The sequence below is a fragment of the Somniosus microcephalus genome, chromosome 23 (genome assembly GCF_052327205.1).
Source record: "Somniosus microcephalus isolate GS21.2 chromosome 23, FLI_Smic_1.0, whole genome shotgun sequence".
In the NCBI taxonomy this organism is placed as follows: Eukaryota; Metazoa; Chordata; class Chondrichthyes; order Squaliformes; family Somniosidae; genus Somniosus; species Somniosus microcephalus.
In genome coordinates, this window is record NC_141009.1 from 39,373,472 (window position 1) to 39,517,650 (window position 144,179).

The following is a 144,179-nucleotide window of genomic DNA, read 5'->3' on the forward strand; positions in this document are numbered from 1 at the left end:
TCCGCTCTGTCACTGATGCCCAAAAAATCAATCTTTTAATATTTACTTATAATACACTTCTATGATATACATATTGGGGGTGAAATTATACTTAGAACGCAGGTAGTGTGTTAAGTACATCTTTTTACTCTGTGCTTTTTTGGATGCTTGGGTGCATTAATGTGTGCTAAAGCTAAAACTAAATCGCAACTGAGGGGCCATTTGGAAACCATCTGCTAGAACGTTGTTCAATTCGCTAAACAGCCATTAAACAAGTGGGGCAATCCAGCTGTGGAGTGCACAACATCTGTGAGAAATTCATCGATGATTTTTTGATGAGGTGTAGCCTTCTCCTTGGTGAGGTTAAGGTATCTCTGTTGCTGGAAGTGGACATATGGCCTGGAGTAACAGTGGATACTGGTGGAACTCCTTCTGCGGTTCAGATCTCCTTAGCTCTGCTCTGTTGCTTATCAACCTTTCTGCCTCCAGTGTAAGATTTGCAAAATTTGTGCATCTCCCCGAAGGTTATTATCGATAAAAGGGACCCTGCGGGACATTTTGAAATTAAAAAGGGTACCCAAGATGGCGTCCGTGCCTCGTGGTAGAAAGCCTACGGGTCTCCAAAATGGATTCTGCAGCACAGACAGTTTGGGGTAAATCGAAACTAAGGCTGCAGGTTTCCTGCGAAAAGAACTTTGTGTTTTGGGACCCAGGCAGAACTGTGAATTATGTATTAGGCCGAATTGGAGACAGATCTAAATTCAATGAGGCCTACAGTTAAAGCCATCAAACAGTCTGCATACATAATCGGAAACAGATTAAGCACATCCATCGAGGCTGGACAAGCCCATCAAGGACTTTCAGCACAATACGAGTCAATTATCGGGCCGGTAGATGCAATTACCGGCCATCTAAAAACCATCAGTATAGATTGCTACCATTATTTTAACTAGCCCGCCAAAATTAAAACAAAGAACTAACCTGATTTTGCGCACCGTTAAGGGTTTTTCGACGAAGGTATAATTGAAGGCCCCCAGGTAGCAATCGAAAAAAGAGGAAGAAGGAACTCCTGCTTTGCTCTCCTGCTGCTCTGCTGCTGTCGGTACTGCCGCTCCTCGGGTCTTCGGCCCCTCGCCCTCGTGGCTGCCGCTCTTCCCCCGTCCCGCGCTTACCCCCTGGCCTTTGCCCGTGCCCTCTCCCACTCTATCTGGATTCGCCCCGACACCGGGTCGGGCGAACATGGGCAATTCAGGCCAGGCAAAGCGGGACGTGACAAGGGGAGGAGGAGGGAAGACCACCCAGGGAAGGCCAACTGAGGGTAGGCTTCGAATCATTGGGCCTTCAGCCTCAGCCGACCTGCGACTATCTTCATGCAAACTCAAGCTGTCGGCGAAGAACCATCCCTGCAAGGTAAAGTACCCAAGCAGAGACTGTAACTTTGGGGTACTCGAACCTGGACAACGCCCTTGCAGCACCCGGAGCCCATGTGACGACGGCAGGCTCCAGAGAGCACCAAGAGTGAACCCCGAACCCAACCGCTGTTTTGAGTCCAACAAACTCTTTTGATTGGTGAGCATGAATTCTGACCCCTCATAGATTAACCTAGTTAGGTATGGGGGTGGGATAAGGATAAGGGGATTGTTAAGATAGTTGTTTTCCCTCGATGTGCCGTGTGTTCCCCATTCCCTGTATAAGTGTAGTATTATTATGACTCTCTTGTAATTTTTGCCTGTAGAAGTGTACACTAATAATTTTCTATAAGATTGTATCAAGTTTTCCTCTTCAATAAAATCTTGGTTTTGTTTGCATCCAACCACCTGTCTACTCGAGTCTTCTCTGTATCACTGCCTGTATCTACGTCTGGTGTCCAGAACCCAGGGGGCGAGCGAGTCGAACCGCTCAAAGAAGGTAGTCAGAGGCAAAGCTGGCTGACCCGAACACGCCTGTGCAAAACCCCCTACACCAGCATGTCCAACAAAGTCAGACTTGCTAATGCACCATTCTGGACTGAAACAGCGGCGTACTCTTTATACTATCTCCTGCTCTGTTCCAAGCTGGACCTCTGCACACTGTCTGCTGCTGTAACAGCATTTTTATGATGGGTGGCATTGACATAATGTGGGGTCGAAGACAAGAATTTGCAAATTTGCACATTTACTTCCAGTTGGCACTTAGAAGCTCTTAACAGCATCAAGAACAACAGCCTGCACTTTTATAGATGACTTCAGGATGTCTACAGGAAGAAGAGAAACAGTGGAATGGAAACAGGACTGGAAAAAGTAAAATGAAGCAGCTGAGGAGCTTTATGAAATCAGATAGGGAGGTGGTATGGCAAAGGGAACTGTAATATATGTGGGTAGAACAAATGAAGGACAGAGACAGGATGAGTTGCTAGTCCATGTGATAATACATTACACTGCTTTCCCCTTAAATTTTTTTTACATATTCTCCTCTCAAATACAACAAAACTATGGTCCCACCTTTCCCAGCATTACATGTACCACATAACAAAAACTCCTGGCTTTTCTCTTTTAAATCAGCTACAAATAAACTACAAATCCAGTTTAATAACAGGTTTGCAGAGCCTTCCTGATCTCCTTATAAAAGGTTTTGGTGTTGAACCAATTTTCAGGCTGTTTGGTTCTGGTTCCGAACTCAAAGATGATTTGTTTCTGCAATTTAGGCAAATGCTGCATTTGCTGACAACTGATTCAAGATCACTGTCCAATCCAGGCCAGTAAACAAATTCTTGCAATTGATTTCATACTGACGATCCCTGGATGTTCAGTATGAAGTTCGGCCATAATTCTCTCTCTCAAAGAAGTAGGTGCCACCACTCTGTTTCCCCACTTGATACAGCCTTGCTCACAAGACAATTCAGTGTGATGGTTATGGAATAGTTTCAACTCTGTGTCCAGACACTGATCAGTCCATCCATTCAAGGTGTTTTCATATACTCTTTTCAGTACTGAGTCCTTTTGAGTCTCATTTGCAATCTCAGTTGCATTCACGGGAAAGTCTTTGTCAACTGCACCTAGCTTGAAAATCTCACCTTCACTACCAACGTGAGTCTTCATGTGGCAACCTGGACAAGGCATCTGCGATTGCATTTTACTTTGAAGTGCGATATTCAATCATGTAGTCATATTGTGACAACAACACTGCCCAGCGTTGCATTCTTGATGCGGCCATTGCAGGGATTGCAGATTTGGGCCCCAATATTGCTAGGAGCAGTTTGTGATCAGTTATCAGGGTAACATTTCTGCCAATCAGGAACTGTTGGAATTTCTTGATTTCAAACACAATGGCAAGTGCTTCCTTTTCAATTTGCGTGTAGTTTCTTTTGCTCTTTGTGAAGGTTCGTGATGCGAACATGATTCGTTTCTCTTTACATGGCTTATGGCAGCTGGAAGCATCACACGCTAACTTAAGCTCACCCTCTGTGTCGTAGTGCACAAGTGGAGCATCACTAGAGAGACTTCTCTTACAAGCGTCATAAGCTTCCTGTTGCTCTTTTGTCCACTTCCACTGGACATCCTTCTTGAGAACCCCATGCAGTGGAGCTAACATGATCATTCACCAAGGAAAGATCTTAACTCAGGCACGTTCTGTGGTTTTGGAGCATTGATGACAGCAGTAACCTTTTCCTTAACTACAAGCCATTTGCATCAACTTTCAGACCAAGGTACACAGCCTTGGGCTGCACAAAAGCACATTTGCTCCTTTTCAATTTGACATTGTGGGAATTCAACCTTTGAAGCACTATATCTAACACTTCTAAATTTTCTTCCTTGCTGCTTGTTGCGATCAGCACATCGTCTTGATTGCATAAGCAATTTGGAATACCTTGCAAAATCTTATCCATCGTAGCCTGGAAGATTTTGGGGGAAGACTTTACACCATACGGCAGCTTGGTGTATGAGTGCAGTCCCTTGTGTGTGTTGATGGTGAGATACAGTTGATTTTCTTTGTCAACATTCAGCTGAGTGTAAGCGTGCGACAGGTCAAGCTTGGAGAAAACCTTTGACCCAGAGAGGGCTGCATACACATCTTGCGATGTAGGTAACGGGTACTGCTCATCGTCAGCTGCTTGGTTGATAGTAACTTTAGTCATCACGCAAGCGTACAGTTTTGTCTGCTTTGGGCACTACCACAATCGGGGTAACCCATTCACTTTTGTCAGTTTTTACTAGCACTCCGTTCTCTCTCAGTTTCTCTAGCTCATCCTCCCCCTGACTTTTCAATGCATAGTGGACCGAACTTGCCTTACAATAAACAGGTTTTGCATTGGACTTGATGAGGATATGCACATCATACCCAGTGATGCCCTCCTAACTGTCTGAGAGCATACTTTCGTACTTGTTCAACATTGTGTCGAGTCACTTCTTTGAAGCATCTACACTGAAGATGTTTTTCCAGTCTAGTTTTAACTTTCTCTACCTGTCTTTGCCCATGAGGTGTAAGGGGTTTTCTCTCTGAGATCGCAGAGGTTTCTCTCGCCAGAGGCCTCTCTCTCTCTCTTTTGCACAGTAAAACCTTGAGTGGTTTGACCCACTTGCCCCTTAGGTTCTAGACACTGGACTTAGGTGCAGGAACTACAATGCAGAGAAGACTCTTATAGACCAAGTTTAATGAATCGAAATGGAATTTTATTGCATATGGAAAAACAAATCAAATGCAAGCAAATGAGAGGGTACATGGGAGGGAAAAACAAATCAAAACAATACAGTACTAGCTAAAATAGATACAGGCATATTATGCTTTACAAAAGTCATCACGAAATGGGGAAACACACGGAACAGCGAGGGACAACAACTCATGTTAATTATACCCAAAATGACCACCCCCTTTAACCTATCTAGATCCGATTATGAAGGGCCAGAAACATGCTCACCAATCCAACTAGGAATTGCAAGGTTTTGAAACAGGTCTGCGTTTTGATCCTTTCAGGTGTCCCGTCTCCTCGTGGTCAGCGCTGCGGGCTGCGAGCTGCGACACGCCTTCTCTTCCTCGAGGTGAAGATCACGGACAGGCTAGATCTCAGCGGGCCTGGATGTCGATGCGGGGGAAGAGACCATCTGCTTGACCACGGTTGGAAGCCTCTAGCCAGCTTTCATAAAGGTTTCTTCTGTAGTTTCGTCTCATCAAACGGCCCGGGGTTTGTTGATGATCTCCCGATGATTACCCCGGGGTGAGATGTCGACTCGAACAGTCTTCTTCTTCCTCGATCGCCACGATGGCTACTCGCTACGGTGGCTACCACACATCTCGCTATCCCCGGGTGTCTCCAATTATACTTCTCAGAAGAAGCCTCTATCTCCCGCCAAATCAAGGTTGGTCTTTGTTTAACTTTTGGCGGGCTTATAGCACAGCGGGGTAGTTATTATATTTAAACTGCTTTCGGGATGGCCGTTGATGGCCATCTCTGGTCTGGAATGACCTGGTAATGTTTTAATGTTTACTTGATGTCCTTAACGGGTCCTTGATGCGTTCTTTATGAATATGGAACTGTTCCCCTTTGTCTGGGTAAACATTTAGATGGCCTTTATCTACAGGCCGATCTGACTGGATCTGCATCCAATCTATATGTATGTGTATGTGTCTGGTTTTGTTCTCTCAGAAACGGCTTCCAGAGCTTACTGTGGGTTGAATCCACAAAGGCTGTCTGGGGACTGCAGGAACCATTTTAAAGTGTCCCAATGAGTCAGTCACGGGGTCTGGTGGCCATTTTGTATGTCCCTTTTCTGGGCTTCTTTTAAAACAGTCTTTTAAAATCATGGCCTCTTCTGCCAGAGGACCCTTATAATACAATATTAATTTTGCGAATTCTACAGAGCTCGCTACAATAATAGGCAGCTTTACTAACTGGCCATTGTGCTGAACTGTACATTCCATTCTCTAGGATTTCGCTGGAGTAGGTTTTTAACTCTATGGTACTTTTTGTAAGTGGTATTTGATTAAACTTACTCTCATATGTGTCCTTACTCATGATAGAGCAGTCCGCCGCCTTCTCGAAACACATATCAATATATTGCTCATTGATCAAATGTTTTGTACGGAAGTCTTTCTCATGACTGCTAGCATTGCCGCTAGTGGCATAGATACTGTAGATGCCTAGTTTATCAAAATCAGGTGTGTTCACCGCAGTATTGTGAATTCCTCCCTTTTATTGTCGCTGCTTTGCATTGCCACTAGAATGGTTCTTACTTTCTGCTTTCGATCTAGCTCTGCAAGCTTCTGAAATATGGCCTTACTTCTGGCAGTGAAAACACTTTGCATTTCTGTATTGGCAGGACTGTGGTGAGTGATTTCTATTGCAGTGATAACAATTCACTGAACTGCTCTCACCGACATGCTTTTGTCTTGGTCTCACAACTTTAGATTCGGCGGTGGCTTTGTGACTGTAGACCTCAGCTGCACTAATCACTTGAGTTGGATGGAGCAACCTAGCATTCTTAGATGCCATCTCCATAGATAGGGCAATTTTGCATGCTATGCCAAACATTAGGTTCGGCGTGTTCAGTAACTTGGATTGTGTGTGCTCATCCATCAGTCCACACACAATCGCAACGCACGATCCAAAAATATGCTGAAGTTACAATGCAAAGACAGGTTCTTAAGAGCTATGATGTACTCACTGATGGTTTCACTTTGTTTTTGGTTTCTGGTACCAAACTTATAGCTTTCTGCTATTTCTAAGGAATTTGGGTCGAAATGATCCTCGAGTTTCTTGACAATGTCTTCAAACGATGCATCCTTCTCTTTCCCTGGCATGAGTAGGTTTGTCAATGTTCCGTAGACATCTGGCCCGATCTCCGTCAGAAAAATTGCTTTCTTCCGTTCACGAATTACTTTATTTTGAGCTTGAACATTCTCATCTGCACTTTCGATCTCAATAATGTTATTGGCCTTAAAAAAAATCTCCATCCGCTCAATGTAAGAACTGAATGGTTCACGAGCTCGGTCATACATGCCGAGGTTTCCGATGAATCCCGTAGGCGCGGCCATGATTGTCCCGAACCCGTTGAACAGTGACTCAACACACTACTTGTGTACCTGTGAGAATAAACACTGCTGTTGCTGTGTATATATACGCGCGAAGGCGAAGCAGACAATTCTGCATCAGCATTAACAGTAAAACATCGCAAAAATTCAGTTTAGGTGTCACAAATTCACCTTAAACTTTTCCACTCGAAGGTTGAACACTGTGTCCTTCCATGATCCCTAAAAATGACTTTGGGATCCCATTCTCATCACCAAAAATGTAATATATGTGGGTAGAACAAATAAAGGACAGAGACAGGATGAGTTGCTAGTCCATGTGATAATACTCTACAGGAACAATGGGGATTTACAGAAGGCTTAAGCATAGTGGGAGCCATTGGAGCTTGAAGAGCATTGGGAGGGATGGAGGTGGGTGGTGGGGTAGTGGGGGTTAATGGGAATGCAGGACTTTGTGTGGGTGAGAACACAGGCTGTTACATTACGGATGATTTGAAGCATGCGGAGAATCAAGGTCAACTTTAGAGAATTGATCCATTAATGCCTTAATCAACATTAACATTTGTTAAACTGATTAGGACTCAGCAGGACTTTTGGAGTGTGGGCAAAATGCTCTAATGTAGCATTAATGCTGAGGCACCAAATTGCTACCCGTTAATTAATATTTACTGCGTGCATTGGCTCTAGTCACGGAGTAATTTCAATCTCAACTGCATTGTGATGTACAGGTGATGTGTATGGTTGTGACACAAGGTCTCTTTTCCCTGAACTATAAAATCCTACTGTATACTTTAACTACAATTTTTTTCCCATTTCTTTGAATTTGTAAGGAAAATTAACAGATGGCTTGATCATTTTGTAGTAATATGCCACAGCAATGAAAATAGAAAGCAATGTAGCAGGAGCAGTCCCTTCCGAATGAAAGGGAAGGTCTCTTTAAGCCAGTCAGCCCAACAATGGTGGTGGGGAAATGTTTAGAGACAATAATCCTGCGCCCGCAGATCGTGACGTCAGTCAAACGTGCAACGCCCCGGTAGCACCCCGGACCGGATATTGAGTGGCGCCCCCTGTCTTACCGCCTGCCGCTAGCAACGACAGGTTGAGAGGAGCGTTTTGCAGTCGGGAAGGGACTGGGGGAGCGCTATTTAAAGGCGACCGCTTCCTACCTTTTTATGTCTGCGAAATTTTTTCAGCAAGCATTCTGAGTGAGACAGAGAGACTGCAGGAGATATTCAAAGCTGTGCTGAGGAGTTTTGGTTACTGAGCAGCACTTTGCAGGTTCTTTTTTATTTGATCTTCCTTGCATCAATTTAGAAGAGACTATGGGGGCTGCACTCTGAGCTCTTTCCCTGGGCCTCTTCATTGTTCTTTCCAACAGATTTGATGTATAGGTCTCTCCAGGCCTAGATTCAAGGCTCCAATGAGCAGGGTGTGGATGGAGTGCAATATCGACCCAATCCCCTTTAAGAACTGGCCGGCGCCAGTGTGTCTCTGTTCCATTGCTGACTGACATCACATGAGCTTTGCCTGCGCTCTGAGTTAACGCCTCGCTCCTCAGCCTTTGCGCCTTAAGACAGGTGTGCAGCGCTTGATTTAGCGCTCCAATCACCTCCAGGGGCGATAAAAGCCAAGTTTGCAGTCAGAGGCGATAATTACCGCCAGACGCTAAACTTTGCGCCCAGCCAATAATCGCGCCCCAAACAGGGCGATACTGAATTTCTCCCCCAGAGAGTGGTGGAGAACGGTTGTTTTTCAGACTGGAGGGAAATATACAGTGGTGTCTCCTAGGGGTTGGTATTAAGACCACTGTTCTTTTTGCTTTATATTAATGACCTGGACTTGGGTATGGAGGACATCATTTCAAATCTTTGAAGGTGGCAGGACAAGTTGAGAATGCTGTTAAAAAAGCATGTGGGATCCTTGGCCTTAACAGTACAAAAGCAAGGAGGTTCTGCTAAACCTTTATAAATCACTGGCTAGGCCTCAGCTGGAGTATTGTGTCCAATTCTGGGCACCACACTTTAGGAAGGATGTCAAACCCTGAGAGAGGGTGCAGAGAAGATTTACCAGAATGGTACCAGGGTGCAGGACTTCAACTATGGGGAGAGACTGGAGAAGCTGGGGTTGCTCTCTTTAGAGCAGAGAAGGTTAAGAGGAGATTTAAGAGATGTATTCAAAATCATGAAGGGTTTTGATCGAGTAAATAAGGAGAAACTGTTTCCAATGACAGAAGGGTTGGTAACCACAGGTCACAGATTAAAGGTAATCGACTAAATAACCAGAGGGGATATGAGGAGAATTATTTTTAAGCAGCAAGTTGTTATGATCTGGAATGCACTGCCTGAAAGGGTGGAGGAAGCAGATTCAATAATAACTTTCAAAAGGGAATTGGATAAATACTTGAGGGGGAAGCATTGCAGGGCTATGTGACGCCAGAGGGACGATGGGCCAGAATGGCCTCCTTCTGCACTGTATCATTCTATGATTATATGATTTACCAGTCACAGTTCCATTGATAGTTCGTATGATCCAGCCTGCCCACTCATCTGGCTGGAAGATCACACTAGGAAATCTAGTGCTGGATAAATAAAAACAAAATGGAATGAAGGCATAAATAAAGCAACAGATCTGTCTCAACTCTAGAATGAATTGCTCATTGTTAATCATTTGTATTGAATATTTTGACTCCCAAGCATACTTAAAATTGCTTGGCACTTGAAATATTAAAAAATTCAACAAGGTGAGCTAAAAGGTATATTGCTGAAACCTACAAGATCTTTTTTGGCCTTGTTTATTCTTTTAATGGTTTTTGGGCACACAGCTCAACGCATTAATGTGTGACTCAGTGCTAACTAATCATAAGTTCAGCGGCCTTGAGCAAACTGACAACTTTTATTTTGTTTTTGTCACAACAGATATGACTTCATTACTAAAAAAATGCACCCCAAACAAATCTGATGTATTGCATTAAAATTACATTTGAGTTTATTTCAAAGCAATTTGAGCTGAATGAAGGACTGTGTGCGAGGTGTCAGACCCATTCCATCGTGATTTAGCTTCTGTTGATTCTGCAGGTTTTCAGAGTTCCAGAGCCAGCAGGCACACAGTTTTAAGTTACCTTGTTGACAGAATGAAAGCAGTGGAAAAGATTGCATTTGATTAGTCTAAGTGCAGTCGATGTGTGATCCCCGTACCCCAGTTTATTCTCAGTTATTTCACGTTTTCCTTTCATGGCGTACAAAATAAGCATTAACATCTAAACGAATACGATTTTAACTATTCGAAGGTTCTGTCAGCATTGCCTGCACTGACTGTTTCTCAAGTTATATCAGCATTGCATTTTACAATTTCAGATAGAGCACGGTGATAACCGGCTGACATGAACCAGAAGTCGGACCTGCCCGATCCTGAAAGCTGATGCATCTTAAAGTCTTCTTAGAAAACATGCCTGGTAATTGCTTTATTGTTCGTAGAAGATCTGTAAGAGCTGCACATCATTTCATTCTGAGATGTCATCTAAACAAACAAAAAATGTCAAACATGTTTTTGTGATGATAGTGTCTTGTTAACTTCAATGTTGGTCTTAAAATAAGTTATCGTACTACTCTCTCTATGCAGTTGCAAACAACAATGCTATGAATCAAGGAGTGCCTATTTGTTTTCAGTTCCACCTCTATAACTTCCCAAATATCTTCAATCTTTAGCTCCAACCTCTCTTTCTCCATCATAATCTTTCTTGTCTCTCTCTTTCTGTTGCTATTGCTGTGGTCAGTACCGAAATGAACATTTCTCTCTGGTTCTTTCTAAAGCCCAAATATAGTTTCCTACATAATCTTCCTCTTCCCCACATCCTGCTCTAACATATTTTCCCACAACCTCAGATCTGTGGAATTTTCAGTCTTTTCTTCCTCCTATAATCTTCTAGCCTCTGAAAATACAATCATGCCATTATCTAATAACTACTTCTTAGGAAGGAATGGAGGAACAGGAGTAAGCCATTCAACCCCTTGAGCCTGTCCCCTGATCTGTATCTTAACTCCACCTACTCGCCTTGGCTCCATAACCCTTAATGCCCTTGCCTAACAACAATCTAGCAATCTCAGTTTTGACATTTTCAATTGACCCCCAGCCCCAACAGCTTTTTGGGGGAAAGAATTCCAGATTTCCACTACCCTTCTTGTGAAGAAGTGCTTTCTGAAGACACCCCTGAATGGCCAGGCTGTAATTTTAAGATTATGCCTTCTCCCACCAGAGGAGATAGGCTCTCTGTATCTACCCTATCAAATGCTTTAATCATCTTAAGCACCCCTTAATCTTCTATATTCAAGGGAATTCAAGCCTAGTCTATGTATTGTGTCCTCATAATTTAACCCTTTTAGCCCTGGTATCATTTGGTGGATCTGCACTGCACCCCCTCCAAAACCAAGATACCCTTTCTGAGGTGCGGTGCCCAGAACTGAATGTAGAGCTCGGGACAAGTGTAACAAATTCCACACCTTTGTATTCCAGGTGAAACAGCGATTTACTTGTACTTCTTGCAATCTAGTATACTGTATTCACTGCTCACGATGCGGTCTCCTCTACATTGGGGAGACCAAACGCAGATTGGGCGACCGCTTTGCGGAACACCTCCGTTCAGTCCGTAAGGGTGACCCTGAGCTTCCGTTCGCCTGTCACTTTAATTCACCGCTTCACTCCCACTCTGATCTCTCTGTCCTCGGGCTATTACATTGTTCTAATGAAGCTCAACGTAAGCTCGAGGAACAGCACCTCATCTTTCGATTGGGCACTTTGCAGTCTGCCGGACACAACATCGAGTTCAATAATTTCAGATAATTATCCCTGCCCCCATTTTTCATGCTGTATGATTTTTGCCATTCCCATTTGCAACATTTTATCTTTCCTGCCTCTTACAAAAGTACAGGGTGTTCTTTCAATTCCTCCCTCCCCTCCAACCCACCCCCCCCCCCCACCATCTCTGCACCTGCTTAATATCTATTACATCTTCAGCTTTTTCTAGTTCTGATGAAGGGTCCCAGACCTGAAACGTTAACTCTGTTTCTCGCTCCACAGATGCTGCCTGGCCTGCTGAGTTTTTCCGGCATTTTCTGTTGTTATTTAAAAAAAGAACACTTTTTGCAACCTTGGAGGTCACTTTGAGCTCAGCCCGTAGCCATGACATAAAAAGAAATTCCATTGAATATCGGTCTTTACAGTGTCAGCTGTGGCTCAGTGGGTAGCACCCTCACCTCGGAGTCAGCAGGTTGTGGGTTCAAGTCCCACTCCAGAGACTTGAGCACAGAAATCTAGGCTGACATTCCAGTGCAGTGCTGAGGGAGCGCCGAACTGTCAGAGGTGCCGTCTTTCGGAGGAGACGTTAAACCGAGGCTACGTCTGCCCTCTCAGGTGGACGTAAAAGATCCCATGGCATTATTTTGTAGAAAAGCAGAGGAGTTATCCCTGGTGTCCTGGCCAATATTTATCCCTCAATCAAATCACTAAAACAGATTGGTGTTTTTGGGAGCTTGCTGTGCGCAAAGTGGCTGCCACATTTCCTACATTACAACAGTGACTGCACTTTGAAATGTACTTCATTGGCTGTAAAGCGCTTTGGGATGTCAGGTGGTTGTGAAAGGCGCTATATAAATGCAAGTCTTTCTTTCTTTAAATAATCTTTTTTTTGTTCATATTTTGTGAGAAATGTTACTTCTGAGAACATAAGAACATAAGAAATAGGAGCAGGAATAGGCCACTTGGCCCCTCGAGTCTGCTCTGCCATTCAATAAGATCATGGCTGATCTTGGGCTCAAAGCCACTTCCCCGCCCGCTCCCCATAACCCTTCACTCCCTTATCTTGCAAAAATCTGTCTATCTCCACCTTAAATGTATTTAATGACCCAGCCTCCACAGCTCTCTGGGGCAGAGAATTCACAGATTTATGACCCTCAGAGAAGAAATTCCTCCTCATCTCAGTTCTAAAAGGGCAACCCTTTATTCTAAAACTGTGCCCCCACGTTCTAGATTTCCCCACGAGGGGAAACATCCTCTCTGCATCTACCTTGTCGTGTCCCCTCAGTATCTTATATGTTTCAATAAGATCACCTCTCATTCTTCTAAATTCCAATGAGTATAGGGCCAGCCTGCTCAACCTTTCCTCATAAGTCAACCCCCTCATCTCTGGAATGAACAATTCCCTATGTTAGGCAGCCAGACTCACTCAATTCAGTCATAGCATGGCTAGACGCATTGTAAAGTGAGACATTCCCATATAATATATTTTGAGCTGCACCCTCAGCAAAGTGCCCCTTAATGACATTTTGCATTTCCCATACCAGCCATCCTTCTGGTCCTTCTGAATGATTGCCCATTTAATGCCAGTTGAATTTGAGGCAGCTTTGTGTTATGCCACCTTGCCCACTATGAACTAAGTGAGCTCTTCTCAAACTCATTTTATTGTAGGATCAACATATGAACAGAACTTTCATCCCATCTGGTTGGGTGGGATTCAGATTCAAGTCTTAGAGATAACAGACCAGTGTGTTAATCCACCTCACAGCCCCGTTCACCCAAGAAATGCAATATTTGCACTCCCTATTTTATTCCTTAGGGACTTTTTGTTGTGTGAGGCAATGGTACGTATGTAATGTAGGAATAAAACATCTGAATTCATTGAACAATAGCAACATTGTATCATGAGATTTGTGTTGAGTATGGATTCTTCCTGAGAACATGAATATTGAAATCTGCAAGGAAATTGAAGGTAAGTTGATTTGCATGTAACGGCTGTCACATACCCTTCCCATTGATTCCATCCCCATCCCTAGCCACTGTCCTTATCGTCTGACTGCATATTGCCTACTTCCATTTCCGTAACATTGCTCACCTCTGCCCCTACCATTGCCCAGCTGCTGCTGAAACCTTCATCCATTCCTTTGCCAACTCCAGACTCAACTATTCCAATGTTCTCTTGACTGGTCTCCCATCCTCCAGCCTCCATAAACTTTAGTTCCACCAAAACTCTGCTGCCCATATCCTAATCCACATTACGCCTGGCTCACCCATCACCCTTGTCCTTACTGTCCTACATTGGCACCTGATCTCTCGGCGTCTCCAATTTAAATTTCATCCTCATGCTTAAACACCTTTATGACCTTGCCTCTCCCTCTCTCTGTAACCTCCTACAACCCCACCCAGAACTCTTGTGTTCTTCCAACTCTGGCCTCTTGTGTATACCCCCCATTCTTTGCCCCACCATTGGTGGCTGTGCCTTCAGCGATCTAGATTCTAAACTCTGTAATTCCCTCCCTAAAGTTCTCCACCTCTCTACTTCTCTCCTCCTTTAAGAGTCTCCTGAAAACCCACCTCTTTGACCAGGTTCTGGGTCACCCTCCCAATATCTGTTGTCTAGAGATGTCAGCTGGCAGGCCAGGGGAAGGAAGGTTGAATTTCATGGATATGGAAGCTGGGAGACCAAAGAGACTAAATGTTTAGGTTTGGAGTTATGAATGTCAGAAAACATGAGGGAGCAAGCCTTGGATTAGGCAGGGAGTGAGGAATGAATCATGGAAGTGTTTAAATCTGGTGACTGGAATTAGGAGGCCCAGAGAAGTGTAGCTTTGGTCTGGATGCAAGTCAAGAGGCCAGTCAGGGGACAAGGCAGATTGTGTGGTTGTGAAAGTTAGAACCCAAGAGTTTGCTAGTCGGCAGGTTGAGATGCTGAGCAAATGTTAGCAATGAGGCCAGGAAAGTGAAAATGCTGTCTGGGGGCCAGGGAGATGTATATTGGGAGGCCAGGAGGAGTGAGTCCAAAACTAAGTTACAATCCTAATCAAATTATCAATACATTAACAATAAAAAACATACATAATACATCATAACTCTCTCAAGGGGGGGGGAAATTAAATCATAAAATATATGCCTGCAGAAAATCCAGCAGTATAATTGTTGCTTCAACACAGCATCAAAAAATGTGTCCGTGATCCATGTAGCACAATCTTTCCTGCAGCTTTCATCCAGCAATATGTATGTCTGTATCTATGGATGAATTTGAAAAAAAAAAGAAGACCCTTGTATAAACAGAATTTAGAAAGAAAGAAAGAACTTGCATTTACATAGCGCCTTTCACAACCACAGGACATCTCAAAGTGCTATACAGACAATGGCTGCACTGAAGTGTCAATCTAGATTATGTGTTCCAGTCACTGTAGTAGAGCTTGAAACCACAACCTTCTAACTCAGAGATAAAGGTGATACCACTGAGACGAGGTTGTCAATGTATGTGAGCTCCCTCAGTAGCTTAGTGGGGAATGTACTGCCTAATATGGTATTGAGACCAGGGAGGCCCCAGGTTTAATCCTGGGCTGTGCTTTATTCAATTATCTTAACCAATATGAAAGTTGGGATGCTGAAAGTGACCACAGCATCCCAGGGCGGCGTTGCGGGAAACCAGTCTGGGTTCCCACTTCTGATCACTATCCAATTAACCCTGTCAGTAAGTGTGTGGAGGCCAGGCTAACAAGGTCAGGTGGGGGAGGTTGACTTTTTTTCTGTCCTGTCTGGTCCAGTGTAATGACAGCTAGTACTCATTGTCTAGACTCACACATAAAGAATGGCCATTTGGGCCAGGTGCACATTGGAACTGCATCCTCGCACGAGCCAGTGCCTTCGGGAGAGGAAAGGAGAAAATGGGGCGGTGGGTAGGGGAAAGGGAAGCCGAGCATCTGAAAGAGGCCTATATTGCAGAACTCATTTCCATTGAGAGCGAATCTGTCATTCATGACTTGTACAGTTAGGTCCCTGAACATGTCCTTACTGCATACACTGCACTTTTCTTTTCTACTTTTTCTTATTTATAGTTCACTGTATACTGTGTCTGTATTCTTATTATTATTTATAAAAAGAGAAAGTAATATAATTAAAATAGGAATTATATAGAAATACACAGAATGTACAGCACAGAAACAGGCCATTCGGCCCAACTGGTCTGTGTTTATCCTCCACACGAGCCTCCTCCCACTCTATTTACTTCATCTCACCCTATCAGCATATCCTTCAATTCCTTTCTCTCTCATGCACCTATCTAGCTTCCCCTTAAATGCTGTTCGCCTCAACTACTCCGTGTGGTAGCAAGTTCCACATTCTAACCATTCTCTGGGTAAAGTAAACTAGGAAGCTAGTTTGCAACAGATAGAATACAGAAAAAACAGCAAAAAGATCTTTTTGTGAAACAGTAACAATCCCTTGGTGATGAATTTGATACTGCCACTTACTTACAACTACTTTTAATTCTTACAATTGCCTTTGCAACAGTGGTGGTGATTGGGGTTTTACAGCTTGGCTTTACGAGGGTCAGCCATGCTGATTGGCTAATAATCCTGTCAATTATGCTTTGTCAAGTTCATTGACAATAACTCTTTTGTCTTTGTTCTGTGATGTAACAATCTAACTGGCCAAATGAATAATCCACTTAGTTACATTATGAATCCACTTAGAAACAGTAATCCATCATGACAAGAAAAAGCAGCTTTGGCACTATTTAAATTGTAATTAAATGCTTTGTGTTAAAACACCAGCGGAAAAACAAAAAGACAATGTCAGCATGACAACACTAATCTTTTTATCATTTGTGTTGACCTCAGGTAAGTAACCTGTTGATTCCAATAGTTTTTTTGTTTCCATTTCTTTTGAACCACATGAAGTTATGGAGTTCTTGTGGTTTCATTTCCTCTGGTGGCAATTTGGCTTCCGATTCCTTTTGCTCCTAATCCAATCGAGTTGAGCCGCGGTGCCGTCTGTGGTCGAATAGCCTGCCGACACGTCGTGTCGAGGCTGACACACAAAGAATGAACATTCTGGTGCGTACTGGTGGGCTGCTAACCCATGGGCTTGTATTTCAGCAACTCTTTGTCTTCAGAAGAGGGAGGAAACTGAAAAAAAAATGTATATAATGGACTCCTACAGAGTTTAGTAAAGATGGATTGACAGTGTCATATTCAATAACATTCTCTTGTTGCAAATGCAACTTATTTTTGACCTAACTCTGTTTTAACGTCCATAATAAAGGATGATCAGATCTTACTGACCTTCCGGCCCAATGAGCTTGTTCAGGGAAAATCTCGCCAACCTCCTTGACATCCTGTGCATCACACCCGCCACCACCACTCTTAGCCTCTACTCGTGGTTGAACCATCACTGTCCCTCTCCAAACTTCCTTCCAAAATGGCTGCCCAGTTGCCCCTTGTTATCTGTGACCTTATTGCGGATGATTTTATTGATATCCTGGCTTTGATTAAACTTGGGTGGTGATAGCGTGCCCCTACCAAAGCCTCCTGCCTCACCACCTGTTCCACATTGGTAGAGGTCTAGAATTTATCACCAAGTCACAACTTTGCCTCTCTTCCCTACTCGGGCAACTCCTTCTCCATCAAGCACATTACCCTGATCCACCTCCTCACCTCTACTTTAAAATCCTCATTGGCTACTGCCCCGCCACCCCCAACAACCGCTCCCCCCAAAAAAAAAATCCCATCCCGAGTTCCTCCCCGAGTTAGCCTACCTTCTTCCTTCTCAGCCTCTGCACAGAGCCATCTCTCAACCTTGGCTATTTGAATCTTTACCTCAGCTCCCCTTTCCGTTTCTCCTCCGAATTCACCACCTAGCTGCCCATTCTAAACCTCTCTCTCTATGTAAACTTTTCAATGGCCACCCTTGACCTTGCCATTATCTCTATTCCCATGGTTTTGATCACCAGCAAGGCTATCTATCTCCAGCTACTTCCCTCACCACTCACATCCCCCTAACTTCCTGAAACCCCACTTTCTCAGCATCTGCCCCTGGAAAGATGTTCTCCCCCAAGTCCCAAGTTGCTTACAACTGACATTTTAAAATCCCAACTGGCTAGCCTTTTGCCCTCCCACTGCACCTAAACAAGGCTAACCAAGGTCAGGAATGACATGCACTGTGCTTGTGATCATGGTGCACTCTCCCTCCTTGTTTTCCTTGACCTCTCTACAGCCTTTGACACAGTCAGCTGCACCATGCATCTGACAATGCTTCTCCTCCACTGGCCAGCTCCACGGGACTTCTTTTTCTTAGAATCATAGAATTGTTACAGCACAGTAGGCCGCCATTCGGCCCGTCGAGTCTGTGCTGGGCTAGATTCCACTTTGATTGTAGCCAAAGCATCTTCAGCAATGGCTTCTCTTCCGAACTGCACACCGTCCCCTCCAGAGCCCCCTTAGAATCCATTCTTGGCCTCCTCCTCTTCCTCATCTATGAGCTACTCCTAGGCATTATTATCATCACCATCTGCAGAAATGAAATCAGCTGCCACATGTACGCTGACGACACCAGGTGTACCCTTTCTCCGCCTCTCTCAACCCCTCCACTGTTTCTTTGCAGTTAGACTGCTTGTCCGACATCCATGTTTGGATGAGCCTTAACATCCCCCAGCTAAACATTGACTAGATGCTATTAGGTCCTCGTAATAGGCAGAAACAACCTTGACCTTCTGTGTGAAATATTGCCACATGGGGGTGGTGTGTGTCCTCTCCAAAATGTGTTCATCTTACTCCATTATTTTGCTTACAGCATTTGCAGGGCCTCGTGGATGAATCAACCTTATCTCTATTAATGTTCAGACATTCTCTCCGACTATTTCACATTCTGCAGTTGGATTGTTAAACTTTTCAACATTTCTGGTGGCTAATTGGCTTGTTAGCTGCTTGAGAAACATCACATTGTGATTTGCACCTGCATTCCCGTTGCTCTAAATGTAATCTCAGTCTCACATGTCACCCATGGGAAAGCTATGCACTCCCATTATCATATTATTTTATTAACATTGGAGACAAAAATTGCTTTTCTCCAGTTTTTAGTGAAAAGAGAAATGTTAGGCCCAATATTCCGATTGTAGAGGTAAGAAATAGGAATGTACCATTGCATTTCATCACTTGTCTCATTATATTGTGGATGCTCTATTGATCAACTTTAAGTGTACTTAAATCTCACATCATGATCTCCGGGAAGCTCAGCTAAATTGTAAACATTTCCGTAAGATGGATCGGAAACTGACACGCAGCTGAGACTCTCGGCTTTTAGAAGCTCAGGGTAGTGCATGCTGAAAGCGAAGTAGCCTGCAGGTATGGCTGGGACTCTGTTTAAAAGGATCAGTTGCCAAGTCATGTAAAAACCCTCAGTACTGGCAGTGCATGCAAAATGGAAGTTCCTTCCGGTATGCTGCATCAGATTATATGGATGATTAGCAGTTAGAAAGAAAATCAAAGTGTATTGGAAAATGTACACGGTAAGCTTCTCCCACTGACTGCCTATCACTATGCTGCTTAGAAAGAACAGCTGTGCTGTACTGTGTATGCACAATAACTCTGCTATCCAGTTGGAGCTCCATTCTTTTCAGACCATGACGTTCAATTGGTCCCGGAATTTCCTGGAAAGTTTTGGCGCAACTGCGGTACAAGAGTGGAGATGCGCCTTCCTTTTTCCAAGGAAATTCGGGCATAACGGATTTATGGTGGTCTTACACTGAAACTTTGCGCCCGGGTGGCCCTGGAGATGGAGCACGTGGTGTTCGCCGGCACGCTTGATGCCTTCTGCGACCGGTGGGCGCCGCGGGGACTGGAGTGCATCATCACCCTGGCCAATGAAATTTTAATTTAAGATGTTAAGGTTTATTTAAAGTTTTATTAGTTACAGTCATTTTGGTTAAGCACCCACACAAAAAGAGTACACTGAAACTTGGCTACTCGTGAATTTCCTCGTTTATCGGCGCCACGCCCGCTGAAACTGCACTTAGCTCATTAAGATAGCTCCGCCCCCATTCAAACAACCGGAGCACATGAGTTTCCTGAATTTACTCCAGTTCTGAATAGGGGTAAATTTACACCCAGTATCTTAGGTGCAGCAGATCCAAAGTCACAATTTCTGGTGTTTTATGGGGTTTTTTTTTAAGTGACTTTTAATTTTATTTTCCCTTGTTGAGGCCTGCACTTTATTTTCTAGAACTTTGAATGCTTTTTTATAGCATCAGAGTCTGTTAAAAATTGAAAAGCTTCCACAAAGGCAGTTTCTTAAATAGGCTGTGATCATGTCCCAAATCCCTTTCACTTATCACCCCTGTGCTCCCTGACCTACATTAGCTCCCGGTCCAGCAATGCCTCAAATTTAAAATTCTCATCCTCGTGTTCAAATCCCTTCATGACCTTGCCCCTCCCTATCTCTGTAACTTCCTCCTACAATCCGTCAAGGACTCTGCATTCCTCCAACTCTGCCTCTTGTGCATTCCCCACTCCCTTTGCCCCAGCATTAGCAGCTGTGACTTCAGCAGTCTATGTTCTAAGCTCTGGAATTCCTCTCCAAACCTCTTCCCCTCTCCACCTCTCTCTCCTTTTTAAGAAGTCACACAACACCAGGTTATAGTCCAACAGTTTTATTTGAAATCACAAGCTTTCGGAGTGCTGCTCCTTCGTCAGGTGAAGTGGAGAGATGCATAAAGACACAGCTTATATAGTCAGAGAATAATGCCAGATGCTTACAGGTAATCTTTCTAACTGCCATTTATCACACCTCGGCAGAGAGATAATCACAGCAATCAAAGGTGTGAATGCCTTTTTAAGGCATTGCTTAAAACCTTCCTCTTTGACCAAGAATTTGATCATCTATCTTCTTCTTTGACTTGGTGTTAAATTTTGTCTGATAATGCTCCTGTGAAGTGCCTTGGGACGTTTTACTACATTAAAGGTGCTATATCAGTGCAAATTGTTGTTATTGTTCTTAATGTGCATAAAGGATGGTTTGATGACTTCAAACTTTAATTTTCATAGCACCAATAAGATAAAGAGGGTCTTAAAGAAGGACGATGGCTATGTTCCGCGCTTTCCTTGGGCTCCGATAGTTTATTCTGATTTCCGCTTGTTTTACGCCAGTTTTTACATTCTGATGCCAATAGGTTTATGGAGAAATTTTGGTGTACGTTACCGCTGGCAAGATCAGCATAAAAACAGGTGAAGGTTTTGACAAAATTCCAGTGCAAGTCTGATCCAGGAAATTCTGGCCCATTATGTTTACATAAACACAATGCTAGGTCAGTCAGAGTTGAATTGTTGCTTGGTATGGGAACTTTGCAGTTTGAGGCTCCAGCTGTCTTCCTTTCTGCATTTTTTAAGGCTGTTCTGCATCTTGAAAAAAATTGTATGATATCTGGAGTGTGACAGATAAGGGCTAGGTATATATAAATAAAATATGGGTTGAAACTCCTGGTTAACAACTTTGTTACCATATTAAATGCAGGAATTCTGTTCTCATGTGTTACAAATATTGCACAGCAGACTTTCAACCCAAAGGTAACAAAATGAAAATATTCTTGGCAAATCATTTTGTTTCTGTTTGTCTTATGCCAGTCAAAGAATTTCACCTCTAACAGCAGAACATGAATCTTCTTGTTCAGATAATTTATAAATCAGTTGCCATGATTCCCTACATTACAACACTGACTGCATTCCAAAAAGTACATTACTGGTGGCACTTTAGGATGTCCCGAGCTCATTAAAGATGCTATTTAAATGCGATTTCTTTCTTTCTCTTTTCTTTCACCAAATTCCTTCTGATCTTGTTACTGTACCCAGGATACCACGATATGCTGCTGACAATGAGAATTGTCATCTTGACAGTGAGAGGCAAATCATATCCAATAATAGTTTTTTAAAGACTAGAAAATAATTGAAAACAGAGATCTTTCTAGACTGAGAAAATCTAATAATGTTAAAGGATATCCAACAATATCTTTACAATATTAATTTGTTAAAAACGTTCCAGAGAAAAGTGAATGAAAATAATCCATATTCATAATTCATTCCATAGCCAAGCGCTGATCCGCTTACTCAGTGACACTCAAGCTACTCTTTTTTTTCCAAGAAAGCATACGAACATACCAACAATGTGCACAGGACTCCTTTCTAACCCAATATGTAAAAAGCCCAACAAGGGAGGATTCGCTATTGGATCTAGTAATGGGGAATGAACCATAGCAGATAAGAAAAGTAAAAGTAGGGGAACATCTAGGCAATAGTGATTATAATATAATACGCTTTAAGATGATTATTGAGAAAGACGTAAATATGATGAAAACCAGGTTACTAGATTGGAGAAAAGCTGATATTGAGGGGCTGAGAAAAGAACTTGGGAAAATAAAATGGGCAACAATATTGGCAAACAATGATGTAGAACAGCAATGGGAAACATTTAAAACGGTGCTCAACAGAGTGCAGGAACAATATATTCCGCTAACAGGAAAGAACAAACTAAACACTAATGAGACTTCATGGATGAATAAAGCCATAAGGGAACAATTGAGGGTAAGGAAAGAGGCATAAATTAAGTATATGGACAGCAGGGGAGTGCATGATAAGAGAGAATACAAAGAGATTAGGAGAGAAGTAAAAGAAAAACAATTAGGAAGGCAAAGAGGAACTATGAAATTAAATTATCAAGGAACATAAAACAAAATAGTAAAATATTTTACAGGCACATGAATAAAAAAGGAAGGTTGGGATGGGAATAGTGCCATTAAGGAAGAGACAGGATAATACCACAGGTAACGATAGAGAAATGACAGAAATATTAAATAATTATTTTGCTTCAGTATTTACCAGGGAGATAGAACAGGTGGACATGACATTGGATGATGAGCTGAGTAATGAGATAAGTATATTTAAAATAAAAAGAGGGGATATATTAAATAAACTAATCAAGCTTAAAGAGGATAAACCCCTGGTCCGGATGAGGGAAGAGATAGCAGAGGCATTACTAAGCATATTTAATAGTTCGTTAGAAAAAGGTGTAGTGCCAGAAGACTGGTGGATAGCTAACGTAATACCTATATTCAAGAAGGGGGATAGAACATGTCCAGGGAATTAACATCGGTGGTAGGAAAAATAATGGAATCCCTACTAAAGGATAAAATAGAAGAACATCTAGAAACCAAAAATATAATAAGGAATAGTCAGCATAGATTTCAAAAGGGAAAGTCTTGCTTGTCCAAACTCATTTAATTTTTTGAAGAGGTAACAGAAAGCGTAGACAATGGTAATACAGTAGGTGTAATTTATCTAGATTTTCAAAAGGACTTCAATAAGATACCCCATAATAGACTGATGAACAAGGTCAGAGAATGCAGAGTCAGGGGACAAGTAGCAGAATGGATAGCTAGCTAGCTTCAAGACAGAAAGCAGAGATTAGGGGTAAAGGGTAGCTATTCACAATGGCAGAAGGTGGGTAGTGATGTTGCACAAGGATCAGTGCTGGGACCACTGTTGTTCACAATTTACATTAACGATTTAAACTTTGGAAGCAAAAAAACAATTTCTAAATTTGATGACACCAAATTGGGGGGGATAGTCAATACTGAGGCCCCGTTCGACTTTCGGACCGCCGTTTCTCCGCCATCCACTTCAGTCCCGGCCGCCGCTGGCGGGATGGTTGTCGGGACCCTAATCATCAATTATCACCTTGTTTAAGCCGATTTTAGACTGCCCTTGTGACTTTCAGGGGTTCCCCATGCAAAACACGCTTGCGGGGAACCCCGCTGATGAGACCTGGCGTGAAGCTTGCTGGCTTGCTTGCTGTCAGCTGCAGGTCAATCGGAGAAGCTGCGATTTAAAGGGACAGCATTTATATGTTGAAGGACCTTGTTGTTGCAGGTTTGGGGCTACTTCTTCAAGGCTTAGGCACAGCTGTGGAAGGTTGGAGCCTCACACACTTCTTCAATGCGATCTCCTGGGAAGCCGCTCTCGCCACCCTCACTCAGCGCTTCCTCAGCGGAGGCATCTACGAGAAGCATGGGACGCCTTTTTTTCCTTCCCTTCTTGCCATTAGAGGATCTCCAGCAGCAGAGGCAGCAGCCGCAGAACCAGGAACAGCAGGATGAGCACCAGGGGCACCAGGCTGCTGCTCACTCACCTGAAGCTGCACAGGCCAGAAGGGGCCAGCGCTTGGAAGTGGCTTGAGAGCACCTTGCTGCACTTTGGGGGGCCATGGGGACCCGTTTCTGCACTGGCAGTCCTACTCAGAAGGACTTCCATGAAGGTCTGGTTTCTCTGTTCAACAGATGGCCAACGCTCCTCAAGAGATGTCATTCTCTTATGAGCACTCACCATGTTTTCCATACCCTGGTGAGTTATCTCCTCTATGGAGGTTGCCATCCTTTCCATGGTGATGCGTTCATGCGCCAATGACTCCACAAAGGCTCTGCTCATGGTTGCTATGGACTCCTCCATTCGCTCCACACTTGCAGTGACCCTGGAGACAAAACCTGCCAGAGACTCCTGCATCTGTGCATGGAGATCCATCACCTCTTCTCTTGTGGATGGACCCAGAGGCAGAGGGTCGACATGCAGCGCAGCTGAGCTGAGCTGGCAGATTCTTGCGCCTTCTGACGAGGACTCTCCACTGCTGTCCCTGTCTCCAGAATCTGCTGAGGCTCACTTGTGAGCTTTGAAACACCAGGTGACAACACTACTCTATGTCCCGAAGGTCCCCCCGAGGTGTGAGTGGCTGCGCTGGTGCTGGGTGCGCTTACTTCTGCTGACGCTGCACCCTCAGAGGTTGGAGCTTCCTCTGAGAAGTCTGGTTGCACAGCCTCTTCCTCCTCCACAGTGAGGACGGGGGCTCTGGATGGTACTGTGGGGGAGTTAAGGAAGGAGTTAGAGATGTAATGCCAAGGATCTTCTGGTGACTCCCAGCGAGTTGGCATCTGCTGACACCTGCATCCATGCAGCATTGGTCTCAGTGGGAGGCCTCTTCCTCCCTGACCTAGGGAAGAGGACCTCCCTGTGGGCCCTAACCCCATCCAATAATGCCTGCAGTGAAGCCTCGTTGAATTTGGCCACAGCTCGGCCTCTGCTGCTGGCAACAGCTGGTGCAGGCTCCTCTGCTATTGTGCAAGAATGGTTGAGAAGCCTGCAGAGGTGGAGAAGCTTGCTGGACACTTTGAAAGCACCACGAATGATGACATCATACTGTGGGGATTTCTGACTCGAATTGGACAATTAGCAAGGCTTCCCACATACTGGGAATTAATTGGCCACTTGAGGGAAAATTGCGTGGAGCTGGCTGACACTTTTTTATGTGTGTCAGAAACCCCACATTCGGGGGAACCCGACCATTTCCCACACAAGCCGAAAATCGGGGCCATAGAGTCATAACAGGCACAGAAGGAGGTCATTCGGCCCATCGAGTCCATGTCAGCTCTCTGTAGAGCAATCCAGTCAGTCTCATTTCCCCGCTCTATCCCCGTAGCCCTGCAAGTTTATTTCCCTCAAGTGCTTATCCAGTCACCCCTTGAAAACATTGAGGCCTAGAAATTCAGTGGGCTGCGCCACCCGTTAGAGCCTTAAGAGGGCGCTAAGTGGGTCGGAAGCCACTGGCCACGCCTCCCGCTACATTCAGTGGGATGCTAATGGCGGCACTAGCCGTTAGCGCTGCGCCGCTACCGATGACGTCATCGGCGTGCGCAGCGCCCCGCTAATGCCCCGATCGCTATATTTAGATGTGCCCTCTGCTTTAACGCTGGACGCTATGACGGGGGGCATACCTGCGGTGGTAGAGGCGCTAATTAAAGGAGAGGTGTGGGGCGGCCATTTTTGTTGCTGGCCGCCTGCCAGCACCTCTCCGCGCTGCCGTCCCCGGCCTCCTGAGCCCCCCCCCCCCACCACCCCGCGGAGTGCCGACTGCATTCCAAGAGCCCGGCAGTTCTCCTCGGTGCCGGGCTCTTTTGCCGGCACTCGTGATCCTCGATCGCGCTGCACAAGGCCCCTCCCCTTTAAGAAGGGGAGGAAGGCCTGCAGTATTGCAGCACACCGTGCCGCAGCGTGTGGTGCTGCGGCACGTTGCGCAGTGATATTCAGTTGGAGCACCCCAAGAGGGATGCGGGGCGCCTCCAGTAGCGCAGCGCTTCCCTCTGGGGCGTGCCAACTGAATTTCCAGCGGGCGGACGCGACTGCTTCCGGGGCACCCTGGCGAGGCTGGCGCCCCAAACAGGGCTATAGTGAATTTCCAGGCCTGAGTGTCTCCACTTCTACTACTTCCGTCGGCAGCGAATTCCAGGTCCTCACCACCTGCTACATAAAAAAGTTTTTCCTCACGTCCCCCCTGTATCTCTTGCCCAAAACCTTAAATCTGTGTCCCCTAGTCCTTGTACCATCAAATAGTAGAAACAACCTTTCCCTGTCTGGCCTATCCAAACCCATCATAATCTTGTACACCTCTATCAAATCACCCCTCAGCCTCCTCTGCTCTAATGAAAACAAATTCAGCTTCTCCAATCTGTCCTTGTAGCTAAGATCCCCCATCCCCAGAATCATTCTGGTAAATCTCCTCTGCACCCTCTCAAGGGCCTTCACATCCTTTCTAATGTCTGGTGATCAGAACTGGACGTAATACTCCAGTTGTGGCCTAACCAGCACTTTATAAAGGTTCAGCATAACTTCTCTACTTTTGTACTCAATACCTCTGTTTATGAAGCCCAAGATCCCATATGCTTTGCTAACCACTCTCTCAATATGTCCCGCCACCTTCTGGAGCCTATGCACATTAACTCCCATGTCCCTCTGTCCCTGCACATTCTTTAAAACTGTGCCATTAAGTGTATATTGCCTCTCCCTGCTCCTTCTGCCAAAATGCATCACCTCACACTTTTGTTAGCATCTGCCTCCTTAGTAAACACCGATACAAAGTACTCATTGAGTGTTCTAGCCTTGCCCTGCGCCTCTAAGCATATATCACCTTCTTTGTCCCCAATAGGCCCCATCTCGCCTCTTACTACCCGCTTACTGTTTACATGCCGGTAGAAGATTTTTGGGTTCCCTTTTATGTTAACCGCCATTCTACTCTCATTCTTTCTTTGCCAATCTTATTTTCATCTTCACGTCCCCTCTCAACCTATAGGGCTGGATTTTGATACTGGGGCAGGCTGGGGTTGCCTAATCTGCATTTCATGTTAGCCACATGATTCTAAATCGATGTGGGAAAATGATGCGATTTTAACTTAATTGGCCAATTCAGTTCCAACATGTGGGAACCCATGGCCAATGAGTTTTTCCAGTCTGAAAGTTGCCTCCAATGACGTCATCATTGCTGCTGCATTTAAGGTCTGCAACAAGCCTTGCTTCATCTGCAGACTGCCAACTTTTTGGCCTTTGCAGTGAGAGGCACCTGCAGGAAGAATGGCCAGCCAGAGACCTAAATCTGTACCCCGCTTCGATGACGGTACCCTGCAGGCATTAGTGGAGGGAGCAAGAGCACATAAAGAAGTGCTCTTCCCTTCTTCAGGGAGGAAGAAGCCTCCCCAGCAAACCAAGGCTGTGTGGATCCAGGTGGCAGAGGAGGTCAACTCTTTGTCAGTAACCCGCAGAACCTGGCTTCAGTGCAGGAAGATGTTTCATGATCTTCTGCGCACTGGAAAAGTGAGTATGACTTTCCCATCACCCTCAATCTGATCCCCATTGTCTCTCCTCAGCAGCACTCAGCTTTAGCAATCTCTTCCTCCACATCCCACTTGACACTGACATCCATGCACCCTTACCCATTCCCTCTCTATCTATGGTCACATTCACCTAACTATTCAACTATGCAGCCCTCACACTCCCTATCACTGTGATGCTATGAAAACAACTGACAACACACAGGGAGGGCCCTTGGTCTTTCCACCTCACTCCATCTTTGTCTCCTTCTAAGCATCTGTGCTATGGATTCTCTACACTCACTCCTTCTTTCTCACTCAACCTCCACTTGTCTCCTTCATTGCAGGAAATGAGAGCTCACAATAAGAGAGAGCGAGACAGGATGGAGGAGGGCTACCCTCAGTATCCCACCTCACCCTCTGGGAGGGTGCAGTCCTGGAGATCGTGGGAGTGGAGGACGATGTGCAAGTGGGGGATGGACAGACGGGTGCATCACAGCAAGCTGGTGACAGAATAGTTTTCCATCTCTCTCATTGACATTGCATGAGTCGCTGATAATGATTGTGAAGCTCTAACAGATGGACTTATGATCATCTGCAATATGCAATGTGCATGTAACCTTGGCATCACATCTCTGACTCTTTCCTTTACTCCCCACAGGACCATCGCAAGCACCCGTCCCCACTAGCCAGGAGGAAGAGCCTGAGCATCCAGACTCCTCAAAGGAAGCTGCAACCTCTGAGGGCGCAGCGTCAGCAGAATTCAGCGCACCCAGCACCAGTGCAGACACTCACACCTCGGTGGGACCTTCGGGACATAGAGTAGTGTTGTCACCTGGTGTATCACAGCTCACAAGTGAGCATCAGCAGATTGTGGAGACAGGGACAGCAGTGGAGAGTCCTAGTCGGAAGGCGCAGGACTCTGCCAGCTCAGCTCAGCTACATGTCGACCCTCTGCCTCTGGGTCCATCCATAAGATCAGCGGTGCTGGAACAATAAGAACAGATGCAGGAGTCTCTGGCAGGTTTTGTCTCCAGCGTCGCTGTGAGTGTGGAGCGAATGGAGGAGTCCATTGCGAACATGAGCAGAGCCTTTGTGGAGCCATTGGCGCATGAACGCATCACCATGGAAAGGATGGCAACCTCCATGGAGGTGATAAGTCGCCAGAGTGCAGAAAACATGGTGAGTGTTCTGAATAGAATGACATCTCTGGAGGAGCGATGGTCATCTATTGAACAGAGAAACCAGACCTTCATGGAAGTCCTTCTGAATAGGACTGCCAATGCAGATACAGGTCCCCATGGCCCCCCTGATGTGCAGCAAGGTGCTCTCAAGCCACTTGCAAGCGCTGAGGGGGAGCTGACCCATGAGAGGGAAGTTGGTGGCAGACATCAAGGAAGTGGGGGCTCCTCTCCAAGCACTCACACTTCCATGCCACTGCAGAGCCCTCGGTCAGAGCCCCACCAGAGTCCACACCCATCTGAGATCAACGTCTCAACCCCTGCACAGCCGCAGGAGCAGCAGACTGTTGACGAGCCCTCACAGGTTCGCAACCCCAGAGGACGCCCGCCAAAGGTGTCAAGACAGGAGCAGCAAGAAAGTAAGCAAGGGGCCTCCACATCTGCTGAAGCTACAGGGGAAGCACCATGTAGGAGCACATGTAAGAGAAAGATACTGCACAAATAGTCACAAGGGTAGTCACTTGGGTGAAATTTGATGTTTTATGTTAAAAAGCCATCAGATGATCACTGTAAATAAAAAATCTGATGGCTACTGCTGTAGTTGTGGCATGTGTCATTTCACGAATGGGACTTCCACATTGAGGGCTTAGGATTACTTGGTATATGCCTCAGTTGAGGAAGCGCTCAGTGAAGGTGGCAAGAGGGTTTCCCAGAAGGTCACACTGGAGATGGGTGTCAGGCTCCAAACTTCCACAGCTGTGGTTATGCCTTCTAAAAGTTCCCCCGGACCTGAGACAACAAAGTCCTGCCACCTGCAAACGATGGCTGATCAAATATCCTATTTAATGGTGGAACTGCAATGGCCAAGGAACTCCGGCCTCAGGTTGACAGACGTGCTTCCCGAGTTGCGTGAATCCCGTGGCCATACAGGAAAATTTAAAAAGTAAGTGAAAAAATGATCTCAAGTGCCTGTAAGCCACCTGATAATCATCTCAATTGGGTTCCCAGCCGCTGCCGGTCGGATCGGCTCCCTGATGACAGATGCGCCGGGGGAAAGGCGCATGGGAGCGAGGTAACAGCAGGTTCCCAACTCGCTGTCAAAAATAACAACTTTCCCACCCGACCCGCCACCGATTGCGCCCACTACCACCACAGAAAAGTCCGTCCCTTATGTCTAATTTCTCTAACACAACGTAGGATTGCAGTTCTAACAATTTGTTTCTAACACTCCTTGCATTTACATAAAAACAATTTAAAGGTCTCTCATCTAATTTTTTTTAGAGTTATTTAATCTTGTATGCTCCCTACCTGGTTTATCTGCGTGCTTAGCATCTATGCAATTACAGTATCACGTTCTAGTGATTACCAATCAATTGTTCAGATAAAGTTTATTAGCATGTACTAGGGGAAGGACCCATTAAACTTGGGCCTCTATAAATGTTGATAGAACTTTTATTGCCTATATTATTATTATACCAGTCCCATCTGTGCTATTCTTTAGAAAATACCTTCATTTCTGCTTTGTATTGCGGATGATGCTGATTGGGTAACAAGTTGCTTCATGTCTCCACCCCAACAATTCAATAGCCTGCCTGTACCCTGTGCTGTAATACACCACCTAGTTACGGAAGTATTGGCCCAGAAATTCGGGTTCCAACGCGTGAGTAAGCACGGAGTACTCACGCGTGGAACCGATGGAAGTGCCGGTTTCTTGCATGCACTACGCATGCGCGGGAAACCGGCATTCCCGATCCTCTGAACGAAGGGGTTCAGAGGTCGACGCGTGCGCGCGGGAGTCTGCGCGTGCACGTTGAACTTCCTTTTTTTTTACAGGTTTTTCCGTGCGTGAAGGCCTCTACATTTTACACATTTAAAAACCAGGCGTAAGGACTTCATTTTAAAAGGTAAGTGGTCAATTAATTAAAATTAGTAAATTTTTTCCACAGGTTTATTATGTTTAAATACTTTAGAGTAAGGTAAGTGTATTTTTAGCCCCATTTTTTTATAAAATTATTTTTTTCAAAAATTTAAATTATTGTTTAAAATAGTTATTTAATGTTATTTATAGTTTATTTAAAAAGTGTGATTTTTAAAAATATTTATTTGAAGGTTAAGTACTGTTTTGGGGGCCGGAGTTTTCATTAGTTTGACAGGTCTTTCTGTCAATCTCATGAATGGGCTTTTCCCTCCTCCGATTGGTTGCCCAGTGCTCACATGATCCCAGCCGACGCATCGCACTAAGTACGCCGCTGGATCACGCAAGCACAGCGCGCCGGGAGCTGGACCGGGCCACAGACAGGAAATCCACGCAGGCCCAGGCCTCAACTGCCGGCGCGCTAGGTAAGTGTAGGTCGGGGGCTTGCACCCGCGGGAAGCCCCCGACACGAATTTCTGGGCCAATACATGTAGCTACATTACTCATATTGCCTCAAAGAAATAGTTGACAGCAAAACAACATGTAAAGCGAAATAAAACAACAATGCCAGCATATAGTCAACATTTCTCTTTGATCCTGTTTATCTTGAGCTCTGCTAAGCAACAACATTATTTCTGATTTTAAGGTGTGAATTTTTGCACTCATCACAGTGAGGGATGTCAGCGCGAGGGATTGGACTCCCTTTCAGTTTTGGGTGCCCAAGGTTCATCTGCAAATTGCTGGTACATGCAGCCGGTGGGCATGTTTCCTGGCCGGAGTGTGAGTTCCGTAAATTACCCCACTAGTGTCGACATCAAACTCACCCACATTGGCAGCAACACAGTGAGACGTGGAGTATTTTCCCTACTACAACAATGTGCCTCAGCCTAGTCCTCAGGGGAGCACTCTCCTACTACACCAGGGTGATATTTTCTGTTTCCCACGCCAGCATTCCTGGAATTTCTGGATGAGTCATAGGGGGGAAAATTCAGTTGGTTTGCGCCTCCCGTCTGTTAGCGCCTTAAGAGGGTGCTAATGGGGCACAAAGCAACTAGTGCCCGTGTGCGGCGATGTTTGTGCCGCTTACAAAATTAACGAGACATTTTGTGGCGGCGCTAAACACTACCGTCACGATCTCCTGCGCTGGCAGATCATGACGTCAGTCGAGTCTGCAACACCCCGGTAGCATCCCGGACCGGATATTGAATGGCGCCCCCGTCTTACCGCCTGCCACTAGCAACGACAGGTTGAGGGGAGCGTTTTGCAGTCGGGAAGGGACTGGGGGAGCGCTATTTAAAGGCAACCGCTTCCTGCCTTTATTTGACGGCGAAATTTTTGCACCACGCATTTGGAGTGAGAGAGAAAGAGACTGCAGGAGATATTCAAAGCTGTGTTGAGGAGTTTTGGGTACTGAGCAGCACTTTGCAGGTTCTTTCTGATTTGATCTCCCTTGCATCGATTTAAAAGAGAATATGGGGGCTGCACTCTGAGCTCTTTCCCTGGGTCTCTCCTTTGTTCTTTCCAACAGATTTGATGTACAGGTCTCTCCAGGCCGAGATTCAAGGCTGCGATGAGCAGGGTGTGGATGGAGAGCAAAATCGACCCTCCCCTTTAAGAACTGGCCGGCGACAGTGTGTCTGTGTTCCATTGCTGACTGACATCACATGAGCTTCGCCAGCGCTCTGAGGTAGCGCCTCGCTCCTCGGCCTTTGCAATTTAAGACAGGTGTGTAGCGACTGATTTAGCGCTCCAATCACCTCCAGGGGCGATAAAAGCTGAGTTTGCAGTCAGAGGCGATAATTAGTGCCAGGCGCTAATCTTTGCGCCCGGCCGATAATTGCGCCCCAAATGGGGCGATACTGAATTTCTCCCCCATAGAGTCATAACGGCACAAAAGGAGGTCATTTGGCCCAACGAGTCCGTGCCGGCTCTCTGTAGAGCAATCCAGTCAGTCCCATTCCCCGCTCTATCCCTGTAGCCCTGCAAGTTTATTTCCCTCAAATGTTTATCCAGCCTCCCCTTGAAAACACTGAGTGTCTCCGCTTCCACCACTTCCGTCAGCAGCGAATTCCCGGTCATCATCACTTGCTGCGTAAAAAATGATTTCCCTCACATCCCCCCTGTATCTCTTGCCCCAAACCTTAAATCTGTGTCCCCTAGTCCTTGTACCATCAACTAGTAGGAACAGCCTTTCCCCGTCTAGCCTATTAAAACCTGTCATAATCTTGTACACCTCTATCAAATCACTCCTCAACCTCCTTTGCTCTAATTAAAACAAATCCAGCTTTTCCAACATGTCCTTGTAGCTAAGATCCCCCATCCCCGGAACCATTCTGGTAAATCTCCTCTGCACCCTCTCAAGTGCCTTCACATCCTTCCTAAAGTGTGGTGACCAGAACTGGACACAATACTCCAGTTGTGGCTTAACCAGCACTTTATAAAGGTTCAGCATAACTTCTCTATGTTTGTACTCAACACCTCTATTTATGAAGCCCAAGATCCCATATGCTTTGTTAACCACTCGCTCAATGTGTCTCGCCGCCTTCAGGGGCCTATGCACATTAACTCCCAGGTCCCTCTGTCCCAGCACACTCTTTAAAACTGTGCCATTAAGTGTATATTACCTCTCCCTGTTCCTTCTGCCAAAATGCAGAGTGTTTGGAGTAAACTCTCTATTTACTGTCACCTCTTTGGAGCAACCTCTCTCATTGATAGATCGCTTCTGTCATCTCAACTTCAGCTGCCATCTATTCCAGCAGCATCGGTGCCCTTGAAAAAATCTCACCTTGGACATAAGAATCCCACCATGATCAGCCCCAACACCAACATCACCAGGCACACCAGCAGCACCAACATCCACACCAACCATCTCCACAATCACCTGATGCTGCACAGGACACAGGGCGCCAGCACCCGACCACATTGTTGCCCGGGTCGCCAGCGATGGCCTCACCATGGCCAGATTTACTTCACTTGACGCTGTACACCCTGGCTGCCCATGATGCACCAGGTTGGCACCACCCCACACCAACACCATAAAGCATCCCTACAAAGTCCAAGCCATGCCTTGCACACTCATCACAATTGCGGGGTGGGGGTGGGGGTGGGGGGGCAGTGTGCCTGGTGATGTTGGTGTTGGGGCTGATTGTGGTGGGATTCTGAGGACCAAGGTGGGACTTTTTCAAGGGCACCGATGCTGCTGGAAGTTATGTCTCAACATTCACTGGAACTCAATAAGACACTTCCAAAGGTGAGCACAGATCTGTCCAATAAGGAAAAGTGTTGAAAATATAGATTTCAATGTTTGACAACACATTAACAGAAACTTCACGTGAACATTGGCTAAACCACCCAAGTGCCTACCCTTGTGTGTTGTTAGTTGGTATGTTTGCATTAAGATGAGGGTGAGTGTGAGGGGTGGCTCGTGAGATGTGGAAGTGATAATGTAGATAGAGAGGGATGGGTGGAGGTGCAATGTAATTTGGTGTGAGTAAAGATGTGCAGGAGTAGGGTAGGGAAGGCAGAGTGATGTGGATGTGATGAGTGGCACAGCAGGATGAGGTTGAGTGTGGCTTTGCTGTAACATTTTGTGATCTACTGAGATCATTGAAAGGTTTGCGCCACTGCAGCCTGGTCCTCCTGACGACATCCCTGCTTGTGCCCTCCTGTGCAATGTGCAACCAGGCTGCGTTGGTCTCCCGGGGAGGTGTCTTCCACCCAATGGAAGGGAAGAGGACCTCCCTGCGTGCTGTGACTCTCTCTATAAGCGTATGGAGGGAGTCATGGGAGAGCCTGGGTGCAGCCCTGCACCTTTGTACAGTGCTTGTCAGTGTTTGCAGCACCTCAATGCTGTAGAACACTGATAGCAGAACTGTCAACCTCAATTTGGCCATGGTCCCTTTGAGGAAACCGGCTGTTGATGCTTTATCAAATGATGTCATCAGACCTGCTTCCTTTTAATTGGACGGGAACCTCGCTGGATGGGCTCAACAAGCCCAATCAATGGAAAATCACTTGGAGAGAGTGGGGAGCAGGCAGCGGGCTGGGACCACACTACCCGCCCCGGACCCACCTCGGTCGGCGAAATTGTGGCCCATAAGTGGAAAGTCATCTTAGGTGTGTAAAAGGGCAAAAGATACTTACAGGAAACTTTTGTTTATCCGGAGGTTGTATGTCCGGAATACTCAATCTAATGGCAAAAATCAGGAGCCGTTTTCTATAAGTTTTTTTAGTTCTCGTTCCTTTTTTTTCCCAGTCAGGCACTGCAAGGTCTGTAGCTATAGCAACAGCTTCAGCTAGAGACGCTTGCAGCTGCAGCCGACTCTTTAGAAGCTGTTGCTAAGCAACAGTGTTTGTTGTTAGATACGGAGATGAAAACCTCCGTATGCTTCAACATTAACTTTGTATGTCCGGCAGTTTTAATAGATCGGCAACACGCCGGTCCCGTCGGTGCCGGATATCACAAAGTTTCCTGTACTTGGGAAGTAAGGGTACTAAGGGATAAGATGAAAAGGCCAGGAATTGTAATTAAAAAGATAGAGCTGCCTTGGCTAACAAAATAATAGAACCAGTTTGATGGGTTGATTGATCTAGTCCTGTTCCTCTATTTCTTTCATAACAAGATTGTAATTTCCTCCAGGGACTCAAATGATGTCCTAAGTGGTCACAGAGAAAATCAAGATGTCTAAAGCAATCATTTGTAACTTGACGTTGCATTGCAGCTTTATATATTTTGCCCTATTTTATTGTGAGTTTTTCTTTATTTTTGGTAATAACTTTGTGTGGTTGGAAACTGTCGGCACAGTGCATGTCCTCATTTCACACTGAGTTAGATTATTATTACAAGTTTGTTGAGAAATATTCTACAGCTTAATCCTAGGGAAAATTTATTTCCAACGTACATTTTTTTGGAATCATGTAATTATTTGTTAGCATCAAGTTATCATTAGGTGCACCAATAATCTATTACCGGCTCAGTAACAAATTTTTTATTGGAATCTCTATTGCAGACACTGTCTCTGTCATCCTCACCCTACCTAAGCTATCCAAAAACGAACATAGTTTTGAACCCAATAAAAATATGCAAATAAAGTGTATATGTAAAAATCTGATTGCCAGAATAGGCTAAAATAAATTACAGAATTGTACATAATAGCCCAAAATTTGCAGTCAAAATAATGGTGTGGCTAATGGCGCTCGCCATTATTTAAGTGCAAATGCACGGCAAATTCAGGCGAGGGCAGATGCGTGATTAAACACGGCATTTCAAAAGTTGCTTTTGGAGATGCACTGCTCCATCAGTAACTTTACAAAAATGACATCTCGCTATTTGGCTCCCCATTGAAATGCATTGACCAGCGTGAAGTTCCTATACTTGCGCAGTAGATAGAAAGTAAACTCGTCACAAAAAGTTAAGTCAAGTCATTTCAAGTCTAAGTACCCTATTAACAATGTGATAAGTGTTAATTACTGCCAGTCAACCTCTCTGGCACTGAAAATGAACTGTTACAAGTGTGACGTCTCATTCCTTCATGTTTTAATTGTTGTTGGAGTTTTTTTAAACCAGTTTAACATTTTTTTTTAACTTTCTTATAATTTGTGTCACTGGAACACCAGATGAGCCATTGAAAGCTCACATGGAAACACTCTCACCTCTATGTTAGAACATTGTGGATTCAAGCCCCACTCCAGAACTTGAGCACAAGTTCCAATCCTGGATTAAGGTAGAGCTGCATTGTTGAAAGTGCTGTCTTTTAGATATGATGTTAAACTGAGGCCTGTCTGCTTGTTCGGGTGGATATAAAAAAATGTCAAGGTATTATTTTAAGAACAGCAGAAAGTTCTCTAGGTGTCTTTGTCAATATTCCTCCCTGAACCAATACCACTGGAAAAAAAAACAACTGAACATTGTTTGTGGGATCTTGCTGTGTGCAAATTGACTGTTGTGTTTAACAACAGTGACTACACTTCAAAAGTAATTAATTGGATGTAAACTGCTGACATCCAGAGGACATGATAAACCGCTTTTTCAATACAAGTTATTTTTTCCTTTTTGCCTATTCATTCCAATCACACTACATTGAGATCAGTGTTAGTTAGTCTTAGCTGGACCAGTATTTTACCAACTTGTATAAACCTTGCATTTCTGCTATTATTGTGTTTTCAGTATTTTGCACTGAAGAGAGTCGTGAAATACTCAAAAAGGAAATGAGTAAAGATGTAATCCAAGCACACAATAACCTGTTAAATATGGAAGAAGCAGTAGATGAATACATTGACATTGCTGAGGTAAAGCTTTGGTTTCTACTGAAAGAGTTTCCATGCAGTTTAGTAAAAGGTGCCATTATTTGTAAATTTTTCTCACATCTCTGTCATTATTTTAGCAATCTACCAAAGATGCACATTTAAAATCAAATTTCCTGGAACAATTGAAGAGACAATTAACACAAGGTAAATATCAGGATGATACCATGTCTTGCAGTTCAAGGAATACTTTTAGAGTCAGTTTTGTGTATCTTACTGTTAAGGCATTTGCAAAATGCCACCAGACTGGATTTCTTATTACATAGAATTACATAGAATACGCAGTACAGGAACATGCCATTTGGCCCAACCAGTCTATGCCAGCGTTTATGCTCCACTCGAGCCTCATCTAACTCTATCAGCATAACCCTCTATTCCCTTCTCCCTCATGTGCTTATCTAGCCTCCCCTTAAATGCATCTATACTATTCACCTCAACCACTCCCCGTGCTAGCGAGTTCCACATTCTCACCACTTTCTGGGTAAAGAAGTTTCTTCTGAATTCCCTATTTGATTTCTTGGTGACTGTCTTATATTGATGGCCTCTAGTTTTGCTCTTCCCCACAAGTGGAAACATTCTGTGTCACTGGAGAATGCTGAATTATGCCATTTTTTTCTTATATGCCACTTAAGCATGACTTTCCCGTGCTGAGTATATTGTGGCATTCTAATACAGTATTACAATTTTGCTTCTCTGTACAGCATTATGATGTCATTAGTATGCATCGTTATTATGTTGCATTATCATTGTTTCTTTGAGCAAAGTTTTACTTGCATGATGAAGGAGATCCTATTTTGCAGTAGGCCAGATAAAGATAGAAAAGCAAAACAGATCTGGGTGCGATCACTGACAGTTTACATTCAAGACAAAATTCTTTTCAACAAAATGAATCAAACCACTGGGAAATATCACAAGTGCATATGATTCGGATTTTATAGTAACTCTAAAGGGAGAATTTTAACCTACCCCACACAGCAAGAACAGGGTGGCAGCAAAGTTAGAATGGCCACCGAGCACTCACCACCCCATTCCTGCTCGATTCCTGCCGGCCACCATTTTAACGGCACACCTTTTTTAAGAGGCCCCGGTACCTGCCAAAAGTAAGTGGGAACCTCATAAATACATGTAAATTGGGGTCTTAGCATGCTGTTAGGACTCTGATGGTAATACCTGACAGGGAAGAAGGGAAAATCTCTAAGGTAAATCCAAAACTTGCCTTAGTGGAGCCGGGAGGAGCAGGTGTGTTCCTGTGGGCCCCACAAGAATGGTCTGGATTCTTGCTGCCCCGAGTGATTCTCATCCCACCCGTGAGACAGTCTGATCCTCCCATAACTTGCCTTGGTGCTGGTGGGTGGCCTCCAGGCCTCCCTGTATCTTTCTGCCCGCTTCGGGTGGGCAGCTAGCCAATGGGATGAGTTTTAAATCGAGACTTGATTTCACTGGAGAAAAGAAGGCTGAAGAGGGACTTGGTTCAGATCTTTAAAATTCTGGGATACCGCTAGGCTGAGGCTCAGCTGGTGTGTATTAGAACTACAGGAACCAAGCTTAAAATGAGCAAACCTCAGGAAACATAGAAACATAGAAGATAGGAGCAGGAGTAGGCCATTCGGCCCCTCGAGCCTGCTCCACCATTTAATGAGATCATGGCTGATCATCCAAACTCAGTACCCTGTCCCTGCGTTCTCCCCATATCCCTTGATCACTTTAGCCTCAATAAATATATCCAACTCCTTCTTGAATATATTTAATGAATTGGCCTCAACTGCCTTGTGTGGTAGAGAATTCCACAGGTTCACCACTCTCTGGGTGAAGAAATTCCTCCTCATCTCTGTCCTAAATGGCTTACCCCTTATTCTTAGCCTGTGACCCCTGGTTCTGGACTCCCCGCCAACGGGAACATCCCCCCTGCATCCAGTCCGCCCAGTCCCGCTAGAATTTTATAAGTTTCAATGAGATCCCCTCTCATTCTTCCAAACCCTAGCCAATATAAACCTAATCGACCCAATCTCTCCTCAGGAGAGATTAAAAATTACAACATAGGCAAAATACTGCAGATGCTGGAAATCTGAAATATAAACTGGAAAATGCTGGAAATACTCAGCAGGTCAGGCAGCATCTGTGGAGAGAAAAACAGAGTTAACGTTTCAGGTCAGTGACCTTTCCTCAGAACTGGAAAATGTTACAAATGTAACAGGTTTTAAGCAAGTGTGGAGGGCAGGGAAAGTGGGCGGGGAGGAAAGAACAAAAGGGAAGATCTGTGATAGGGTGGAAGGCAGGAGAGATTAAATGACAAAAGGGATGATGGAGCAAGGCAAAAGGGGAGGTAATGGGACAAGTAAAGAAATAAAAGATGGGTCTAGAGCTGTAAATGACAACAGCTGAAACATTACCAGCACCTTCTGCCCAAAAAAACAGGAGCAGTGGTTATGATCTGAAATTGTTGAACTCAATGTTGAGTCTGGAAGATTGTAAAGTGCCTAATCGAAAGATTAGAAGACCGAGGACAGAGAGGTCAGAGTAGGAGTGGGACGGAGAATTAAAATGGCAAGCAACTGAAAGTTCAGGGTCAAATTTGCAGACTGAACGGAGGTGTTCAGCAAAGCGATCACCCATTCTGCGTTTCGACTCCCCAATGTAGAGGAGACTGCATCATGGGCAGCGAATACAGTATGATAAATGGAAAGGAGTACAAGTAAATTGCTGTTTCACCTGGAAGGAGTGTTTAGGGCCCTGGATGGTGGGAATGGAGGAGGTGAAAGGGCAGGTGATGCACCTCCTGTACTTGCATTGGAAGGTGCTGTGGGAAGGGGAGCGGTTATTGGGGGTGTTAGAAAAGTGGACCAGGGTGTCGCAGAGGGAACAGTCCCTTTGAAATGCTGAAAGGGGAGGGGAAGATGTGTTTGCTGGTAGCGTCGTGATGGAGGTGGTGGAAATGGTGGAGACTGATCCGTTGAATGTGAAGGCTAGTGTAGTGAAAGGTGGAAGGGGAAACCTATCATGGTTCAGGGAGGAAAGGGAAGAGGTGAGGGCAGAAGTGCGGAAAATGGGACGGACACAGTCGAGGACCCTGTCAACAGTGGTGGAGGGGAATCCTCGGTTGGGGAAAAAGGAAGATATATCGGAAGAACTGGTATGGAAGATGGCATCATCAGAACAAATGTGACTGAGGTGGAGAAACTGGGAGAATGAAATAGAGTCCTTACAGGAAGCGGGGTGGGAGGAAGTGTAATCAAGGTAGCTGTAGGAGTCAGTAGGCTTAATGTAGAAATTGTTTGACAGCCTATCCCCAGAAATTGAGATGGAGAAGACAAGGAAGAGAAGGAAAGAGTCGGAAATAGACCATGTGAAGGAAGGGTGGAAATTTGAAACAAAGTTGATGAAATTTTCCAGTTCGGGGTGCGAGCAGGAAGCGACACCGATACAGTCATCAATGTACCTGAAAAAGAGGCGAGGGAGGGGACCTGAGTAGGACTGGAACAAAGAATGTTTCACAACTCACACGAAAAACATTCACGAACATTCTTTGATGAGGTGGTTCTTGTGCTTGTAGTGTGTGGGGGTGTTGTCTGTGGTGATCAGCAGCCCAGACTGAATAGCCATATCAGCCATGGCTCAGTTGGTAGCACCCTCACCTCTGAATCAGAAAGTTGTGGGTTCAAGTTCCACTCCAGGGTCAAAGTGCTCAAGTCCCACTCCAGGGACTTGTGCACAAAAAGCTAGGCTGGCACTCCAGTGCAGTGCTGAGGGAGTGCTGCACTGTCAGATGTGCTGTCTTTCAGATGAGACGTTAAACCGAGGCCCCATCTGCTCTCTCAGGTGGACATTAAAGATCCCATGGCACTATTTTGAAGAAGAGCAGGGTAGTTATCCTTGGTGTCACTGGCCAATATTAATCCCTCAATCAACATCACTGAAACAGATTATCTGGTCAATATCACATTTCTGTTTGTGGGAACTTGCTGTGCACATTTCCTACATTACAACAAAGACAACACTTCAAAAAAAAAGTACTTAATTGGCTGTAAAGCACTTTAGGATGTCCTGTGCTCGTGAACGGTGCGATATAAATGCAAGTCTTTCTTTCAGACTGAATATTGGAGATATGGGCATCGATAAATATTCTGGAGTTCTGCTCAATTACTGTTACGGATTAGACAGAATTTAGATCAGGAAACTAATTCAATGAGGATTTTTTTCTTCAGTTATCTTCACTTGTTTCCTCTCTTGATGGCAGTGACTTTTCCTTGCATTTCGTTATAAAAGCATCATATGCTATCACGTCCATGTGACCATTCTTTATGCGTGAGCCTAGAAAGTAAGTGGTGGCAGGCTAATTGACTATGGGTGAAGGAGCTTGTTCCTGTCCTCAAATGATTATCCACATCTGATATACAGAACGTAGAAAGTCAAATGAATAGAAAGGAAGTATTTTTGTAAAATTAAAATAATACTTAAACTCAGTAATAGTTTTCCTTAAATCAGCTGCCTTAAACAAAATATTATCCAGATCTATGCAGTGCTTGGAGTTCCAGATCCAACATACACAATCCACTTCTTTCTTTGCAGTAACACCTTGTTCCTCAACTGTGTAACTAAGAGGACTTAATTAGAACACGCTGTCTACTCTTGGAAATTCTCCCATATTGATCCACCTTTCATAATAAATAGACATTTCCTTCAAATTGGAAATTTGCTGCCTAAATGAGAAATTCAAGACTAACAAGGCTCTCAAAAGACCTGAAGTGACTCTATTCATAAGACTTCTAGCTCACCTCTTGGTCATGGTGTGTGTAGGGAGAGAATGCAAAGTAATGATAGGATGCATCCTCTTTTCCCCTACAAACAGTGGATCAAGTGAAGTGTGTAGGGGGGCATCCTTTACCTGGTTTACGGTAATTTACCAGGTCAGGCAGCCTTTTGCCACTGCACTGTGACCAATTCCAATCAGTTGTTTCGAATCGCTAAACCCTCTTTCCAGTTCTGACTGGAGGAACTTATAATTAATGATATATTAAAAACGGACAAATGGTCTGGATGCAAGAAAGTCAAATGTTATTAAAACTAAAGAAACTACACCACACGATCAAAGTAATCACGGTAAAATTGCTTAACAGGGGAAGGCAGATGACAAAACGAGGGATAAATGGCTACAATGTTAATTTTACAATCTTAGCAACAGTTCCCTTAAATTACCACCCCTTTACTTCTCACTAGATTGTCTTGCTAGTGGGTCAGAAGCCTTGCTCACCTGCAGTCCAAAGAGTAAAAGAGAAGAGAGAGATGCTTCTGGGAAGCTATCTTTTATACCCCTTTTTTTGGGGCCCGCCCAGATCTGATGTTTCTGGGCTAAAACAAAAGAGATCCAAACTGTCCACTTGTCTGGGATGGGTTTGGATAAAGTTGCAGTTTAAATGTGTCCATTGTCTGTGATGGCTTTCGAATAAAGCTGCAGTGGTTTGAATGTGTTCTCCCATTCATTTAAACGGTTCCTCCTCAGTTTGGATGTGTCCACTTGATATACAAACAAATGCTAATAGCATTCAATTGCTTTGTAAACAAAGCATTGTCCTGTGGTCATCTGGAACCGCAATTGATTGACAGTCTTGAGTGCTTAGCAAACAAAGTCCCTTTGTTCATGCTGGCAGTTTCAAGCACTTGATCTTAGAGTCAACATTGTAGAACGTTCTGTAAACAGGCATCGATTGTCCTGCTGCAGGGCGGGGGAAAACTCCCCTTTGATTGACAGATTTGACTGCCATTGAACCTTCCTTCACAGATGCAACACACAAGCTGTTTTCCAAGTCCTTTGTCTTCAGCCATGTGGTCTGACAGCCATTTTTATCCCTGGGCAATTTAAACAGTCCAAATCTCAAGAGTACATCTTTTAATAAAATGTACAATCTTAAAGTGTGCAATTTTCACAAAGTTCTTTGATTCCAGTGTCCAAGTGCTGCCCAGCTTACGAGCTTTTTAACGCAGCCCTTTGTGGTTCTGGGTATGTTTTAAAACATTGTCCAACCCAGAGACAATTTAAGTCACACAGGTCTTCGTCCATGATGTGGATTAATATTTCCTGATCTTCGGGGGCTGAGGGGATTTTGCGACCCCTACATTCCCCCCTTGGATACTTCCAACTTGCTTGTAGTATCCTCTTGAAGAAGTGAGCAAAATTTTCTGACCCCCCACAAACAATCATCCCCTGTATTTACCTATAGCTACCTACCACTGATCACCCAACCCGTCTATTCCCCTCAAATCCAAGAAAAACCATGGTACGGTAGGTATCTACAGATACATCAGTTACAATATGTTACAATAGGGGGTTTCATACCCCTGCACCACATGTTACATTATAACATATTACAAAATGTTGCAATCTTGGTTATACAATGTAGTCAAAATGATCCCAAGCACGGAGAGGGTCCTACGCCTCTGCACCGCTTGGAACTGTAAAACAAAATACAAACATTTTCATTAAACATTTGAAACAAAGTGCTGAAACATTTGAAACAAAATGGTGAAATAAACCCCGACCATCACGTGCCAATGATGGGTTGCAAAATTCGAGTGGGTATTGCTCCTCCCACCCGGGCAGTGAATGTTCCTTCCACCCCCCCCCCTTTAATGGTCTTAAACTTTTAAAACATACAGGATGGATTTTATAGAACAGTCTGATCCGCCAGCCCCGAGCCGTTCCCTTGTCCCTTTGTGGAGGCGGGGTACCCCTCATGTTTCACAGACCGAGACCGGGGAGTATGGGATCGCGACTCCCAGTCCCTCCCCCTCCCATCTTCCCTCGACTGGCTGCAGAAAATGATGGGTGCTTGTGTGGCGGCTCTCACTGGCCCCACACTCAAACTTGGATCCCAGATACGGCCACCCACTCACCTTCCCAGCCACACTTACACTTTAACCTTGCCCGCGGGCCCCGGGTGAGTTCCTCCCTTCCCCGAACGCACCCACACGACTCTTGGGTCTCCCCCTCCCCTTTATAATCTTTCCCGGGCCATCACCACCCACTCATGGGGAACGCGTCCCTATCTGACAAGGCGCCCGCGCTTCCCCACCATGACTCCTCCATAGTGAGGTCTTCCGCAAATGAAATTCGGTCAGGATAGTGCTGGGTTGGGGCCCTGCCCCACCCAGCTGGGGCCATCTCTTCCACGTAGGATGAGTAGGCAGGTTCCTCCGGACCCTGTCTGGTTTCTCCCGAAGGTCGCTGTGGGGTCTCCTCCAGGATTTGTCCAGTGGTGAGGTGATCCCCAACATTCTGTATATCTTCATTCGATGCCCAGCTTGGGCTGGGCGAACAGGGCTGCTCCTTTATCCACTCTCCTGCAAAAGAACTTAAAAGGACATGCAGCCAGGTCTCTCACTGACCTGCTGCCTTAGGTGGAGACATGGTCGGGTCCCTTGACCTTGGACCAAAATACAAGCATTTGGCACACTTATAAACTTAAACTTTAAACTTAAACTCAAAACTACTAGTTACATTCTAAACTTAAAATTTAAACACCTTAAAAGCAAGCTATAAACATTGGTAACTTAACACAAAGCTATAATACAAATGCCGCCCATCTCCGGACGGCCAAGCTAATCTCTGGTGTCACTGTCGCAGATTTCTACTGCCTGCAGCGAAGCTGGACTGCCTCCTGCTTCTGGTCCCTGGCAGCTTATGGCTGCTAGTTGGGGACCTCTGTGATCTGTTTCCTCCCGGGCTCGGGAGATTGCTCTTTGTGGCGGGTACTCTGGTGACCATCTTATCTTGGGCTTGCGGACCCGCTGAGACCTTCTGAGGGGCGTCTCTGTGGGGGAAACTTTGGCTGATGGTCCCTGAGCCTGGGTCACAGCCCTAGCTGGCTGGGAACCTTCTCCCCCTGATGCAAACAGCCTGCACTGTTTAATATACCTGGCAGCCCGCCAGTAATCTGGGTTTGTCTCCTTTTCCCTATTCACTCCTGTACTGGGGGCAGGTATCCCCTCACCACCTGCTGCTGGTGGCTGAAAATCTTCCTCTCCAGGTCCAAAATCTGGTACCGGCTCCTTCCATATGTCCCCTGCAAGAGGAATTGCTATCCCTTCTTCCCCAGAGTCCCACACCACAGGGGGAACCACTCTAGAAGTGGGCTGGGAAGCTTGTCCCTTTAAACAGGCGACTGCGCCTGCGCGAACCTCCTCCCCGGAGTCCCATGGCAGAGGCTGTGAAGCCTCTGTATTCAAACAGGCGACTGCGCCTGCATGGGAAAACTGAAGAGGAGCTGCTGTGGTCACGGGCTGGGGAACTGCGCCTGCGCGAACCTCCTCCCCGGAGTCCCATGGCAGAGGCTGTGAAACCTCTGTATTCAAACAGGTGACTGTGCCTGCGTGAACCTCCTCCCCGGAGTCCCACGGCAGAGGCTGTGAAACCTCTGTATTCAAACAGGTGACTGTGCCTGCGTGAACCTCCTCCCCGGAGTCCCACGGCAGAGGCTGTGAAACCTCTGTATTCAAACAGGTGACTGTGCCTGCGTGAACCTCCTCCCCGGAGTCCCACGGCAGAGGCTGTGAAACCTCTGTATTCAAACAGGTGACTGTGCCTGCGCGAACCTCCTCCCCGGAGTCCCACGGCAGAGGCTGTGAAACCTCTGTATTCAAACAGGTGACTGTGCCTGCATGAACCTCCTCCCCGGAGTCCCACGGCAGAGGCTGTGAAACCTCTGTATTCAAACAGGCGACTGCACCTGTGCGGGAAAATTGAAGAGGAGCCGCTGTGACCACGGGCTGGGGAACTGCGCCTGCGCGACCCCAGTGTTGGGAAACCTCTCCCCTCAGGCACGTGACTGCGCCTGCACAGGGAAACTGAAGAGGAGCCACTGTGGTCACGGGGTGGGAAACTGCGTCTGCGCGAACAGACCGTTCAAAAGATTGGGGAGTTCTTTGATTCCAGTATCCAAGTGCTGCCCAGCTTACGAGATTTTTAACGCAGCCTTTTGCGGTTCTGGGTATGTTTTAAAACATTGTCCAACCCAGACACAATTTAAGTCACACAGGTCTTCGTCCACGATGTGGATTAATATTTCCCGATCTTCGCAGGCTGAGGCAATTTTGCGACCCCTACAAGTGGATGGATTCAGTTGGTTAACCATAAAGATAAGATGGTAGAGGTGACATTTAATAAGCCTAATAATAAGTCTAATATTTGGGTAGCATAGTTGGAGTTTTTCTTTAGTCTTCCTACATTACAAAAAGCTAATGAGTATATAAAAATAGTCATGCTAGTTATGTAGAAATTGTGTGCACAATCATCATTTTCATTTGCTGCAGTATTAGGGCAAACGAAGTTGATTTGCTTTTGTCTGAATAAATGGTTGCAGTAATTTTGTTCTGGTAAGTATGAATATTGGTTCCAGGACTGAAACAAGCAGTAGAGATAACTGTAGCCAAGGGTTCATTGTAATGAAGAGCAAAAACTAGACCATAACCTTGAATTATATGGAAAAGATATATCTAACACTATCAAAGGGCTTCTCTGAATTCACGACTACAGTATTTCTTGGACTGCCAAGGTGTTTATACAGATGAATCAAGTTTGTAACATAATATGAGAGACAGAACCAACTTGACCAAGGTAAAGAAAAGTTCAAGTTGTAAACTAGTGGTATCTTTGTAAGTCGCATTAAAGGGCTAATGGCAGTAGCTCCTGTACTGAAGTGGGCTAGCCGTGATCTATGAGTGAATAGAATTGAAAACACAAGGCAAGCACACCTATCGTACCTCCACCACTTACAGTTCTTGAAAAGAATCTGGAGCTGCATGGAGCACTTTACTATCTTGGACCGTAGAAAATTCAACAGGGAGCTTTCCAGCTGCAGGTGGGACTGTTCCAAGATAGCTGGCTCAGTACATTTAATTTCAACCAACCAATCCAACTGATTTATAACAGCTTAAAGAAGAGGTTAGAGAAGAGTTTTCAAATTCAATCTGCCCAAGCTGATACTCTGAAAGGGGTTGTTTATAAACGGAGTTATGCTGCACCATCTGCCAATGTAAATAATTGGATACGTTCATCAGGAGCTCTCTGCCTTAGTGTAGAGCTAATCATCTTCTCTCCATATACATAAACATGCACTTTTGAGAAAAATAAAAAAGTTAAGTTTTCAGATTGACAGGAATTAAAATGGATGCTTTCTACTAATTAGTCTACATTGAACAAATGGGCAGCCAGAAGCTACGTATTTTCGCAAACATTTAATTCTCCATTTCAGTGGTGATCTATTCTGTCTATTTCTCTTTTTGGCCTGATGCATAAAGTAATTTTCCCTCAAAATACGCAGCTACCCCATACAGAAATGTTACTTGGAAAGGTGTAATTCGTTCAATGAAGGAATCAATCTCACCAACACTTTGTGAATATAGTACAGGAAACTCTTTTTTATCTGGCACCGACAGGACCGGCGTGGTGCCGGTTTATCAAAAAGTCCGGATTACAGAGAGGTATTGTAAAAGGTACGAGAGCCCCATACACTGCAACAGATCCAGGCATCCCTGTTGCTATGCAACAGGTGCAGGAACCCCGGCCACAAGATCCAGGCGTCCCTGTTGCTATGCAACAGGTGCAGGAACCCCACCACAAGATCCAGGCATCCCTGTTGCTATGCAACAGGTGCAGGAACCCGGACCACAAGATCCGGGCATCCCTGTTGCTATGCAACAGGTGCAGAAACCCTGGCCACAAGATGCAGGCGTCCCTGTTGCTATGCAACAGGTACAGGAACCCCGGTTACATGGCCACAGATCCAGGTACGGCCACTAATATGAAGTAAAACTTACCTGAACCTACTCCTGAATTTTGCCGGTTAACAGAGATTTCCGGTTAGGTGCCGCTAAATCAAGAGTTTCCTGTAACTTTCAAAGGAGGAGCCAGATTCCAGTTCATGACAGCATGATAAAACCTTCTGTTTGCTTTGACGGTTGAATGATTTATTTATGTTTGCTTGTGTTTAAAGGAGTTGAGTTAGGGCCTGAAGACCAGAAGTAACTTAGTTTGGCAGTAATTGTTATGTATGGGGAAAAGAAAGAATAATTCCACTCTTTTGGGTGGAGCAGTATCCCTGGATTGATCAGTCTGATACCATTCCTTCCCTTCTGAAGAATCTTCAGTGAGCTAAGGACTTTAATCACAAGTGCAGATAATTGGTTAAGAAATGACTCAAGAACCTATTGTGATCTCTTGCCTGAAGATGGTAAAATTACTGCCCAGCATGCTCAAATGAGTGAGATCTCTCTTTAAATAAACCTTGGTGTAGAAGTATAATCAGTAAAGAAACACAATAAATCAAGAATTTTGGAGTGAAATATCAGCAGCCCTGTGCTTTAATGCACCATTCTCTTCTTAGGTAGTCCCTCAGAACCGAGGATGACTTGCTTCCACATTTAAAATGAGCTTGCAGGTGACTGATGAGTCCAATGCGGGACCTACAGTCTCTGTCACAGGTGGCGCAGACGGTGGTTGAAGGGGCGGGTGGGTGGGGTGCTTGGGTTGATGTGCGCTCCTTCCGCTGTTTGCGCTTGGCTTCCGCTTGCTCTTGGCGAAGAGACTCGAGGTGTTCGGCACCTTCTCGGATGCTTCTCCACTTTGTGCGGTCTTGGGCCAGGGATTCCCAGGTGTCGATGGGGATGTTACACTTTTTCAAGGAGGCTTTGAGGGTGTCCTTGAAGCATTTCCTCTGCCAACCTGGGGCTCTCTTGCCGTGCCAGAGCTCCGAGTAGAGCGCTTGTTTTGGGAGTCTCATATCGGGCATGCGGACAATGTGACCCGTCCATCGGAGCTGATTGAGCGTAGTCAAAGCTTCGATGCTGGGGATGTTGGCCAGAGCAAGAACACTGACGTTGGTGCACCTATCCTGCCAATGGATTTGCAGGATCTTGCGGAGGCAGCGTTGGTGGTGCCTCTCCAGTGCTTTGAGGTGCCTGCTGTACATGGTCCATGTCTCTGAGGCATACAGCAGGGCGGGTATCACTGCTGCTCTGTAGACCATGAGCTTAGTGCCGGGTTTGAGGTCCTGGTCTTCAAACACTCTCTCCCTGAGACGACCAAAGGCGGCACTGGCACACTGAAGGCGGTGTTGGACTTCGTCGTCGACGTCTGCCCTTGTTGACAGTATGGAAAGTGGTCCACATTGTCCAAGGCCTTGTCGTGGATTTTGATAATTGGGGGGCAGTACTGTGTGGCGGGGGCAGGTTGGTAGAGGACCTTTGTCTTACGGATGTTTAATGTAAGGCCCATGCTCTCGTACGCTTCGGTGAAGGTGTTGATGATGGTTTGGAGTTCGACCTCCGAGTGAGCACAGACGCAAACATCGTCTGCATACTGTAATTCGATGACAGAGGATGGGACGACCTTGGATCTGGGCTGGAGGCGACGGAGGTTGGACAGTTTCCTGTTTGTTCTGTAAATTAGCTCCACTGCAGTGGGGCTAATTTACAGAACCTGTGAAGAGACGCTCGGTCACTCGACCAGGAAACACCAAGACTGGTTCGACGAGAACGACCAGGAGATCCAGGAGCTAATAAGCCAGAAGCGCAAGGCATTCCTGATCTGGAAACAGTAACACAACTCGAGAGCAAGAAAGCAGCTCTACAGAAGCCTGAAGGCCGAGGTCCAACAAAAAACTCACGACCTAAAGAACAGATGGTGGGTGGAGAAAGCGCAGGAGATCCAGCAGCTAGCCGACAACCACGACGTGCGTGGATTCTTTAGTGCAGTCAAGACTATCTATGGCCCAAGCACCCAAGGCCCTATCCCACTGCAGGCCAAGAACGGAGAGGTACTCATCAAGGACAGAGAGGCAGTCAGTGCCCACTGGGAAGAGCACTTCAAAGATCTCCTTAACCGCGACTCTGTCTTCGACGCAAGTGTCCTCAACTCCATCCCACAGCATGATACCCGCCACCATCTCAGCACAACCCCAGCCCGGCATGAGTTTGAAAAAGCCATCCGACAACTGAAGAACAACAAGGCCTCAGGAGCAGATGGAATCCCCGCCGAGGCACTAAAGTATGGCGGAGAAGCACTACTGCCGCAAATTCATGAACTAATTTCTCTTATTTGGAAGGAGGAGAGCATGCCAGGGGATCTCAGAGATGCCATAATTGTAACCATCTTCAAGAAAGGTGACAAGTCCGATTTCGGTAATTACAGAGGAGTTTCCCTGCTGTCTGCCACAGGGAAAGTCATCGCAAGAATCCTCCTCAATTGCCCCCTCTCAGTGGCCAAAGAGCTCCTTCCAGAGTCGCAATGCGGATTCCGGCCACTAAGTGGCATAATGGACATGATCTTCACCGCACGTCAATTACAAGAGAAATGCAGGGAACAGCACCAACCGCTGTACATGGCCTTCTTTGATCTCACAAGGGCCTTCGACACTGTCAACCGTGAGGGATTATGGAGTGTCCTCCTCAAATTCGGCTGCCCTCAAAAGTTTGTTACCATCCTCTGCCTGCTTCATGATGACATGCAAGCCATGATCCTGACCAACGGTTCCACCACAGACCCAATTCACGTACGAACCGGGGTCAAACAAGGCTGTGTCATTGCACCAACGCTCTTGTCGATCTTCCTTGCTGCAATGCTCCATCTTACCCTCAGTAAGCACTATTTTATGGTATCCTGCACTACCCTACTTTTTTTGCAAACTCCCTAAATAAAAGGTGCATTTCCTTGAGAGTCCAAGCTTACATTCAACATGTTTACACTGAGAAAGTTTCTTGTTCCCTCATTTGACTACACTAATTGTGATTAAGAGCAAAAACGTCCACAGCAGGGGAGAACCTAAAACTCACTTTATAGCCTACTTAATCAGGGAAGCTAAAGGTAATGAGAAATCATTCAACTTTCCTTCATTGAAGATCACCAGCTCCCAATTATGTAATAAGAAGCAAAGTGTTAGTTAATAAGTACAAATGGAAGACCTTCATGTTACCAATTTGTCCACGTCAATTGATCTGCAGAAATAGCTTTACGCTGCTTGGAAAGTGCTTTGAGAAGCACCAAAGGCATTCATCAACTTGCAAGTGTTTTTTTTAAGATGTTCCCTGCCTCTCCTTTATGCTGTGCTCATACTCACACCAATGCTGCAGTTATAATGTGAGGGCTGTTGAATTCGGATTTTAACACCTGGTTTATACTGCACAAGTTTAGGCCTAGAAATTGGGTTTTGGCTTAGCCAGGGCTTTAGCGCCGGAAATTAGTGCCGGCGCTAAGTCCCCTGCGCGCGCCAAAAATTCAGTGGCGCCGCGCCCAAACGGCTGCCGGCGCTACTGAAGGGTCTTAGCGCCTGGAAAAGGGCGCTAACTGCCGTTTCGCGCCGGAATTCCGGCGCTGTGGCACCCGATGCGGTGCGGCAGGCTGGGGAAGTGCAGGCCTCCTCCTTCCGTTAAGGAGGAGCTGCCTGCACCCGGCCGCGGCCCGCGCAAATCTGCTTAAAAATGAGCCCGGCACCTCGGACAAGTGCCGGGCTTGCATCTGTTCCGGGGGTGGGGGGGGAGAGAAGTCCGGGGAGGGAGCTGCGGGCAGGCGGCCGGCGGGAAAGCGGCCGGCCGCTGCGGGGCCTTTAATGCGCCGGCGCTAACTGCAGTAAGGCACCTCTGACAAAACGCTGGTTGCGGCTGCCACGGGCGAGGCGGCCGCAACTCAATTTCGGAGTTCGGGCGGGTTACCACGGCAACCGGGACGCTGCGCACACCGATGACGTCATCGGTGCCGGCGCAGCGCTACCGGAGCAACGCCAATTTAGGGCCCCAGGGAATTTCACTATTGGCCATAACTCCGGCGCAAGGCCCTCTAGCGCCTCAAATGAGGCGCTAAGGCTACTGAATTTTCAGCCGATAGTGTTGGTACAGAATCAAAACCACTTTGCAGTGGCACTAAACTTGCAGTGTAAAGGTACCCTAAGAGGGATTGGATGACGATGTCATACCTTGCTGCTTTCTGCTAGGTAATTTTTTTTGCAGCAGCTTCTAACCACTTTTATCGCTTTGATAATTCTACATTTACAAGGAGTATTGGATCTCAAGTACCTGCAAATGATTTTACGTTTGGTTTTCTGTAAAATTACATCCCCTTCTGAACTTTTAAGAATTTATAAATATTATCTGAGATCTCCCTCTACAGGTGGCTATCCTGGAAAAAATGCAATGTGGCGTTTTGAATTCTTAAACCCCGAATATAGCCTCAACCATTCAGCAGGAACAGGGCAGGTTCGAATTTAAAAATGTTTTTCAAATGTTATTCATTCACGGGATATGGGCATCACTGGCAAGGCCAGCATTTATTGCCCATCCCTAATTGCCCTTGAGAAGGTGGGAAGATTGGACATCTGTTTACACTCCGCCCAATTTTGTGCTGCATTGGAGTCAGCAGTTGGTCTGTAATTATAACCAAATTGGAAATAAAACAGGAACAGTAAGTAAGCATGTACCCAAAGTCAAAAGAAGGGAGCGTGGTAAGAAAAAGCCAATGTGGCTGACTGGCCATGTACAAGGACAAATAAGATGTAAACAAAAATGTTTCTACAAATTAAAGACATTGAATACTCAACTAAACCAATTTAAGTACAAGAACCAGCTAAAGAAAACGAAGGCTGCTATTAGATCGGCTGAAAGGATAATGGAAAAGAGGATAGACAGTTGTGCAAATAATGGGAAAAGCTTTTTCAGTTCTGTGAAGAGTCAGAGAACTGTCAAAAACTGTATTGGGCTACTGAAGAATGTTCAAGGACGGGTTACAAAGGACTCACTGGGTATGGCAGAAATATTAAATAAATACTTTGCATTGGTCTTCACTCTTAAAGACAATGCTCGACTGTTAGGATTTAATGATGATGTTAATAAAACTAATATTAACATAGATGAACATATTGTTTTCGATAGAGTTAGGAACCTGAAAATAGATAGAGCAGCCAGGCTGGATGATATCCACCCACGGGTCCTCAGGGAGATGGGATACGTGGGTGCTTGTATTTTTAACAGCTCATTGCACTCTGGACCGGTTTCCACAGACTGGAAGGAGGCTAATGTAGTCCCCAGCTTTAAAAAAAGGAGGTACGATGGAGCCGAGTAACTGTAGACCCATTAGTTTAACATCAGTAATAGGAAAGAAGCTTGAGGGAATCATTAGGGATGCAATATATGATTACTTGGATAGAAAGGGACATGTTAAGGATACCCAACATGGCTTCAAAAAGAGGAGATACTGTCTTACAATTTTATTATATTTTTGAATAAGTCACCAAGGTGGTGGATGAGGGAAGCCCAGTAGACATTGTCCACTTAGACTTTCTACAAGCTTTTGACAAGGTACCAGACAAGGTTACAAGATCAAAGCCTCTGGTATTAGTGCTAATATAGTGAGCTGGATTGAGAGCTGGCTGGAAGGACATGGGCAGAAAGTAGTTAGAGATGGATTTGGATTTGTTTGGAGATTGGTCGCTGTATTGATTTCTATGTGGGTTCAATGACGACACATTGATGAAAGAGAATGTCTTTTAATCTAAAGCTTGTTCAAGTAAGTTAGATTCTTTACAGGAGACACCATCTTAGAGATCCATCTAAAACGAAACTAAAACTAAACTGCTTGTCTCACATGCCCTCTGCTGGTCAGGCATAAATAATCAAACAGGCAAATATGCTGGTAAGGCATAATAATCAAACAGGCAAATACCATCACTATTTGCTGATATCATTACATCTCCCTTTCTTAAAACAAAAGTATTTTACTTTTACCTAACAACATGTTTTCTTTGTATTACTCTGCATTTTAACTGTAACACTTAATGAACTTACATTATCATTATCATTATCAAGGTTTTTTAACCTTGTTTTGTGTGTTCACATGAAATATGTAAATACACTAGAACTTGAAGAAAGAATAAGATAACATTACTTCCTTCTATAACAAGAGTCCTTAAACTTGTTCAATGAGTCTCTCAGGAGGCTTCACGTGTCTTGAGGATTTTCTGATTGATTGTCCTTGAATCTGAGTTGTTGCCTCAGATGATGTGTTCTCAGCTGTGTGATCAGGTTGTTCAACAGTATCAGTCTTTTGACCTGCTGTGGCTGGTCCCATGAGAAGATCCCAATGATTTCTTCGCAGAACAGCACCCTCATCTGTCTGAATGGTGTATGATCTTGGTTGGACTTCACTCAGGACAGTTCCCTTCTGAGTCCATATGTTTGTTTTGTCTTTGAACCTTACTTGGTCACCAGTGTGGAGTTCAGGTAGGTTTTGTGTTCCTCTGTCATAGTAGTACTTTTGCTCTTCTTTCTGTTGTTCTTTGAACTTTCTCACTTTCTCCCCCTCTTTTGTTTTCAGGAGGTTCTCCAGGATGGGTAGGTTTGACCTTAGCAGACGTCCCATAAGGAGTTGGGCTGGTGACATACCACACTCGAGCGGCATTGTGCGGTATACAAGCATGCTCTGGTAGAAGTCAGTTCCACTGTCTTTTGCCTTGTACATCAGTCTTTTCACTGTCTGGACCGATTTTTCCACTAGTCCATTGGACTGTGGAAAGTGAGGACTTGACGTTGTGTGGACAAAGTCCCACTCTTTGGCAAAGTGTCGGAAATTTGCATTGTAAAACTGGGGTCCGTTGTCTGTGAAGACCTCGCTTGCCATGCCATGTCTGGAGAATATGGCTTTCATACATGTTATCACAGCATCTGCAGTGGTGGTGTACAGTCTACAAACCTCTGGATACAGGGAGTAATAGTCTGTGACTACAAGATAGTCCTTCCCTTGACATACGAATAGGTCAGCGCCTACCTTCTGGTAAGGTCTGTCCGGCACTGGGTGTGGCTTTAGTGGTTCTACCGGATTGCTTGCTCGATATTTCAGGCATATTGTGCAGTTTGACACCTCATTTGTCACATCTTGGTTGATTCGTGGCCAGTACATCACCTCTCATGCTCTTTTCTTACACTTTTCGATTCCCAGATATCCTCCATGGATCCTTTTTAGCATTTCTTTTCTCAGACTCTTTGGGTTAACTATTTTACTTCCTTTGTAGATGATGTCTTCGACCACTGATAGTTCCGCCCTGCAGCTCCAGTACTCTGCCATGTCAGGTGAGCAGTCTTGCTTCATGTTGGGCCATCCATCCAAGATGCTTTTCCTCAGTCGTCTCAGTGTTTCATCTTTGTTTGTCTCAGTCTTTATGAGCTCCATTTTTGCATCTGCTATGGGCAGTGCACTTGTGATCATATCCACGTAGGCGTTCACTTTTTCATCCATTTTGGTGTTTGGGTGCTCACTTGGGTCTACAGCTCTGGACAACGTGTCTGCTGTATATATCAGCTTACCCGGGGTGTACGCAACATTCAGTGTATAGCGTTGCAGCCTGATCATCATTCTTTGTATTCCAAGCGGACATCCATTTAGTGGCTTTTGGAACAATGCAATCAAGGGCTTATGGTCAGTCTCTACACTGATTGCTTGTCCTGCCACAAACTGGTGAAATCTTTCACAGGCGTATGTGATGCTGAGCAGCTCCTTTTCTATTTGAGCATATCACATCTCCGCGTCTGTCACTGAGCGCGATGCATATGCAATAGGTTGCCAGTAGTCATATTTTTGCAGAAGAATGGCACCGAGCCCACTCTGTGATGCATCTGATGATATCTTGATGGGTCTCGCTGGGTCATAAAACCTCAGAACTGGTTCCTCTGTGAGCAGTTTCTTTAGATCGCTCCATGACTTCTCATGCTCATGATTCCATTCCCATTCTATGTTCTTTTCAGTTAGTCGTCTCAGTGGCGCCATCTTTTCTGAGAGGTTGGATATGAATTTACCCATGTAGTTGATCATTCCATTAAACCTCTGCACGTCCTTTTTGCATTGTGGCTTTGACATATTCTCAATGGCGGACACCTTTCTGGGATCTGGTCTGGTGCCCTCACTGCTAAGGATATCTCCCACGAATGTCAGTTCTGTCACCACGAGCTGGCATTTCTCTCTATTCAGCTTCAGGTTTGTTTTCCTTGTTGCTTCCAGCACTTTTTTCAGTCTCTCGTCATGCTCAGTTCTCGTGGTTCCCCATACTATGATGTCATCCATTGATGTATCAACTCCCTCCAGGTGCTCATAGATCATATGGATAGTTTTGTGATACACTTCAGGAGCTGAGGCAATGCCAAATGGTAACCTTAGGAATCTGTATCTGCCAAATGGACTGTTGAACGTGCACAGTCTTGAACTTGCCTCGTCCAGTTTCATCTGCCAAAATCCTGATGATGCATCTAACTTGCTGAAATACTTTGCATTTGCAAACTGTGCCATGATTTCCTCACGTGTAGGAAGCTTGAAGTGCTCTCTCTTTATTGCTCTGTTTAGATCTCTTGGATCCAGGCAAATTCTGAGCTTTCCATTCTTTTTGTCCACAATGACGAGGGAACTCACCCACTCAGTTGGCTCATCTATCTTCTGAATCACGTTCAGGCTTTCCATCCTGTCCAACTCTGCCTTCAGTTGCTTTTGAAGAGCAAACGGAACTTTTCTGCATGGATGTATGACCGTTGGCATACTTTTATCTACTCTGATCGTGTGTTCTCCTGGAAGGCAGCCTAGACCCTGAAATAGGTCGTTCTACTCTTTCATGAGTTCATCATAGACTGTCTCTCCTTCGCTTTCCACAACGAGGACTCTCTTTACCAGGTTCAGTCTCTCACAGGCTATTAAACCTAGTATGGCCTGCACATCCTTTGGCACCACGATTAATGCTAGCGTCTGCTCTCTGTCCTTGTGTGTCAGTTTGACAATGCATTTTCCTTTCACTGGTATATCAGTATCTGAGTATCCTGTCACTTTCACTTTTATTCCATGTATCTTTGGTCTGGGTCTAATTTTCTTAAAATCAGTCTCTGATATCACATTACCTTGTGCTCCAGTATCCAATTTAAATGGAATGTGTATGTCATTCACTTTTAGTGTCAACATCCAGTCTCTTTTTTCCTTTTTGTTTTCAGACACAACATCTACATAGAACTCCTCTATCTCGCTTTCATCTACTGCATGGACCTTGCTTTGTTGCGCTTGGTTCTTACAGCAACGGGCATAATGGTTGTTTTTGTTGCAACTATTGCATGTTTTACCATATGCTGGACACTTCTTTGGTGGATGCTGTGTACCGCATCGACTACATGACTTTCGATTGCCCCTTTCATTTTTGTTCGCTGGCCACGCCTCTTTTTTCACATTGGCGCTCTTTTTGTTAAACGGTTTGTGTCCGTTCTTTCTCACTGCATCCACGTTGCAGCTACTGTCACTGAACAGCTCCTTTGCCTGCAACTTCACAGTCTCTGTAGCCCTACACAGTGCTATGGCTGTTCCCAGGTCTAGATTTTGCTCTCTTAGCAATCTTTCCCTCAGCCCATTATCTGGAATACCACACACCAGTCTGTCTTTTATCAGCGAGTCTGTCAGTCCCCCAAATTCACACGTTTTGCTTCTGTTTCTCAGTTCAGTCACATACTGATCAATAGTCTCACCCGTTTTCTGTACACATGTGAAAAATCTGTGCCTCTCAAACGTCACGTTACGTTTAGGTATGCAGTAGGCCTCAAACTGTTCCATTATTTTATCCAACTTCATTTTGTCTCCATCAGCAGCGAATGTGAAGTTATTATACACCTCCAGCGCTTCATCACCCATGACATGTAAGAACACTGACGCTTTCATTTTATCACTTTTCTCGTCAGCTCCGATTGCTGCTAAATACAACTCCACACGTTGTTTGAACCTCCTCCAATTTTCAGCCACATTACCTGTCAACTGAAGCTTCGCCGGTGTGTGTAAACCTTCAATTTTTTACTTCGTTAGCTATTCTCCAAAGGTAAGTAACGATGTTCTCTTTTGGCTTGCTAATATGTGGAGAGCTGATTTAACTTCAGATTTTTCCTCTTCATCTCTTTCAATCACTTCTGACACCATGTATTGATTTCTATGTGGGTTCAATGACGACACATTGATGAAAGAGAATGCCTTTTAATCTAAAGCTTGTTCAATTAAGTTAGATTCTTTACAGGAGACACCATCTTAGAGATCCATCTAAAATGAAACTAAAACTAAACTGCTTGTCTCACATGCCCTCTGCTGGTCAGGCATAAATAATCAAACAGGCAAATATGCTGGTAAGGCATAATAATCAAACAGGCAAATACCATCACTATTTGCTGATATCATTACAGTCGCGAGTAGTGTTCTGCAGGGATTGGTGTTGGTATTATGTCCATGTATAATTGAGACATGGACTGCAGGAGTTGATTATAACAAGTCTTTACTGAATGGAGACAACCTGGAAACTGAAAGTACAGAAGCCTGCTATGGCCTTTTATACAGGGGTGGTCACTGCCGGTACTGCAGTCTGAGACCAGTCATTCCCTTAAAGGTACATACACAACAATTCCTCCCCTTTTAGATAAACAGTACATAACATTAATTTAACAACTAAATAATAACTAATTACAATTACGATTGCTAGATACATTGGTTGAAGTTAAGCAATTATAAGTTCTGTCTTTGAGGAGGCTTCCTGATTCTGTCTGGATAACGCCTCTTTGGGGTATCACGTTCTTCTGGCAAGGTTGAGTCGGGATCAATGTTGTTGATTGGTTCATCTGCTTCCAATATCACCGATTTTGCGGTGGATGCCATTGGTACTTCGGTTTCATCGCCAGGTGTATCAGATCGTGGTGTGGAGTTGACGTTTTCCAGTGACTCTAGAATCTGGTCAGCATGGCGTCTTACAATGCTCTCTCCAACGTCCACGGTATACATTAGAGGTCCTTGCCGTGTACAGATCGTTCCTGGCTGCCATTTCTCTGTGCGGTAGTCCCGGGCCAAAACTGGTTGACCTATCTTAAAACTCCTGGTCGGCCTTTCATTCATATTCCGAAACTGCCTGTTCTCCACATCTCTTCTGACGTTTGGCTTAACCAAATCCAAGCGGCATCGTAGTCTTCGATTGAAGAACATCATGGCTGGAGTTTGGTTGGTAACTGCATGTGTCGCATTCCGGTAGGCAAACAAGAAGTTATCCACCTTGTGTTGCAGGGGTATATCTTCATTACACATTGCCTTGATAGCCTTCTTGAATGTTTGAACAAACCTCTCGGCCAATCCATTAGTGGCTGGATGATATGGGGCGGATGTGTAATGCTTAACACCATTGTTCTTTAAGAACCTCCGGAACTCTTCAGACACAAACTGTCATCCATTGTCGGAGCAAATCTGTTCAGGCAGCCCATTCCTGGCGAATATGGTTCGTAAGACTGTGATAGTTTTTTCTGTGGTGGTTGAGGACATTTTTATTACCTCTGGCCAATTTGAATGTGCATCCACCGCAATTAAAAACATCGAGTCCATGAAGGGACCAGCAAAATCAATGTGCACCCTTTGCCATGGAGATGAGGGCCACTCCCATGGATGTAGAGGGGCTTGTGGTGGGGCGTTTTGGACCTTCTGGCATCCTGTACAGCTCTTGGTCATCTCTTCGATTTCTCTATCGATTCCCGGCCACCACACAAACGCTCTGGCTAAGTTCTTCATTTTTACCCCTCCCAGATGACCCTCATGAAGCTCATTGAGCACTCTATCCTTCAATTTGGGTGGAATTACTACTCTGGATCCACACATCAAGGTTCCTCTGTACACTGACAGCTGTTCTCTTCTCGGCGAGAATGCTGGCAGCAGTGGTTCGCCATGTGCTGGCCATCCCTTCACCATTAAATCATAGACCCAGGAGAGTGTCGGGTCATTTCGTGTTTCCTTTTCTATGTTTGCATTCGTCACCGGGAGACATTCGACTATGGTCGAGTGGAATAACTCCACTGGATCCACTGCCAGTTCTTCTTCCACCGTCGGCAACGGTAGGCGCGACAATCCATCAGCATTCCCATGCTGTTTAGTTCCTTTGTACTCGATGTCATATTGGTGTGCCCCTAGGAAAAGGGATCACCTCTGTAGCTGTTGTGCCGTCATTATCGGTACGCCCTTTTGAGGGTTGAAAATGGAGAAGAGAGGTTGATGATCAGTTAGTCGAGTAAATTTCTGACCGTGCAGGTAGTGATTGAACTTCTTCACCCCACACACCAGGCTGAGGGCCTCTCTGTCAATCTGGGCATAGTTACGCTCGGCTGAAGTTAACGAGCGTGACGCAAAAGCTATCGGCCTCTCTGAACCATCAAGGAATTTATGTGACAGTACCGCCCCAATGCCGTAGGGAGACGCATCACACGCCAGTCTTATCGGTAGTGATGGGTTGTAGTGAGCCAATACTTCTCTTGAAGTGATTAGGTCCTTACTCTTCTGAAAGGCCCGCTTACATTCATCGCTCCATTTCCATGCTACTCCCGTTCATAGTAGGGCGTTCAGTGGGTGCAGAATTGTGGACAAATTCGGCAAAAACTTATGGTAGTAATTCACCAATCCGAGGAATGACCTCAGTTGCGATACATTTTCAGGCGCTGGAGCCTTAACTACCGCTTCAATTTTGTCAGGGGACTTATGCAACCCCTGTTCATCAATCACGTGGCCACAATACGATATCTGTTTCTTAAAAAACTCGCACTTGGGGCGATTGGCTCGTAGCCCATGTTCACGTAGTCTAGTGAGCACCTGCTCTAGGTTGGCAAGGTGTTCACTGTCATCTTCACCTGTCACTAGGATGTCGTCCAAGTAACACTGAGTCCCCGGAATCCCTTGCAGGACTTGTTCCATCGCTCTTTGCCATATCGCCGGAGCTGATGCTACTCCGAATACCAGTCGATTATACTGGTAAAGACGTTTGTGAGTGTTTATCGTGAGATACTTCCTAAAGGATTCTTCAACCTCCATCTGCAAATATGCTTGTGCTAGGTCAATTTTTGTAAAACGCTTCCCTCCAGATAGTGAGGTGAAGATATCTTCTATCCTTGGAAGAGGATATTGTACTGTGTGAAGGACTGGGTTCACCGTCACCTTGAAGTCCCCACAGATGCGAACCTTCCTTGGCTCCTCAGACTTATTGTTTAACGTTTTCTTCATGACAGGGATGATGGTTGTCGCCCACTCGCTCCAGTCTACCTTAGATAACATGCCTGCATTCTCCAGATTCTCCAGCTCTGCCTCGACGGCTGGGCGAATTGCATATGGTACCGGTCTTGCTTTGAAAAACTTGGGAATTGCATTCTCCTCTATTTTTATTGAGGCGGTTGCACCTTTAAGAGTGCCCAGTTCTTATTGAAATACCTCTTTGGCGTCAGCTAAGATTGTTGACAATCGTCCAGGAGTGACGTCGTCATCCTTTTTATCAGCCACCGTCAGTGCCTGAATGGAGTGCCAGTCTAAACTTATCTTTCTGATCCATTCACATCCCAATAATGGTGGTCCACCATCTTGCAGAATATAGAGATACAATTTCTATATTTTCTTGCCGTTGTATTCGACAGGCACCCTTATTTTTCCTCTGGGGTATATTTTTGCCCCGTATACATCCTCAAGACAATGGATGTCTCTCTCAAGGGTATGTGTGAGAATAGCCGCTCGTAGTCTCGTCGATTCATGACGGTTAGAGCTGATCCTGTATCCAATTCCATTTTGACTTGGGACCCTGCTATCGTGAGGGTGACCCAAATGGTTTGGTGATCCTCTTTTGCGATTACGTTGTGAAGTTTGAGACAGCTTAGTCTCTTGTTCCCGGATTCACTATCGCTCATCTGGTCTTCGGAACTACTGTCCGTCATCTTTTGTACTTTCCTGTACGGTGCCTTAGTAGCCTTTTTGTTGTCATTGGTCTTCTTCCCAGACCTGCAAACTCGTGCAATGTGTCCCATCTTTCCGCATTGCCTGCATATTTTGTCCTTGGACCAGCAGTCCTTCTGGTCATGGTTTGTTCTGCCGCAGCGATAACATTTTGCAAATCCCCGTGTCATTTTGTGAGTGCCGTATTCCTGTGGCTTTTGTTGTATTTCCGCAGCTCCCCTTGCTGCTGCTTCGTATGATACTGCCACGATGAAAGCCTTATCTAGCGTCAGCTCTTTCTCTGAGAGTAACCTCTTCTGGGTTCCTTCACTCAGGAGTCCACAGACAAATTTGTCCCGTAAGGTATCTGCCAGTCCTGCTCCGAACTGGCAGTGCTTTGATAGCTTGCGTAGTTCCGTAAGGTAATCAGCATTGCTCTCATTTTTATGCTGATTTCTCCTGTGGAATTTAAATCTTTCTGCTATCAGCAGTGGTGTAGGATTTAGGTGTTCCTGTAGGATAGCAACAATTTCGTTAAAACTCTTCGCCTTCGGTTTGGCTGGAGTAATCAGGTCCCGCAATAGGCCATATGTTCTTGCGCCCATTAAATTTAGCAATACCGATGCCTTTTTCTCATCGGCTATTTCGTTTGTCTCGCAATATACCTCAACTCTTTCCAAATACGTGGTCCTGTCTTCTATTGCATTATCGAAGGCAGTGATATCGCCAGTCTTTGGCATCTTGAAAATCTAAGATGGCGCCTCCCGCGCTTTGCCTTCTTCCCCGATTTAACAAAATGGCACCTCCCGTGCTTTTGTCTTCTCCGCTGTTGCTGGCGTTTTATGCCTTGATGGCGACGCCCTATGGTCTTTGCGCACTTCCTCCTGCACTGCTGCTAACGCCGCTCTCCGCTGTTTCCGTGGCAACTGCAGCTCCTCGCGGCTTTTTGTGCATTTAATTTTAATTTTTTTTAATTTCCCCGTCGTTGGAACAACCCTGCGGGTCTCTTGCCTCCCTCTTCTCGGGTCTGTACGCTGCCCGGCTTCGTAGCACCGGCCGCGCCCAGCGTGCTCCACCCTCTCTCTCTCTCCTCTTCCCGACAACGCTGCTCGGCCCCGTTGCAAGCCACCTGCTCGAACTCTAGACTGCCGCAGCCCAGGAAGGATCAGTGTACTACCTGCCACCAGCCCGATTAGCTGAAGCACCATCGACAGGATAACCAAGCCCCGCTCTCGACAGCCTCTCCTGCAAATCTTCAACTCCGCTGACTCAGAGGCGGATGCCCATGGTCGACGACCGTTTCTACTGTTTCTTTCTTCCTTCTGGCCTCAACCTCTGATAACTTCGCTTCAGGGATGGATCCCCATGAGGTGGTGCAGATTGTAGGTAAGTTCGTATCTGCTCGTCGCCAGTATTATGTCCGTGTATAATTGAGACACGGACTGCAGGAGTTGATTATAACAAGTCTTTACTGAATGGAGACAACCTGGAAACTGAAACTACAGAAGCCTGCTAGGGCCTTTTATACAGGGGTGGTCACTGCCGGTACTGCAGTCTGAGACCAGTCATTCCCTTAAAGGTACATACACAACAGTTGGGACTGTTGTTCTTTACTTACGTAAATTTAAACAAGGTATCACAATTATGTGGGACAGGCTGGATGGACCAGAGGGTCTTTTCCTGACCATCATTGCTCGTATGTTTATTTGCCTAGAAGACTGAGGAATTCTGATGCCTTACTTGGGCATGTAGCATTGTGGATTATATTGACCTGCTTGGGATCTGATGACATTCCCCGGTTTGTAAAGGTTAGGTCAAAATATTCTGTATGTTCCTTCACACTTGTGTGCAGTGTAAGGTCATTTTCGTATAGCCTGTGAAGGATGCTGCAAAGGCACACTTGTCAGGTAATTTGTTGAAATACCTCTGCTGCTGATGACATACTGAAAGTTAGGGCTAGATTTTCAGTTGCTAGCGCCAGCAGTTAGCGCCTTAAGAGAAGTGATTTTCGGGCGCTACACGCAGCGCAGTTTGCGCCCCGCCCCAAATTAAGTTGCCCGTTAGCGCCGGCGCAAAGTTTAGCGCCCGGCCGGATGCGCGCGCAGAAAATGACGTCACATCCTCGTGCAACGCCCTTTGGCCGCCCCGATTCCAAACTTCAGTCGGACCGCCCCATTGTGCGGCTGGCGGCCGGAGCGTTTGGAAAAAGGAACGCAACACAACCAGCGCAGGCCCCGGGGGGCGCAAATTAAAGGGGACGTGCTCTCCAGTATAAAGGCCAGCCTTTTTTCAGAAAACACTCTTGTGCAACGCATTTCTGGAGACACAACAAGGAGGATAGCTAACTGGTTTCAAGCAGCAAGAGCTCAGGTATTTTTGGACTCAGGCCAGAGCGCTGCAAGTGGTCTTTTGGAAATTTGAGTGTTTGCCAGGATTTGATGGGGGTTGCATGGGGTGCCAACGCGGAGCTGCAGCTCCATGTCCGTAGGGCTCGCAGGCGCATTGTGAGAGGGGCAGCCCTGGCTAGAGGCAGAGGGGGCTACAGGCGTCGGCCACGTAGGCCTTACCCAGTCAGGCTGTACCGCCAGCAGCGCTCCTACCTAAACATGAGTGCCGCGCGATGTGTTAAAAGGCTCCGATTCCGAAAGGAAGTGATTGCAGAGATCTGCCACCTGCTTCGCTGAGATCTGCGGCCAAAGCTCAGGTGCAGGACGTCTCTGTCGGTGGAAGTGAAGGTGACGGTGGCATTGAACTTCTATGCCACCGGCTCCTTCCAATACGCTGCTGGGGACATAGCAAACATCTCCCAGTACGGCGCGCATCGCTGCATCCGCCAGGTGACCGAAGCACTGTTCAGAAGGAGAAGCCAATTCATCTCCTTCCCCATGGCCCTGGAGAGCCAGCATCAGCGCGCATTGGGATTTTCCAGACTCGGGGAATTCCCCTTGGTGCAGGGCGCCATTGACTGTACGCATGTGGCTTTGCGGGCCCCTCTGGAGCATGGCGAGCAGTATCGCAACAGGAAGAGCTACCATTCTCTGAATGTGCAGCTGGTCTGTGACCACAAGCAGCGCATCATGGCAGTCAATGCCAGCTTCCCAGGCAGCAGCCACGATGCCTTTATCCTGCGGCAGAGTACTGTGCATGACATGTTCCAGGCACAGCCTCTCCCAAGAGGATGGCTACTCGGGGACAAAGGCTATCCTTTGTGCACCTGGCTCATGACCCCGCTCCGCGCGCCCAGGACCGCTGCTGAAGAGGCCTACAACGAGAGCGATCAAACCACCCGCAACATCATCGAGCAAACTATTGGGGTCCTCAAGCAGCGGTTCCGCTGCCTTGATCGCTCCGGAGGAGCTCTCCAGTATTCGCCGGACCGGGTCTCCCAATTTGTGGTGGTTTGCTGCATGCTACACAACCTGGCTATCCGCAGGACTCAGGCACTGCCACCTGACGTTGGACCAGCACCTCAGGAGGAGGAGCAGGAGGAGCATGAGGAGGAGGAGGAGGAGGAGGAGCAGGAGTACGTTCCCAGGAGGGAGCGACCAGGGCCAAGGGCCGCACGACGCCACCTTATTACACGGTACTTCTAAGCCCCCTGTCAGGGAATGGCCAGGGGCCATGAGGGAAGATGAATGCAGCCGCTCCGCAAGCCCTCAGCCGGCGAAGCCAACAAACACTAAGAAGAACAACCATGGAGACTGCATGAATAAAGATAATTATTTATTACACAAAAATGAAAATCCCTTCCCACATGAATCCCCAAAAACAATAAACGGGCCCCACAAAAAGCCCAACAAACGACTCACTCCCACAAACTGGGGAGGAGTCAGTCCACATTTCTTCAAACCGGGCCTCAACGTCGGCCTAACGCAAAAAATAAGCCCTCCAACAACACAACCATGGGCAAAATAAAGATGGCCACCGCCATATAAAAGGAAAGCTGGCCGCACCCTCTACTGAGTGGCCCGCGAGGGCGAGACCTTGCCCAGCCTTTTGCCTCCCCTGCCCGGCCTGCTGCTCCTTCGCAAGCTCTGCCCAGTGGCTGCTGCGAGGCTGGGGGAAGGCGCCTGAGGCTCAGATGCCCTTCCGCCAGATGCCGCTGGGGGGCGGCCTACACGGCGTTTGGGCCTCGAGGGGCCGTCTGCTGAGTGGCGCACCTGAGCCTGGCCACCATCAGCTGCAGCCGCTTGCCCTTGACGCCCCAGTGGGGGAATGGCGGCGACGGGTGGCGCAATGTGGGCCAGCTGGCGTCTGGGATGCGCTGGCTGGTGCTGTGGCGCGGTGGCACTCGGCCGGGCCCGCACTGCAGGATCCGCAACAATCAGCCGAGGGGCGGCTTGCTGGGATGGTCCAGCGCGGCGGCTGCCCTGGCGATGCCTGCCTGAGACAGCGCGTGTGGCAGCAGTGAGTGCCCCTGTTGTCCTGGTGTGCGCCCGCATCACATCCGCCAGGGTCTTGACGGCATCAGTCAGCATGCAGCCACTCGCGGCAGTTGCTGCCCCGAACTCGCGCACACTGGTCGCCAGTGACTCGATGGCCTCAGGCATGCGCCCCACCATGCTCATGAGCTCCGTGTGGCGCCGGTCCGAATCCTCGGCCATCTTATCCAGCTTCCGCACCTCCTCCGAGGTGAAGGTGTCCGGACTGGAGTTGCGACTCTCCCGCTGGGGAGGAGGGGGCCGAACTAGGGGACCCTTGCCACGTTGGTGGCGGCGAGTGTGCCGATCAGCAGCACTCCCCTCTGATCCTACCCCCCTTTGGGGGGAAGGCCGCGGGCCACGCGCACGGCTCCTGGGTGGCTGGACGCCACTGGTCCCAGAAGCTGCATTGCCCTGCAACAATTCCTCCAGGCACTCGTCCAGTGAGGAGGTGTCAAGCATTTCCTCCTCTCCTGCGGGACGTGACTGTTCCCCCGATGGTCCGGCTTGCTCCTCCTCCTCCTCCTGCTCGGAGGTGCTGTCACTGGCAGCTTCAGGGTCCTGGTCGTCACCAGCTGAAAGCAGGAATGCACAAGAGTAGCTTCAGAGTGAGGAGACGGCGTCAGCGAGGGAGTTAGGACTGGTGGCATTCAGCGCATTGGTGGGACAGTGGCAAAGGTGGTAGCTCGGATGGGCCAGTGCGACGCGAGAGGGCCAAAAGGCGAGGTCCTTACCATTGCCGGGCAGTGGAGGGTCGGCTACTCCGGACGCTGTGGGGACGATCACACGGGCTCCCATGAGCACACACACGCGCTCCTCCAGCCGAGTGAGCTTCTGCAGCTTGGCGCGGCCACCCCTGGCACGGGCCTGGCGATTAAAGGCTACTTTAGCCTGCAAGAGAAAGGACGGGCTGTAAGTGTGCAGTGTAGCCCTGATGTAGTGTGCACTGCCTCCCATGGTGGAATAGCTCGGCCAGAGTGAAGCCCTGATGTCGTGTGCACTGCCTCCCATGGTGGAATAGCTTGGCCAGAGTGTAGAGTGCCGAATGGCCATGTGATGCTCATGACTGTCCCAATGCTGCTGGCTGAGGGCTGGCCAATAGGACTTTCAGCTCCCTTTGCCCATCATGTCAGGTGTACATGCAAGAATGAGGAGGAGACTGGAAAGGGTACTCACCCTGACAATCCTGGTCAGGTCGTTGTATTTTTTACGACATTGTTTGTGGGTCCTGGGGGTATCGCCGGTGAACGTCACCCTCTGGGCGATCTGCTTCCAGGCTTTGGTGTAGTCGTGGTGGGTTGGATTCCTCCCACTCTCTGGGAACAAGGTCTTGCGCCTCACCTCCAGAGCTGTGACCATTATGTCCAGATCACCCTCTGAGAAGCGCAGGGCACGCTGACGGGCCTTCTCTGGCGTTGCCATGACTCCCTGGGGCTGAGCAGCAGTGTTGAGGCCTCTTTGCAAGGCTGCAGTGTGCAGGGCGTGGCAGCAGACCAATTCGTCCCTTCCCCCTTTAAGAGCTGGTCGGCGCCACGGGGTCTGCTGTCAGTCCAAAAATGACCGCACCCGCGCTGCGCCCCGCCTGGGCGCTATCCCTCTGGACCGCCGGCTTAGCACCTAAAGATAGTAGTGGAACGCCTCTTTTAGCGCTCCACCAACCTCTTAGGGCGAAGCCACTGAATTTCCGGCAACGGGGCGCTACTTTGGGGCGGGCGCTAACTTCGGGCGGGCGCTAAGGTTAGCGCCCCAAAACTGCCTATAATGAAAATCTAGCCCTTAGTCTTCTGTATTACTTCAGACCAACCTGTATTGCAAAGTGCTAATGTAGTGGCACTTCTTGTTGAGCTCCAGCTGATGATATCCAGATTGAGGTACAACTTACTTGTTTACTTCTGTTATATTTCTATTCAGGGGTGGGGTATCATCTCATTCATGCTTAATTTCCTTCTTTGATGGTCGCATATCAACACAAATTTTGTTAGGATTCTTGGGCTTGGAGACAATGACTAGAGGTAAGACTCATGGCATGGGATCACCAGCGTCTTCAACTATACCACAATTTAGCTTTGCTCCAATTTTCTTTGTGGAGGAAATGGTATACAGTATTTTGATGAGCAACAGGAATATGGAATTTGGCTGGGCTGTCCTTCACCTTACCTATACCATTGAATTCACTTCAAGTAGCATCTGGCAGTGTTGGGATATCGATAAAGAGTTGTCATGCTTGTATGTAGGGCAAGCAGACAAGCAGGCTTTCCTTCCACATATGTTGGTGTAGGCATGAGTGAAAGGCATCTACCGATTCATTCATGTGTTATTCATCCTTTTGAAATAAGACTGGTTGATATTTTATATTTTGCTTGTGGATAAAATGGGGCTTTTGTAACCTTATAGCTTGCATTATTTCTAGTAGTATATAACGATTTGTTCATTTCTTGAAAAACTTTGTCCCTTAATGCAAGGCAAAGCTCTCTTTCATATAAGTATCAGTGATATTAAAAACCCAACATGAGCACTCAAATTGTTTTACTCTTTTCTCCCATCTTAAAGGAACTGAAGTAGGTTTAATGAGAGTAAATATGACAATCCTGAGGCTATATTACTAGTGGAACTGTATTGCTACTTAAATAGATATAGATACATAAGGTACGCTGGATCTATGGTTATTCACTAATTCCAGGCATACATGGGCCTGCGGCTCAGTGAAGCCTGCAGAACATACATGAGTTAATGAATCATATTCACTCCTGCTGAATTTATCCTTAATTCCCCTAAAATTATCCATGAAACTCGCATTAATATTCTTGAACGATCCTCATCAACAATATATCTCATTTGTCTTTCTAATCACTGACTATTTATTTACAGGAATAATCCTCCATTCTGTTACACAGTGCCAGCATAGTCACTGCTCAGCAACCAAAACTCTCAATTCTCCGTCTAGTAATTGGATGAGTAAACTACAGCCCAAGAACCTATACTATCAGCTAGGAAATTTGAATGTCCAACCTATAGTGTGACTTTTCAGGATGCCACATTTCAAATGCAACCATACATTGAACCCCAACATTTTAGTCCTTTTTTTCCTACAGATTCTGATCGATCTCTCCTGTGTATTTGTAACAATTTCTGTTTTATTTCTAGAATTCCCAGACGTCCCATTGATATCAAGAAAGGTTGTCCTTTATACATTCTTTGCTGTTGTGATTGAAACTATTCATATCTATTGGTATTTTCTTCACAGTATTATGTAGCAGTTTACACCTAAATCACACAATTTAGAACTAGTCACACAATTTGGAACTATCAATTAATTCCAAGCTTTTTTCTTCACAGAAGCTGGAAAATGTGACTGTGGATATATGGCCAGACAAGAAAACTTGAAAGTTATTATTACAGTTATGTCTATTATCTTTATTCTTTTAATAATAGCAAATATCATCATTCTCTCCATTCTGTTTTCAAGAGCAAAGAAAACATGGTAAGTAACGTCATGGAGCTATTCTATTTACAAATGTAACCACATAGTATGTTCAAAGAGAACACTCTCTGATACAGATGGTGGGGGATATTTTTAACCGAACCCACTGGTAGGATAACTGATGGGGATCGGGTGCAACACTGGCTTTACTCTCCATTTAAGTCAATGGCAAATAGTGTTGGGCGGGGGCGTAAAACCAGCGTTGCACCCAATCCCATGGGTTTCCCACCTAGTGAGTTAGGTTAAAATTACCCCCAATTATTTATTTCTACAGCTACGTCAACTCTACTTGAGAGAATACCTCATGATTGAGTATTGTTGTTGAGAGATTTGAAAACGAGCTACACCGTTGCGCATAGTGGGTAAAGGCTATTGTGGTACAGAATCCCTGGTCTGTGAGGAACACTTCTGCTTCTCACAGGCCCTCAAATATGCAATAAAACTTACAGCGGGTTCCCCTTCGGGTGGAACACCAGCTGACAATGTTCGGGGCGTGCACGCCACAAGCTCCACCCAGTAGCGCCCTAAAATGGCAACCGGGGTTCGTTGTAGGTCATGGGACCCCGATTTGCATATTAAAAGGGCCTACAACTGTCTCAGGCAGGCGCTCCGGCAGCCCAGGGGTAGGCCCGGGGCAGGGTTACTGCAGCCGCAGCGGTGGCAGGAATGGGCCGGCAAGTCATTCTCAACCATTCTCGGGGTGTTACCACTTCATTTATGCCAGACGAGCGTCCTCAAAAACTGCCCCCACCACCCCCCACCCCCCCACCCCACTAGTGTATTGAATCTGGGATGTTCATGGTCGGTCTGGTTCAATAATTAATCCAGCTACGTCATCAGGTAGGCCAAACACAGGCACTCATTTGAGCTGCAGTTAAACCAGTGAGCGAAGACTGGTTCTGTTTTATTTTAGCACGACAGTTCTCCGTTCTGTCAGCTGGGCTGTCAAATGCACACGCAGGCGAAAGCGTATCGATTAGCGAAGGTGGAAATGTGGTCCATTCACGAAAAGTATCCATCCAATGCCAATCTTTTGTCACAGCATTAACCAAACATCTTAAGGGCATTTGATTAAAAGTCAAATAAATCAACATTTGAGCACCCCACCTTCCAAAGAACATTGACACATTCAAAGAGAGTGACGAGGATAATTCTAGGACTTTAAACACTTAAGAGTGACTCATAGATTAGAACTTATTTTGTTGTTTTGTCATTTATTTGTTGTTATTTTCATTTGACCAAAGGAAATTAAGAGGGGACTTGATTTGGATTTAAGTAATGCCGAGAGAAATGTTTTTTTGTAGATGTACGCATGTAATTTAAGTTTTAAATGCTGAAGTAAAGGACACAAACGTAAAACTAACAGGGAACAGATTGCCAGCAAAAGCAATTAATGCTGCGACTATTGATGTTATTTTCAAGAGTTGGTTAACTATCTAGTTTGGAATGGAATTCAGAGTTGTAGGGATATGTGTGATAGAAATAATCAAATGCTCTGTGGCATCTAATGCTTTGAGATGTTGCAACCATTAAAACGTCAATGCAAGTCTATCAACCAGTCAAGGATGAATAACATAGGGTAGACTTTGTCATTTGATTTACATTTCAGGGCCAATGAAAAACTTTATACAAAATTGTGCTGGTTACATGCTCTATGTACTTAATATCATCATTGCTCATCGTGGCAAGTCTACTTTAATAAAATCTAGCCCAAATGGATTTTATAATATGGTTTTATCCTGTCCCTTTTACTCAGAAACAAAGGCCGCGATTTCGCCTACCGAGGCGGGTCCAGGGTGGCCGGGGTCGGTGGCAGGGTGCGACCCCGCTGCTGGCTCCATCCTGCTCTATGAAAAGAATTTTACATAGTTTGGGCTTTTTAAACCCACCCAGCGCGTTTCCCAGCCAATTGAAGGAAGCGGGTCTGATGACATCACTTGATGACACGTCATCAGCCGGCTTTCTTTAAAGGGATCATGCCCAAATTTAGTTTGACAGGTCTGCTGTCAGTGTTCTGCAGCATTGAGGTGCTGCAAACACTGACAAGCACTGCACAGAGGTGCACGGCTGCACCCAAGCTCTCCCATGACTGCCTCCATATGCTTATGGAGGGAGTCACAGTACGCAGGGAGGTTCTCTTCCCTTCCCATGAGCGGAAGGGACCTCCCCCGGGGGATCAAAACAGCCTGGTTGCACATTGCACAGGAGGACACAAGCAGGGATGTCATCAGCATGACCAGGCTGCAGTGATGCAAATCTTTCAATGATCTCAGTAGATCACAAAACATTACTGAAAAGCCACATTCAACCTCATCCTGCTGTGCCAATCATCACATCCCCATCACTCTGCCTTCCCTACCCTACTCCTGCACATCCTTACTCACACCAACTTACCTTGCACCTCCACCCATCCCTCTCTATCTACATTATCACTTCCACATCTCACTAGCCAACCCTCACACTCACCCTCATCCTAGTCCAACCATACCAACTAACAACACACAAGGGTAGGCACTTGGGTGTTTTAGCTAATGATCATGTAAAGTTTCTGTTTATGTGCTGTCAAACATTGAAATCTTTATTTTCAACACTTTGCATTCTTGGACAGATTTGTGTGCACCTTTGGAAGTGACTTAGTGAGTTGCAGTGAATGGCGAGCCATAACGGCACCCCTCCCCCCCCTCTCCCCCCCCCCCCGCAATGGTGATGAGTCTGAAAGTAATGGCTTGGGCATGGTAGGGATGCTTTATGGTGTTGGTGTGGGGTGGCACCAACCTGGCACATCATGTGGCAGCCAGAGTGTACAGCGTCAAGTGAAGTCAATCTGGCTATAGTGAGGCCATCCCTGGCCTCCCGGGCAGCAATGTGGTCGGGTGCTGATGCCCTGTGTCCAGTGCAGCATCAGTTGATTGCGGAGAAGGTTGGTGCTGTTGTTGGAGCTGCTGGTCTGCCTGGTGCTGCTGGTGTTGTGGCTGATTGTGGTAGAATTCTGAGGACCAAGGTGAGAAAATTTCAAGGGCACCGATGCTGATGGAACAGATGGCAGGTGAAGTTGAGATGACAGAAGCGATCTGTCAATGGTGAGAGAGGTTGTTCCAATGAGGTGGCACTGGATAGAGAGTTGGCTCCAAACACTTGCAAGCTGCAGAAAGCTCAATCTGTCTTCCAAATGCAGTAAGCAACAGCTTCTAACCTTGCAAAGTGAAGACCTATGAAATGAGAGCTTTTATAGACCAATTGCAGCTGTCAAGTTTAGAAATCATCACATGCTGACACAACTCCCAATCTCCTTACCGGACGTGATCCCCGAGCAGCGGGGAACCCGTTGGCGAACTCTCAAAATCTAAAGGTAAGTTTAAAATGCTACTTAATTGCCTCTTAACAATCCAGCTAATGATCTAAATTGCCTCCCGTGCCGCTTGGTGTCAGGTCTATTCTGCGATGACAGACCCGACATCTGGGAGACGAGCGTGGCATCAGGTTGATAGCGGGATCCCTACCCGCTGTCAAAAAAAAACATTTTCCCAGCCGATCCGCCACCAAATGTGGCCCCTCCACCCCGAACCCAGAAAAATTCTGGCCAAAATGTTTCTACAGCTTCTATAAACACAAGCATTACTTGTGTATAGCTGAAACAAATTAATTTTCATCAGAGGAAAGGCCTAAAATAACATTGAAGTAAATGGAAGGAAATATTGGAGGCGAGAAATTCATTCTAGCCCCGATTGGGGCGCTAAATTTTAAAAGTTTGGAAAATTAGTGCCAGGCGCTAATGTTTCTAAATTTTAAAAAAATGTGGTTTTGCGCTCCAAGAAGGAAGTGGAGCACTAAATCAAGTGGAGACTTCAGCAGCGCTTCACACTGGGCCGTGCAGCGCCGCCGCATTCAAAGGCTCCTTCCCGCCCATAAAGGGAAGGGCCATCGCTGCAGGCTCCACAATTTAAAATGTACCCACCTGGACCACCAAGGCAGCCACGATCCCCCGCGATCAGCCCGGCACTCAAGCAGTGTGCAGGGCTGATCGATCGCGGGCAGGAACACACGAGAAAAACTGGAACAAGAAAGGTAAGTTTTTTTTCACTTACCTTGGCCACCTCGCCTCTAATCATCGCCCCCGAAGCGGCCGGCCGCCCGATGCTCGCCTCCTGCAGCTGTCGGTGTTTTCGACCGGCGCTGTTGCAGGGGGTGGAAGTCAATTTTGGGTCCGGGGGGCTACCGGGGCGATGCGCAAGGCGATGACATCATGATCTCTGGGCGAAGGAGATTGGGGCGCAACGCTGTAGCACCACCGCAAAATTCCAGCCCAATATGTGCAAAGGCACCCAATTCCGCCCCCTGGGTCTTTTAAAAATATTAACAATTTTAACATGTTATTGCTTGAAGGTGAATGCTATTGTATTTCAGACAGTATTTTTATTGTCTGTATTTAAATCAATCAATAAAGAATCAAATTTAAAAAACCTCGCGTACAAATCTAATCTTAGGATCGAGACAAGAGATTTGTGGTAATTGACTGAAGATAATTTTTGGTCACAAGTGAAGGAGTCTGCAGTCTCAGTACAGTCTATAATCAACACGGGATCATCATTCAAAATTACACTGCCAGCAGCTTCACCTTCAAGAAGCCTTAGATTGAGCATTTAGAGAGAAGTTGTATCTTCAGGTGAAGTTTGCAATACTCCTCGATTGAAAAAAGGAATGTTCTTCTGAAGTAAGCTTATTTCAGATTCACAACAAAGCATGAAACTGGAATGCTTAACAGTACATAAATCGAGTCCATAGGAAGTTGTTCCACACAATTTTTTGATTCATTTGTGAAAGAGATCTGTAGATCTTTGTTCATTCTTTTAGCATCTCTCTATTTCCTATCAGTCATTCCTTTGCTGCCTTAGATTTTTCTCTCATTGCCCTGTCTCTCAAGCCTTTTTCTCTAAGTGTCAGCTTGGCTCAATTTGTAGTGCCCCTGCGTCAGACAGTTGTGCGTTCAAGCCCCAGTGTGGATTTGGGCACATGATCTAAGGTTGACACTTCAGTATAGCGCGTGTTCAGTATGGGGAGCGTGGCATTGTTGGAGACACTGTCGATCAGCCAGCTCAGATGGATGTAGTAAATCCCACGACACTATTTGAAGAAGGGCAGGCAATTTGCTCGATATCCTAGCCAACATTCCTACCTCAAGCAACACCACCAAAAACAGATTAACCAGGCATTCTCTTATTCGCTGTTGGCGAGACCTTGCTGTTTACATCGGCTGCCAATATAACAGTGACTGTGTAATCCTTTGGTTGCAAACCAATTTGGGAAATCCTGAGGGTGTGATAAGCCATTAAATATAAATGCAAGTTATTTTGTTTCTTCGCTTCCCTGTCTCATGATGTTTGCACTCCTCACAGCCAACCTTATCACATATTGTGCAATCTTAGTATTTTTTGTTTTATAGATATTATCGCATATATGCATTGTTCAACATACAGGTAGACTATCCTTTATCCGAAAACCTCGGGACCAGCCGAGTTTCGGATAAAGGAGAATTTCGGATTTCGGAAGGTGGGTCGGCAGGGGTCCGCGGGGGGGGGGTCGGCGGGGGGGTCGTGCGCACGACTTACGCTGACGCTCAGCGTAAGTCAGTCGGGGTCGGCGGGGGTCGGGGCCGGCGGGGTACGCGGGGGGGGGGTGGTCGGCAGTTGTCGGGGCCGGCGGGGTCCGCGGGGGGGTCGGCGGTTGTCGGGGCCGGCGGGGTCCGCGGGGGGGGTCGGCGGTTGTCGGGGCTGGCGGGGTCGGCGGTTGTCGGGGCCGGCGGGGTCCGCGGGGGGGTCGGCGGTTGTCGGGGCTGGCGGGGTCGGCGGTTGTCGGGGCCGGCGGGGGGGGTCGGCGGTTGTCGGGGCTGGCGGGGTCGGCGGTTGTCGGGGTCGGCGGGGGGGTCGTGCGCACGACTTACCCTTTATCCGAACTTCCAAAACTGGAACCCTCTAAAAACCGAAGGTTTTTTCGTTCGTACGCATGACTTACGCTGAACGAAAAAACCTTTGGTTTTTAGAGGGTTTCGGTTTTCGGAAGTCCGGATAAAGGGTAGTCTACCTGTACTATTCTAAACATATTTTTATTTTATGTTCAGAATGTAGGCTTAAGATATCAATTATATTTCCTTTGAGGACAAGCATTGTATTCAAAATAATTGCTATTCAAGGCCATTGATTTACAGGGAGTGAAATTGGTCAAATGGACAAGAAAATCAGGCATGGTGTAGTGTAATAGCAACATTGACCAATTTCACCCCCAGTTTTCATGAAAAATGAATGAATTCCAGAGGGTGATTTGCAAAACAGCTCTAAAAATATTGAAATCCCAATGTAATAAAAGCAGAATTTGACTTATTCTGTCACTGTAAATCATTAGCCTCGCTAGTATGTCGTTTGCATTTAACATGTCTATGTTTAGATTGTGCTGTTTATACATCAGTCATAATCAAGTGATTCGCAAAGAGTCGGCATCATAACGATAAACGCCGAGGCCTGGAGTTTCACTTTGGGCGCAATCGGTGATCCGAGCGAAAATTGCATCCAAAGCGGAAACTCCAGGCCTTGACGTTTCTCTTTACGATGCCAACACATTGCGAATCACTTGAAGTGTTTTTTTTCCCTCAAGTTTCAACTCAAACCTATTTGCATATTGGCGAACTCTGCCATGAACTAGTGCAATTGGGCAGTGGTTCAGAACTTCATTTTTTTTTTGCATTTTGCTTTAAAAATATTCCTTGATGTATGTAAGAGTGGTAACTTGGTGCAGTTTGATTAGTTCAGCTACTACTACTACTTTCGTAGGATGGGGAAAAACTTATAATGGGATGTTGAGTTTGGCTGTCCATTCGATGTCCTCCTGAGATGCCGAGTGGAGAAACGAGGTGACTCCCGCAACAGATCTTAGTGGACAGGTTAATGTGATGTGTTCCATGGTCTGAGACTCATGGCTACAGTCGCACCTTGGGTTGTCCCTCATCTTCCACTTGTGGCCACATCGTCCATGCCCTGGGCAGATTCGGCTGAGCACTGTCTTCGTGGGAGGTCGAAGCCAGGGACCCCCGCTGTTGGGTCTGTGATGAGGCTTCGGTTCTTTATGTTGCGTGCGTCCCACGATTCCGTCCATCTGGAGAGTGGGTCGATACCAGCTGCATGAATATTGGCTGCTCTTTCCCAGAATGGCCTGCGCGATTTTAAGCGCTTTCATGTGGATCTTTCAAGTCTTTGTGAATGGGAAGGTCGATGTTGCTGGTGATTTTTCCCATCTCACGGAGCACAGTAGCGTCGCAGCGAATGGCAGGCGGGGCAACGTGGGACAGCACCAGGAGAACCATGTGCTAATTATACTGGTGTACAGTAGTCAGTTTCTCATGTAAATTAAAAGAAAGTTATATTTAAAAGCTTTTAAAATGTGCCTAATAGTGTCCTTGCACCCAGAAAAAAAGCGTAATTTGAAGAGCCTCCTCGAAGGCCCACAAATGTGCGCAATTAGTGGAAATTCCCCATGGTGATTAATTTGATCTGGGGGCATGGCTAATTTTGTGGGTGCAATGTTTTTTAAATTAGCGCAATAGATCGCGGAAACTCAATTTGCGCTGAACATAATTTGCGCTTGAAATTCCACGATCCTCTGCGCTAGCTTGGCCAATTTTGGCCGAATTGCGCTGAAAAAAACAACGCAACCTGGCGGAAACTCTAGGTCCATAGACTGACTATCTTACTTTGCTTTATGATATTGCTCAAACGAAGCACCTTCAGGCCTGAAGAATGTATCTTCAATTATTTTGCTGAGGGGAGCTCGACATAATATGGTTGAGTGTGCTCTACTTGGCAAAAGAACATGGGAGCTTTGCTTTTCCAAACTACGATACAACACATTTTCAGATCTTTGTGTCTGTAGCCTAGTTCCTAACAATTCATTGAAGCCTAAGAATGCCTTCTTTTCTAATAAGTTATGCATCTATGCCCTAAGAATGTCTCTCCTAAAGTTGTTGGACTTTCCCCCATTGTCCCAAATCTTCTTCTTAGGCAGTCCCTTGGAACCGAGAATGACTTGCTTCCACATTAAAAATGAGTTCTCAGGTGACTGCTGAGTCCAATGTGGGACCTACAGTCTCTGTCACAGGTGGGGCAGACGGTGGTTGAAGGGGTGGGTGGGGTGCTTGGATTGACATGCGCTCCTTGTGCTGCCTGCGCTTGGCTTCCACTTGCTCCCGGCGAAGAGACTCGAGGTGTTCGGCGCATTCCCGGATGCTTCTCCTCCACTTTGTGCAGTCTTGGGCCAGGGATTCCCAGGTGTCGGTGGGGATGTTACACTTTTTCAAGGAGGCTTTGAGGGTGTCCTTGAAGCGTTTCCTCTGCCCACCTGGGGCTCTCTTGCTGTGTCGGAGCTCAGAGTAGAGTGCTTGTTTTGGGAGTCTCGTATCGGGCATGCGGACAATGTGACCCGTCCATTGGAGCTGATCGAGCGTGGTCAAAGCTTCGATGCTGGGGATGTTGGCCTGAGCAAGAACACTGACGTTGGTGCGCCTATCCTGCCAATGGATTTGCAGGATTTTGCGGAGGCAGCGTTGGTGGTACCTCTCCAGTGCTTTGAGGTGCCTGCTGTACATGGTCCATGTCTCTGAGGCATACAGCAGGGCGGGTATCACTGCTGCTCTGTAGGCCATGAGCTTAGTGCTGGGTTTGAGGTCCTGGTCTTCAAACACTCTCTTCCTCAGACAACGTGGACCACTTTCCATACCTTGGGAGCCTACTGTCAACAAGGGCAGATGTCGACGATGAAGTCCAACACCGCCTTCAGTGTGCCAGTGTCCCAAATACTTCAAAATTAACAGCAGTGCAGAAAAACTCTTTTAAATATCTACATATATACCTTTCATGGATAGGACGCTCTGAAATTTGATACTATTTAAATTCACAAGTGACTGACTGATGGCAATTATCAAGATAAGCAATGATTTGTTTTTGTTTGGTATGGATTAATACATTAATATCGCGACTGATCTTCGTGCTCAGTTCAGAAGGGAGACTGGAGGCTGGAGATTACGGTGTTTGATATTTTCACATCATTGTGTTCATATCAAGTGCATATTAAATTATTTAAACAAGTTAATGCCTCTGTTAAAATAGCAAAGGAATTTGAAACAACTATATTAAGCATTAATAATCATTTGATAATATTGTGCAGTATAATTTCTGGCCTAAGAAGAAGATACAGTCCTTTAATCACCAACATGCTCTGTCAAAAAGCACAAACAAGAACAGTTCAAAATTATTGACCATGCCCCCTACCAACCTCCGATTCTACTGGACGTTAAGGGCTCGATTTTGCCATTGGGGGCGGGCTGGGGCGTGTCAGGTGGTTTTTGTGTCAGGACCCCAACTCCGATGTAAAGTGGGAAAAAATTGCGATTTTTGCCCTAATTGGGCACTTGATTCCCAGCGTGTGGAAACCCCCGGTCCAATGAGTCTTTTCATACAGAAAGTCGCCTCCGATGACGTCATCAATGCTGTTGGATTTAAGGCCTGCAAGCAGTCTTGCTTCTTCTGGAGACTTTAAACATTATGCCCATTGTTGTGATCGCTTCATTCAGCAACTATGCCCACCCCTAGGCCAAAGTGTGCTCCAAGGTTCGATGAGGCCTCCCTCGAAGCTCCGGTGGAGGGAGCAAGATCAAATAAGGAGGTGCTCTTCCCTTCCTCAGGGAGGAAAAAGCCTCCCCAGCAGATTAAAGCTGTGTGGCTGCAAGTGGCCCAGGAGGTCAACTCAATCTCTATGTGCCGCAGAGCCTGGCTGCAATGCAGGAAGAGGTTTCATGATCTTCTTCGCACAGGAAAAGTGAGTATGACTTTCCCATCACCCTCAATCTGATCCCCATTGCCTCTCCTCAACAGCACTCAGCTTTGCCAACCTCTTCCTTCACATCCCACTTGACACTTACATCCCTGCACCCTTACCCATTCCCTCTCTCTCTCATAGAAACATAGAAGATAGGAGTAGGAGTAGGCCATTCGGCCCCTCGAGCCTGCTCCGCCATTCAATGCGATCATGGCTGATCATCCAAATTCAGTACCTGGTCCCTGCTTTCTCCCCATACCCCTTGATCCCTTTAGCCTTAAGAAATATATCCAACTCCTTCTTGAATATATTTAATGTATTGGCCTCTACTGCCTTCTGTGGTAGAGAATTCCACAGGTTCACCACTCTCTGGGTGAAGAAATTCCTCCTCATCTCAGTCCTAAATGGCTTACCCCTTATCCTTAGACTGTGACCCCTGGTTCTGGACTCCCCCACCATCGGGAACATCCTTCCTGCATCTAGTCTGTCCAGTCCTGTCAGAATGTTATAAGTTTCAATGAGATCCCCTCTCATTCTTCTAAACTCCAGCGAGTACAAGCCCAATCGACCCAATCTCTCCTCATACGTCATTCCTGCCATCCCAGGCATCAGCCTGGTGAATCTTCGCTGAACTCCTTCCATGGCAAGAACATCCTTCCTCAGATAAGGCGACCAAAACTGCACACAATACTCAAGATGTGGTCTCACCAAGGCCCTGTATAACTGCAGCAAGACACTCTTGTTCCTGTACTCAAACCCTCTCGCTACGAAGGCCAACATACCATTTGCCTTCTTAACCACCTGCTGCACCTGCATGCTTACCTTCAGCAACTGGTGCACAAGGACACCCAGGTCTCGTTGCACTTCCCCTTCTCCCAATCTATTGCCATTCAGATAATAATCTGCCTTCCTGTTTTTGCCACCAAAGTGGATAACCTCGCATTTATCCACGTTATATTGCATCTGCCATGCTTTTGCCCAATCACACAACCTGTCCAAATCATCTATGGTCACATTCACTTAACTAATCGACCATGCAGCCCTCACACTCTCTATCACTGTGATGCAATGACAACAACTTACAACACACAGGGAGGGCCCTTTGTCTCCTTCTTAGCTTCTATGCTATATATTCTCTACACTCACTCCTTCATTCTCACTCAAACTCCACTTCTGTCCTTCATTGTAGGAAAAGAGAGCCCACAATAAGAGGGAAAGAGCGAGGACAGGAGGAGGGCCACCCTCAGTAGCCCAACTCACCACCTCGGAGGAGGCGGCCTTGGAAATCGCCGGTGTCGAGGAAGATTCGCAAGTGGGGGATGGACAGACGGGCGCATCCCAGAAAGCTGGTGACAGAATAGTTTGGCATCTCATTGACATTGCATGAGTGACTGATAATGATTCTGATGCTGTAACAAGATTGACTTATGATCATCTGCACAATTCAATGTGCATGTAACCTTGATCTCACATCTCTGACTCCTTCCTTTACTCCCCCACAGGACCATCGACAGCCCCCATCCCCACTGTCCAGGAGGAAGAGCCTGAGCTTCTAGACTCCTCAGGAAGCTGCAACCTCTGAGGGCGCAGCGTCAGCAGAATTCAGCGCACCCAGCACCAGCGCAGACACTCACACCTCGGTGGGACCTTCGTGAGATAGAGTAGTGTTGGCACCTGGTGTATCACAGCTCACAAGTGAGCATCAGCAGATGGTGGAGACAGGGACAGCAGTGGAGAGTCCCGTTGGAGGGCGCAGAACTCTACCAGCTCGGCTCAGCTGCATGTTGACCCTGTGCCTCCGGGTCCATCCAGAAGGAGAGCAGTGCTGGAACTACAGGAACAGGTGCAGGAGTCTTTGGCAGGTTTTGTCTCCAGGGTCGCTGCGAGTGTGGAGCGAATGGAGGAGTTCATCGCGAACATGAGCAGAGCCTTTGTGGAGGCATTGCCACATGAACGCATCACCACGGAAAGGATGGCAACCTCCGTGGAAAGGAGAGGAGAGGATGGCTACAGCCATGGAGGAGCTAAGTCGCCAGAGTGTTGAAAACATGGTCATTGTTCAGAATAGACTGCAATCTCTTGAGGAGCGATGGTCAGCTATTGAGCATAGAAAACAGACCTTCATGGAAGTCCTCTGGAGTAGGACTTCCACTGCAGAAACAGGTCCTCATGGCCCCCCTGAAGTGCAGCAAGGTGCTGTCAAGCCACTTGCTAGCTCTGAAGTAGGGCTGAGAGGGATGTTGGTGGCAGATAACAAGTAAGTGGGGGCTCCTGTCCAAGCGCTCACACGACCATGCCACTGCAAAGCCCTTGGTCAGAACCCCACCAGAGTCCTCACCCAACTGAGATGGGCGTCTCATCCCCTGCACAGCCACAGGAGCAGCAGACTGTTGCCGAGCCCTCACAGGTTTGCAACCCCAGAGGATGGCCGCCAAAGATGTCGAGACAGGAGCAGCAAGAAAGTGAGCAAGGGGCCTCCACATTTGCTGAAGCCATATGGGGAAGCACCAAGTAGGAGCATGCGTAAGAGGAAGATAATGTACAAGTAGTCACAAGGGTAGTCACTTGAGTGTTATGTTGTGTGTATTTTTGAAATGCCATCAATTGCTTGTTGTGATAAAAAATTCTGATGGCAATCTGTTGAAGTTGTGGCCTGTGCCATTTCGTAAATGGGACTATTTAAGAAAAGATATACTTGCTCTCGAGGCAGTTCAGAGAAGGTTCACTCGGTTGATTCCGGAGATGAGGGGGTTGACTTATGAGGAAAGGTTGAGTAGGTTGGGCCTCTACTCATTGGAATTCAGAAGAATGAGAGGCGACCTTATCGAAACATATAAGATTGTGAGGGGGCTTGATCGGGTGGATGCGGTGAGGATGTTTCCACTGATGGGTGAGACTAGAACTAGGGGGTATAATCTTAGAATAAGGGGCTGCCCTTTCAAAACTGAGATGAGGAGAAACTTCTTCACTCAGAGGGTAGTAAATCTATGGAATTTGCTACCTCAGAGAGCTGTGGAAGCTGCGACACTAAATAAATTTAAAACGGAGATAGACAGTTTCCTAGCTGATAAGAGAATTAGGGTTACGGGGAGCGGGCAGGGAAGTGGACGTGAGTCTAGGTTCGGATCAGCCATGATCCTATTGAATGGCGGAGCAGGCCCGAGGGGCCGTATGGCCTACTCCTGCTCCTACTTCTTATGTTCTTATGTTCCATATTGAGGGCTTAGAGCGACTTGCAATTGTCAGTATGGTGGTCAGAGTGATAGGAATCCGCAGGTTCTTGTCCATTGTCGATGCTCTGGTAAGAAGGTGCAAGGCAAAAGTGTTTGATTGTGCTAAGCAAATCTGGCCAAATGATTGCGTCCCTTGCATCCCGGGCAGCAATGTGGTCGCGTGCTGGCGCCTTCTGGCCTATGCAGCTTCAGGTGGGTGAGCAGCAGATTGGCGCTCCTGTTGTTGCTGCTGCTGTTGTTCACGGTTCTGCTGCTGCCATGGCTGGTCTTCGTCTGTGTTGAGTCTGTGCTTTCAAATGTAGTTATGCTGAATAACTGGACACAGACTACAGAATACTTAAACAGGTCTTTAGTAACTGAGGGTCAGGGCTGAACTGAAATACACTTTGCTCCACAGGGTTTATATACCGGTGTGGTCACCACCGGTACTACAATGTACAGGAGCCATCAGAAAGTAGTCCATCACCTTAAGGTATCCTCTTAAGGTGGTACAGGTTACATACACTACAATTCCTCCCCTTTTAGCTTAACAGTGTACACCCCAATTTAAACATAACATGGATAACATATATACAACTTTCACACAAAACTGTTCAAAGATTCAGTCTCTGAGGAGGCCTCCTGATCCGGGCCGGATAACGCCTTTCAGGGGTCTCTGGTTCTCGTTGCTGGGGTGACTCATCCATTTGATCTCCTATGGATTGAACATCATCATGTACGTTCGAGTCTGAGGTAGATGCTACAGGCTCAATAACTTCTTCAACTGGTGTCTCTGCCGTAGACATGGGGTCGACCCTTGTTCTCGATTCCACAAGTTGGTCAGCATGACGTCGTATTACGTTCTCACCAACGTCTACCGTGTACATCAAGGGTCCTTGTCGGGCACAAATTGTTCCGGATTGCCATTTATCATTCCTATAGTCCCTGGCCAACACTGGTTGTCCTATTTCGAAACTCCGAGTGGCCTTGTTATTTACGTGCTGGAATTGCTTGTTTTCGACTTCCCTACGCACATTGGGTTTTAACAAATCCAACCGGGACCGCAACCTCCTGTTTTAGAACATTATGGCAGGGCTTTGATTTGTCACTGCATGCGTGGCGTTTCGATATGCCATCAGGAAATTGTCCACCTTGTGTTGTAGTGGAATATGGTCTTCGCTCATGGCCTTTATCGCCTTTTTGAACGTTTGTACAAATCTCTCGGCCAACCCATTGGTAGCCGGATGATATGGGGCAGATGTATAGTGTTTCACCCCATTCTTTTTCATGAATTTCTGGAATTCTTCTGACACGAACTGTGGTCCGTTGTCTGAACATATTTGTTCCGGCAACCCATTCCTTGCAAATATGGTTCTTAGAACTGCAATCGTCTTTTCAGAGGTAGTGGTCGACATCTTAATCACTTCTGGCCATTTAGAATGTGCGTCTACCGCTATCAAAAACATGGAATCCATGAATGGACCTGCAAAGTCGATATGCACACGTTGCCATGGGGTTGAAGGCCATTCCCACGGATGCAGCGGTGCAATTGGAGGTGCGTTTTGGACTTTTTGGCACCCTGAGCAGCTTTTAGTCAGATCCTCTATTTGTTTGTCGATACCTGGCCACCACACATAAGCCCTAGCAAGGCTTTTCATCTTGACTCCCCCCAGATGACCTTCATGCAGTTCCTTCAGAACTCTCTCCCTTAATTTAGGAGGAATAATCACCCTTGTTCCATACATCAATGTTCCTTGACAGACGGACAGCTGTTCTCGTCTGGCTGAGAATGCAGGTAACAGTGGTTCGCCATGTGCTGGCCATCCCTTCACTGTCAAATCGTAGACCCGAGACAGTGTCGGGTCGTTTCGGGTCTCTCTCTCAATACTCGCATTGGTGACTGGTAAGCATTCGATGATGGTCGAGTGAAATATCTCGACAGGGTCAACTGCCGGTGCCTCTTCCGCTGTAGGTAGTGGCAGGCGCGACAGCCCATCAGCATTACCATGTTGCTTTGTACCTTTGAATTCGATATCATATTGATGTGCCCCTAGGAAAAGGGACCATCTCTGAAGCCTCTGCGCCGTCATAACCGGAACACCCTTCTTAGGGTTAAAAATGGAAACCAACGGCTGGTGATCTGTCAGCAGCGTAAACTTTTGGCCTTGCAGGTAATGGTTAAATTTCTTAACTCCCCACACGAGGCTGAGAGCCTCCCTATCTATCTGAGCATAGTTGTGCTCTGCGGAGGTCAATGATCTGGATGCGAACGCGACTGGCCTTTCCAAGCCATTTGGCAACTTATGTGAGAGCACTGCCCCGGTACCATATGGAGAAGCATCACAAGCTAAGCGAATAGGCAGCGTTGGGTTAAAGTGAGCCAACAATTCCTTAGAGGTGATCAGTGCCTTGCTTTTTTGAAAAGCCCACTTACAGTCCTCGCTCCACTGCCATGGTACTCCCATTTGCAAAAGAGTGTTCAGCGGGTGTAACACCGTGGATAAATTTGGAAGAAACTTGTGGTAATAGTTAATCAACCCAAGGAACGACCTCAACTGGGATACATTTTCCGGAGTGGGAGCTTTCACAACAGCTTCGATCTTGTCAGGTGACTTATGAAGCCCCTCCTGGTCAATGACGTGGCCGCAGTACGAGATTCGCTTCTGAAAGAACTCACATTTCTGGCGATTAACTCTGAGTCCATATTCTTTCAATCTGGTGAGCACCTGCTCCAAATTCACGAGGTGTTCCTTATCATCATCTCCTGTAATCAGAATGTCGTCCAGGTAGCATTGTGTGCCTGGAATTCCCTGCAATACCTGCTCCATGGCCCTTTGCCAAATCGCTGGAGCCGGTGCCACTCCAAAAACCAGTCTATTATACCGATATAAGCCCTTATGTGTGTTGATCGTGAGATACTGGCGTGACGCTTCATCAACTTCCATCTGTAGGTACGCCTGTGCCAGGTCTATCTTGGTGAAGTGTTTCCCGCCAGACAGCGAAGCGAAGATATCCTCAATCCTCGGAAGCGGATATTGCACCGTGTGGAGAACCGGATTAACAGTGATCTTGAAATCGCCACAGATGCAAACCTTCCCAGGTTCCCCTGGCTTGTTGCTCAACGAACGCTTCATGACGGGAACAATGGGTGTGGCCCATTCTCACCAGTCCACCTTTGACAGTACTCCTGAACATTCTAGCCCTTCCAGCTCTGCTTCCACAGCAGGTCGTACCGCATAAGGTACCGGTCTGGCTTTGAAAAATTTTGGGTTTGCATGTTCTTCAACCTTGATGTTTGCCGTAATTCCTTTCAGTGTTCCCAGTCCCTGTTGGAACACCTCCTTAGCATCGTCCAATATTTTGGACAGCCGTTTAGGTTTGACGTCATCCTCTTTACAGGAATCTACAATTAGTGCTTGTAAGGAATGCCAGTCCACATTTATTCTCCGGATCCATTCCCGTCCCAGTAGTGGCGGACCTCCCTCAGGTAACACATACAAGTCCATTTCCTGACTTTCTTTACCATTGTAGACCACCTTTACCTTTATCTTTCCGATGGGGTATACTCTTTGCCCCGTGTATGTTTTCAATACAATCTCCGTATCCCTCAGGGGAATGTGTGAGAATAACCTTTTGTAATCTTGCTTATTCATGACCGTCAATGCCGATCCAGTGTCCAATTCCATCTTCACTTGGACTCCTGCTATCCGAAGCATGGCCCAGATAGTTTGGTGGTCTGCCGTGTTACCCACATTATGTATTTTTAGACAACCCAGTTCCTTACTGCTGGAGTCTGAATCCATCTCCTGTTCATCCGAACTGTTCTCTGTCACCTTGTGTACTTTTTCGTACTTCTCCTGCGGCGACTTTTTGCTGCTGGTCTTCTTTCCTGACCGGCATACTCTCGCTATGTGACCAAGTTTGCCACATTGCCTGCATTCTTTATCTTTGAACCAGCACTGGTTCTGGTCATGCGTTGTCCTTCCGCAACGATAGCACTTTACTGCGCCCAATGCCATTTCATTGGTGCTGAATTCCAATGGCCTTTGCTGCATTTCTGCAGTGCCTCGTGCTGCTGCCTCGTGCGATGCTGCAATGCTGAAAGCTTTGTCCAGCGTAAGATCCTTTTCCTCTAGCAGTCGCTTCTGGGTTCCTTCCCTTAGTAGCCCACACACAAACTTATCTCTCAGAGCGTCTGCTAGTCCTGTACCGAACTGACAGTACTTTGATAACTTGCGCAGTTCGATTAAGAATTCAGCGTTGCTTTCCCCTTTAAGTTGAATTCTTTTGTAAAATTTAAATCGTTCCGCTATCAGCAGCGGCGTGGGGTTTAAATGCTCTTGCAGGATAGTAACAATATCCGCGAAACTCTTTCCTACCGGTTTATCTGGTGTTACAAGGTGCCTTAATAACCCATACGTCTTCGCACCCATCGAGCTTAATAGGGTTAGTGCTTTCTTATCCACCGGTACCTCATTTGCTGTACAGTAAACTTCAACGCGTTCCACATAAGTGGCCCAACCTTCCACATCGCTATCAAAAGCAGTGATGTTACCCGTTTTTGGCATCCTTGTTGAGTTTCCTTTCCTTCGGATTATGATTATTATTTTATTTTATTTTTCAAAATGGCGGCTTCCCGCGCTTGTCTTCTTCCCCCACCGACTAAAAATGGCGATTACCGCGCTGTTGCCGTTCTCGCCTCCCAGCGGTCCTTTATTTCCCCCGACGCTGCTGCTCTTGTTCCCCGCCGCTCCCGCGGTCCTTGTGGACATCAACGCTTTTCTGGCTGCTGCGCGTCTCTGCCCCGATTGCAGTCCGGCCCCTGGAGTGGCAGAAGGCAGAGGGTGATGGTCGAAGGTTGTTTTTGTGACTGGAAGCCTGTGGCCAGTGGGGTACCACAGGGATCGGTGCTGGGTCCCTTGCTATTTGTGGTCTATATTAATGACTTGGATATGAATGTAAAAGGTATGATCAGTAAGTTCGCGGATGATACAAAAATTGGTAGGGTGGTAAATAGCGAGGAGGGTAGTCTCAGTCTGCAGGACGATATCGATGGGTTGGTCAGATGGGCGGAACAGTGGCAAATGGAATTTAACCCGGAAAAGTGCGAGGTGATGCACTTTGGGGGGACTAACAAGGCAAGGAAATACACATTGAATGGTAAGACCCTAGGCAAGACGGAGGGTCAGAGGGATCTGGGTGTGCAAGTACACAGATCCCTGAAGGCGGCGGAACAGGTGGATAAGGTGGTAAAAAAGGCATATGGGATACTTGCCTTCATTAGCCGAGGCATAGAATATAAGAGCAAGGAGGTTATGATGGAGCTGTATAAAACACTGGTTAGGCCACAGCTGGAATACTGTGTGCAGTTCTGGTCGCCACACTACAGGAAGGATGTGATAGCTTTGGAGAGGGTGCAGAGGAGATTCACCAGGATGCTACCAGGGCTGGAACGCTTCAGCTATGAAGAGAGACTGGGCAGATTGGGTTTGTTTACCTTGGAGCAGAGGAGGCTGAGGGGGGACATGATTGAGGTGTACAAAATTATGAGGGGCATAGATAGGATGGATACTAAGGAGCTTTTTCCCTTAGTAGAAGGGTCAATAACTAGGGGGCATAGATTCAAGGTAAAGGGCGGGAGGTTTAGAGGGGATTTGAGAAAGAACTTTTTCACCCAGAGGGTGGTTGGAGTCTGGAACTCACTGCCCGGAAGGGTTGTGGAGGCTGGAACCCTCACAACATTCAAGACGCATTTGGATGAGCACTTGAAATGCCATAGCATACAAGGCTACGGACCAAATGCTGGAATATGGGATTAGATTAGACAGGGCGTGATGGCCGGCGCGGACACGATGGGCCGAAGGGCCTCTATCCGTGCTGTATAACTCTATGACTCTATGACTCTAACACACAGACTTAACATAGGGCACTGGCCATTGAGCTGTGGGCCCGCGTGGGATTCCGATCCTGGGCCTGCTCCAACTGCTGGCGCGCAGTACTTGCGTTTCCCGGGGTGCAGTTAGTTCGAAGCGCCCCTGGGATCACGTGGGCCATGGAGAGCTAATCGTAGCAGGGAATCTCTATTCATAGATTTGATAGGAATAGCTGTCAAATTTATGAATAGAGTTCGGCCCCAAAACATAACTAAAACTTCAAATAAATTTTTTTTTAAATCACATTTTTAAAATAACTATAAATTACATAAAATAACTACCTGTAATTTAAACAATAATTTAAATTTTTGAAAAAATGAATTACAGTTTCTAACTGGGCTAAAAATAAATTTACCTTTCTTTAAAGTATTTAAAAATAATAAACCTGTGGAAAAATGTTTTAATTTTACTTAATTCACCACTTACCTTGTTAAAAGCAGGCCCTGCGACTGCTTTTTAAAAGCGAAGCAGCTGGAGACTTACCCTCCCGGAGAAACCTGCAAAAAAAACAGAAGTTCCAGGCGTACGCGCTGCCTCTCCGGCGCACGCTTTCGACCTGTGAACCCCTTCTTTTAAGTGAACGGAAGTTCCGGTTTCCCGCGCATGCGCAGTGCATGCACAAAACCGGCACTTTCGTTGGGCCTACGCATGAGTACCCAACACATACTCACCCATGGGGACCTGAATTTCTGGCCCATAACTTCCCCGCCCCCCGCTGTAGTGCTGAGTGTGCATGGAATGGCTTGGCCATTAAAGAGATGCTTTACGGTGCTGGTGTAGGATGGTGTCAACCTGGCGCATCATGTAGCAGCCAGGGTTTACAGTGTCAAGTGAAGTAAATCTGGCCATGTTGATGCCATCGCTGGCCTCCCGGGCAGCAATGTTGTCAGGGGTTGATGCCCTGTGTCCTGTGCAGCATCAGGTGATGGGGGAGAAGGTTGGTGTTGTTGCTGGTGTGTCTGGTGATGTTGGTGTTGGGGCTGAGTGTGGAAGGAATCAGAGGAGCAAGGTGAGATAGTTTCTAGGGCACCCATGTTGTTGCAATAGATGTCAGCTGCAGGTGAGATGACAGAAGTGACCTGTCAATGATGAGAGAGGTTCTCCCAGTGAGGTGGCACTGGACATACAGTTGGCTCTAAACATTTAGGACGCGATCTTGTCAGTCCTGGGGAGGTGGGTATGGAGGCGGTACTGCTGGGAAAATGGCAGAATCTGGAGGCGGGTGCCCATCCCGCCCCCAACCCACCTCCGTGTCATCTTGCCAGGAGGCGGGTAGCCGACCCACACTGGGTCACATCTCCTTGGAGGCGGGAAGAGGGTTACAGCCACTTAACTGCCTGTTAACAGGTAGTTAACAGGCAGATAAGAGGATTATCCTCATTTTAGCCACACTAGTGCGGGCTTCCCGAAGGCTGCGAACCCTGCCAGGGTCACCGAGGCGAGCAGTGGGTCTGCGAGGATCAGAGGGGTGCAAAAGTGTGCTGTGGAGGTAAGTGATGGGTGCAAGTGTGGAGAGGTGAGTATGTGAGGTAAGTGGAAAGTGTTAGAAAAAGTTTACTTACTTTGTTTCTTCCTGCAGGCTTCAAGAGTTGGGGATGCGGAGACTCTCGTAACTCATCGGCAGAGATGAAAGATGGCTGCAGCATTCTCCAATGCAAAACCATCTAATTTCTGCTAAAGAAAGAGGTTTGATGAGTCTTGAATTCAAGAACTCATCAAACTACAGGGAATGTCAGTGTTTGACAGCTTCACAGAGCTGACAGAAAAAACGTCATACGCTGACGTTTTCTGTAACCGGCTTTCCCTTAATTGGCCTGGGCGGGCTTAACAAGGTCAATCAAGGGAAAATAGCGTGGGTTGGCCAGAAGTCGATGGAGGCGGGACTAAAACCCGACAAGTGGGAGCCCTGCCTTCAAAAGCTCCCCATTGGCAAAATCCAGCCCTTGCAAGCTAAAGAAATCTCTATATGTCTTACAAATGCAGTATCCAACAGTTTCTGCGCTCTGAAACTGACCATCTGCTAACATGCCATCCTTTACACCACTTCTGCAGCTGTCAGCTTATCAGATACATCAGAGCAGACTCAACCCAAGCCAGGGTGAGCTGGCGTGTTCCCCGAGCAGTGGGTAACCCGTGGGCAGCATGTAAAATTGGAAGGAAGCCTCAAAATACCATTACATTGGCACTTAACAAGCCATTTAAGGAGCTCAATTGTCTCCCCCGCCGCTTGATGTCGGGTCAGTTCTCCACTGACAGACCCGACACCTGGGAGACTCGCGTGGAGGCGGGTTGACTGCAGATTTCCTACCCGCTGTCAATCTTTGCCATTTTGACAGCGGGACCTGCCTCCAAACCCGACCCCTGAGTGCCGGCAAAATCAAGCCCTTAGTGTGTATAGTGATGGGATAGGGGATGCTGAGGTTCAAGGTCAATTCAAAATGTATACCTGTTTCTTTTTGAAGGGAAAGGATATTGCTGGCTGTTATAAATTGTAGATATCTGTATTCTTGCTACTATCTCTCATTCATCCCTTACCCTGTTTTATACTTTAAAACATCTTGTTATGGAGGTGTAACCTGTGGATCGAAGTTTTACGTGGAACTTATTGTTATAGTACCTATTTATGATGCAGACTACATGGTGATATTGCTCACAGCCACATGCATTGCATTCATGATGTCATGAGGGCAGAACTTCATGTACACCAGGTGGTCTGGCAGGGTTACAGACTACTCCCAATCTGTCATTTTTCGGATAAAAGCACAAAAGAATACTGACAGAGCCAGAAACTGAACAACTGTCTCTCTCTATAAAAGTTAGAATGAAACGTAATAACACAGATGGATAGACTTTGCCTTTAACCTCTGGACTCTGTAACATCATTGAAGATTACCAGTCTTTCTGGAGGATGGGTGTTTGTGCAGAAAATCACTTGGGGACACGGTCTGCCTCCTTTCCGTCATTATCTAGAGCCAGGTCCCATTGGAGCAGAGTATATCTGCCTCCACTGTGTTTCCTGCAGTTGTCCAATTTGATTACTGGATGCAAGGGACTACATGTCATGTCTTGGCATCCAGCGTTCAAAAGTCAGTGCGAGGCCTTCAAGAGAAAAAAGGAGCTGTGTAAATGCTCTCTGAACATGGTTATGCACAGACAGGCCACATCCTCAAAATTCAGAAGACATTTAAAAAAAACTTTTCAGGCAGCTCAGCTCACCTGTTTATCCAGCCGCCCCAGAGGCTTTCTGCTGCAGCAAGTTTCCACTTCCAGACCAGCACAGCCGCCCGCACAGGCCGGGCAACCGATTCCCACATGTGAATGTCCCTAGGGCTGAAAACATGGCCAGAATCAGGTTGGGGTGGGGGCATCTCTGGGGCAGGCGGAAGTATCGCCCAGCCGAAGAGTAACCACCACTCCACCCCCGCCCCCCTCCAAAAAACAGAAAGTCTAGCCAATCATGTCCAGGTATCTCGCAACAAGTAGGATTTCATTGGTAACCATTTTTATTGCTGTTTTTGATGAAGGCAAATCAGAAAAGTACAATTAATGGAAACATTTTGCAGTGATTGCCTTTGAATCACAATTTCAAAACAAGCATAACATACGAATGCTTTCGAATAACAGTTAATTCTGAATTTAAGTCTTTCTTTTCCTTTTCAGGTAAAGCTTGTACAAGATATTATCCAGGAGCTACATTAGATCAAAGAAAATACAAGAATCTGTATTTTTCAAAATAAACTTAACTTTACATAGCCACCTATGGATGAGTTCTATATTCGTATTACCCAGCTTCAACACACTTATCACCAAGGAATGAAATGGACCTGCACCATCTTGATCCTCCTCAGGAGAGGAAATCTCACTCTGCTCCATTTTGGATTCAGTTTGGGCTTCATACCTGATTTACACTCCAAGCTTAGCCTCAGTGGAAAGCGGTTTTGGTTTTGCACTGACTTGCGATGCACCGTAAAGTTCTTGTACCTAACCTGTTGTTTCACTTTGGCAGTTTTGATTGAGAAATATTTAAAATTAAAATTAAATTTGACTGTAATTCAGTTTTTCAAAAATTCAAGTGCTGGGGTTCACAGTTAAAAATGAGGAAGAATTAAAATGGGAAGTAAGATGATTCCTATTCAGTCCACAGCGAATAAACTTATGGACTAAATTACCAGGAAAGCAGGTAGTATAAATCATTGCAAGAGGCAACTAACTGCATTTCTGGAGAGAGAAGGGATTGAGTGATAGGTTTAGAGTCATAGAGTTATACAGCACGGATAGAGGCCCTTCGGCCCATTGTGTCCACGCCGGCCATCACGCCCTGTCTAATCTAATCCCATATTCCAGCATTTGGTCCGTAGCCTTGTATGCTATGGCATTTCAAGTGCTCATCCAAATGCTTCTTGAATGTTGTGAGGGTTCCAGCCTCCACAACCCTTTCGGGCAGTGAGTTCCAGACTCCAACCACCCTCTGGGTGAAAAAGTTCTTTCTCAAATCCCCTCTAAACCTCCCGCCCTTTACCTTGAATCTATGCCCCCTAGTTATTGACCCTTCTACTAAGGGAAAAAGCTCCTTAGTATCCATCCTATCTATGCCCCTCATAATTTTGTACACCTCAATCATGTCCCCCCTCAGCCTCCTCTGCTCCAAGGAAAACAAACCCAATCTGCCCAGTCTCTCTTCATAGCTGAAGCGTTCCAGCCCTGGTAGCATCCTGGTGAATCTCCTCTGCACCCTCTCCAAAGCTATCACATCCTTCCTGTAGTGTGGCGACCAGAACTGCACACAGTATTCCAGCTGTGGCCTAACCAGTGTTTTATACAGCTCCATCATAATTTTTTTTTTTTTTGGATAGGTATAGTTGATTCCTTAAGGTTTATTGGGCCTCCGGCAAATTTTTTGTTCCAATGATCTGAAGGCAACTTTTGATAAAATAAACAAGATGGTCTGACTGAAATTAAATAGAGTTGGACAAAGTCTCAACTTTATATTCACTACAATGTTTGCGCTAAAATGAACAGGCATAGGAAAATATATCTCAAAGTATTGAAGATTTATACTTCAATGCACATGAATATAGGAAAATAGCAATTTTATTTTTTCATCTTCAGGCCTAAAAAGAGCCTTCTGGCACTCTTGAATTTCAATACGTTATAAAACGAGCTTCCTTCGAATGGGAAGGAGAACTTTATTTCACCCTCCCAGGGTGGGAGCTGTGTGATCTACATGGAAGATGCTAATTTAGGTACACTCTCGTATGGTTCTTCAACAATTGTTAAATGAAATGTATTGTATTAACGGCCAGCTGGACGTGAACAAAATAAGACTCAGGTGGCTCGAATTGGATAAGTCAAAAGGGAATTTTGCTTCTAGGAAATTCCAAAATCGACATTGTCAATTCATTTAGTTATTTAGGAGCCGGCTACCATCCTACTCGCTCCTTTAACTCACATAATGATGTAAAAAAGAACTGTGGTCGTTAGGTTTTTGAGGCAATATGGAATTAGCCCCTTCCTTCAAGGCATCTCAATCAATGGCAGGGACACCAGCTTTACACATGGCTGACAAAATCCAGAACATGTTTCTTTGAAACTTGCTGTTTCCCCCTTGCTCATATATTAAAGCTGAAACCAACATGACCTTACTCAGCATTAAAGTTCAGATCCATCTTCTGAATTATTGCCTAAGGGTGTCTAGACTTGAAACTGACAGACTGCCAAGGAGATGTCTAATGGAGGCAACATAATACAGCAGGTAGCATTTTTCCATGGTTCAACTTTGCTAAAAAAAAACCTTAATAAGAGGGGAGGGTGCGGGTTGGGAATATATGGCAAAACCTTTCAATCTGCAAAAAACTGCCATCTTACAAAAATAAAAAGGTTAAGTAAATGAAGACTTGAAGATATCTGTTATCAAGAGGGGATTAAAACCCAACTTTACTCCAATTTATCAGCAAATCAAACAATATTTATGAAAGGTAAAAATATCACGTTAAAAATATCAAACAGTAAGAGGGCAACTTTTTGGGGGCTTTCAGCGGGCACGTTTGGTGGCGGGTCGGGTCGGAAAACATTTTTTGACAGCGGGTTGGGAACTCACTGTCAACCTGTTGCCATGCAACCTTCCCAGATGTCGAGTCTGTCAACCCGAACAGGCCCGACACGCAGTAGCGGGGGAGGCAACTTAGGTCATTATGATCTTGTTAAGAGTCACTTAAAAAGTATTTTGAGCTCACCTTTAAATTTTACAAGATCGCCACAGGATCCACGCTGCTCGGGGATCATGTCAGGTAATGAGGTCGGGAGTTGTGTTACCATGAAATTATCTCTTTGCATGATGGGTTTTGATTTGTGGGGTACTGGCACTAGTACTGGGATAAGAGGGAGCTGTTCCATTTGGATGGGCTTCACTTGAACCATGCTGGGGCTAGGGTCCTGCCAATTGAATAACTGGGGCTGTAGAGAGGGCTTTAAACTAAATAGTGGGGGGGAGGAGGATCCAGGTGAGCGGGAATTTAAAAAGTAAATGAGAAATGAGAAAGCAATAGAGCTGGATAGAGATGGGGGAACTAATAACCAGAGTGTGACAGGAAGGGACAGATGTTTAAAAATAAGAGTGCAACAGAAAATAGGGCTAAAACAAGAAGAAATGGTAAAAAGACAAAGTTAAAAGCTTAAATGCACGCAGCATTCACAACAAGATAGATGAGTTGACGGCACAAATAGATACAAATGGGTATGATCTGATCGCCATTACAGGGTATTTGACAATTCGGAAGGATAGACAGAAAGGAAAGGGAGGTGGGGTGGCTTTGTTGGTAAAGGATGGGATCAGTGCAGTGGCGAGAAGTGATATTGGCTCAGAAGATCAAGATGTAGAATCGGTTTGGGTGGAGATAAAAAAAAATAATAAAATGAAAAAGTCTCTGGTGGGCATAGTCTACAGGCACCCGAACAGCAGCAATACTGTTGGACAGAGTATAAATCAACAAATAATGGAGGCCTGTAAAAAAGGTACGGTAATAATCATGGGTGATTTTAATCTCCATATTGATTGGACAAATCAAATTGGCCATGGTAGCCTTGAGGAGGAGTTCATCGAGTGCATCCGGGTTGGTTTCCTAGAACAGTATGTAATGGAACCAACCAGGGAGCAGGCTATCTTGGATCTGGTACTGTGTAATGAGACAGAATTAGTAAATGATCTCATAGTAAAGGATCCTCGAGGAAAGAGTGACCATAGCATGGTTGAATTTCAAATTCAGTTGGAGGGTGAGAAAGTTGTATCTCAAACCAGAGTCCTGATCTTAAACAAAGGCAATTACAATGGCATGAGGGCAGAACTGGCTAAAGTGGACTGGAAAAATAAATTAAAGGGTATGACAGTTGAAATGCAGTGGTGGACATTTAAGGAGATATTTCATAACTCTCAACAAAAATATATTCCAGTGAGAAAGAAAGATTTTAAGAGAAGGGAGCACCATTCATGGCTAACTAAGGAAGGAAAGGATGGTATCAAATTGAAAACAAAGGCATATAATTTTGCCAAGATTGTTGGGAGACCAGAGGATTGGGAAATTTTTGAAAACCAGCAAAGGATGACTAAAAAAATAATAGAGAGAAGATGAATTATGAGAGTAAACTGGCAAGAAACATTAAAACAGATAGTAAGAGCTTCTACAGGTATATAAAAAGGAAGAGGATAGCTAAAGTAAGCATTCTTAGAGGATGAGACTGGGGAATTAATAATGGGGAACGGGGAAATGGCAGAGACTCTGAACAAATATTTTGTATCTGTCTTCACGGTAGAAGACACTAACAACATTCCAATAATGGATAATCAAGGGGCCACAGGGAGGGGGGAACTAAAGACAATCACTGTCACTAAGGAAATAATACTTGGTAAAATAATGGGACTAAAAGATGAAAAGTCCCCTGGACTAGATGGCCTGCATCCCAGGGTCTTAAAAGAAGTGACTGCAGAGATAGTGCATGCATTGGTTGCAATATACCAAAATTTCCTGGACTCTGGAGAGGTCCCAGCAGATTGGAAAACCACAAATGTAACACCCCTATTTAAGAAAGGAGGGAGACAAAAAGCAGGAAACTATAGATCATTTAGCCTAACATCTGTCATTGGGAAAATGCTGGAGTCCCTCATTAAGGAAGCAGTAGCAGGGCATTTGGAAAATCATAATGCAGTCAAGCAGAGTCAGCATGGTTTTATGAAAGAGAAATCATGTTTAACAAATTTGCTGGAATTCTTTGAGGAGGTAATGAGTAGGGTGGACAAAGGTGAACCAGTGGATGTGGTGTATTTGGATTTCCAGAAGGCATTCGATAAGTTGCCACATAAAAGGTTACTGCATAAGATAAGAACTCACGGAATTGGGGGTAATATATTAGCATGGATAGAGAATTGGCTAACTAACAGAAAGAGTCGGGATAAATGGGTCATTTTCTGGTTGGCAAACGGTAACTAGTGGGGTGCCACAGGGATCGGTGCTAGGGCCTCAACTATTTACAATCTACATTAATGACTTGGAGGAAGGGTCCAAGTGTAATGTAGCCAAGTTTGCGGATGATACAAAGGTGGGTGGGAAAGCAAGTTGTGCAGAGGATGCAAAGAACCTGCAAAGGGATATAGACAGGCTAAGTGAGTGGGCAAACATTTGGCAGATGGAGTATAATGTGGGAAATTGCAAGGTTATACACTTTGGCAGGAAAAATAAAAAAGCAAATTATTATTTAAATGGAGATAAATTACAAAATGCTACAGTTCAGAGGGACCTGGGGGTCCTTGTGCATGAAACAAAAAAGTTAGCATGTGGGTACAGCAAGTAATCAAAAAGGCAAATGGAATGTTGGCCTTTATTTCAAAGGGGTTGAAGTATAAAAGCAGGGAAGTCCTGCTACAACTGTACAGGATATTGGTGAGACCACACCTTGAGTACTGCATACAGTTTTGGTCTCCTTATTTAAGGAAGGATATACTTGCTTTGGAGGCAGTTCAGAGATGATTCATTAGGTTAATTCCAGAGACGAGGGGGTTGACTTATGAGGAAAGGTTGAGCGGGCTGGGCCTATACTCAATGGAATTTAGAAGAATGAGAGGTGATCTTATTGAAACATATAAGATACTGAGGGGGCTCGACAAGGTAAATGCAGAGAGGATGTTTCCCCTCGTGGGGAAATCTAGAACTTGGGGGCATAGTTTCAGAATAAAGAGTCGCCCTTTTAGAACTGAGATGAGGAGGAATTTCTTCTCTCAGAGGGTTGTAAATCTGTGGAATTCCCTGCCCCAGAGAGCTGTGGAGGCTGGGTCACTAAATACATTTAAGGTGGAGATAGACAGATTTTTGCAAGATAAGGGAGTGAAGGGTTATGGGTAGCAGGCGGGGAAGTGGCTTTGAGCCCAACATCAGCCATGATCTTATTGAATGGCGGAGCAGGCTCGAGGGGCCAAGTGGCCTACTCCTGCTCCTATTTCTTATGTTCTTATGATAGCTGCAAATGTGCTATAAAAGCTCCCATCTTACAGCTGTTCACTTTCCAAGCTCAAAGCTGTAGCTTACTGCTTTTGGAAGACAGATTGAGGTTTATGCAGGTTGCAAGTGTTTGGAGTAAACTCTCTATCCAATGTCCCCTCATTGGAACAACCTCTCTCACCACTGACAGATCGCTTCTGTCATCTCAACTTCACCTGCCATTTATTACATCAGCATCGGTGCCCTTAAAACTATTGCACCTTTGTCCTCAGAATCCCACCACGTTCAGCCCCAACACCAGCAGCACCAGGCACACCAGCAGCACCAACATCCACACCAACCTTCTCCGCAATCAACTGATGTTGCACTGGACACAGGGCATCAGCACCCGAGCACATTGATGCCCGGGAGGCCAGGGATGGCCTCACTATAGCCAGATTGACTTCACTTGATGCTGTACACTCTGGCTGCCACATGATGTGCCAGGTTGGTGCCACCCCACACCAACACCATAAAGCATCCCTACCATGCCCAAGCCATTACTTTCAGACTCATCACCATTGCGGGGGCGGGGGGGGGGAGGGGTGCCGTTATGGCTCGCCATTCACTGCAACTCACCAAGCCACTTTCCAAAGGTGCACACAAATCTGTCCAAGAACGTAAAGTGTTGAAAATAAAGATTTCAATGTTTGACAGCACATTAACAGAAACTTTACATGAACATTGGCTAAAACATCCAAGTGCCTACCCTTGTGTGTTGTTAGTTGGTATGATTGGATTAGGATGAGGGTGAGCATGAGGGGTAGCTCTTCTTCTTCTTAGGCAGTCCCTCGGAACCGAGGATAACTTGCTTCCACATTAAAAATGAGCTCGCAGGTAACTGATGAGTCCAATGCAGGACCTACAATCTCTGTCACAGGTGGGGCAGATGGTGGTTGAAGGGGCAGGTGGGTGGGGTGCTTGAGTTGATGTGTGCTCCTTGCGCTGCCTGCGCTTGGCTTCCGCTTGCTCCCGGCGAAGAGACTCGAGGTGTTCGGTGCCTTCCCGGATGCTTCTCCTCCACTTTGTGCGGTCTTGGGCCAGGGATTCCCAGATGTCAATGGGGATGTTACACTTTTTCAAGGAGGCATTGAGGGTGTCCTTGAAGCGTTCCCTCTGCCCACCTGGGACTCTCTTGCCATGCCGGAGCGCCGAGTAGAGCGTTTGTTTTGGGAGTCTTGTATCGGGCATGCGGACAATGTGACCCATCCATCGGAGTTGAATGAGCGTGGTCAAAGCTTCGATGCTGGGGATGTTGGCCTGAGCGAGAACACCGACATTGGTGCGCCTATCCTGCCAATGGATTTGCAGGATCTTGCGGAGGCAGCGTTTGTGGTACCTCTCCAGTGCTTTGAGGTGCCTGCTATACATGGTCCATGTCTCTGAGGCATACAGCAGGGCGGTTATCACTGCTGCTCTGTAGACCATGAGCTTAGTGCTAGGTTTGAGGTCCTGGTCTTCAAACACTCTCTTCCTCTGGTGTCTGAAGGCTACACTGGCAAACTGAAGGCGGTGTTGGACTTCGTCGTCGACGTCTGCCCTTTTTGACAGTAGGCTCCCGAGGTATGGCAAGTGGTCCACGTTTTCCAAGGCCTTCTCATGGATTTTGATAATCGAGGGGCAGTACTGTGTGGCGGGGGCAGGTTGGTAGAGGACCTTTGTCTTACGGATGTTTAGTATAAGGCCCATGCTCTCGTACGCTTCGGTGAAGGTGTTGATGATGGTTTGGAGTTCGACCTCCAAGCTAGTGAGATGGGGAAGTCATAATGTAGATAGAGAGGGATGGGTGGAGGTGCAAGGTAAGTTGGTGTGAATAAGGATGTGCAGGAATAGGGTGGGGAAGGCAGAGTGATGGGGATGTGATGAGTGACACAGCAGGATGCGGTTCAGTGTGGCTTTGCAGTAACGTTTCGTGATCTACTGAGATCATTTAAAGATTTGCGCCACTGCAGCCTGATCATTCTGACGACTTCTCTGCTTGTGTCCTCCTGTGCAATGTGCAACCAGGCTGTGTTGATTTCCTGGGGGAGGTCTCTTCTGCCTATTGGAAGGGATGGGACCTCCCTGCGTGCTGTGACTCCCTCCATAAGCGTATGCTGTGGAACACTGACAGCACAACTGTCAAAATCAATTTGCGCATGGTTCCTTTAAGGAAACCGGCTGATGACGCGTCATCAAGTGACGTCATCAGACCCGCTTTCTTCAATTGGCCGGCAAACGTGCTGGGCGGGCTTAACAAACCCAATCATGCTAAAATCAATTAACAGAGCGGGCTGGAGCCAGCAGCGAGGTCCTGACCCGCCACCAACCCCAGCCTCACTGGACCAGCCGAGGTAGGGGAAATCGCGGCCTATGAATGGCCTTCACCAGATTCTATCAGTAGTTAATTTAGAAGATGGCTGTTACTTTGGACAGGAGCTGAAAAAGAGAATAGGATGTACCAATCCAGAAAACAGGAATTGAGGAAGAGAACAGCGCATGCCTGGAAAAATGTAGGGTTCATTATATTGCACTCGTTACAATTTGTAAATTAAAGAAGTGCTGGAAACTTTTCCTACTCTTGAACTTCTGGATCTAAGGGCGTGATCTTGCCAGCCCTGAAGAGGCAGGTTTGGAGGCGGGACTGCCGGGAAAATAGCAGAATCTGGGGGCGGGTGCCCAACCCGCCTCCAACCTGCCTCCGTGCCATCTTCCCAGGAGGCGGGTAGTCGACCCGCGCCGGGTCCCGTCTCCTGGAGGCGTGAAGGGGACTACAGCCACTTAACTGCCTATTAACAATTAGTTAACAGGCAGTTAAGAGGATTATCCCCTTTTTTCCAACAGAGGCACGAGCTTCCCGAAGGCTCTGAAACCCTGCCAGGGTCAGCGTGGCGAGCAGTGGGTCTGCGGGGGTTGGACGGGTGCAAAGGTGCGCTGTGAAGGTAAGTGATGGGTGCAAGTGTGGAGAGGTAAGTATGTGAGGTGAGTGAAAAGTGATAGAAAATGTTTACTTACCTTTGTTTCTTCCTGTAGGCTTCAACAGTTGGGGATGCGGAGAGTCTCGCATCTCACCGGCAGAGATGACAGATGGCTGCTGCATTCTCCGATGCAACAACCATCTAATTTCTGCTAAAGAAAGAGGTTTGATGAGCCTTGAATACAAGAACTCATCAAACAACAGAGAATGTCAGTGTTTGACAGCTTCACAGAGCTGTCAAATGATCACAAATCACCTGTCAAAAATTTTTGACAGGTGAAACGTCACATGCTGACTTTCTCTGTAACCGGCTTCACCTTAATTGGCCTGCCAAGCCCGCTGGGCGGGCTTAACCAGGTCAATCAAGGGAAAATAGCGTGGGTTGGCCACAAGTCGATGGAGGCGGGTCTAAAACCCGACAAGCAGCAGTCCCGCCTCCAACGCACCCCCGTTGACAAAATCGCCCCCTAAGTGTATGCATGCAAAGAAAACACAAAAGTATTAAGGACCAATCTGAAATGGAACTAAGTTGGAATTAGGAAATAAAGAGATCTGCTTGCTGTAGGTGCTTATCAGATTTCCTTTCATGTTAAGAGTTTGATTTAAAAAAGTGTTTTGGGAAAATGATATTTAACTATGGGATACATTAAAATGTTACTAATACAATAGAATTATTGGCTTTAGACTTTCACTGATCTGTAAATTAGAGAGGAGAATTGGAACCCACTCCTCTACGATATTGCTTTATTTGGACAGCCAAAACAGTTATTATTGATTTCTGGGGTTTTCATTCCTTCTGTGTACTATTTTCAGCAAATTAGTTAATGTGTCGGCAATCATTTCTCCTCTCAGTTATTTTAACACAACTGTTAATCATTTATTTTAAATGTGAGCTGTAAAGTGGACACGGACAATATACAAATGAGCTCATACATTCATCAGATACAGGAACTTGAGACCTGGCACTTCTTAAATTAAATAATTAACATTTGTACTTAAAATGCACCATTTTGCAAGAGAAAATGATTGTTCTTGCCATGAACTATTATCCACTGCTTCGCTTGCTGTTCTGCAAAGTTACATGTTGTTGCAAAATTCACCATGGTATTATAAGATAAATTAAGAGAAGTGTCAGCCTAGTCAAGATAAATTCCTTTCTCATGAGTCTAATAGTCAAAACAAATTAAATGCTGGAACTATGGTGACACAATTTAACAGCAAAATAGATTGGCCAATTAGCGCATTATTTGCTCAGCACCACAAAATAATGGGTCAGATTTTTCTCTCACAATAATGGTGAGGCTAATGGTGCTCGCCGTTATTTAAGCGCAAATGTTACAGCAACTTCAGGCAAAGAGCAAATGCGCATTTAAACACTAATATCCAAAAGTTGTTGTCCGAGTTGCGCCACTCCACCGTTAGCTTCGCGAAAACACTCTCTGCCTCGCCATTGAAATGCACTGGATGGCATGAGGTTGCTGCATTTGCACGGTCGATATGAACTAAACTCGCCACAGAAAGTTAAATCTTGTTGTGAGAAATGGTAATTACTGCCAATCAAAGTCTCTGGCACTGAAAATTAACTATTACAAGTGTGGAGTCTCATTCCTTGAGGTATTAATTGTTGTTGGAGATTTTGAAAATGTCAATTTTTTATTCCTTTCTGTCTCTTTTTTCTCTATCTCTTAATCCAATCTTCCTTTCCCGCTCTTTATTTCTCTTTCTGTACCTGATGTGACAGTGAATTCACCTACTCTAATTTACAAATCCTTCTCATTCCTTGTGCTGTTAATTTCTCAATCCTTCAATCTGACTGGTTAAGGAAATGCATAATTGCTTGCCCTGTTCACTTAGATCCCAGATGCCCTGTTTCCCTCACTGCCACATTATCAGCTCGCACTTTCAGCAACTTGCCACGCACATTTTTTTTTAAACCTAAACATGCAAGGGCAAGTCTAATTAATGGTAGATGCTGAAATTACAACAGAAAATGCTGGAAATACTCAGCAGGCCAGGCAGTATCCATGGAGAAAGAAACAGAGTTAACGTTTCAAGTCTGGGACCGTTCATCAGAACTGGAAAAAGCTGGAGATGTAACAGATATTAAGCAGGTGCAGAGACAGTGCGGAGGGGGGGTTTAGGAGGGGAGGAAGGAATTGAAAGAACATACTGTGCTTATGTAAGAGGCAGGAAAGATAAAATGTTGCAAATGGGAATGGCAAAATCATACAGCATGAAAAATGGGGGCAGGGATTATTATCTGAAATTGTTGAACTCGATGTTGAGTCCGGAAGGCTGTAAAGTGCCTAATTGAAAGATGAGGTGCTGTTCCTCAAGCTTACGTTGAGCTTCATTGGAAACATAGAAGATAGGAGCAGGAGTAGGCTATTCGGCCCCTTGAGCCTGCTCCGCCATTCAGTGAGATCATGACTGATCGTCCAAATTCAGTACCCTGTTCCTGCCTTCTCTCCATATCCCTTGATCCCTTTAGCCTTAAGAAATATATCTAACTCCTTCTTGAAAATAATTAATGAATTGGCCTCTACTGCCTTCTTTGGTAGAGAATTCCACAGGTTCACCACTCTCTAGGTGAAGAAATTCCTCCTCATCTCTGTCCTAAATGGCTTACCACTTATCCTTAGACTGTGACCCCTGGTTCTGGACTCCCGACCATCGGGAACATCCTTCCAGCATCTAGTCTGTCTAGTCCTGTTAGAATTTTATAAGTTTCGATGAGATCCCCTCTCATTCTTCTAAACTCCAGCGAGTACATAAGAACATAAGAAATAGGAGCAGGAGTAGGCCAATCGGCCCCTCGAGCCTGCTCCGCCATTCAATAAGATCATGGCTGATCTGATCCTAACCGCCAATCCACTATCACAGAACCAACTCCTGAATCTAACAGAATTAGACACACGAAATAGGAGCAGGATCAGGTTACACGGCCCCTGGGCCCGCTCCACTACCCACAGGGCCATGACCGATCCGAACCTAGACTCATGTCCAAATTCCTGCCCGCTCCCCATAACCCTTAATTCCCTTTACTTCTAGGAAACTGTCTATTTCTGTTTTAAATTTATGTAATGATGTAGCTTCTACAGCTTTTTGGGGCAGCATATTCCATGGACCTACCACCCTCTGAGTGAAGTAGTTCCTCCTCATCTCAGTTTTGAAAGAGCAGCCCCTTATTCTAAGACTATGCCCCCTAGTTCTAGTTTCACCCATCATCGGGAACTTCTTCCCCGCATCCACCCGATCCGACCCCTTCACAATCTTATATGTTTCAATAAGGTCGCCTCTCATTCTTCTGAACTCCAATGAGTAGAGTCCCAATCTACTCAACCTCTCCTCATATGTCCATCCCCTCATCCCCGGGATTAACCGAGTGAACCTTCTTTGTACTGACTCGAGAGCAAGTATGTCCTTTCTTAAGTATGGACACCAAAACTGTACGCAGTATTCCAGGTGCGGCCTCACCAATACCTTGTACAACTGAAGCAATACCTCCCTATTTTTATATTCTATCCCCCTAGCAATGAAAGCCAACATTCCATTGGCCTTCTTAATCACTTGCTGCACCTGCATACTAACCTTTTGAGTTTCGTGCACCAGGACCCCCAGATCCCTTTGTACTTCAGTACTTTCCAGTTTCTTGCCATTAAGATAATAACTTGCTCTACGATTTTTCCTGCCAAAGTGCATAACCTCACACTTTCCAGTATTGTATTCCATCTGCCAAATCTCTGCCCACTTACTTAGCCTGTCTATGTCCCCTTGCAGGTTTTTTATGTCCTCCTCACTCACTACTTTCCCTCCCATCTTAGTATCATCTGCAAACTTTGATATGTTACACTCGGTCCCCTCCTCCAAATCGTTAATATAGATTGTAAAGAGTTGGGGACCCAGCACTGACCCCTGCGGAACACCACTAGTTACTGATTGCCAGTCTGAGAATGAACCATTTATCCCAACTCTCTGCCTTCTGTTAGATAGCCAATCCTCTATCCATGCCAGAATATTACCCCCAATCCCGTGATTTTTTATTTTAAGCAATAATCTTTTGTATGGCACCTTGTCAAATGCCTTTTGGAAGTCTAAATACACTACGTCCACTGGTTCCCCTTTATGCACCCTATACGTTACTTCCTCAAAGAACTCCAGCAAATTTGTCAAACATGACTTCCCCTTCATAAAACCATGCTGACTTTGTCCTATTAAATTATGATTATCCAAATGTCCTGTTACTGTCTCCTTAATAATGGACTCCAAAATTTTACCTACCACAGATGTTAGGCTAACCGGTCTATAGTTTCCAGCCTTCTGTCTACTGCCCTTTTTAAATAAGGGTGTTACATTAGCAGTTTTCCACTCTGCCAGGACCTTTGCCGAGTCCAGGGAGTTTTGGAAAATTATTACCAATGCATCCACAATCCCTACCACCACTTCCCTCAAGACCCTAGGATGTAAGCCATCAGGTCCAGGTGATTTATCCGCCTTGAGTCCCATTATTTTACCGAGTACCACTTCCTTAGTGATTTTGATCGTGTTTAGCTCCTCCCCCCCTTTAGCCCCCTGTTTGTCCAGTGTTGGGATATTCTTAGTGTCTTCTACTGTAAAGACTGATGTAAAATATTCATTCAGTGTTTTTGCCATCTCCATATTTCCCACCATTAATTTCCCGGTCTCATCCTCTAAGCGACCAACATTTACTTTAGCCACCCTTTTTCTTTTTATATAACTATAAAAACTCTTACTATCTGTTTTTATATTTTTTGCTAATTTACTTTCATAATCTATCTTCCCTTTCTTAATCAATCTTTTTGTTATTTTTTGCTGTCTTTTAAAGTTTTCCCAATCCTCTATCCTCCCACTAGATTTGGCTACCTTATATGCCCTTGTTTTTAGTCGAATACTATCCTTAATTTCTTTACTTAGCCACGGATGGCTGTCTTTTCTTTTACACCCTTTTCTTCTCAGTGGAATATATATTTTTTGGAAGTTGTAAAATAACTCCTTAAATGTACACCACTGATCATGTATCGTCTTACCCTTTAATCTATTTTCCCAATCCACTCTACTCAATTCCGCTCTCATACCTTCATAGTCTCCTTTATTCAAGCTTAAGAAGTCACACAACACCAGGTTATAGTCCAACAGCTTTATTTGAAATCACAAGCTTTCGGAGCGTTGCTCCTTCTTCAGGTGAAGTGGAGACATGCATAAAGACACAGCTTATATAGTCAGAGAATCATGTCAGATGTTTACAGGTAACCTTTCCAACTGCCATTTATCACACCTCGGCAGAGAGATAATCACAGCAGTCAAAGGTGTGAATGGTGTCCAAACAGGTCAGTCAGGGAAACATTACATCAAAGAACAATGAGGTGGGGTCACAAGGGGTCAAATATTGCAGATGCTGGGGTCTGTATGAAAAACAAAAAAACAGACAAAAAACATTTTTTTTGGCTGGAAATCACAGCAGGTCCGGCCGCATCTGTGTAGAGAGAACAAGCCAATGTCGACTCGAGTCTGGATGACCCTGAGTCAGGTGGGGTTACATGTAGCGTGACATGAACCCAAGATCTCTGTTGAGGCCGTCCTCATGGGTGCGGAGCTTGGCTATCAGTTTCTGCTCGACGATTTTGCGTTGTCGTGTGTCTCGAAGGCCGCCTTGGAGAATGCTTACCCGAAGATCAGAGGCTGAATGTCCTTGACTGCTGAAGTGTTCCCCGACTGGGAGGGAACACTCCTGCCTGGTGATTGTTGCGCGGTGTCCGTTCATCCGTTGTCGCAGTGTCTGCATGGTCTCGCCGATGTACCATGCTCCGGGGCATCCTTTCCTGCAACGTATGAGGTAGACAACGTTGGCCGAGTCACATGAGTATGTACCATGTACCTGGTGGGTGGTGTCCTCACGTGTGATGATGGTATCTGTGTTGATGATCTGGCATGTCTTGCAGAGGTTGCTGTGGCAGGGTTGTGTGGTGTCGTGGTCGCTGTTCTCCTGAAAGCTGGGTAATTTGCTGCAAACGATGGTCTGTTTGAGGTTAGGCGGCTGTTTGAAAGCGAGTAGTGGAGGCATGGGGATGGCCTTAGCGAGGTGTTCGTCATCATCGATGACATGTTGAAGGCTGCGAAGAACATGGCGTAGTTTCTCCGCTCCGGGGAAGTACTGGACGACGAAGGGTACTCTGTTGGTTGTGTCCCGTGTTTGTCTTCTGAGGAGGTCTATGCGATTTTTCGCTGTGGCCCGTCGGAACTGTCGATCGACGAGTCGAGCGTCATATCCCGTTCTTACAAGGGCGTCTTTCAGTGTCTGTAGGTGTCCATCGCGTTCCTCCTCGTCCGAACAGATCCTGTGTATTCGCAGGGCTTGTCCATAGGGGATGGCTTCTTTAACGTGGTTAGGGTGGAAGCTGGAGAAGTGAAGCATCGTGAGGTTGTCCGTGGGCTTGCGGTCGAGTGAAGTGCTGAGGTGTCCGTCTTTGATGGAGATTCGTGTGTCCAGGAATGAGACCGATTCTGAGGAGTAGTCCATGGTGAGTTTGATGGTGGGATGGAACTTGTTGATGTTATCGTGTAGTCTTTTCAGTGATTCTTCGCCGTGGGTCCATAGGAAGAAAATGTCGTCGATGTATCTGGTGTATAGCGTTGGTTGGAGATCCTGTGCAGCGAAGAAGTCTTGCTCGAACTTGTGCATGAAGATGTTTGCGTATTGGGGTGCGAATTTGGTCCCCATGGCTGTTCCGTGTGTTTGGGTAAAGAACTGGTTGTCGAAGGTGAAGACATTGTAGTCAAGGATGAAGCGGATGAGTTGTAGGATGGCGTCTGGAGATTGGCTGTTGTTGGTGTTGAGTACTGAGGCTGTCGCAGCGATGCCGTCATCGTGGGGGATACTGGTGTAGAGTGCCGAGACGTCCATCGTGGCGAGGAGTGTTCCTGGTTCAACTGGTCCGTGGGTGCTGAGTTTCTGTAAGAAGTCTGTAGTGTCGCGACAGAAGCTGGGGGTTCCCTGTACGATGGGTTTCAGGATGCCCTTGACATATCCAGAGAGGTTCTCACACAGGGTTCCGTTGCCTGATGCGATAGGACGTCCAGGTGTGTTGGCTTTGTGTATCTTTGGGAGGCAGTAGAAGTCTCCCACGCGGGGAGTACGGGGGATGAGAGCATGTAGGATGCTTTGAAGGTCTGGATCGAAGGTTTTGATCAGTCTGTTGAGTTGGCGGGTGTGTTCTTTGGTCGGATCTGCGGGTAACTGTCTGTAGTGTTCCTGGTTGTCCAGTTGTCGGTATACTTCTTTGCAATAGTCCGTTCTGTTCTGTATGACGATGGCACCTCCATTGTCTGCTGGTTTGATGACGATGTTGCGGTTGGTCTTGAGAGCGTGGATGGCGTTGCGTTGTGCTCGGGTGACATTCTGGACTGTCTTGTGAGTGCGGCTGATGAATCTGGCGTTGATGCATCTCCTGACAGCTTGAGCATACATGTCAAGCTTAGGGCAGCGACCCTCCGGAGGGGTCCAATTTGACTCTTTCTTCTTCAGTAGCTGCACTGCAGATCCCTCTGTCTGCTGTTCCGGATCATTGATTGTCTCATTGGGTTCGCTGCTGACATCTTGGGATTTGTGGAAGAATTCCCGGAGCCTCATTCTCCTGATGAATTCCTCTGTGTCTGCCGCGAGACCGATGGGGTCCATTTTGGTGGTGGGGCAGAAATTGAGCCCTCGGCTGAGAACTTCAATTTCGTCTGGTTGAAGGGTGTGGTCGGACAGGTTGACGATGGATTTCCCTGTGGTTTCAACCGTGGTACCGGGGGAGGCTTGGTTGCTGCTGCTGGTGATGCCAAGTTTCTCAAGCTTCCTGTTCTTGGTGTGCATGTAGGTAGCGTAGTTCCGTTGCCTTGTTTGTTTGGCGGTGTCTCGTAGCTGGTCTGCTGCATCCTGAGCACAGGCTGAGAACATGGACTCCATCTCGGTTTCGAGGTTGCGGCGTCTGCTGTAGAGCTGGTGTACGAGATGGTTGAGGAGTGTGCGAGAGGTATGACGGCAGAGTCTCTCAGCGTAGTCTGTGTTGTAGGTCGACTTGAGTGGGTTAGTGATCTGTAGTCCTTTCGGGATCTTGTCTGCTTTCTTGCATCTCTGTAGAAACTTGATGTCTGTGTCAATATGCGCGATCTTCTTGGAGATCCTCTCCACTTTGAGCCGGCAGTTTGTGGTGTCGATAGTAGTCATGGTGTGGAGATGCCGGAGTTGGACTGGGGTGGACAAATGTAAGAAGTCACACAACACCAGGTTATAGTCCAAGGCGGCCTTCGAGACACACGACAACGCAAAATCGTCGAGCAGAAACTGATAGCCAAGTTCCGCACCCATGAGGACGGCCTCAACAGAGATCTTGGGTTCATGTCACGCTACATGTAACCCCACCTGACTCAGGGTCATCCAGACTCGAGTCAACATTGGCTTGTTCTCTCTACACAAATGCAGCCGGACCTGCTGTGATTTCCAGCCAAAAAAAAGTTTTTTGTCTGTTTTTTTGTTTTTCATACAGACCCCAGCATCTGCAATATTTGACCCCTTGTGACCCCACCTCATTGTTCTTTGATGTAATGTTTCCCTGACTGACCTGTTTGGACACCATTCACACCTTTGACTGCTGTGATTATCTCTCTGCCGAGGTGTGATAAATGGCAGTTGGAAAGGTTACCTGTAAACATCTGACATGATTCTCTGACTATATAAGCTGTGTCTTTATGCATTTCTCCACTTCACCTGAAGAAGGAGCAGCGCTCCGAAAGCTTGTGATTTCAAATAAAGCTGTTGGACTATAACCTGGTGTTGTGTGACTTCTTACATTTGTCCACCCCAGTCCAACTCCGGCATCTCCACACCATTATTCAAGCTTAGCACGCTTGTTTGAGATCCAACCTTCTCACCCTCTAATTGAATATGGAATTCAACCATGTTATGGTCACTCATTCCAAGGGGATCCTTTACTAGGACATTTTTAATTAATCCCGTCTCGTTACACAGGACCAGATCTAAGGTTGCTTGCCCCCTGGTCGGTTCAGTTACATACTGCTCAAGAAACCCATCCCTAATACACTCAATGAACTCATCCTCAAGGCTGCTCTGCCCAATTTGATTTGTCCAATTAATATGATAGTTGAAATCCCCCATAATTATAGATGTTCCCTTATTACAAGCCTCAACTATTTCCTGATTGATACTCCGTCCAACAGAGTACAAGCCCAATCGACTCAATCTCTCCTCATACGTCATTCCCGCTATCCCAAGTATCAGCCTGGTGAATCTTTGCTGCACTCCCTCCATGGCAAGAACATCCTTCCTCAGATAAGGCAACCAAAACTGCACACAATACTCCAGATGTGGTCTCACCAAGGCCCTGTACAACTGCAGCAAGGTATCCTTATTCCTGTACTCAAACCCTCTCGCTACGAAGGCCAACATATCATCTGTCTTCTTAACCGCCTGCTCCACCTGCATGCTTACTTTCAGCGACTGGTGCACAAGGACGCCCAGGTCTTGTTGCACTTCCCCTTTTCCCAATCTATTGCCATTCAGATAATAATCTGCCTTCCTGTTTTTGACACCAAAGTGGATAACCTCGCATTTATCCACGTTATATTGCATCTGCCATGCTTCTGTCCAATCACCCAACCTGTCCAAATCATACTGGAGTTTCTTGGTATCCTCCTCACAGCACACCTGCCCACCCAGCTTTGTGTCATCTGCAAACTTGGAGATATTACATCTAGTTCCCTCATCCAGATCATTAATATATATTGTGAATAGCTGGGGTCCAAGGACCGATGCCTGCGGTACCCCACTAGTCACTGCCTGCCACTCGGAAAAAGAGCAGTTTATTCCAACTCTTTGCTTTCTGTCTGCCAACCAGTTCTCTATCCAAGTCAATACCTTGCCCCCAATCCCATGTGCTTTAATTTTACACGCTAATCTCTTATGCGGGACCTTATCGAAAGCCTTTTGAAAGTCCAAGTACATCACATCCACTGGTTCTCCCTTATCTACTTTACCAGTTACATCCTCAAAAAATTCCAGTAGAGTAGTCAAGCACGATTTACCTTTTGTAAATCCATGTTGACTTTGTCCGATCTGGTCACTTTTTTCCAAGTGCTCTGCTATTACATCCTTTATAATGGACTCTAGCATTTTCCCCACTACCGATGTCAGGCTTACCGGTCTGTAATTCCCCGTTTTCTCTCTACCACCCTTTTTGAACAGTGGGGTAACATTAGCTACCCGCCAATCCATGGATACTGTTCCAGAATCTATCGAATTTTAGAAGATGACCAGCAATGCATCTACTATTTCTAGGGCCACTTCCTTAAGTACCCTAGGATGTAGATTATCAGGCCCTGGGGATTTATCGGCCCTCAATCCCATCAATTTCCCTAACACCATTTCCCTACAAATACTGATTTCATTCAGTTCCTCCCTGTCATTAGACCCTATGTTCCCCGACATCTTTGGGAGGTTATTTGTGTCCTCCTTTGTGAAGACAGAACCAAAGTATGTATTTAATTGGTCTGCCATTTCTTTGTTCCCCATTATAAATTCCCCTGATTCTGACTGCAAGGGACCTACACTTGACTTCACCAATCTTTTTCTCTTCACATATCTATAAAAGCTTTTACAGTCAGTGTTTATGTTCCCTGAAAGCTTACTCTCATACTCTATTTTCCCCCTCTTAATTAATCCCTTTGTCCTCCTTTGTTGAATCCTAAACTGCCACGTATTCATCTGAAATATCTTTCTATTTCTACTCTGACTAGCACGTGGCACTGGTAGCAATCCTGAGATTACTACCTTTGAGGTCCTATTTTTTAATTTACCTCCTAACTCCCTATATTCAGCTTTTAGGACCTCATCCTGGTTTTTACCTATATCTTTGGTACCTATATGCACCACGACAACTGGCTGTTCACCCTCCCCTTCCAAAATGTTCTGCAGCCGCTCCGAGACATCCTTGGCCCTTGCACCAGGGAGGCAACACACCATCCTGGAGTCCCATTTGCGGCCGCAGAAATGCCTATCTATTCCCCTTACAATAGAATCCCCTATCACGATAACTCTCCCAGTCTTTTTCCTCCCGTCCTGTGCAGCAGGACCACACCTGGTGCCAGAAAGTTGGCTGCTGCTGCCTTTCCCTGGTAGTAGTGGATGTTTATCAAAAGCCGATCACCAGAAATGGAGATGGAGAAGTCAAGGAAGGGAAGGGAAGAGTCGGAGATGGACCATGTGAAGGTGAGGGAAGGGTGGAAATTGGAAGTAAAGTGAATGAACTTACCTAGTTCAGGGCGAGAGCAGGAAATGGCACTGATACTTTCATCAGTATCCAAAGCGGTATATCTGTTTGAGAGGGGGATAGCCACAGGGGACCCCTGCACTACCTGCCTGCGCCTACTACTCTGCTTGTTGGTCACCCGTTCCCTCTCTGCCTGTGCCACCTTTACCTGCGGTGTGACCAACTGATTAAACATGCTATTCACGACGTCCTCAGCATCGCAAATGGTCCAGTATGTGTCCAATCGCTGCTCCAGCACTGTAATGCGGTCTGCCAGTAGCTGCAGCTGGACACACTTCCTGCACACATGGTTGTCAGGGACAGAAGAAGTGTCCCTGAGTTCCCACATAGTGCAGGAGGAGCATACCACGGCACCAGGCTGTCCTGCCATGACTTACCCTTTAATTAATTCAAATTAAATTAAACAAATGAATCCCACCAATTTCACTACAGTTAAATGATATATTTAAGGGCCCTTTAATAGGAACAATGTAATAGGCCGAGGACAGAGAGATCAAAGTGGGAGTGAAGCAGAGAATTAAAGTGACAGGCGAACGGAAGCTCAGGGTCACCCTTACGGACTGAACGGAGGTGTTCCGCAAAGTGGTCACCCAATCTGTGTTTGGTCTCCCCAATGTAGAGGAGACTGCATTGTAAGCAGTGAATACAGTATATTAAATTGCAAGAAGTACAAGTAAATCGCTGTTTCACCTTGAAGGGGTGTTTGGGGCCCTGGACAGTGGGAATGGAGGAGGTAAAAGGGCATTTGTTGCATCTCCTGTGCTTGCACGGGAAGGTGCCAGGCGAAGGAGAAGGGCTGTTAGGGGTGATTGAGGAGTAGACCAGGGTGTTGTGGAGGGAGCGGTCCCTTCGGAATGCTGAAAGGGGAGGTGAGGGGAAGATGTGTTTGGTGGTGGAATCACGTTGGAGGTGGCGGACATGGAGGAGGATGATCCGTTGAATGTGGAGGCTGGTGGGGTGAAAGGTGAGAACAAGGGGAACCCTATCGTGGTTCCAGGAGGGAGGGGAAGGGGTGAGAGCAGAAGTGCGGGAAATGGAACGGACACGGTCAAGGGCTGTGTCAACCACAGTAGAGGGGAATCCTCGGTTGAGGAAAAAGGAAGACATGTTGGAAGCACTGGTATGGAAGGCGGTGTTGTCAGAACAGACCCGGCGGAGACGGAAAAACTGGGAGAATGGAATAGAGTCCTTACAGGAAGCGGGGTGGGAGGAAGTGTAGTCCAGGTAGCTGTGGGAGTCTGTGGGCTTGTAGTGGATGTTTATCGAAAGCCGATCACCAGAAATGGAGACGGAGAAGTCAAGGAAGGGAAGGGAAGAGTCGGAGATGGACCATGTGAAGGTGAGGGAAGGGTGGAAATTGGAAGTAAAGTGAATGAACTTACCTAGTTCAGGGCGAGAGCAGGAAACGGCACTGATACAGTCATCGATGTACTGGAAAAAGAGGTGAGGGAGGGGACCTGAGTAGGACTGGAACAAAGAATGTTCCACATATCCCATGAACAGGCAGGCATAGTTAGGGCCCATGCGGGTTCCCATAGCAACACCTTTAATTTGGAGAAAGTGAGTGGTGTCAAAGGAGAAGTTGTTCAATGTGAGAACAATTCAGCCAGGTGGAGGAGGGTGGTGGTGGATGGGGACTGGTTGGGCCTCTGTTCAAGGAAGAAACGGAGCACCCTTAGGCCGTCCTGGTGGGGGATGGAGGTGTAGAGGGATTGGACGTCCATAGTAAAAAGGAGATGGTTGGGGCCAGGAAACTGGAAACTGTTAAAGTGACAGACGGCGTCAGAAGTGTTGCGAATATAGGTGGGAAGAGACTGGACAAGGGGAGAAAAAATAGAGTCGAGATAGGAAGAGGTAAGTTCCGTGGGGCAAGAACAGGCTGAAATGATGGGTCTACCAGGGCAGTCCTGTCTGTGGATCTTGGGAAGAAGGTAGAAGCAGGCTGTGCGGGGTTGGGGGACTATGAGGTTGGCGGCCAAGGAAGGAAGATCTCCAGAGGAGATGAGGTCAGTGGCAGTCTTGAAAACAATGGCTTGATGTTTGCTAGTGGGGTCATGGTCCAGGCGGAGGTAGGAGGAGGTGCTGGAGAGTTGACGTTCAGCTTCCGCACGGTAGAGGTCGGTTTGCCAAACAACAACAGCACCACCCTTATCAGCAGGTTTAATGATAATGTTAGGGTTGGATCGGAGAGAACGGAGTGTTGCAAGTTCAGAGGGAGGTAGGTTGGAGTGAGCGAGGGGAGCAGAGAAATTGAGACGGCCGATGTCACGTCGGCAGTTAGCAATGAAAAGATCTAGAGTGGGTAAGAGGCCAGAGGGAGGGGTCCAGGTAGAACGAGAATTTAGAAAGCGGGAGAAAGGATCAGCTGAGCGGGGGGAAGACTCCTGGCCAAAGAAGTGGGCACGGAGACGAAGGCGATGGAAAAAGAGCTCAGCATCGTGCCGAGCTCGAAATTCATTGAGATGGGGGCGTAAGGGGATGAAGCTCAGGCCTTTGCTGAGGACTGATCGTTCGGGGTTAGAGAGGGGAAGGTCAGAGGGGATACTGAAAACACGGCAGGGGGTGAGATTGGAAGAAGAGATGGGATCAGAGGAAAGTGACGGGGAAGAAGGTGTAGGATTCACAAAATTGTACTTTACATTATAAAGGGTCGAATGGCAGAAGAGACCATGATTTTAAAGACTGTTTTAAAAGAAGCCCAGGAAAAGGGGCATTCAAAATGGCCACCAGACCCCATGATCAACTTATTGGGACACTTTAAAATGGTTCCTGCAAATCCTCAGGCAGCTTTGTGGATTCAGTAAGTTCTGGAAGCCGTTTCTGAGAGAACGAAACCAGACACCCACATATATATATAGATTGGATACAGATCCAGTCGAGATCGGCCTGTAGATAAAGGCCATCTAAATGTTGACCCAGACAAAAGGGAACAGTTTCATATTCACGAGAAGAGCATCAAGGGCCCGTTAAGGACATCACCAGGACATTAAAAACAATGAAGGTCATTCCAAACCAGAGATGGCCCGTTACCGGCCATCCAAGAACAGTTTAAAATATAATAACTACCCCATTGTGCAACAAGCCCGCCAAAAGTTAAACAAAGACTAACCTGATTTGGCGCAAGATAAGGGCTTCTGGAAAAGAAGTATAATTGTGAGAACACACGGGTAGGGGAGAAAAGGAGACACAGAGACGAAACACTCATCAGCTTGCAGGCCTGTCCAGCTTTTGAGCTGGGTAAAGAGGAGTCGCTTCGGGAGAAGATCAGCGGGACTCCTCTCCATCGACGGAGAGGAAGAAGAAGAAGACCAAACCGCCATCAAGAAGGTCATTCGAACCGGCGTCCCGCCCCGGGGTAAAACATCGGGAGATCATCGACCAACCCCGGGCCGTTGACGAAACGAGAGGCCATCGACCGGCTCCGGCTCGGGAAAAGAGATAAAATAAAACTGAAGAAAAGATGGGGGCCAGCCCAAGGCTCCTCTGACCAGGGTCGAGCCGATGATCCCCGACCCCGCCGACATCCAGGCCAGCCGGTGTCCAGCCGCCCCCGACCCCCACCTCAGGAGAGAGGTGAGGCGCAGCTCGCTGGGGCTCCACGATCCACGTGGAGACGGGACGCCTGAAAGGATCAAACGCAGACCGGTTTCAAAACCTTGCACTTCCATTTGGATTGGTGAGCATGTTTCTGGCCCTCTATAATCAGATCTAGATAGGTTTAAGGGGGGGGGATTTAAGGGTACAATTAACATGAGTTGTTATCCCTCGATGTTCCATGTGTTTCCCTATTTCATGATGATTTTTGTAGAGTATAATATGCCTGTATTTGCCTTAGTTAGTATTGTGTCATTATGATTTGCTTGTGTTTTTCCCTCCCATGTACTCTCTTATTTGCTTGCATTTGGTTTGTGTTTCCATTTGCAATAAAATTTCATTTTGTTTCATCAAACTTGATCTATAAGAGTTTTCTCTACATTGTAGTTCCTGCCCCAAAGTCCAGAGTACAGAATCTAAGGGGCGAGTGGGTCGAACCACTCAAGGTTTTACTGTGCAAGAGAGAGAGACCGCTAGAGAGAGAAACCTCTGCGATCTAAAACCCCTTACAGAAAATGGCGACCGCGGCAGGACTCTGGCAGCAGGATTGCAATGTAGTAGATCCGAGTTTGAATGGTCGAAATGCAATGGATGAGAGGATAGCGGGTTATGTCTTTGGCAAGGTAAATCTCACTAAGCAGTGGATTTCGGATCTCTTACTGGATGGGCGTCCGGTGGACGCAGCCATCAGGTGCACAGAAAGCAAAGAGCATAAGAAGTCAGTGGAGAAGGCAGTGTGGTTGATGTGTTACAAGAAGCAGGTCCAGATCTTGGACCGGGTCATTGCAGCACAGGCAGCCAGGATCACAACCCAGGCAGCAGAGATAGAGGAAAAGGCCATGGGTGGGGAAAAACTCATCACAGCGCTTCAAGCGCTGAATCAGGAACGCCAAGTGGTAGCTAGTCAACATCAGGCTAGGATAGAGTACCTGGAGTGCCAGGTTACTGAGGCAAAGATCAATGAAAAGAGGATACGGGAGAAAAACGCCCGCCTCGCACAACAGCTAAGAGCGCAGGAGGAGAGAATAGTGGAGATTAAGGCAGCTTACAAGCTAGCCCTCGAGCACGGGTTTCAGAGCACAGACCACAGCCCCTGCCAAAAGACCATAGAGGACCTAAGAACGGCCCTGGTTAAGGCAAAAGGCATGGTGTGTCTCATCAGCCCGAAAGCCAGTCACATGGACTTTTTAAAGGAATCAAAACAGCCGATTCCAGCTGAAGTAGTTGTGGTACCAGCCACCGAGCCCTCAGCACCGCTGAGCTATAGTGAGACTTGGCCGGAAAAACAGGGGCTGGTAAAAGAGGAGGTAGCCGAGGTGGAATGTGAGGAAGAGCAGCCAGTGGTAGCGAAGCCGGGACCGGCACCAATGTGTCCCGCTCGGCACCAGAGGTTCGGTCCTAACACCGCCAATGGCGATGTTGGACCCCACCAGAACCAGCTCGTGGTGCCCTACGCTGCCCCGCAATTAAGGTCCATGATGAGCCACCTCGCGCGACTCAGAGTAAAGGGAGATCCCTCGATTCATTTCAGGGAGATAGAGGAAACAGCAGCCATTAATGACTGTGATGAACAGGAACAGGTGAAACTGTTGCTTTTCTCCCTGGATGGCACAATCCTTCAGTGCCTCTCAGATGAGAGTAAGAGGGGACGGAAAGGGTATATGGATCTCAAGGAGGAAGTCTTAGAAGTAATGGGAGTGGACGACGGTAGTCCGTTCGACCGTGTGGAAGGGACCGTGCAGCTATCTGGAGAATCCCCACGGGTTTTCGCAGAAAGGCTGTGGCCAGTGTATCGACGCAGCTGTCCAGGCATGCCTGAACGGGTTGCAATGAACGACGAACAGCGGGTTCATTGGCTCCGTTGCTTGGTTACCAACAGCTTGCCGCAGATACGGGCCCTAGCCAGATCTTGGTTTGCTCCCCAAGGTCCCGGTGTCACAGAGGAGATGGTGCTCCGCCAGCTCAAGGTTGCGTATAAAAATTGTAGAGGTCAGGAAATACCTCCCCAGAAGGGAAAGGTGCATGAGGCAAAACCCGCAGCCCCAAGCAAGAAGGAGTGGCGTCAGGAAGGGAATCGCCCTACCCAAGCCAAGCTCAATTGCTACGGGTGTGGGAAGGATGGACATTGGCGCAAGGACTGTAGAAATCCATGGAAGGATAATAAGGGAAAATTTCCCGCAGCCCAAGCCCAAGCCCAGACTGCCACCCCAGCACCAGCCCAAACCCAAGCCATAGCTCCTGCCCCAGCACAAGGAGCTGGTGCAGTTATGGATCCCGCTGCGATTGAATCAATCATAGAGACAATGCAGTCTCTGATGATTTCGCAGGGGAAGATTGCCGTCACCACTGGTCTTGTCGCTCCCGAAACCCCAACCGCTGTGCCCAAATGACTAGAGCCAGTGCAGCCTGTCGACCTGTGTCCCCCAGAAAGACACGCACAGGAAGAGACCTCCTGTAAAATGGAGGAATACCTACGGTGCCAGGTTGGGGAGGCTAAGTTAGTTGAGCAGGCTTTAAGGGAGGAGAACGCTAGGTTAACAGCGAGGGCTGGCAGTTTAGAGGGTCAGCTAAGGGCTTGTAAATGGTTTCACATCAATCAGTGTAAACTGTTTAAACCGGGTGCAAGAGTATCAGCAACCGAAGCCAGGTCTGAGGGTAAAGATCCTCAGCCTGAGGCGTGCGATGAGCCACAGACCACACAAGCTAGTGTTGTAGTCTGCTTGGAAGGAGAAGCTGCCCCGCCCACCTGGGCGGAGGCTACCCCTATGGCCTGGGACTCGGACGAGGAGGAGCCCGAACGGCAAGGCCCCACCCTCGACATGATTCTGGAGGAGGTGGAGTCGGAGGACGGAGGTCCCGCCCCCGACTCAAGCGTGGGGGAGGTAGAAATTGGGGGCAGAGATTCTCCACCTGCAGGGACAGGTGAGGAGGAGTCGTCTGCCACAGACCCAAATCCCGAAGGGGCGAAGCCTGAGGGGAGGGAGCCGAAGCCCACAGTCGTGGAAGAGCCACGGGCTGTGAGAGCTAAAGTCCCACCCAAAGGTCCACTCGCCAAGGGAGCCGACCCAAATCCCAAAGGGGCGGAGCCTGAGGGAAGGGAGCCGAAGCCCATAGTCGTGGAAGAGCCACGGGCTGTGAGAGCTAAAGACCCACCCGAAGGTCCATTCGCAAAGGGAGCCACGCCCAAAGTACCTCTTCGCAGGTCGACTCGAATGCCTCAGCCGGTAAAACCTTGGCCTGATTCCCCTGTTCTCAATAAACGCCGACTTGAGAAATCCCTGACAAAACGCAGTCCCCAATCGACAGCAAAAGGCTGCGGGGAACCCAAGCCACAGGTCACTACAGCCCCACCGCAGGGAGCGGCGAGCTGCAGTCCAATCAGGGATTAGGCAAGCCACCCGGGGACGGGCGACGCTGTACATAAGTTAAGTTTAAGTTTTAAGTTTAAGGTGTGTAAATATTAAAAATGATAAAGAGTTATAAGTAGTTTTAAATCTGCTCAGTATGTGTGCTATTTTGGATCGAGGTCGAAAGACCTGATCATGCCTTCACCTAAGCCAGAATCTCTCGGGAGCCTGGCGGCATTGTTTAATTTGTTGCAGGAACCAGGAGAAAGATGAGAGGGATCCTTGTTGCGTTCATGCTGATCGGATGGAGCTGGGCCTATCGGGGCCGCACTAAGGACTCTACCATTTATGGGTGCTCTGGCAGCAGAGGCACCATCGTCATGAGTGCGAGTCATCAAAGAGTGCTGTGAGTTTGGGTAAGTGTGAGTTAGGGTAAGTGGGGTGTTAGGTGCTCTTTTCAAACTTTAACTCTGTGGGTTGTAGTTAAAAAGGCCTTTCTGGTGCAGAGTGACTGTTGGTAAACCATTTAACTGGTGTAACTGGAGGGATTGATTTAATTTAAATCCAATTAATTAAAGGGGATACGAGCATCTAAAATCGGGCAGAGGGTGTCCATAACTAACAATAAAACATTTAATTAATTACATAGAATGGAACAGGTGATGTGTTACTGTTGCGAGATGTGGGAGCCGGTGAACCCCATTGAGGCTCACGGTGATTACGTCTGTGACAAGTGTCTGCTGCTACAGGAACTCCAGCTCCGTGTTGATGAGCTGGAGTCTGAGCTTCAGACACTGCGACATATCAGGGAGGGGGAGAAGTACCTGGACTCTGTGTATCAGGAGGTGGTCACACCTATGAAGTTAATTAATTCAGATGTAGCCCATGGTCAGGGACAGGACGGTGTGACTATGAGTGAGGCAGGTACGGGGATCCAGGAGGTAGAGCTGGAGGAGCCACAGCCCTTGCTCTTGTCCAACAGGTTCGAGGTTCTTACTCCCTGTGGGGACAGGAGCAGGGACTGCAGGGAGGATGAGCAACCTGGCCACAGCACCGTGGAACAGGGGGCCATTCAAGAGGGGGGAGTAAATAGAAATGTTGTAGTGGTAGGGGATAGTATTATTAGGGGGATAGATAGAGTTCTCTGCAGCCGAGAGCGAGAGTCCCGAAGGCTGTGTTGCCTACCCGGTGCCAGGGTTAAGGACATCTCGTCTGGGCTGGAAAGAAACTTGCAGTGGGAGGGGGTGGATCCAGTTGTCATGGTCCATGTTGGTACAAACGACGTAGATAGGACTAGGAAGCCGGTTCTGTTAAAGGAGTATGAGCAGCTAGGGGTCAAATTAAAAAACAAAACCTCAAGGGTAATAATCTCTGAACCACGAGCGAATTTGGCTAGGACAAATAAAATTAGAGAGTTAAATGCGTGGCTCAAAGACTGGTGTGGGAGAAATGGGTTTTGCTTCCTGGGACACTGGCACCACTACTGGGGCAGGAGGGAGCTGTTCCGTTGGGATGGGCTTCACTTGGCCAGTGCTGGGACTAGAGTCCTGGCGGATCATATAACTAGGGCTGTAGAGAGGGCTTTAAACTAACTAGTGGCGGGAGGGGTTCCTAGAGAGCAAATAATAAAAATGACAACAGAGAAGGTCATAGACTTAGGTAGCAGTGGGGAAATTAAAAACCAGAGCATGTCAGGAAGGGGCAGAAGGCATGGAGTAAAAGGTAAAGTAAAGAAAAGGGCAAAAGCAGGAACTAAGTGTCACAAAACATATTTGAAAGTTCTCTATCTGAATGCACGTAGCATTCGTAACAAAATAGACGAGTTAATGGCACAAATAACTACATATGGGTATGATCTTGTGGCCATTGCAGAAACATGGCTGCAGGGTGACAATGCCTGGGAATTAAACATACCAGGTTATTTAACGATCAGGAAGGACAGGCAGGAAGGAAGGGGAGGTGGGGTGGCTATGTTAATAAAGGAAGGAATCATTGTAATACAGAGAAATGATATTGGCTCAAAAGATCAGGATAATGAAACAGTTTGGGTGGAGGTAAGGAATAATAAGGGGGAAAAAACACTCGTGGGCGTAGTCTATAGGCCTCCGAACAGTTGCAACTCTGTTGGACGGAGTATCAATCAGGAAATAGTTGAGGCTTGTAATAAGGGAACATCTATAATTATGGGGGATTTTAACTGTCATATTAATTGGACAAATCAAATTGGGCAGGGCTGCCTTGAGGATGAGTTCATTGAGTGTATTAGGGATGGGTTTCTTGAGCAGTATGTAACTGAACCGACCAGGGGGCAAGCAACCTTACATAGATACATAGATACATAGAAGATAGGAGCAGGAGTAGGCCATTCGGCCCTTCGTGCCTGCTCCGCCATTCGATGAGATCATGGCTGATCCTTTAATTCAGTATCCCGTCCCCGCCTTCTCTCCGTAACCCTTAACCCCTTTTGCCCGTAGAAATATATCTAATTCCCTCTTAAATATATTTAATGAGCTGGCGTACACTGCCCTCTGTGGCAATGAGTTCCACAGGTTCACCACTCTCTGAGTGAAGAAATTCCCCCTCATCTCTGTCCTAAATGGTTTAGCCCTTATCCTTAAATTATGTCCTCTAGTTCTGTTCTCACCCGCCAAGGGAAACATTCCTTCTGCATCCAGTCTGTCTAGACCTGTCAGAATTTTATACACTTCTATGAGGTCCCCTCTCAATCTTCTAAACTCCAGTGTGTACATCCCTAAACTACATAGTCTCTCCTCATAGGTCATTCCCGCCATTCCTGGTATCAGCCTGGTGAATCGCCGCTGCACCCCCTCCATGGCAAGAACATCCTTCCTCAGATGAGGCGACCAAAACTGTACACAGTACTCGAGGTGTGGTCTCACCAGTGCCCTGTACAGCTGCAGCAAGGTATCCCTGTTCCTGTATTCTAACCCTTTTGCTATGAAGGCCAGCATACCGTTTGCCTTCTTGACCGCCTGTTGCACCTGCATGCTCGCCTTCAGTGACTGGTGTACAAGAACACCCAGGTCTCTCTGTACTTCCCCCTCTCCCAATCTATTGCCATTTAAATAATAATTTGCCCTCCCGTTCCTGCACCCAAGGTGGATAACTTCGCACTTGTCCACATTATAGTGCATCTGCCATTTATCCGCCCAATCGCCCAGTCTGTCCAAATCGCTCTGGAGCTTCCTGGTCTCTTCCTCTGAGCCCACCCCCCCTCCTAGTTTAGTGTCGTCTGCAAATTTGGAAATGCTGCATCCGACTCCCTGATCCAGGTCATTAATGTAAATTGTGAACAGCTGGGGGCCCAGGACAGATCCCTGTGGTACCCCACTTGTTACTGCCTGCCATTCAGAAAATGAGCCGTTTATTCCAACTCTCTGTTTTCTATCTGACAGCCAGTTCCCTATCCACGCCAAAACTTTCCCCTTTATCCCATGAGCCTCAATTTTCCATGCTAATCTTTTATGTGGGACCTTATCGAAGGCCTTTTGGAAGTCCAGGTACACCACATCTACTGGCTCTCCCCCATCTATTCTACCAGTTACTCCCTCAAAAAATTCCAATAGATTAGTCAAGCACGATTTACCCTTTGTAAATCCATGTTGACTCTGTCCTATCCTGTCCCCATTTGCTAAGTGCTCCGCTATTTCATCCTTAATGATGGACTCCAGCATTTTGCCCACAACTGATGTAAGGCTTACAGGTCTGTAATTACCTGCTTTTTCCCTACCCCCCTTTTTGAATAGTGGGGTAACGTTAGCTACCCTCCAATCCATCGGCACTGTTCCCGAGTCTAATGAATTCTGAAAAATCATCCTTAGTGCATCCGCTATCTCTAGGGCCACCTCCTTCAGTACCCTAGGATGCATGTTATCAGGCCCTGGGGATTTGTCCACCTTCAATCCCTTTAGCTTCCTTAACACCATATCCTTAGAGATATTGATTTGCGTCAGTTCCTCCTTTGCCAATGTCCCTATTTTTCCCGATATCCCAGGGAGGTTTTTTGTGTCTTCCTTCGTAAAGACTGACCCAAAGTATGCATTTAGTTGATCTGCCATTTCCTTATTTCCCATTATATATTCCCCCGTATCTGACTGCAATGGACCAACTTTGGTTTTCACCAGTCTTTTCCTTTTGATATATTTATAAAAGCTTTTGGAGTTAGTTTTTATATTTTCCGCCAGCTTGTTTTCGTAAGCTATTTTGCCCCTCTTGATCATGCCCTTTGCCCTCCTTTGCTCTATCTTAAACTGTTCCCAATCTTCCGCTCTGGCGCTTTTTTTGGCTATTTTATACGCCCTATCTTTGGATTTTATGCTGTCTCTAATTTCCCCTGTTATCCACGGTTGAGTCACCTTTTTAGATTTCCTTTTATGCCAGATTGGTATAAACAATTTTTGCAATTTTGTCATTCTATCTTTAAATGTTTGCCATTGTTTATCTACCTCCAGTCCTCCCAGGAACGTTGTCCAATCAGACCTACTCAGTTCCCGTCTCATGGCATCATAATTCCCCTTGTTTAAATTCAGGACCTTAGTCTCTGAGTCAATTTCTTCGCTCTCCATTTCGAGTGAGAAATCGATCATGTTATGATCGCTCTGACCCAAGGGTCCCCGTACAACAAGATTACTGATTAGTCCCTTCTCATTGCACAGTACCCAGTCCAATATAGCCTGTTCCCGAGTTGGTTCCTCGACATATTGATCCAGATAACCATCCCTTAAACACTCAAGGAATTCCTCCTCCTCATTATTTTTACTGATTAGGCTAGTCCAATCTATATGTAAGTTAAAGTCACCTATGATGACAGCTGTGCTCTTATTGCACGCTTCTCTAATTTCCCTCGTGATGCCCTCCCTAACCTCTATTTTACTATTTGGAGGCCTATATACCACTCCTATTAATGTTTTTCGCCCCTCGCTATTTCTTAGCTCCACCCATATAGATTCTGTATTAACTGAGTTAATATCCTTCTTTTCAATTGCATTTATCCCCTCTTTTACTAGCAATGCTACCCCTCCTCCCTTTCTTTTTTGTCGATCCTTCCTAAATACTGAATACCCCTGTATGTTAAGCTCCCAGCCCTGCTCACCCTGCAACCATGTTTCCGTAATCCCAATTAGATCATAATTATTAACCTCTATTTCCACAGCTAATTCATCTACCTTGTTCCTGATGCTTCTCGCATTAAGGTATAAAACCCTCAGGCTTTTTTTATGCTCACATTTTTTATGAATTAGTTTGGCCCTTTGTTTTTTGTTCCTCACCCTTTTACCATTTATTTCTGTCTGCCTTTCACTTTCCTCTATTTCACTACATAGGTTTCTAGCCCCCTACCTTAGATCTGGTCCTGTGTAACGAGACAGGATTAATTAAAAATGTCCTAGTAAAGGATCCCCTTGGAATGAGTGACCATAACATGGTTGAATTCCATATTCAATTAGAGGGTGAGAAGGTTGGATCTCAAACAAGCGTGCTAAGCTTGAATAAAGGAGACTATGAAGGTATGAGAGCGGAATTGAGTAGAGTGGATTGGGAAAATAGATTAAAGGGTAAGACGATATATGATCAGTGGTGTACATTTAAGGAGTTATTTTACAACTTCCAAAAAATATATATTCCACTGAGAAGCAAAGGGTGTAAAAGAAAAGACAGCCATCCGTGGCTAAGTAAAGAAATTAAGGATAGTATTCGACTTTAAAAAAGGGCATATAAGGTAGCCAAGTCTAGTGGGAGGATAGAGGATTGGGAAAACTTTAAAAGACAGCAAAAAATAACAAAAAGATTGATTAAGAAAGGGAAGATAGATTATGAAAGTAAATTAGCAAAAACTATAAAAACAGATAGTAAGAGTTTTTATAGTTATATAAAAAGAAAAAGGGTGGCTAAAGTAAATGTTGGTCCCTTAGAGGATGAGACTGGGAAATTAATGGTGGGAAATATGGAGATGGCAAAAACACTGATGAATATTTTGTATCAGTCTTTACAGTAGAGGACACTAAGAATATCCCAACACTGGACAAACAGGGGGCTATAGGGGGGGAGGAGCTAAACACGATCAAAATCACGAAGGAAGTGGTACTCGGTAAAATAATGGGACTCAAGGCGGTTAAATCACCTGGACCTGATGGCTTACATCCTAGGGTCTTGAGGGAAGTGGCGGTAGGGATTGTGGATGCATTGATAATCATTTTCCAAAACTCCCTGGACTCAGCAAAGGTCCCGGCAGACTGGAAAACTGCTAATGTAACGCCCTTATTTAAAAAGGGCAGTAGACAGAAGGCTGGAAACTATAGACCGGTTAGCCTAACATCTGCGGTTGGTAAAATTTTGGAGTCCATTATTAAGGAGACAGTAACAGGACATTTGGATAATCATAATTTAATAGGACAAAGTCAGCATGGTTTAATGAAGGGGAAGTCATGTTTGACAAATTTGCTGGAGTTCTTTGAGGAAGTAACATATAGGGTGGATAAAGGGGAACCAGTGGACGTAGTGTATTTAGACTTCCAAAAGGCATTTGACAAGGTGCCACACAAAAGATTATTGCTTAAGATAAAAAAATCACGGGATTGGGGGTAATATTCTGGCATGGATAGAGGATTGGCTATCCATCAGAAGGCAGAGAGTTGTGATAAATGGTTCATTCTCAGACTGGCAATCAGTAACTAGTGGTGTTCCGCAGGGGTCAGTGCTGGGTCCCCAACTCTTTACAATCTATATTAACGATTTGGAGGAGGGGACCGAGTGTAACATATCAAAGTTTGCAGATGATACTAAGATGGGAGGGAAAGTAGTGACTGAGGAGGACATAAAAAAGCTGCAAGGGGCATAGACAGGCTAAGTAAGTGGGCAGAGATTTGGCACATGGAATACAATCCTGGAAAGTGTGAGGTTATGCACTTTGGCAGGAAAAATCGTAGAGCAAGTTATTATCTTAATGGCAAGAAACTGGAAAGTACTGAAGTACAAAGGGATCTGGGGGTCCTGGTGCACGAAACTCAAAATGTTAGTATGCAGGTGCAGCAAGTGATTAAGAAGGCCAATGGAATGTTGGCGTTCATTGCTAGGGGGATAGAATATAAAAATAGAGAGGTATTGCTTCAGTTGTACAAGGTATTGGTGAGACCGCACCTGGAATACTGCGTACAGTTTTGGTGTCCATACTTAAGAAAGGACATACTTGCTCTCGAGTCAGTACAAAGAAGGTTCACTCGGTTAATCCCGGGGATGAGGGGATGGACATATGAGGAGAGGTTGAGTAGATTGGGACTCTACTCATTGGAGTTCAGAAGATTGCGAGGCGATCTTATTGAAACATATAAGATTGTGAAGGGGTTGGATCGGGTGGATGCGGTAAAGATGTTCCCGATGATGGGTGAAACTAGAACTAGGGGGCATAGTCTTAGAATAAGGGGCTGCTCTTTCAAAACTGAGATGAGGAGGAACTACTTCACTCAGAGGGTGGTAGGTCCATGGAATATGCTGCCCCAAAAAGCTGTAGAAGCTACATCATTACATAAGTTTAAAACAGAAATAGACAGTTTCCTAGAAGTAAAGGGAATTAAGGGTTACGGGGAGCGGGCAGGAATTTGGACATGAGTCTAGGTTCGGATCGGTCATGGCCCTGTGGGTAGCGGAGCGGGCCCAGGGGCCATGTAGCCTGATCCTGCTCCTATTTCGTGTGTCTAATTCTGTTAGATTCATGAGATGGTTCTGTGATAGTGGATTGGCGGTTAGGATCAGATCAGCCATGATCTTATTGAATGGCGGAGCAGGCTCGAGGGGCCGATTGGCCTACTCCTGCTCCTATTTCTTATGTTCTTATGTTCTTATCTTGATTCGCTACACAGGGGTCCCACCTTACGTCATTCGATGGGAGCATGCAATGACGGGTAACGATCTCTCGGGGTGCCAGAGCCGGGGAGCACACATCATCCTGTGTCCCCAGCACTTGAATGCCCATTCAAAACCACAGTGCGGGTTCAGAACTGCTGGCGCGAAGCCTATAAATTGCACCATGGAGGCAATGTCACAAGGCCATGTGCCCCCACAGGTGGCATATATTGGAGGTGGGACATACTGTGTCACCACTGCAGCGCCCCACTACCAACATGGACAGCACGGTTGGTCTCTGGTTAGTGACAGCAGCCTTTGTTTCAAGCCCAGGGCAGAGGTTCAAGTGGCCCAAGAGTGAATTGTCCCCATTCCTGAACCTTCCACTGTTCACATCACTGTTAAATAGAATTTTACCGATCTTCATCGATTCGTTGCAGATTTTGGATATATCATTCCCCCTCTCCCTGAACACCTCACCAAGATATTAAAAGCCGTTGTTGTTTCACAGAAACATTTCTATACACTGGAGCAGAAAACTTTAGAGATAGGGGCAAACATATTGGACATAGTGACCCCACCGTGGTGGGACCTGTTCACTACTTTGAAGTCCCTTCTTGGATTAGGATAGCCTCCCACATTCTTGTAGTGTGCCAGGTTATCATTGTAGTTTATTTACTGTTTGTACACTGTAAAAAGGTCAAACATTCGCAAAAGTACGGGAATAGAGGGGAATGGAGGGAGCATTATGTGCGGGTGGTAGAAGAAGAGACACCCGTTTAGATTTTTGCTGCTGTGTATAAAGTTAAAGTTTTCCCTCCCTCCTCTGTATCATTTTTGACATGTATTCATGTGCATTTTAATTTTCGTGTGTGTACTTTATTTTTTTCTTCTTATTGAAGTGTATTAGATATGTTGTTATTATTAAAAGATAGTGTGTATGCACCAGGTGATGTAGGGGTATAAGGCCCCCCTCCACGCCTGGAAGTAAGTTGTCAGATTTTAACTCCAAGGTATTGCCATCTATAGATGCTTAATGTACACTAGGTTTTTCTGAAATGGGAAATGCATGTGTCATGGGGTCATAGATAGGTAAATGCTGGGGATGGTTAGATTATGGGATGTCAGAAAATTTTGCTCACCCAGAATTATGATACTTCAAGCAAGTTACAGTATCATCAGGGGGGAGTGTAGATTCGCAAAATTGCATTTTATATTATAAAGGGTCGAATGGCAGAAGAGACCATGATTTTAAAGACTGTTTTAAAAGAAGCCCAGGAAAAGGGGCATTCAAAATGGCCGCCAGACCCCGTGATCAACTCATTGGGACACTTTAAAATGGTTCCTGCAAATCCTCAGACAGCTTTGTGGATTCAGCCCAAGGTAAGTTCTGGAAGCCGTTTCTGAGAGAACGAAACCAGACACCCACATATACATATAGATTGGATACAGATCCAGTCGAGGTCGGCCTGTAGATAAAGGCCATCTAAATGTTGACCCAGACAAAAGGGAACAGTTTCATATTCATGAGAAGAGCACCAAGGGCCCATTAAGGACATCACCAGGACATTAAAAACAATGAAGGTCATTCCAGACCAGAGATGGCCCGTTACCGGCCATCCAAGAACAGTTTAAAATATAATAACTACCCCGTTGTGCAACAAGCCCGCCAAAAGTTAAACAAAGACTAACCTGATTTGGCGCGAGATAAGGGCTTCTGGAAAAGAAGTATAATTGTGAGAACACACGGGTAGGGGAGAAAAGGAGACACAGAGATGAAACACTCATCAGCTTGCAGGCCTGTCCAGCTTTTGAGCTGGGTAAAGAGGAGTTGCTTCGGGAGATCAGCGGGACTCCTCTCCATCGACGGAGAGGAAGAAGAAGAAGACCAAACCGCCATCAAGAAGGTCGTTCGAACCGGCGTCCCGCCCCAGGGTAAAACATCGGGAGATCATCGACCAACCCCGGGCCGTTGACGAAACGAGAGGCCATCGACCCGCTCCGGCTCAGGAGAAGAGATAAAATAAAACTGTAGAAAAGATGGGGGCCAGCCCAAGGCTCCTCTGACCAGGGTCGAGCCGACGATCCCCGACCTCGCCGACATCCAGGCCAGCCGGTGTCCAGCCGCCCCCGACCCCCACCTCAGGAGAGAGGTGAGGCGCAGCTCGCTGGGGCTCCACGATCCACGTGGAGACGGGACGCCTGAAAGGATCAAACGCAGACCGGTTTCAAAACCTTGCATTCCCTAGTTGGATTGGTGAGCATGTTTCTGGCCCTCCATAATCAGATCTAGATGGGTTTAAGGGGGGAGATTTAAGGGTATAATTAACATGAGTTGTTATCCCTCGATGTTCCGTGTGTTTCCCTATTTCATGATGATTTTTGTAGAGTATAATATGCCTGTATTTGCCTTAGTTAGTATTGTGTCGTTATGATTTGTTTGTGTTTTTCCCTCCCATGTACTCTCTTATTTGTTTGCATTTGATTTGTGTTTCCATTTGCAATAAAATTTCATTTTGTTTCACCAAACCTGGTCTATAAGAGTTTTCTCTACATTGTAGTTCCTGCCCCAAAGTCCAGAGTATAGAATCTAAGGGGCGAGTGGGGTCGAACCACTCAAGGTTTTACTGTGCAAGAGAGAGAGGCCTCTAGATAGAGAAACCTCTGCAATCTAAAACCCCTTACAAAGGTTCCGGAGGGGCGTTGCTGTCCAAGAGTTGATGAAGCTTGCGATCCTTGACATCAGAAAGGAAGAAAAAAAGTTTTTTGTTGAAGCGTCGGATAAGTCGAAGGATGAAATGGAACTGTGGACCCGGACAGCTTTGAGATAGAGTGCATCAGTGCTGCTGAGGAGAGAGGTCGAGAGTGTTCATGTGGCGGCGCATGGCGTTGAGCGTGGATCTCAAGATGCGGCGAGAGCGGTAGTTCGAGGAACGATGAATATCGAGGAGATATTTGTAATCCTGGGTGAATCCGAAACATGAAGGGTGGAAGTTCAATTGGAATCCATGTGGAATAACTCGGAATCGGAGACAGTTACTGAGGAAAGAGATGTGGCTATGAAGCCGAGTCTTGGCAGATACCTGATCAAACACGAGAAGGGAAACTGAAAGCAATGAAGATGAACAAGGTTGAAGAGACAAACGGAAATGCCGTCGGAGAGAAGAGCAGAACTTCTCAATGGTGGGCTTTCCTAGAAGAGAGGTGGCAGTGAACCAAACACTAATACAATAGCAAAATACTGCGGATGCTGGAAATCTGAAATAACAGAAAATGCTGGAAATACTCAGCAGGCCAGGCAGCATCTGTGGAGAGAGAAACAGAGTTACCGTTTCACTCCCACTCTGATCTCTCTGTCCTCGGCCTATTACATTGTTCCAATGAAGCTCAACGTAAGCTCGAGGAACAGCACCTCATCTTTTGATTAGGCACTTTACAGCCTTCTGGACTCAACATCAAGTTCAACAATTTCAGACAATAATCCCTGCCCCCATTTTTCACGCTGTATGATTTTCCCATTCCCATTTGCAACATTTTATCTTTACTGCCTCTTACATAAGCACAGTATATTCTTTCAATTCCTTCCTCCCCTCCTAACCACCCGCCCACCCCCCACTGTCTCTGCACCTGCTTAATATCTGTTACATCTCCAGCTTTTTCCCGTTCTGATGAAGGGTCCCAGACCTGAAACGTTAACTCTGTTTCTCTCTCCACGGATGCTGCCTGGCCTGCTGAGTATTTCCAGCATTTTCTGTTGTTATTTCAGATTTCCAGCATCCGCGGTATTTTGCTATTGTAATGGGAGATGCTGTTTGATGCCCTGCTACAGCAAATTCTGGCCAAATGTATAGTGTCCTTTACCCAGAGGAGTAAACTTTACCGATGCTGTGAGTTCTATTCTCAAAGATTTAAAAGAAGTATATAAATTTTGATCCCTTCAGAACAAAGGATCATAATTATGAAAACAATTCCATTTTCTCCCCGAAGTATGAAAAATCCGCACCCTGTAAAATTGCCAAAGGCATCAATTAATGACCTAGATTGTGAGAATTGATTTTGCAAGCCTTGAAGGACCCACTTACATCGGCACTTGGCCAATGCGACTGTTACTACTGAAATATTATGGAGTAGAACTTGACCGCTTGTGCAAAATGGATGATAGCGAGTCGGCAGCCCATTTAACATCTCTCCCGATTTTTATTACCATATGTATTTAGTACTTTCATTAATTGAATTCTGCAATGCGAGATTTAGAAAATTAAAATGATTCCATGCATTTTTAAAACTATTTTTGTACATAAATCTAACAACAATTTTTACTTCACGCATAAGAAAAGTATCGGCAGATCAATATATATTGGACTTACCATAATTTAAAATCATTTACTTATACTGTCTTAAAAAATTAAGTGGATGAAATTCGGTTGCTTTGTGCCTCCCGTTAGTGCCTCCCATTAGCAAAGCTCCTAGTGCCCGAGTGCGGCACTACTAACAACTGCCGCGAAATTCAGCGGGAGGTTAGTGGCGGCTGTAGCCGGCTGCGCCGCTGGCGATGACATCATCGCCATGCGCCGCGCCCCAGCCGCAAACTTGGATTGCGCCCCCTGACCTACTACCGAACGACATGTCTGACAGGGTCGGGAGGGGGGGCGTTTTTGCAGCTGCGGCGGCGCAAGTTAAAGGGCAGGTGTTGGGTGGCCATTTTTTCGGGGCCGACTGCCAGCATCTGCCCCCTTCCCCTTTTTTCTTCGGGGTGCCGGTCACGTTCGCTCAGCTTGGCACTCCTCTCGAGTGCCGGGCTGTTTACATGGCGCCCCATTCCCCGGTGGTCCAGCAGGGCCCCGGTGTGCGCAGCTATAGGCCCCTCCCCTTTAATCAGGAAAGGGAGGCTGGCAATGATGTGGAGCTACATGTTGACGCGCGTGGCGCTGTTGCACGTAGCACCGCAAAATTCACTGGTAGCACCCCAAGAAGGAGGGGGAGTGCTTGTAGTGGCACCCCGCCTCCTGCTTGGGGCGCTACCACTGCATTTACGGCGCAGGGGTGCTAACTTTTGCGAAGTTAGTGCCCCAAAGGGGGCGCCACTGAATTTCTCCCCCTAAATGTGTTATTGTAGGTATTCGGGTTCACCTAAGTAGGTATTGGACGAATTCCTACTAAATAATCGAGTTCGACTTCAGGAGAACAATCAAGAAGTTCTTTAATTCAAGAATAACCGAATTCCAACAGGTAGATACAGGAAACAGATTAAATACAGCAGGTAAGAGAGATGGATGCAGGAGAGCCTTGGAGTAGGTCTTTCCCCAGCGGGGACGCCACGAGGACTGAGTCTGCAGTCCCGTGGATAGCGTGATGATGTCATCACACTCGGCTGCGTTTTCCCGCGCTTGTGTGGTCACATGACCTGTGTCGTGATGTTGATGCGTTTGCCCACGCTTGGGCGGTCACGTGACCCGCGGCAATATGTCGGCGCGTTTACCCGGCACTGAGGCTGGCTGTTGCGGCCGAAGTCGCGAGAGCGGGAGGCCGAACCGGGCCGGCGGCCACCGCAGGAGCGGGAGGCCGAGTTGTGCCGGCGACCGTCGCGGGAGTGGAAGGCCGCGCTAGGCCGGCTCGCATCTGGGTGAGTCACGTGATGCGTGACGTGACGTCAGTGCGTTCTTAAAGGGGCAACAGCCCAAACAGGTAAGTTATATACATACATCATTAAGTTAAAGTGAATTATGTACATTATAAGTAAGGGACACCCGGTGGTACCGCCACATTATAAAATAATTCAAATTATTTAATGACTGTCAGATGATTTGAGAGACATGCCAGCATAAAGTCTTGTAACTTTTTTAATATGTTAATTTAATCACAAATCAAAAGATACTGGGGGAAATTTTTGGGGGGTCAGAGGGTGCGTTTGGTGGAAAAATAATTTTTTGACAGCGGGTAGGGTACCCAATGTCAACCTGCTGCCACGCTAGTTTCCCAGATGCCGAGTCTGTCATCGCTGAACTGACCCGACACCAAGCAGTGGGGAAGGCAATTTAGATGATTAAGAGCTTGTTAACAGGCACTTCAAAACTATTTTAAGCTCACCTTTAAATTTTACGAGTTCGCCCACAGGTTCGCCGCTGCTCGGGAATCACATCAGGTAAGCAGTTGTGACACCATGCTATGATTTCTTTACTGATAGCTGCAAATGTGCTATAAAAGCATCCATCTCATAGCTGTTCACTTTCCAAGGTCAGAAGCTGTTGCTTACTGCATTTAGAAGACAGATTGAGCTTTATGCAGGTTGCAAGTGTTTGGAGTAAACTCTGTGATGTAATAAAGACTCACTACGCACTTGGTTGTATATAAAGCAAGGCTTTAATCGACTTGTAACAAAACATGGAGGTCCAGTTAGTAGCCACTAGCTTCCTGTTTCCAGACTGTCTCTGGCCAAGTTGGGCCCACGCCTGAGTATTTATACTCCTTAGGCAGCACCCTCAGCTGGCCGTTCAGTAGTACTTCCTGAGTTACTTCTTGTAGAAGTTGAGATTTATGACATTCTTCCTCCCTAAAAGGTTTGGATGTCCAGTCTTCCTTTAACGGACTAGGCGGACCAAAGATAGCCGTAGTCGTTTAGCTTTCTGCTTGTGACCGGAAGGCACGTCTCCCCGGATCGTGTCCTGGTCCCTGGGTCGCTTGGCCCGTACCGGTAAGTCGGTAGAGTCTGCGTCGTCTTGATCGTCCTGTGGAGGCCTGGGAATATCATGACTCCGGGTGCGGGTCCCCACAGGCGCAGAGCTGGCCTCATCCTGGGTCGTAGCTGGAGATTGTCCGGCGTCCTGATTACGGGTGGCCATCTTACGGGGAGCGTTCGGCTCCCTGAGTTGGTCCGGTAGCACTGCCGGCAGATCCCTCAATGTCCCAGGTAGGGCGTCATCTTCATAGGGGTGCGGAGTGTTGACATCATCGTCTTGGGATCCTACATCATTCGGGCCCGTGTGACCGGTTGGGCAGGGAGCCAGATCTCTGAGCGAGACGGTGGACTCCCGGCCATCGGGGTACCGCACGTGCGCATACGTGGGGTTTACCTCCGTTAACTCCACCTCATCAATGAGAGGGTCGTTCTTGGCCGACCGGACAAACCTCCGGAGTAGCACAGGGTCTGGAGCCACCAACCATGACGGTAGAGATGTCCCATGTGTAGAGCAACGCCGGAACTTGAAGAATCGCTCATGAGGTGTGACATTAGTGGATGTGGAGAGAAGAGACCTGATAGAGTGTAACACATCGGGGAGCACAGTTTCCCACTGCTGGTCTGGTAGGTTGTGTGACCTCAGTGCCAGACGGACAGCGTTCCAGATGATGGCATTGTATCGTTCAACCTGTCCATTGCCGATTGGGTGATATGGTATCGTCTTACTCGAGGCGATTCCCCGTTGGGAGAGATAACTTTTAAGTTCACTCGACATAAAGGAGGGACCCCGATCCGTGTGGGTAAAATTGGCCGTCCCGCAAAGGGAAAAGACCTGATTGAGGCAATTAATTACCGTAGAGGTAAGCATATTAGGACAGAGGAAGGCGAAGGGAAAGCGTGAATACTTGTCTACCATCGTAAGTAGGTAGGTGTTCTGCATCGACAAAGGCAATGGCCCTTTAAAGACTATGCGGAGCCTCTGCATAGGCTGCATTGCATGTATGAGTAAGTCATCTGATGGGCGGAAGAATTGTGGTTTCAATTCTGTACAAATCCTACAGGAGGAGCATGTTTTCTTTATGTCTTCCATTGAGAATGGTAGATTTTTGGAGCGCACAAAGTGCAACATATGGGTAACGCCAGGATGGCAAAAGTCCATATGCAGATCCGCCAGAGTCGACGTTGACATTGAAGAGCAAAATGCCCGTGTGAAGGTATCTGGGGCCACATTCTGTTTGCCGGGTCGGTAACGGATAGTATATCCAAAGGCGGCCAGCTCCATCCTCCAGAGTTGAATTTTATTATTTTTGATTTTCGTGCGCTTCCGGTTATCCAACATGAAGGCCACGGAGCGCAGGTCAGTTATGAGCGTGAAATGACGCAGAGCAAGAAAATGACTCCATTGGCGTACAGCCTCGATGATGGCTGTAGCCTCCTTCTCGACGGGGTGGGGTAATGGAGCTCGCTACCCTGTAAGGTTCTGGATAGGAATGCCACGGGCCGACCACCTTGATTCAAGGTAGCTGAGATCGCCACCTCCGATGCATCGCATTCGACCACAAAAGGAAGGTCTTCGTCAATGGAGCGAAGCGTGGCTTTCTCCAGCTGTCGTTTGAGGAGGTTGAAGGCAGAAATAGCCGTTGCTTCTAATGGAAAAGACTTTGCATGAAGCAGGGGCTGTATTTTATCGGAGAAGTGAGGTATCCACTTTGCATAATAAGCAAACATGCCAAGTGCCCGACGAAGAGAGCCGAGATTTGTAGGGGGAGGGAGCTCCTGAAGTGGACGAAGTCGCTCTGGGTCCGGTTTAATAACACCGTTGCCCACCCAGTAGCCGAGAATGTTCACTGATGGCACCAATTTCACCGATTTGGATTCGTTTAACGTTAAGTGGCGACGGCAGAGAACGTCAAAAAATCTCTGAAGATTGGTGTCATGCTCCTTTTGATCATGGCCGGCAATAGTGATATTGTCTAAATACGGAAAGGTATCTGTCAAGTTCTCTTGCCGGACTAGGCCATCCATTGCCCATTGGAAGACGACCACCCCATTGGTGACCCCAAATGGAAGGCGACGAAACTGATAAAGCCGACCATTGGTCTCAAAGGCCGTATACTTTTTGTCAGAGTCTTTCAGCAGTACCTGATGGTACGTGCTCTTTAAATCGAAGGTTGAAAATACCTTGTATTTGGCAAGGTTGTTGACCATGTCATCTATGCGTGGTAGCGGGTAGGCATCCAGATCGGTATATTGATAAATAGTCTGTGATTAATCAATACACAGACGTTTCTTATGTTGTTTTAAAGGGTTTTTCACAATGACGACTTGAGCCCGCCAGGGGGATGAACACGGCTCGATAATCCCGTCAGCTAAAAGGCGAGAGATTTCTGCCTCGATAAATGCTCAGTCGTCTTGGCTAAAGCGCCGCGATTTGGTGGCTATGGGTTTACAGCAGGGGGAGAGATTGGCAAACAGGGAGGGCTAACCGAGTAAGGCCGTCGAGAGCGCACAAAATGGCACCTTAGAAATGGCAAGCTCCGGCTTCGACCCTCCAAACTCAAAAGTGAGTCTTTTGTGCTGCTCCTGGAAGCCCTATCCCAGAAGCACATCGCTACATAAATTTTCGAGTACTCCGAGCTGGGTGGAGGGATACGTGCGACCATTGAGGATGAGGTTGACAAGACAGAAGCCAGAAGAATTGGTGGTCAGAGTCGTCCGAGCCATTGCAATCTACCTGTCCGAGGGATAAATGCGCAGTTTTAACCTGCTGACAGCCCGCTTACTAATGAAGCTGTCAGAGCTGCAGGAGTCGATTAGCGCGCTTAGAGTGTGCCCATTTACTGAAAGCTTCGTAGCTGCATGGGACAAACTTTGGGGAAAAACAGCTGTGATGGGAGGAGGGGTAATTTTTCCTTCGGCAGCTGTAGCCTTAGCAGTGGTTCTTGTGGGAGGAGCAGCTCCATAGATAGCAGCTGTGAAGCTAACAGGAGTTCTCAACCGGTATACTTTAGAGGAGCGGCCTTTCTTGTTAGCAGAGGCCCATGACTGGCATACCTTGGAAAAGTGTCCTTTCTTGCTGCAATGATTGCAGGTTGCATTACGAGCCGGGCAAAATTTTCTGTAATGGAACGTACCTCCACAAAAGAAACACTTTCTCCCTGATTGCCAGGATGCTGCTAGGACGGGGTCATCATCAGCAAAGGCCTCTAGGGTAGGGTCGTCGTCCGTTAGAGTAGAGTCATCATCAGCGGGGGCATCCACCCGAGACCTATCGAAAGACTTATTAAGGGTGATAGCCGCCACCCGTGCACGTGGTGGGAGATAAGTGTCTGCATTCTTCCTGGCCAAGTCCAGGGACACGCCTGGTCATAAGCAGCCCGTAAGTTGAGGGTTTTATTTTCCAGCAGGCGCTGACGTATAAAAGGGGACGCAATCCCATTGATAAAGGAATCGCGGATTAGTTCCTCTTGATACTGTTCAGCTGTAACCACTTTAAGGTTACAATCTTTGCTGAGCCTGCGAAGTTTCTGGAGGAGTTCATCAAGTGATTCCCCAGGCTGCTGCCGAGTTGTGGCCAGTAGGTGTCGAGCAAAGATTTCATTCGGGGACTTGACAAATAGCTGCTGTAAAATTTCGATAGCAGCGTCGTAGTCTATACAGTCCGCAATATAATCATACACATGAGGAGATACGTAGTTAATAAGCATTCGTAACTTATTAGAGGCACCCGCCCCACATTCTTCAAGAAAGTTGCTAAAGGTACGAAACCAATGCTTCCATACCTTCGCTGCCGCAGGTGCATTCGGGTCCAGGTCGAGACGAGCGGGTCTAAGGAGTTTTTCCATGATGGATCAGTTTCTTGCCCAGGTCCCTTTCTACAGTTCGAGTTGCAGCTGGTTGTTCCGAATCACCCAAGGCGTGGAGACGATAGCAAGTCAATTAAATTGACGTAATAAAGACTCACTACGCACTTGGTTGTACATAAAGCAAGGCTTTAATCGACTTGTAACAATACATGGAGGTCTAGTTAGTAGTCACTAGCTTCCTGTTTCCAGACTGTCTGTGGTCAAGTTGGGCCCACGCCTGAGTATTTATACTCCTCGGGCAGCGCCCTCAGCTGGCCGTTCAGTAGTACTTCCTGAGTTACTTCTTGTAGAAGTTGCGATTTATGACACTCTGTATCCAGTGTCACCTCATTGGAACAACCTCTCTCACCATTGACAGATCACTTCTGTCATCTTAACTTCACCTGCCATCTACTCCATTAGCATCAGTGCCCTTGAAACTATCTCACCTTGGTCCTCAGAATTAAACCATGATCAGCCCCAACACCAGGAACAACAGGCACACCAACAACAACAACAACAACCTTCTCCACAATTAACTGATGCTGCACAGGACACAGGGCATCATCACCCGACCACATTGCTGCCCGGGAGGCCAGTGATGGCCTCACCATGGCCAGATTTGCTTTACTTGATGCTGTACACCGTGGCTGCCACATGATGTGCCAGGTTGGCACCACCCCACACCAACATCATAAAGCATCCCTACCATGACTAAGCCATTCCTTTCACACTCATCACCATTGCAGGTGGTATCGTTATGTCTCACTATTCCCTGCAACTCACTAAGCCACTTCCAAAGGTGCACACAAATCTGTCCAAGAATGCAAAGTGGTGAAAATAAAGATTTCAATGTTTGACAGTGCACTAACAGAAACTTCACATGAACCTTGGCTAAAACACACAAATGCCTACCCTTGTGTGTTATTAGTTAGTATGACTGGGCTAGGATGAGGGTGAGTGTGAGGGTTGGCTAGTGAAATGGGGAAGTGATAGTATAGATAGAGAGGGATGGGTGGAGGTGCAAGGTAAGTTGGTGTGATTAAGGATGTGCAGGAGTAGGGTAGGGAAGGCAGAGTGGTGGAGAAGAAATGAGTGGCACAGCAGGATGAAGTTGAGTGTGGCTTTGCGTGATCTGCTGAGATCATTGAAAGGTTTGCGCCACTGCAGCCTGATCTTCTGAACGACGTCCCTACTTGTGTCTTCCTGTGCAATGTGCAACCAGGCTGCGTTGATCTCCTGGGGAGGTTTCTTCCATCCATGAGAAGGGAAGAGGACCTCCCTGCGTGCTGTGACTTGCTCCATAAGCATATGGAGGGAGTCATGGGAGAGCCTGGGTGCAGCCCTCTGCCTCTGTGCAGTGATTGTCAGTGTTTGCAACACCTCAAATCTGTAGAACACTGAGAGCACAACTGTCAAAATCAATTTGCGCATGGTCCCTTTAAGGAAACCGGCTGATGATGCAATATCAAGTGACGTCATCAGATCCACTTCCTTCAATTGGCCAGGAAATGCGCTGGGCAGCTTAACAAGCCCAATCAACGTATGATCTCTTTGGAAAGCGGGCTGGAGCCAGCAGCAGGGTCGCAACCCGCCACCGACCCCAGCCGCACTGGACCCGCCGAGGTAGGGGAAATCGCGGCCGCTGTTTCTAAGTCAGTGCATGGGACAAAACGTGTTATGGTTATTTACCAGTCAGAGCTTATGGAAATTATTCTTTGTGGCTTGCAGCAGAGTAACATGAAGATGACTAATGCAGAAAATGAAGTCTTCAAATGTTCAACTTTGCATAACTTTGCATAATTATAACTTATCACAAGACATGACATCATTTGTAGAAACATTGTTCAGCATTTAGTCTAAACAAAAAAAGTACGCTAGCTCGGAAATTCCCCGGGGGTTCGTTGGTCTCCCACCATGACTGGCAGGATACTGACAAAACCCCCGTTGCCTGGAGAACACAGTTGGACAGGACCTGCCTCTCTTCTGCAATTTCCAATTTGTCTTGTTATGGGGTGCAACCTTTGGTATCAGCCTTTCAGTGATTTCATTTTTATTTTAAACTTGTCATCTGAAGAGAGACATAAAACCATTATCCCCTCTCAAAAGACTCCTGACTGATGCTGAGAAAGCCCCGTCAAAGAGAGCCTAGAAGGGGCTTTTGTTCTATTCTTGCAGAGGAGTTTCTCCCAGTGTCCTGGCCAACATTTATCCCTCAATCAACAACTAAAACAGATGATCTGATCATTTATTTCATTGCTGTTTATGGGAGCTTGCTGTGCGCAAATTGACTGCAGCATTTTCTACATTACAAGAATGACTACAGTTCAAAAATACTTCATTGGTTGTAAAACGCTTTGGGATGTCCTGAGGTCGTAAAAAACGTGATATAAATGCAAAGTCTTTCTTTTACTCCTCACAATCTGGAAACGTAGACAGGTTTGTAGGGGGTTTCACTTGCTCGTTCTGGTCTCCTGCCAGGCTTCGTGCAATAATTACCCTTGAGTGGTTCGACCCACTCTCCCCTACGGTTCTAGACCTTGGACTTAGGTGCAGGGAACTGTAGTGCAGAGAAAAACTCAATAGACCAGGTTGAATAGCATGAAATGGATGCTTTTATTATTAAACAGTTTGCAGCATTATAAAATACATGTCATAAGCACAAATTAAAGCAAACTACAAGCATGCACATATCTATAAACTTAATTCCATGGAAATGGGAAACACACGGCACATCGTAAAAGGGGAAACACATTACGATTACCCTTACCCCCTCCCCTAGACCTAGACTAAGTTTCGACCTGAGGAACTCGGAATCATGCTCACCACTTTCAGATTCGCAAAAGAGGGGGTTCGCAGCCTTTTGGCACAGCTTTCCGTCGTCACGTGGATTTGGAAACTTCTGACGCAGCTTGTTTTTCTCTCTCTCTGGACTCAGCAAAGGTCCCGGCAGATTGGAAAACTGCTAATGTAACACCCTTATTTAAAAAGGGTAGTAGGCAGAAGGCTGGAAACTATAGACCTGTTAGCCTAACATCTGTGGTTGGTAAAATGTTAGAGTCCATTATTAAGGAGACAGTAACGGGACATTTGGATAAACATAATTTAATAGGGCAAACTCAGCATGGTTTCATGAAGGGGAAGTCATGTTTAACAAATTTGCTTGAGTTTCTTGAGGAAGTAACATACAGGGTGGATAAAGGGGAACCAGTGGACGTAGTGTATTTAGACTTCCAAAAGGCATTTGACAAGGTGCCACACAAAAGATTATTGCTCAAGATAAAAAATCACGGGATTGGGGGTAATATTCTGGCGTGGGTGGAGGATTGGCTCTCTAACAGAAAGCAGAGAGTTGGGATAAATGGTTCGTTCTCAGATTGGCAACCAGTAACTAGTGGTGTTCCGCAGGGGTCAGTGCTGGGTCCCCAACTCTTTACAATCTATATTAATGATTTGGAGGAGGGGACCGAGTGTAACATATCAAAGTTTGCAGATGATACAAAGATGGGACGGAAAGTAGTGAGTGAGGAGGACATAAAAAACCTGCAAAGGGACATAGACAGGCTAAGTAAGTGGGCAGAGATTTGGCAGATGGAATACAATACTGGAAAGTGTGAGGTTATGCACTTTGGCAGGAAAAATCATAGAGCAAGTTATTATCTTAATGGCAAGAAACTGGAAAGTACTGTAGTACAAAGGGATCTGGGGGTCCTGGTGCACGAAACTCAAAAAGTTAGTATGCAGGTGCAGCAAGTGATTAAGAAGGCCAATGGAATGTTGGCTTTTATTGCTAGGGGGTTGGAATATAAAAACAGGGAGGTATTGCTGCAGTTGTACAAGGTATTGGTGAGGCCGCACCTGGAATACTGCATACAGTTTTGGTGTCCATACTTAAGAAAAGACATACTTGCTCTCGAGTCAGTACAAAGAAGGTTCACTCGGTTAATCCCGGGGATGAGGGGGTGGTCATATGAGGAGAGGTTGAGTAGATTGGGACTCTACTCATTGGAGTTCAGAAGAATGAGAGGCGATCTTATTGAAACATATAAGATTGTGAAGGGGCTTGATCGGGTGGATGCGGTGAGGATGTTCCCAATGATGGGTGAAACTAGAACTAGGGGGCATAATCTTAAAATAAGGGGCTGCTCATTCAAAACTGAGATGAGGAGAAACTTCTTCACTCAGAGGGTGGTAGGTTTGTGGAATTTGCTGCCCCAGAAAGCTGTGGAAGCTACATCATTAAATAAATTTAAAACAGAAATAGATAGTTTCCTAGAAGTAAAGGGAATTAAGGGTTACGGGGAGCGGGCAGGAAATTGGACATGAGTCTAGGTTCGGAATGGTCATGGCCCTGTGGGTAGTGGAGTGGGCCCAGGGGCCGTGTAGCCTTGTTCTGCTCCTACTGTGTTCTAATTCTGTTAGATTTCAGGAGATGGTTTTATTCCTGTTCCTGGCTGGGGTGGAGATCGCCTTTACAGAAGGTAAGTACTGTAGAAAATATTGGGACAGAGTGATCTCCTGGAAGAATTTCGATCGCCTAGATGGGTCGGAGAGGAATTTCCCAGATTTTTTTCTCCCAAATTGGCCATTGGGTCTTTATCTGGTTTTTCGCCTCTCCCGGGAGATCACATGGGTTCGGGTGGATGCAGAGTGATAGAAGATTTGAGGTTAGGATCAGATCGGCCATGATCTTATTGAATGGTGGAGCAGGCTCGAGGGGCCGATTGGCCTACTCCTGCTCCTATTTCTTATGTTCTTATGTTCTTATGTTCTCTCAGGCGATGAGGCAGTGGACACAGCCTCGATGAGCGCTCGTCATGACTGAATCCGTTAAAAGTTGTTGAAGAACTGGATGTCCATGGGAGAGTCCGAGAGTTTCTGGTCGAATGGCATGTCGAGGCCCTGACTGGCTAGGCCCGGAATGTCCCTTTTATCCGGCCTGGATCGTCGGTTTTCCTGAGGGTGTCTTCTTCTTCGGCCTGGGTCGTCGATGATCTCCCGACAAAAGTACCCGGGCCACCCTCGTCGTCTTCTCGTCGTGACCGAGCCTTGCCTGGCCGAACACCGACCACGTTCCGAAACCGAAGTGTTTAACCGAAGAGTCCGTCCCGAATTTCTTGAATCGCAATTGCTGAAACGTGTTCTCCAAGCGTGAAGCCTGGATCGTGAAGCGAAGCGTCCAGCCTGTGTCCTTACGAAAATTCGCGCTGATGGACTTTTCAAATCCATAGTTATACCCTTTTGGGACAGTCTTATCTCCCGCCAGATCATAGTCCAGTCTTTGTAATATTTTTGGCGGGCAGAAATCTCTGCAGGGGCGCTTTGTCTTGTAACGGGAGCCGGTGATAGCTTAACTGGCCTTCCTGGCCGATAATGTCTTTTACTTTGTCACCGTAACTCGGTTCGCATATTGATCGGTCTGGAGATTGCCCTTGATGGCTGTTAAACGGTCTTTCCTTTGTACAGTAAATGGGTTTAAGTGTTCATTCTATTGTCCGCCCATTTCTTGATGGGCCCCATCCTGTTACCTGGAACTGTTTTGTACTTAGAATCCAATTAAAATATGTATGCTCAGTTCCCTGAGTTTCGGTTTCCCGATACTGGCTTTCGCGGGCTTACTGTCCTCAATCTACAAGCCTGTCTGGCTTGCAGTAACAGAAATCAAATGGTCCCAGAAACTGATCACGAGGTCCGGCGGCCATTTTGTATGCCCCTTTTTCCAAGGTTTTTTTCTGTATAAGCTTCTTTTGGTCAATAAAGCTGTATTATTAATCCTGTTTTCTTGCGTGATTAGTTAATGAAAATTTTGAATCTTACAGGTTAGAAAAATCCAGCCAACACAAACTCTATTTTCATCACATCAAATCTCACCTAGAGCAAGATGACGGTGGTGAAACTGGTCTTCGAGAACATTGATAAGAAATATGTTCAAATGCTGTAACTCTCTCCAGTTGTATGATTTTGAGTGACTGTTCAGTCAAGGTGAAGCCATGGTAAAGTGTAGGGAGTGATTTTTGTTAAAACTGAAGTTATTGCAGCTAATTGGATGAGGTAATGTAGAAACAAGCAGAGTCTCACGTAATCAGAGTGAAAGAAAGGTTTAAAAGGTGGGTGTTAGAAAAGATATTTCAGAATTAGATGCGACAGCCTGATTAACACAGCGCCCGACTTTCTCTGAATAATATAGTCACAGAAAGGTTCCTATTGTAGCGGTACCACCGAGTGTCCCTTACTCATTATACATAATTCCCTTTAACTTTAACTATGTTTATATACAGTTTGCATGTACGGGGCGTTGCCCCTTTAAGAACGCGACCTAACGCAATGACGTCACGTCGTGCATCACGTGACTCATCCAAACGCGGGCTAACGTGATGACATCACGTCGCGCATCACGTGACTACCCAAGCGAGGGAAACGCGGGCAACGCGATGATGCCATCGTGCAAACCTCCAGACTGCCTAGTCAGTCTTCGTGGCGTCCCCACTGGGGAAAGACGTGTTCCACGACTCTCCTGCATCGTTCT

General features: G+C 46.4%; 1 protein-coding gene across 7 annotated transcripts; it reads left to right on the forward strand.

The window, feature by feature from the left end:
- The first annotated feature begins 16,462 nt into the window (after positions 1–16,462).
- On the forward strand, positions 16,463–92,262 carry LOC147101838 (uncharacterized). Of its 7 annotated transcripts, none has more exons than XM_085965984.1 (6): positions 16,463–16,619; positions 36,164–36,270; positions 36,714–36,835; positions 36,931–36,997; positions 69,359–69,503; positions 92,167–92,262. In XM_085965984.1, exons 3-6 carry the CDS (start codon positions 36,755–36,757, stop codon positions 92,168–92,170), a joined length of 297 nt encoding a protein of 98 aa, XP_085822110.1. In that variant the 5' UTR covers positions 16,463–16,619; positions 36,164–36,270; positions 36,714–36,754; the 3' UTR covers positions 92,171–92,262. The 7 variants fall into 7 exon arrangements, with proteins under 7 accessions (XP_085822110.1, XP_085822104.1, XP_085822105.1 ...); XM_085965983.1 differs by lacking the exon at positions 16,463–16,619 and adding an exon at positions 30,418–30,536; XM_085965978.1 differs by lacking the exon at positions 36,164–36,270.
- The last annotated feature ends 51,917 nt before the right edge of the window (positions 92,263–144,179 follow it).

Coding starts and splice junctions, on each gene's coding strand:
- LOC147101838 (XM_085965978.1), top strand. CDS start 16,532: ATGCTTTGTGTTAAAACACCAGCGGAAAAACAAAAAGACAATGTCAGC. Junction 36,836..36,930: donor AATACATTGACATTGCTGAG/GTAAAGCTTTGG, acceptor TCATTATTTTAG/CAATCTACCAAAGATGCACA. Junction 36,998..69,358: donor GAAGAGACAATTAACACAAG/GTAAATATCAGG, acceptor TTTTCTTCACAG/AAGCTGGAAAATGTGACTGT.